This window comes from Jaculus jaculus, chromosome 3 (assembly GCF_020740685.1).
Source record: "Jaculus jaculus isolate mJacJac1 chromosome 3, mJacJac1.mat.Y.cur, whole genome shotgun sequence".
In the NCBI taxonomy this organism is placed as follows: Eukaryota; Metazoa; Chordata; class Mammalia; order Rodentia; family Dipodidae; genus Jaculus; species Jaculus jaculus.
The window spans coordinates 151209520-151353698 of record NC_059104.1 but is presented as its reverse complement, the minus strand read 5'-3'; the positions used below and the strand labels follow the sequence as shown (position 1 = coordinate 151353698).

The 144179-nt window shown below is 42.3% G+C and overlaps 2 protein-coding genes across 4 annotated transcripts; one reads left to right on the top strand and one right to left on the bottom strand.

The window, feature by feature from the left end:
- The first annotated feature begins 30417 nt into the window (after window positions 1–30417).
- On the top strand, window positions 30418–84556 carry Hdgfl3 (HDGF like 3). Its single transcript, XM_004658229.3, has 6 exons — window positions 30418–30603; window positions 58017–58093; window positions 63553–63691; window positions 64427–64582; window positions 67504–67650; window positions 79899–84556. Exons 1-6 carry the CDS (start codon window positions 30520–30522, stop codon window positions 79902–79904), a joined length of 609 nt encoding a protein of 202 aa, XP_004658286.1. The 5' UTR covers window positions 30418–30519; the 3' UTR covers window positions 79905–84556.
- Window positions 81777–108806, bottom strand: Tm6sf1 (transmembrane 6 superfamily member 1). Of its 3 annotated transcripts, XM_004658227.2 has the most exons (10): window positions 108639–108797; window positions 104573–104676; window positions 100094–100191; window positions 97180–97283; window positions 94122–94204; window positions 93409–93530; window positions 91322–91426; window positions 88339–88431; window positions 88035–88154; window positions 81777–82627 (listed from the first exon to the last, which is right to left on the bottom strand). In XM_004658227.2, the coding sequence occupies exons 1-10, from the start codon at window positions 108728–108730 to the stop codon at window positions 82436–82438; spliced, it is 1113 nt and encodes a 370-aa protein (XP_004658284.1). In that variant the 5' UTR covers window positions 108731–108797; the 3' UTR covers window positions 81777–82435. The 3 variants fall into 3 exon arrangements, with proteins under 3 accessions (XP_004658284.1, XP_045002529.1, XP_045002530.1); XM_045146594.1 differs by lacking the exons at window positions 100094–100191; window positions 104573–104676; window positions 108639–108797 and adding an exon at window positions 94429–94477 and having other exon boundaries at window positions 97180–97270; XM_045146595.1 differs by lacking the exons at window positions 81777–82627; window positions 88339–88431; window positions 91322–91426; window positions 93409–93530 and having other exon boundaries at window positions 88069–88154; window positions 108639–108806.
- Between the last annotated feature and the right edge of the window lie 35373 nt (window positions 108807–144179).

Below are 144179 nucleotides of genomic sequence, written 5' to 3'. Positions count from 1 at the left end.
TATAAATTATATATTTATATATATATATATGAATGAATCTTTAATCACGGAGCTTTCTTCCTGTCCTTTTGTTTGTTTGTTTGTTTTTCTAGCCCAGGCTGACCTGGAATTCACTATGTAGTCTCAAGCTGGCCTCAGACTCACAGTGATCCTCCTACCTCTGCCTCTTGAATGCTGGGATTAAAGGTTTGTGCCACCACACCCCAGCAAATTTTTTTTAAAATAGTTACTTTTATAGTTATATGAAAATCTTACTGTTTCTTTGGCAATGGGATATAATAGAATAGAGCCTTTACTAATTTTTTATGGTTTTTTGAGGTAGGGTTTCACTCTAGTCCAGGCTGACCTAGAATTCATGATGTAGTCTCAGGCTGGCCTTGAACTCATGGTCATCCTCCTAACTCTGCCTCCTGAGTGCTGAGATTAAAGGGTGCGCCACCACACCTACTGAGCCTTCACTATTTTAAGGTATGTTCCATTTATTTCCAATTTCCAGTTTCTCAAGAACTTTGTACCTCTGGGATGAAACCAACTTGGTTATGGTGTATAATTTTCTCAATGTATTCTTGATTTTGTTTGCAAGTATTTTGTGGAGGATTTTTGCATTTATGTTCATCAGGTCAATAAGTCCACAGTTTTCTTTTTTTGTTGCATCTTTACCAATTTTGGTATCAGGGTAACAGTTTCATACAATAAGTGTGATAATATTCCTTCCCTTTCAATTTTTTAAAATATTTTTACTCATTTGCAAGCAGAAGTGAAAGAGAGAGAATGGGCATGCCAGCCAGGGCCTCCATCTGCTGCAAATGAACTCCAGATTCATGTGCCTCTGTGCATCCAGTTTTATGTGGGTACAGGGGAATTGAACCCATGTAGTTAGGCTTTGTGAACAAGCATTTTAATGGCTGAATCATCTCTCCAGCCACCACTTCCTTTCTATTTTGTGAACAGTTTGAGAGAATTGGTGTTTCAGGCACAGTGGGAGGGCAAATTAAGCCAGGTTTTATTTAAGAAAAAAAAAGCAGAAAGCTGCTGTACCAGGTGGAGTTCCCACAGGATATTGCATAGCAATTTGGATACAGGGCTCTGATGCCCTTGGGGGTATAAATTAAGCATCAAATCTGGGTGGATTGGATTTGGTTACTTTGAATGTGTGTGGGCTCCAAGTGGGCTGCTGAGTTAGACAATGAATGTTACCTTGTATGTGTGGGCCTCTGATAGCCAGAAGAAAAATGACTCACCAACTGACCTCTTACTGAGTCTGCATGGGACTTCTTTTTTTTTTTTAAATGTGAGAGAGCGAGAGCAAGATTGAAAGAGAGAATTGGCACACCAGGGTCTCCAACCATTGGGATTGAACTCCAGATGTGTGTGCCACCTTGTGCCCATGTATGACCCTGCGCATTTGAGTCACTTTGTGCATCTGGCTTTTGTGGGACCTGGAGAGTGGAACATGGGTCCTTAGGCTTTGCAGACAAATGCCTTAACCACTAAGCATCTCTCCAGCCCTTCATGGGACTTTTACAATTTCAGTTTCCAGACTCTGTTCTCTTAAAACCTCTGTGCTGATTAGCTCTGCCAGGACATGCAGATTATCTGTTTATTCCTTTGGGGTTTGTAGGAGACAGCCTCATGTGGCTGAGATGAACTTCCAGACCAGGCACATTTATGGAGGAAGGGATTTATTGATGATAGAGGGGAAGTTCCATAATGGCACGAGAAGCTGGCCTGTTTTCACAGGTCCAAGCAGAGAGACAAAAGCCAACAAATACCGTCACCAGCACAAGCAAGCACTCTTAGGAATTCCAGGCAGAACTAGGGCACTTTGCATATACTTAGACTAGAATTCCAAATCCACCACCATGGGCTGCACCCTAAGATCTGCCCAGTAACGACTCCTCCATCCGGGTGGCTACAGCTCTAAATTACAAACTGTTGCAATCAGGTTCACATTGCTGGTAGAAATCGCCAAACCAAGAGCAGCTCGTGGGGAAAAGATGTTTATTTTGGCTTACAGGCTCAAGGGGAAGCTCCACGATGGCAGGGAAAATGATGGCGTGAGCACACTTGTCTGCTGAGCTATCTCTCTGGCCCTGGGATTCATTTGTTCATGGCCAAACATGATTCCACTTTATTTATTCATATATATATATATATATATATATATATATATATATATATATATATACATACATACATACATACATACACACACATATACATATATACACATACATATATATATATGTATGTGTATATATATATATCACATTTTCTTTATTATTATTACTAGTATATGTTAACTGTACAAATTAACTCACTGTGATATTTACACTCATGCTTACACATGTCCATCAACCCTTGTCCTTCCCTCACTGTTGCAGTCAGGTTCATATTACTGGTAGAAATCACCCAACCAAGAGCAGATTGTCAGGGAAAAAGAGGTTTATTTTGGCTTATAGGCTCGAGGGGGAAGCTCCATGATGTCAGGGAAAATGATGACATGAGCAGAGGGTGGACATCATCCCCTAGCCAACATAAGGTGGACCGCAGCAACAGGAGGGTGTGCCAAACACTGGCAAGGGGAAACTGACTATAATACCCATAAACTCGCCCCCAACAATACACTGCCTCCAGGAGGCGTTAATTCCCAAATCTCCATCATCTGGGAACCTAGCATTCAGAACCCCTGAATTTATGGGGGATACCTAATCAAACCACCACGCTCACCTAGACATTCTTTCCAGTACCTAGTAATCCTTTTACTCTCAGATTTATTTTTAAGTTTCCATGTATGACAGAGAACACACAATACTATGTTTCTGGATTATTTTGTTCATTATGTCCTTTAGTTCCATCCATTTGCTGCAAATGACAGGATTTTGTTCTTTTATGGCTGTTTAATACTCCACTGTGTATATACCATATTTTATCCATTCATGTGCTAATGCACACCTAGACTGATTCCACATCTTAGCTAGTATACATGGTGTAATAATAAACACGTGACATGTAGGCACCTCTTTCAAATGCTAGCTTCATATTCTTCAGATATAAACCAAGAGTGGTAGTTCTATTTGTCAATGTCTTCAGGAGCCTTCATACTGTTTTCCATAGTTGTGGAATTCATTTATACTTCCACCAATAGCATACAAGGCTACTTTTTTTTTAATTTATTTTTTTATTTTTATTTCTTTTTATTTGAGAGCAACAGACACAGAGAGAAAGACAGATAGAGGGAGAGAGAGAAAATGGGCGCGCCAGGGCTTCCAGCCTCTGCAAACGAACTCCAGACGCGTGCGCCCCCTTGTGCATCTGGCTAACGTGGGACCTGGGGAACCGAGCCTTGAACCGGGGTCCTTAGGCTTCACAGGCAAGCACTTAACCGCTAAGCCATCTCTCCAGCCCAAGGCTACCTTTTTCTCTGCTCCATCAGCATGTGTTATTTTGAGTTATTTTTATAATAGCCATTATAAGTGAGGTGAGATGGGATCTCTCTCACTGCATTTTGGATTTGCATTTCTCTGATGACTAGTGATACTAAGCATTTTTTTTTCATATATTCATTGGCCATTTGTATTTCTCCTTTTTAGAAGTTTCTACTCAGAACTTTTGGCCACCTTTTAATTGGATCGCTTTTGTTGTTTGTTTGCTGTTTTTTGGGGTTTTTTTATTCCTGGATATTAGCCTTATGTCAGAAGAAAAGCTGTCAAAGATCTTCTGTTCTATAGAATGATAATAGGATTCTTTTTTGGCGGGGAGGGGGTTCGAGGTAGGGTCTCACTCTGGCCCAGACTGACCTGGAATTCACTATGGAGTCTCAGGGTGGCCTCGATCTCACAGCGATCCTCCTACCTCTGCCTCCTGAGTGCTGGGATTAAAGGTGTGCGCCACCACGCCCGGCTTTATAATAGGATTCTTGAGCAGAGAGGCAGGATGCAGATGCCTTTCAACCAGGAACAGCTTTGACTGCGCCAGCTCAGGCTGCAGGGATTCACATACAATGACTGAGCCCCCAACACACAGGGGCATTACCTTCTACATATGACATACTCACAGAAGAGACTGAAGGTACCATGGGACAAGCACCAAAGTTTCTCTGTGGCTCTTCTTAGGCTGTTTCATTAACTTCTCCTGAGGAGACATCAACAAGCATCGATTAGCCCCAGATGGGGAACCAACGACAGACCAAAATAATGATTCCACCAAAGTCAAACTCGGTGAACCAAAGAGTTTATTGGAAGGACTTAAAGGTGGGCGAATGAGGGGTTACTTACAGGAGCACAGCTCAAAGGCACCTTCATCCCCATCATTGAAAAGCCTAGCCCAGCACGGGTGAGGACTCACAAGAGCAGTAGATCTGGAGTTCCCAGCAAGAGGTGCAGACAGCTCAGCAGGTGGCAGAGCCTCTTCTCTCCTGCAATTGTTACTGCTTGGAGAGGGGCCATAGGAATCTTGTAAGATTCAGGAACTTACTGAGCCTTGTAAGTTTCAGAGCCTTCTGCTTCTTCCTCCAGGTTGAAATGTTTCAATTCAGAAGGAAGGGACCTCCCTTGGATTCCGAGGAAACAGCTACCTAGCAGCTGTGTGCCTTGGGAGCAGGCACGGGGGCATAATGGAAACTGCTACAGGACTCCTCTGTGGGTTGAGGAGCAGGGGACATTCATTCATAAATCTTTCTCCACATTACTCGTCATGACCACTTATGTTTGGCACTGGGAGAGGGATCTGAGAGCTGCTGGGGCCCCCTGTCCTTGGTCTTGACCCCCACAGGACACCACAGTGGCTGCACACACACACACCCCCGCCCCCGCTTCGACTCAGAAAGCAAGCTCCCGAATTCTGGCACCTTCCACCCCCTCCTGCGTTGCAACACTGCTTCCTGCACATAGCTGTCTACACATAGCGCTCTCAATCCGTTTGTGTCCGCAACCCGCTAAGCCAGATCTCCTGAGGCTGCCAGATGCGAGCCCAGCACAAGTACAATATACCCTGGGTCCCCAGTGATGAGAGTATGCAGAACCCCTAAAGCGGTCTAAATTCAAACAACAGCGCCTCTCTCAGGAGGGGAGCCCAGCTACAGCACCCCTAGGGGAAACAGGAAGTAAATTATCTTTTCCATGGTGGGGCTCCTGTGCAGATCTCGGGTCTCTTATCTATTAAGTCGCAAGTCTGCGAGGGATTGTCAATGTCTGAACTGACCTTAACTTTTACTCCCCAGGAGGGGAGACTGAGATATTATGTTTCCCCTGCCATGCAGCTGTCTCCAATTTTCAGTATTTTACAAGGTTTCCATTTGTCCCTTATTGAATGACAGGGTTGTTTTTATAAACATGGGAATTCCTGACCCCTACTGCCTCCCAAGTTCACTCCCATCCTTCTTCACAAACAGGCATTTAAACTCTTTTGTTTTCTTTTTAATGTCTTACTTATTTATTTCCAAAGAGAGAGAGAGAGAGAGAAAGAAAGAATGAGTGCACAAGGGCTTCCAGCTGCTGCAACCGAACTCCAGACTGCATGCACCACTTTGTGCAGCTGGCATTTATGTGGGTGCAGGAGAATTGGACCCAGGTTGATAGGCTGTGCAGGCAAGTGCCTTAACCACTGAGTTATCTCTCCAGCCATCAACTTTTTTTATATGACTATAAATGTAACTGTCTCTATATACATGTTTATACCTACACAGAGAGAAGGTATAGAATAGAAAGATGTGAAAAATGTACAGTTTATTACAGAAAAAATTCAAGCAAGTTTGTACTAAGACTGGTTGTAGATTTAAGCAACAATTGTTACAGAGATTACCACCATCAAAAGTGGGCCAACTACTGTGCGTTGGGACAATGACAACGATGCCCTAAAGCCTACCCATGGAAGTCTCAAGCTAGTAACAATGGAAATTCTTCTGAAAAGAAAGCATTTGAAGAAAGACAGGTACAGAAGTATCTTGCTCTATGAGGTCATGCTTTATTCCCCCTGCATTTACAAGCTTGGCAATGCTGCCTGTCTGGTACTTGTTTTAGAAGCATGAGATATACAGGAAAGAAGGTTATGAAGTATACATGGAGCTACGAAGATGAACTATGGGTTGCAATGGAGACCCGAGAAATACGCAGATACTGGGACTGTGGGATAACTGCCAAGGAGAGTTGTCAGCTCAGGATGCAGTTTTCCCCAGTCTGTGAGCAGCCATGCTGGAAGGACAGAATTGAAACTCCAGAGACTTTGTCACCGGCTACAGATGTGTGACTTGGAACTGCAGATGTTTCATGTTTGCCTGCTGGTTATTGATCTTGCATTGACCCAATCTTGCCTGGTTATGCCTTCTTTTTGCAATCGGAATGTTTACTTTGCGCCATTAAGTGTTGGAAGTATGTAACACAGGTAAGAGGCTTTGTGAATCTCAGAGGAGACTGGACTTTAACAGTGTTAAAATTAGTAAAGACTATGGGAACTTTTAACGTTGGATGGAGTGCAATTTGCATTGAGATGGTCATGAGTTTATTGGGCCGGGGTGCAATGTGGTTGCTTTGAATGCAATGTCGCCATAACCTCAGCTGTTTGTGATTAAGTTTCTTACTTAGTCCCCATCTAGTAGAGCATTTAGAAGGTGGAGTCCTGCGGGAGGAAGTGCGTCACAAGGAATGGACCTTGGGGTTGAGTCCAGCCCTGTATGTCTAGAGTCAGCTGTGCTTGCCAGTGCTATCAGTGGATGATGAAGTGAGCCAGCTTCTTCCACCAAGATGAAGCTTTCCCTGGAGCCTGTAAACCTGCAATAAACCCTTTCCTCCCATAGGTTTCTGGTGGGACATTTGTCTAGTCAATGAGAAGGTAAGTGCAGTACTACCCTTAGCAATTTTGAAATGTAATACACTAGTAACCATGTCAACTATATACTATGCAATAAATACCAAGAAAAGACCCTTATTCTCCCTATCTGAAATTTTGTTCCCTTTAACCATTCTTCTCACTCCCTGGGTTCTGTAACCTCTATTTATTTTATTATTGGCTTCTGGTTTAGATTATACAGGTGAGATCATGCAATGTTTGTGTTTCTGTGCCTGACATCCCTCATGAAGAGGAGTGTTTTCCAACCCCATCCATATTGCCATAAATGACAGAATTTCATTCTTTTTAAAGGCTGAATAGTATTTTATTTTGTACACATACCACACTTTATTCATTCATCTGTTGATAGACAGTCAGGTTGGTTCCATAACTTTGCTATTATGAATAATGTTAAGCTCTTTGACACTAACTTTAAACCTTTCTAAATAAATACCCTGAAGTGGGATTACTGGGCTATATGGTAATTCTATTTTAGTGTATAAATCTCTATAACTTTGTCCATGCCTCTACTAACTTATATTCTCGCTAACAATATACAGGTGTTTTCTTTTCTTCACATCCTGTTATTCTGACTAATACCTGTTACCTTTTCTCTTTTGATAATAGTTGTTCTGAACAGTTTAAATATTTCACTGTGTCTTTATTTTACATTTCACCAATGATTAACAAAATTAGGCATATTTTCATATATTGGGTACACCAATATTCAGCACATGTACCTCTATATTTGCAATCTTTACATCTTAATGAGGTATTCCATTTATTAACATGTAGTGGAATTCTTAATCCATTCTGACTAGCTTTGGCTTAAAGTCTGCTTTGTCAGGTATAATTACAAGTATTCCTGCTTACTCCCAGATTCCATTTTTTTTTCTGGAATAGCAGCATCCTCCATCCTTGAAGTTACAGTTTCTGTCTGGTGTGTCTTTGCTGATAAGGTGAGTTTCTTGAATATATATTTTTTAAATTTTTTGTTCATTTTTATTTATTTATTTGAGAGTGACAGAGAGAGAAAGAGGCAGATAGAGAGAGAGAAAGAATGGGCACGCCAGGGCTTCTAGCCACTGCAAATGAACTCCAGACGTGTGCACCCTCTTGTGCATCTGGCTAACATGGGTCCTGGAAAATCAAGCCTCGAACCAGGGTCCTTTGGCTTCACAGGCAAGCGCTTAACCACCAAGCCATCTCTCCAGCCCTCTTGAATATATTTTTAATCCATTCAGCTAATCTACTTTGTTGTGGTAGTGGGCACTGAACCTACACAAGTGTGCCACCATTGGCCTCTACCACCAGCCCTTTAATTTTGGACAGGTTGTCATTAAGTTGCTCAGGCTGGCCTTGAGTGCATTCTGAGGCACAGGCAAATCTTGAACGTAGGAACCTCCTCTTCAATCTCTGAAGATATGGGAAATTTTATGCTATGGTTTCAACAGATACATTAGAAAATGTCTTTAGTCTGTATCTTAGTTTCTGCTTTTACATAATAGATTTGTTGGTTTGGAACCTTGAGCATGTCTCAGAGATCTTGAATGTTGTAGACATAGTTACTTTTTATGTATTCCTATCTAAATGTAATAATTTCTCAATGTTTTATAATCACAGATTGATATTCTTTCTCTTGGTCTAGTCCATTGGTGACGGTTTCTGTTGAATTAATTTACTGAGCTTTTTTTTTTTTTTCAAGCTTTCCATTTGTTTTAGACTCTCTCTTTATAGAATTCTCAGCTAAGTTGCCTAATTTCTTATTAGAATCTTACATTACTTCTTTTCTTCATTTATCTGTGTCCTCAAATCATCTTTGGGGTTATTGGTCATTTAAAAATTAGATTTTTAAGCCAGGTGTGGTGGCGCATACCTTTAGTCCCAGTACTTGGAGGGCAGATATAGGAGGATTGCCATGAGTTCAAGGCCAACCTGAGACTACATAGTGAATTCCTGGTCAGCTTGGGCTAGAGCAAGACCCTACCTCAAAAACAAACACATTAAAAGACATTTTTGTTGTTTATTTTTATTTATTTATTTGAGAGCAACAGAGAGAGAGAATGGGTATGCCAGGGCTTCCAGCCACTGCAAATGAACTCCAGACGCATGTGCCCTCTTGTGCATCAGGCTAACGTGGGTCCTGGGGAATCGAGCCTCGAACCGGGGTCCTTAGGCTTCACAGGCAAGCGCTTAACCACTAAGCCATTTCTCCAGCCCAGCAACAAACACATTTTTTTTTAAAAAAAAAACAACCTAGATTTTTGAATTATCTGGCATTTTAACCATTTCAATATCATTTGGATTCAGTATTAACTCAGTTAACTTCTGGAGGAGTCTTGCTTCTTTACCTTTTCATATTTCTTATGACCCTATACTGCAAGTTATATATCTGAGGATGGATCTCTCTTGCAGGGTCTTTTCAGTGAACAGCTTTCCACTGAGGGCTCAATTCCTAGGGCTTCTTAGAGTGGAGAAAACAAATTGCCAGAACACCAAATCGATCCAGCTACAGAAATATAATAAGAATGCTGATATTCCTCCAATAGCCACAGTGGGGCGGGGGGTAAGTGGCAAAAGAAATGTATAAGAAACTATGAAGTTTGAAATTAAATTAAGGTAGGAATTGTTAAGATAAGTAAGAGTGCTGCTTCCATGGTGAGCCTGACAACCTGGGTCTGGGTGATGGAGACAGACACTGAGGATACTCAAAACTAACCAAAGCAGAAATCCAGAAGCTGCTGAGAGCTCAATGCTAAAATAGACTTAAAACACACCCACCAAGGCTCCGGGAATTTTGTGGAAGAGGGGACAGAAAGAATCTAAGAGCCACAGGGTGGGAGGGAATATCCAGAGCCATAGCTCCCCCCACAATGCCAGGCTGCTGCTCTCACAGCTCATAACCCACAGCCCCATGCCCAATACCCACAATCCCAATAAGAAGGGCCCTCCGTGGAGTGGGGACAGGGAGGAGGGAAATGATGGTACCAATGTTCCTAGTGAATAGAAAAAAATTAAGGTAAAAGTAACAATAATAAAGAGGCAGCAAAATTGAAAAAGAAGCAAGTAAGATTTACTAAGAAAAGGAAAATGGAAATGGAAAAGAATGTGAGGAAGAGTAATAGAAAAGAACAAAAACCTAACAAGGGATTAAAGAAAATATTCACGAATAGAGCTGAGTCAAGACAAGAAGAATAAAAGTCAAACCACGAAAGATTTTAAAATTTAAAAAGTGAAAGCAGGGCTGGAGAGATGGCTTAGCGGTTAAGCGCTTGCCTGTGAAGCCTAAGGACCCCGGTTTGAGGCTCGATTCCCCAGGACCCACGTTAACAAGATGCACAAGGGGGCGCACACATCTGGAGTTCATTTGCAGTGGCTGGAAGCCCTGGTGCGCCCATCCTCTCTCTCTCCCTCTCTCTCTCTGTCTGCCTCTTTCTCTCTGTGTCACTCTCAAATAAATAAATAAATAAAATTAGATAATAATAATAATAATAAAAGTAAAAGCAATGCTAAAATGTAGCAAAAAGAACAAGGACAAAGAAGACAATGGAGAGTTGGAGAAACTTCTTCCTTCTTCCTAAAATACTGTCGTCTTCTATATCTGGGGTGGATAGTGGGTCATAACTAGAAGTCTCTTGTGGTTCTTCTCTGCTCTCCCTCTACAGGTTGGGCTGTATGTAGGTGGAGAGCCTAACAGTCAAGGGTATGTGGTCAGTGTCAAGTCTTCATTCACCGTAGATGCTTCCCACTAGCTCCACTGGCCTCCCAGTTTCGGTATCCCTGGGTGGCAATCATCCAAGCAGAAGAGGTCCTGGCAGCGTGTTGGAGATTAGAGGAGGGGGAGGAGCACTGAGTTATGCACTGGAGGAGGAGACCTAAGGGCTACTGTCACAGCACAGCACCAGACCCAGCCTAGCAGTAAACCACCCCATGGGAGGAGGGAACTGTAGAGTGAGTGAGCTGTCATGCCTGGGCAACCACACAAGGCAGGTAAGCCATCTCCCGAGGCTGAGCACTCCACTAGCCACGGCTCAGAACTCTTGTCTCTTCAATAATGCACAGGAAGGGCTGGAGAGATGACTTAGCAGTTAAGGCGCTTGCCTGCAAAGCCAAAGAACCCAGGTTCCATTCCCCAGGACCCACGTAAGCCAGACACACAAAGTGGTGCATGTGTCTGGGTCCCTATCTGCCTCTTTCTCTCTCAAATATATATATATGTATGTGTATGTATACATATATATATTACAAATATATATATGCATATATATACATACATATATATATTAAAGTGCTTGCTGGCAATGCCTGCAAAGTGTTTTAAAGTGCTTGCTTGCAAAGGTCATCAAAAAAACAGTAATGCGCGGGTAAGGGGGTCCAGTGTTCACACAGGGTAAGGCCACTGACCACTGAGCTCTCCATAGACCAAGGCACTGATACTCAAATTCAACAGATCCACTCTCCATGAGTGTCTCACATGGCCATCTTCTACTGACACTGTGACAGCATGTGCCCAGGCTCCCTGGATTGCGATTGTTCTTTATTTTTGAGTCACCAGTATCCCCTGTCCAGACAAGCACCTGGCTTGAGCACAGGACCCACGGGGAGTGAGGCAATGGATTTCATCTCCAATGCTAAGCCTGCCAGGCAGTTGTCAGTGTCTTCAAATCACTACTGGAGTATTATTATTTGTGTGTGTGTGTAGCCCAAACTGGCCCTAAACTCACAGTGGCCCTCCTACCTCAGCCTCCAGACTGCTGTTAGGTAAGGTATGAGTCATCCATCATGCCTGGTTCCCACACTGGATTTAGGTTTTAAGAGACCTGTGGGTTCCTCCTGTGAGCAGAGCCGCCAGTCTGCTTGCACTGGGGCTGTCTGTGCTCCAGGCTTACGGGTACTTGCAGTGTCAGGTTCCCCTCCTCCTGGGACCCAGGGCAGGATTCTAGATCTGTTTTCTACTTCTCCCTACATCATCTTACAGTTTCTCCATTCCTTTTGGTTTCTTGCCACCTCTTTTTTTTTTTTTTTTTTTCTTTTTTGAGGTAGGGTCTCACTCTGGTCCAGCTGACCTGGAAATAACTATGTCTCAGGGTGGCCTCGAACTCTCAGTGATCCTCCTACCTCTGCCTCCCAAGTGCTGGGATTATAGGTGTGCGCCACCACGCCCTGCGCCACCTCCTTCTTGATTCCCAATGCTCTCCCTCTTTCTTCCCTCAGAATATGTTCTCTCCTTGGTTACCCTAACTCTTTGCAGTCACGCAAAGGAAAACTTCACCTTGTCCCAGAACCTGTCACCACTTCCTCTCTTACTCCTCACTTGTTTGAATAACTTATATCTCTTCCTTAGCCGTATAGGCATTTGGGAAAAACCAATTTGTTAAGAAAAAAAAGATTGAAAGCTCCCTCTCCACCTCATCCCATGATGAGAATACATAATCATCGAATGGAAGCAGCAAGACAACAGCTTCCTGGTGACTTCTCTGTCCAGCACAGGAGGGAGGTAACTGTGATGTCCATGTTCCACGCTTCTCTTAGCTCATTGTTGACATGGTGCGGACAGTTAGTGACTCTAACCACCGCTGTTGGTGAGGAGCTAGGGCGTGGTACCATTAGACTTGGTGACATCTTCATGCTGATCCCCCAGACACTAGTAAGACATCTCTGTCACTCCACTCTCCACTGTGGGGATTCCTGTAAGACTCAGTCTGCCTTATGTCATCTGTTGTCTGTGGCATCCGGGACCCCTCTGCATCTATCTGATCAGTCCTCAGCTGTTCCCACACAGCTCTTCTCCCTCACCCCCACGGCAGAGGGAAAGGCCAGCAAGGGAAGTGACAAGGCAGCCACATAATCAGAGATAGAAATGTCAGTCTCTCAATCTCTCATAGGTTTGCCCAAATTCTAGGGACAGTTCTCTGGGGAGCTTTCTGACTTGTTTTTAAAGAGGAAAGCCGAGGAAAGTCATACTGCATGACTTTCTTCTTTCCAGTTCTCTGGGAAGCAAAGACCTGTGCCCTGAACTATGGCAGCATTTCCCAATTGCGCTCCCTGGAATGTTAGTCCTGTGAGCTACTGAAGCAACAAAGGATCTGTGGGTGAATACATTTGGAAGAACTACGTACCCTGTCTCTCTTTTTAAGGTAGGGTCTCACTCTAGCTCAGGCTGACCTGGAATTCACTATGTAGTCCCGGGTTGGCCTCGAACTCACAGCGATCCTCCTACCTCTGCCTCCTGAGTGCTGGGATTAAAGGCATGCGCCACCACGCCCGGCCTTCTGTTTCTCTTTTATAAGGATTCCATTTTCTTAGATTTGTGCCCCTTTCGCTAGTTTCTATAACTTATTACAGACTGAGAAGCCAGCACTGCAGTAAAGATTCTTTAACTGTGCTTTAATTGAGCATTCCCAAAACTAATTTGACTGTGAAATTTATTTTGCTCTACATTTGAAATTCATTTTCTCCTATACTTATGTATTGGTACATATGTTATTGTACCAGTATTAGACCTTAATGATAGGAACACGTCCCTGGGTCCCTCAAGTAACATCCCTAGAAAGAAAATCCGTTCTATATCACTTTTCCTGCATTCTCAAAGCCAGAGGAAATTATGTTAAAACTGAAAGTGTGTGGGTGGCTCTGCTGTCAGTGTGAATGATCCCAGCAGCTGGGAGTCTAGAGATCAAAGTGGGAGAAGTGCTTAGGTAAGAGAAGAGAAAAATTAACAGGCCAAAATCCTTTCTCTCAGATAGTCTGAAAACAATATCGCTTTATGTAACAAAATATCTTATTTTCTGGTAAGGACCAGCTTCCTTTTTTTCCTTCCTTTTCTTGACACCACAAGTTAGCAAAATAATCGCCAACAGTCACTCAGGATGGCTGAAGAATATATTATAATACTAATTAGAATCAGTATATAGATGAACCACGTACTATATGATGCTAATACTTTGCAATGGCAACTAGATGGACATTTTATGCTTCAACAGCAAATACTTTTCAATATAAGGTTTAATTAGAACTTAAGTAAGTCTGTTAATTTCATGTAAGCAATGATATTCTCAAAGGCACCGACATAGTTAATAGTCTGTAGGGACTGAGGAGACAGCTCAGAAGGTAAGAGTACTTTATGTGGAACCATGAGGACCTGAGTTCAATCCCCAGTACCCAGGTAAGAAAAACAGGTGTGGACATGCATGCCCATGTCCCCAGTCCTAGGGAGACAGGAGAATCACTGGGGCTTGCTAGTCAACCACTTTGCCTCCAAAATGCCAGTTCCAGTTTCACTGAGAGTCAACATAGAAGAGTGAGACATAAAGAAGAGGGGTAGAAGAAGACGCCCAAAGCATAACTCTGGTCTCCACATGCAAGTGCACAAGGACCAACACATCTGCACACACATGTGCATACACAGCATACATTCTACACACACACACACACACACACACACACACACACACACACGAATATATAAGCTAGAATTTGGCCTCAAATCCAGCAGCACTCTTTGGGGCCATGTATAATAGAAGTCATGACCTCATCTTTTCCTACAGACATTTTATGAAACAGTTGAAAGGTTATATAATATTCTCTAGGTCTGCCCAAAGATGGAACAATTTCATGAAGATGTGAATTGTTTTTATTTATTTATTCGAGAGAGAGAGAGAGACACAGAGAGAGGCAGATATAGAGAAAGAATGGGTGTGCCATGGCCTCCAGCCATGGCAAACAAACTCCAGAAGCATGTGCTAGCTACCTTGTGCATCTGACTCATGTGGGTCCTGGGGAATCAAACCAAATCTTAAGACTTTGCCAGCAAGCACCTTAACTGCTAAACTATCTCTCCAATGCAATAAATACTTTTTTTTTAAGAAGGAAAGAATGACCCAACATGGCTCAGGGAAATTTTGCGGAAGAGGGGGCGGAAAGAATGTCAGAGTCACATGTTGGGTCATGATATGCAGAGACATTTATCGTACCAATAACTGTGGGCTAACTCCACAATGCACGACCCATTTACATCAACAAGGAGGGTCCAATGGGAGGGGGTAGATCATGCATGAGCCTAAACAATGGTACCAAACTGCCTGTATTTGCTGAAAAGAAAACTAATAAATTAAATTTAAAAAAAAAAAGAAGGAAAGAATGAAAATATCGTGCAACTTCCTCCCAGTCTCTTGCTGCTGCTCCACACATCCGGGCGCAGGGTTCTGCGGATCTGGGCTCTGGCTGTCAGGCTTGAATAGCAAGTGCTTGTAACCACTGAGCCATCTCAGCCTTTCTCTTAGTATCTTTTTGTTTTAGTTGTTTAAATTTAATTTAATTTGTTTATTTGAGAGAAAGAAGAAGGAAGGGAGGCAAGGAGGTGAGAGAGAGAGAGGCAGGTAGAGAGAATGGGCGCACCGCTGTAAATGAACTCCAGACTTGTGCTCCACTTTGTGCATTTGGCTTACTTGGGTACTGGGGAATCAAACCTGGGTCCTCAGGCTCTGCGGACAACTGCCTTGACTGCTAAGCCACCTCAATAGCCTTCTTAGTTTTCTGGGCTTTTTTTTTTTTAAGAGACAGCTTACCCAAATTGGCCCAGACCTCCAACCTCTGCCTACCAAGTAGCTGGGGAAGCAGGTGTGTACTAGTGTGCCTCGTTCTGAAAGAACTTTTAAAAATCCTGGGCTGGGGAGATGGCTTAGCGGTTAAGCGCTTGCCTCTGAAGCCTAAGCACCCCGGTTCGAGGCTCGATTCTCCAGGGCCCATGTTAGCCAGATGCACAAGGGGTGCATGTGTCTGGAGTTCATTTGCAGTGGCTGGAGGCCCTGGTATGCCCATTCTCTCTCTCTCTCTCTCTCTCTCTCTCTCTCTCTCTCTCTCTCTCTCTGCCTCTTTCTCTGTCTGTCACTTTCAAATAAATAAGTAAATAAATAAAATAACGAAAAAATCCTCTGCCATGGTTTGCATGTGATTTGTGTTCCCAAATGTACAGTATGATTAAAGACTTGGTTTCCAGGGTGCAGCTCAATGGTGAAGTACTTATGGGAGGCCCACCTTCAGGTCACTGAGGGATGTGCCCTCACAAAGGATTATAGATACCAGGTTCCTTCTTCTGCACCTTCTTCCTCCCTCCTGGTTCAGATGGTTGTTGCTTCTCTACACTCCCACCATTGCTATCTGCCAGGATCATGATGAGTCAGAGTCAAGGACCTGGCTGATGTCAGCACCGAAAGCTGTGAGCTAAGTAAACCTCCCGTTCTTCAGAAGTAGTCTATATCACCTATGGCATTATAGTGATGAACAGCTGATTAATAATACACCATTGAAGAATGAAATAATGTATTATAGACATTTGTCATATATTTATTTACATTATTGTCAATAAAATACATGTTACATAAATCTTAATTTTGCCAATAAAATGCATATTTATATAAATCTTGATTTTGTTGAGATGAAGGCAAGCAAGTAAATGTTCAGTGAAAATATAATTGTATACAGCCAGGCGTGGTGGCACATGCCTTTAACCCTAGCACTTGGGAAGTAGAGGTAGGAGGATCGCTGTGAGTTCGAGGCCAGCCTGAGATTACATAGTGAATTCCAGGTCAGCCTGGGCTAAAGCAAGACACTACCTCAAAAAAAAAAAAAAAATCAACTAATAATTGTATGGTCTTATTTTATTACTCACCCAAATATCATTGGACCAGCAACATAACAGAGTCGTCAGATATGTTCTTCTTTTCCCTCCCTTTCCTCTTCCCTTCACATTTTTGTCTTTTTTAAAAAATATTTTATTTTTATTTATTTATTTATTTGAGGAGAGAGAAAGATTGAGAGAATGAGCTCGCCAGGGCTTCTAACTGCTGTAAATGAACTCCAGATGCATACACCACCTTGTGCATCTGATTTACGTGGGTCCTGGGGAATCAAACCTGGGTCCTTTAGCTTTGCAAGAAAGTACCCTAACCACTACGAAATCTCTCCAGCCCTTGTCTGTCTTCTTTACAAGATCTCATGAGGTAGCCCTAGCTAGCCTCATTTTGATAGCTGATACCTATGGTTGAACTTGAGCTCCTAATCTTCCCGCCTCTACCTGTTCTAAGTGCTGGGTGGATAACAGCAATGTGCCACTGCACCCAGGTAGGTACGCTTAGTAATTATTAAAATCATCATCTTTGATTTCTTCCATCTTTCAGATGCATAGACTGCTGCTTAGATATTTTTAAATGTTGTGGCATGTTGAAGGCATGTTAAAGTAGGTAATATACATTTTATCTAACAATATGTTGCCTTGATTTATATCTTTTAAATATCTTTATGTAATATGTAGACTCAACTTATACTCTTGACCTGGAGTTTTCAAACAGGAAGAGTAGGCTTGAGCTTGTTTATGAATGTCTGGAAAAAACTGTTCTCCATGGAACATGTTTGGGAAAAGTTGATATATAGTATTGTTTTTTATTCTGTTTCCATCTCACTTTAACATATTGTCAGCATCCCTTCACTAATATTTTTCTTTCCATTACATGTTACTTCCTCTACTCAACAGCGAATACTGCGCACCTTATATTTGGCCAGCCAGGCCAAATGAGCCAATGGGTGCAATAGTGGCACGTCTGTCATGGTGGAAACCAACTGCCCTCCAATTGGACTGGAAGCCCGCTCCTTGGGAAGGAATACACCCTGATACTGAAAACCTACAACAGGGGTAGTCATGAGCCCTAGGAGTGTAATGTCTGCTGCTGTCTGGCTAAATGTATGTACTATGCTCATCAAATTGCCAAGTAAGCAGTTAATGTTCATACCCTTATATTAATTCTATTCTCACTTTTGGTAGAGAACCTTCTCTTTTCAGATGGCAGTGTCCTTGGGATGACTCAGAAGGCATCATGGTGCTGGAAAGAAGTGACAGGAGTGCTCAGTACTGCAATATCTCTATCACACCTTCCAAGGCTCAGGGTCCATTGCAGAAAAGGTGGTGGAAAGAATGTAAGAGCCAAAGGAAAGGTAGGACTGCTTACAACGTGCTCCTCCAGACACAAAATGGCCTGGATATCCAAGACCTCACAGCACCTGACACTACCTACATAAGACCATCATAATAGAAGGAAAAGATCATGACGTCAAAATAAAAGAAAAGCTGATTGAGAGGGGCAGAGGATATGATGGAGAATGGAGTTTCAAAAGGAAAAGTGGGGGAAGGGAGGGCATTACCATGGAATATTGTTTACAATCATGGAAGTTGTTAATAAAAAATAAATTAATTAAAAATATTCACTTCTTCCACAGCAACTATACAGATCTATTTACTGACGTTTCTCTCATCCATTATTAGCTTAACATCCTTTTGCTCCTACCATGAGGTCCTGGACAAACAATGCTTTTAATCCAGTGCTCTGCTTCATCAGCCAAGATCTCTGATTGTGACTTACTTCTTGAAGCCCTGGATGGCTAGTATGAATGTAGGCACCACCTCTGCTCAGACACTGCTGAGGACAGAATTTTTTTCACTGACACTACATGTAGCTTCCGGTTGCATTCTTGTACAATGTTCCAGGTAGTTTGGAATTGGAATGGTGGGTGAGCCCTATTTGTTGCCCTGCCTGGCCCAAAGCTGAGTCAGTTTGATGATAGGTGTACAGTATACATAAATAAATAAAATAGCTTCTCTCTTTGGTAAATTCAATTGTTATTGGTAAGAGAATTTTAAGGACCTGAGCAAAATTCTGTATATTTTCTAAGAATCATTTTCCATTCCTAAAGTCATGTGAAATGCTACAAATCCATTCCATACTTTAGGGACTTGTTCAAGGAAAGAAACATTAGATATATGTACACTTAGATGGTATAAGTTCATAAATTTTAGACATGTTCCAAAAGCCCAACAAAGGTTTTTATTTTGAAATAAACTTTATTCAAGGATAACAGTTCTAAAGTGATGAAAATCTTGTGTGACTCTTGATGTAGTCTCAAAAATGAACATACCTGTTTAGATGCCCCTTCATGAGAAATAAACACTATTTAGCACCCAAATGTACCCTGTTCCATTTCAACCACTTTCCTGATTGGCAGTTATACAGAAAATTTTGAACTTAGTGTAAGTGGACTCAAATAGGATGTTTCTTTTTCATATGCCTGTATTGTTGCTCAACATTATATTACATTAATCCATGATTTTGCATGTACCAGTCATTTGCCCATATTCCCATACTCTATATGATGTGACTATCCCATAATGTATTCATTCTTTCTGTTGTTGGTAGACAACTGGCTTCTTCTCATGACTTAGCTGTTATGAATAATGCTTTAGTAAAATTTTTGTGCATGATTTTTGTTTTATGTATTCAGACATAAGAACTTAAGGAGCAAATCACTCTGTTTTCAACTGTAGCAGGTATCATCAACATTACTGAACACACACAAATTTATTTCAAATTGGTTGTACAGCAATCCTTTCTTTTTAAAAAAATATTTTATCTATTTATTTATTTGAATGAGAGAGAGCGGCAAAAAAGAGAGAGAGAGAGAGAGAGAATGGGAGTGCCAGGGCCTCTAGCCACTGCAAACAAACTACAGACACATGTGCCCCCTTATGTATCTAGCTTATGTGGGTCCTGGGGAATCAAACTGGGGTCCTTAGGCTTCACAGGCAAATGCCTTAACCACTAATCCATTTCCCCAGCCCCAGAAATCCTTTCTTAATGCATAGTTTTGTTGTCTGTACTTTAAGTTGTTGTAGTCAATGTGATCTAAAATTTTTATGGAAAATTTCAGAAATGATTTAAAGTTTAAATACCTTAAATCACAGCATGTTGTAATTATTTTCCTTTTAGTTGTTATTGTTAATCTCTTACCATGCCTAATTTATAAGTTAACCTTTGCCATAAATATGTGTTTGTAGAAAAAATTGCATGATATACACTGCTTAGTATTACGCAAATTTCAGACATCCACTATGGGTATGAAATATACTCCCCCAAGATAAAGGATAAAAGATGATTCCTGTGCTAGAGAGATTCAATTACTGCACATCCTTGCCAACGTTTGGTTCTATTAGTGCTTTTAATTTAGTCATTCTAGTGAGAGTGTAGTAATATTTTACTGTGACTCTAATGTGCAGCTCCCTAATAACTAGTGATTTGAAAAGCTTTTCATTTTTCTTTGCCTTATGTTTAACATCTTTTATAGAGTATCTGTTCAAATTCTTTACTCATCTCTCTTTTGAGTTGATTTTTTACTGATTATGATCATGTCTTGGTCATATTCCCATCAGCTGTAGTTTTCTAGTTCTGTATTTCTTCATATAGTCTAGATGTAAGCCCCTTATTGCTTATGTACCTTGCAAACATTTTATTACACTATAGCTTTTCTTTTTGCTTACTGTCTAAAGTTATGAATTGTAGTATACCTCATCAATCCTTTCCTTTATAGATAGTGGGTGTTTATTGTGATGGAAGCATATTCTATGTTAGGAAGTTTTTTCTTCCTAAAGATCATTAACTTGTTCTTTTATATTTTTACACATAAAATAATAATATAACCAGAATGGATTTTAAATATATCATATGACATAATATTCAAGATTTTATAGAGGAAGTATGAATATCTTATTGACTCTGGACCATTTATTTAAAAGACAATACAATTTCCAAAGTTCCATTTTGTCAGAGGTCAAATGTTCATATATCTAACAATGGTTTGTCTCTTAGTTCGTCTCGAGATGGGATCTTTTTATGTAGCTCCAGCTGGCCTAAACTAGCGGTGACACACACCTTTAATCCCAGCACTCAGGAGGCAGGGGTGGGAGGATCACTGTGAATTTGAGGCCATCCTGAGACTACAGAGTGAATTCCAGGCTAGCTTGGTCTAGAGGGAGACCCTACCTCAAAAAAAAAATAAAAAAGCCAAGAAAAAGAAAGAAAGAAGGAAGAAAGGAAGGAGGAAAGGAGGGACGGAAGGAAAAGAAGAAAAGCCATCTCTGCCAGATGTATGAAGCTGGGGCTGAGGAGATGGCTCAGTGGATCAAGTGTTTGTGGTGCAAGTGTGAGTATGTGAGTTCAGAACTCCAGCCCCCATGTAAAAGCCTGAAGCTGTGGCAGCATTGTAATCCCAGCACACCTACGGGGAGATGGGAGGTAGAGACATGAGCATTTCCTGGAAGCCTGAGGGCCAGCTAGCCTGCTAAATGGACCATGAACGTGAGAGACCCTGCCTCAAACAGGGTGGAAGAGATGGACCAAGGACCAACACCTGAAGTCGGCCTCTGCTCTCCACATGCATACTATGGCATACACCACACACACACACACACACACACACACACACACACACAAGCACACATTCCTACATACACCAAAAAGAAGTATGAAGTTGTCTTTTGGATTCAGTCTGATAATCTTTTAACTATAATTAGAGTATGTGTTCTTTTACCTTTAATGTGACCACATATATTTGAGTTTAAATCTTCCATGCAGTTATGTCATATCCTATGTACTTTTTTATCTCATTTCTTCCCATTCTGGAGAATATATTATCTTACTACTTTTAAGTATTAATTTATTGTTACTTCAGTGATTAGCCTAAAAATCACATGTATCTTTGACTTATTAAAATGTAATGTCTTAGTACTTTTGTCAACTCTGCATACCTAGAAATGGAGATCATTTATTACATTTATCCCAATCTCATTTGTTTTACACTTTTAATTGATGCATAATATTGCATGTATTTGTGGCATACTTTGTTATAGGCTGAGCTAGATATCAACCTATGGATTAAAAAGTAAGTTGAGGGCTGAAGAGATGGCTCAGTGGTTAAACTGCTTGCCTGTGAAGCCTAAGGACCCAGATTTGACTTCCCAGAACTCATGCAAGCCAGATGAACATGGCGGCACATGTGTCTGGAGCTTGTTTGTAGTGACTAGAGGCCCTGGCATGCCCATTCCCTCTCACTCTTTCTCCCAAATAAATAAATACATAAGTAAAGTTTAAAAGTATGTTAAATACCAATTAAAATAAATATTAAGATAATCATGGAACTGGAGAGGTGGCTTAGTGGTTATACACTTGCCTGTGAAGCCTAAGGACCCCAGTTCAAGGCTTATTCTCCCAAGATCCACATAAGCCAGATGCACAAGGTACCATATGCATCTGGAGTTCATTTGCAGTGGTTGGAGGCCCTGGTATGCCCATTCTCTCTCTCTCTATCTGCCTCTTTCTCTGTCTACCTGTCTGTCACTCTCAAATAAATAAATAAAAGTAAATTTAAAAAAGAAAAAAGATAATCACCTTTAAAATCACTAAAATGTATATACAAAAGAAAACATGGTGATGTTTCAGTACAATGTCACTGTACCTCCTATAATTTTTTTTTTTAAGTTTTTCGAGGTAGGGTTTCACTCTAGTCCAGGCTGACCTGGAATTCACTTGAACTCATGGTGCCTCCCAAGTGCTGGATTAAAGGTGCGCGCCACCATGCCCGGCTTATGAATTATTTTTAGAGCAACAGAGAGAGAGAATTGGTGTACTAGGGCCTCAACCACTGTAGTCAAACTCCAGACGCACCACCTAATGTGCATGCGCAACCTTGTGCTTGATTCACCTTTGCATGTCTGGCTTATGTGGGATCTGAAGAGAGATGGAACATGGGTCCTTAGGCTTTGTAGGCAAGCACCTTAACCACTAAACCATCTCTCCAGCCCTCTCTTATGAATTCTTATTTTCCATAGATAGTGGAAACAAGTGATCACTACCTAATTTAAACATTCAAGTTTTATTTTTATTTATTTATACTTTTTATTGACAACTTCCATGAGTATAGACAACATATCATGATTATAACCCATTCCCACCATCCTTCCTCCTTCCCCCAAACCTTCCACTGAATCCCTTATTTCTAACTAGTCTCTCTTCTACTTTGGCATCATTTTTCTTCCAACTATGCAAGTCGTATGTTGGTCATGTCAGTCACTGAGAGGTCATGAATACCAAGACCTCTTTATGTCTGGAAGCAGCAGTCCTCCCTTCCTTTGGCTCTTGCATTTTTTTTCTGCCACTTCTTCCTTGGAGGGTGTGATAGAGATGTTTTATTTGGTGCTGAATTAATTTTTATTTTGATTCACTCAAATATTTACTCTCTCAATTGTTCCTTCTTTCTTCACACATCACCTTGCTTCTATTTAGTGTCATTTTTTTTCCTGCCCGACTAATGACTAGCTCTCATTAGGGTTTCAATTAGTATAAGCCTGCTGTTGGTGAGGTCTCTAGATTCCTATTTCTCCAAAATGTCTTTTATTTCTCCCTTACTTGAATGATAGCTTGCTTCATTTAGAATATTAGGCTGGTAGCTATTTTCTTCTGTTGATAAATCATCTCTTATTATGGCTGTATCTCTGAAGATAATATGGTTTTACATGTCTTTTCCATATTTTTTCTTGGACATATATTCCAGTGATTTTATGATACTGTTCTTGAGAGCAATTGTCTTGACATTTAGTATAATTGGTATTTAGCATTCTTTTAAACCCATAACTTGATATCTAGCTCAGCCTATAACAAAAACACTTTAGCTGGGCATGGTGGTGCACGCCTTTAATCCCAGCACTCAGGAGGCAGAGGTAGGAGGATTGCTATAAGTTCTAGGCCACCCTGAGACTACATAGTGAATTCCAGGTCAGGCTGGACTAGAGCAAGACCTTACCTTGAAAAACCCAAAACACAACAACAACAAAAATAACACTGTAAACTGGTAGCTTAAGCAACACAAGTTCATTGTCACACTTCTGGAGGCTGGAAAGTCCTACAGCAAGGTGATCTTGTGGTGATCGCGTTCTTCCTGCTTTGGAGACACCATCTTTCCACTACATATCATCTGGTAGAGATTGGAAACAGACCTTTTCTTGTTTCTCTTCTCAGAAAGGCCATCATGAGGGCTCTGTCTTCATGATCTAATCACCTCCCAGAGGCCTCATCTCCAAATGCATCACATTAAAGCTTGAATTTCAACCTGTGAACAAATAGTCAATCCATAGTAAGGGCTTCTATTTTGGAAAACTCTTGGCCATCATTGCTTCAAAACCTACTTCTACCCCCATTCTCTCACTCATCATTTGGGACTTCATATTAGACTTGTAAAAAATTCCTATCTTGCAGACAGAAAAAGGGTCTCTTGGGCTGGAGAGATGGCTTAGCAGTTAAGCGCTTGCCTATGAAGCCTAAGGACCCCGGTTCGAGGCTCGGCTCCCCAGGTCCCACGTTAGCCAGATGCACAAGGGGGCGCACGCGTCTGGAGTTCGTTTGCAGAGGCTGGAAGCCCTGGCGCGCCCATTCTCTCTCTCTCCCTCTATCTGTCTTTCTCTGTGTGTCTGTCGCTCTCAAATAAATAAATAAAAATTTTTAAAAAATTTTAAAAATTAAAAAAAAAAAGAAAAAGGGTCTCTTACAAGTACTAGCAGCAGCACTCTGCCATAACTGTTCCACTTTCCTCTGTCTTTTCACCTTGTCTTTCACGTGGCTGTCTTCAATATATCTAATCTGTTATTAAACCTTGCTTTTGAAATATCTTTCTATATTAATATCCATCCCAACATTTTGCAGCATGAAACAACTACCACTGTGACCCTATTTATGAGTCTGTAGTCTGAGTAAGGTTTAGTGGGAATAGCTGGCTTCTGTCTCACCATACGGCATGGCCTCAGGTAGCTTAACCGGGTTTAGAGGATCCAACATGGCTTCATCCATATGTCTGGCCACGTAACTAGGAGGACTGAAAGAGTTGCAGACTTGGGCTGGAGAGATGGCTTGGCAGTTAAGCGCTTGCCTGTGAGGCATAAGGACCCCAGTTCGGGGCTCCATTCCCCAGGACCCACGTTAGCCAGATGCACAAGGGGGTGCACGCATCTGGAGTTTGCAGTGGCTGGAAGCCCTGGTGCATCCATTCTCTCCCTCCCTCTACCTCTCTCTCTCTCTCTCTCTCTCTCTCTCTCTCTGCCTCTTTCTCTCTCTATTGATGTCAAATTTTTTTTTTAAAAAAGGATTGCAGACTTGATAGAACTCTTTATTCCATCATTTTGTCTCTTCAGTATTCATTCACCCAAACCCATCTTCTTCCATATTCCTCGCTCCCTCTCCATGCCAGCAAGGTAGTTATAATTCTTTTTTTTTTTTTTTTCTTCTGTTTGTTTGTTTGGTTGGTTTTTCGAGGTAGGGTCTCACTCTAGCCCAGGCTGACCTGGAATTTGCGACGTAGTCTCAGGCTGGCCTCGAACGCGTGGAAGGTAGTTATAATTCTTTAGATGGTGGATCAGGACTCTAAGAGGGTGGAAAAGAAAGCATCTAGGTCTCTAGAAGTCTGGGCCTAGACTAGCAAAATATTATTTTTGCCACATTCTTCAATCCTCCCTGGGATGCTCAAAGTTACATATTGCAGCCTCTCCAGAGTCCTACACCACTTCTGGCGTGCGGTTCCTTCCTTCCCCATGCTCCTTGCCATCTGCGATCCCAGGTCTCTAGAACAATGACTGGCACATATCATTATTCAACAACTACCCGTTGAATAAATGAAGGACGAGATTAATGCTAATGCTGGCTGTGACGGTTCATATTGATTGTCAGCTTGACAGCTCTTCGAATCACCTAGGAAATGGCCTCTGGGGATGCCTGTGAGGGACTGACTGTCTTGATTAGGTTGAGGTGAGAAGATCCACCTTAACTATGGGCAACACCATTCCAGGGGCTGGGGTCCTGGGCTTACGCAAAGGAGAGAGCTGGCTTGAGCACCTGTACTCATCACTCTCTGCTTCCTCACTGTGGCTGAAATGTGCCCAGCTGGCTTCCTGCTCTTGCTGCCATGCCTTCCCTATCATGGTGGAATGTGCCCCCTCGTAGCTGTAGACCAACATAAGCCCTTGCCTTCCTAAAGCTGCTTCTGGTCAGGTCTCTGGCCACAGCAACAAGCAAAGTGACTAATACATTGACCTATTGCTTCTTTCAGCAGCATGCTCGGAAATAGTATTCACACTAACATGAGAACCATACTAGGAAAAATGGTAGGTAATTGTGCAAATTCAAGCTTCTAATATCTTCTACAAACTGAATGCCTTCTACCTTATTCATGAAAATGATCTAGTTTCTTTCACGGTCTGGCACAGGATGGAAATGATCGCAATAGAAATTGTTTTTGAGCTCAGTCTCAGAATTCCCAGGATCTTTGATAATCTCAGGTGGCTCAAGCAGTGTCTTCTGAGACGACTGACGTGTCTCTGAGATAATTAAGAACGTGTTCTCTGCTTCTTTTACTTGGTATTGTTGCTGCTGATACCCCTCCCTGCTCAGAAATGCTACCTGGCCCCAACCTTGGACCTCTACCTTCTCTCCTATTATGCCCATGTGGATTTTATGGTGCCTTTTGCCAATCTAGAATGGCTACTAAGGCTCACTCCATGTGAGAGTTATCTCACAAGGAGTGTATTATTCTATTTGACTTTCAATATGGATCGCTTATAGCTCCTTCTCTTTCAAGGGGTGTGAAACCAGCTCCCCTGGGATTGAAGTGGAGACATTTAAGAGCACTTCAAGTGGCAAAAGTAGAGATGGACTCTAAAGTAAGGTTCAGAGAGCTGTCTTCTGACCTGCTGATTGTGTGCCAGATTAATGTCATCTTTTCCTGACTCCCCTTTCATAGTTTTTTTTTCCCCATCAGCATATGCAAAACAAAAATATCAACTAGCATTTAATGAGCACTTACTATGTGTTTAAAATGTTTAAATATATATATATATATAATCCCATATACAATATTGGGCAAAGGAATAGATTTTAGAAAATTGGAATGGTTGGATTTGAGAGGATTTAAAGGAACTATTAAGAGTTCCATTTGGATGTTGCCTCCTGAAATGAAAGGCAAAAGCAAAATATATGGATGTGTATGATGATAAAAGTATGGCAAAATAGAGGAAGGAACCAAAGGCATGGAAAAGTATTTGGCCCATGGGAATTTCAAGACTAAAATTAAGAGCTATGAAAGGATGTTGATATTATTATTATATTTGAAAAGATTTCTTTCCAAATTTCAGAAAGAAAATTAATATGTTCTTCTACATATTTTTTTTTTTTTTGGTTTTGAAACAGGTCTTGTATATCCCAGGCTGGCCTCAAACTCATTATCAAGGCAAGGCTGGCCTTGAATTTTTGATCCTCATGCCTCTGCCTCCCAAGTGCTAATATAGCAAATAGAATAGCTCCTGAGACCACACTGACCAAAAGAAAATACACCAAGCTCTTTTGTATTTTCCTGATGATATCTCTAAAGGGCTACACATTATCTGTTAAATACTTGAATAGAGCTTTGTTCGAGAACAGCCACCACATCAGTCCTTTGTATAAAGTGGAGAAACCAGCCAGAAAGCTTGATCTTCTGTGAAAGCCACGGGACAATATCTCACCCCAGCAGCAGTGTGTTGGCAAGGTGGTCTGCATCTAACCTGGCTGCAGAGACAGATGGGCTCTCAGCCAGGCATATTAGGAGGCTCCTGATGATCAGTCAGAGACAGCCTATAGGGGATCCAATGTAACTGTGTTATTACATCTGACTTGGTTAGGGCAGGAGTCAGGCAAAATGATAGGTGCTGAGCAGTCAGACCACTGAAAACAAGTCTAGATGGAGAAATGCCCATCTTCTCAAAATAACCAAACTCCATCAATTATCCCCTTTTAGGCTGTCTTGAACCACTTGCCTGGCAGCTTCTCCTCCTTATAAACTCTCTAATACCAGCCAAATAGTCACAACAGATCAACTTCTCTTTATGCTTTTTTTGCTCCTGTTTCTTCATTGTTCGGAATGAGGGTTTTTTGCACTTCTGCCTCCATATTTTCTTCTCTCACGAACGTCTCAAGCTGCCATTCTGGTTTCTTCTCACCATTCAATAAAACAATTCCCAGCAAAGCCACCAATGACTTCCCACTGACCATAGTCAATGTATCCATCTCTTTCAGGAGCTTATTCGTTCTCCCTGTGGTATCAACTCAGACTTTTTCTTTCTTCTAGAAATGCTACTGGTTTCTACGATACTATGCTTTTGTTTTATTTAACCTGATCCTTAAATATTGGAGCTACCTGTCTCCAAACTTAGACACCACTTTTCTCATCCTAAGTCTCCTGCGTCATGGTTTCCATCACCACTTGCGTGTCAGTATCACTTAAATCTCGACATTCCGCCTTGACTATGCCCGGCTACCTTTTCAGCAGCCTACCCAATATCTCACTCACCCATGGAAATCTCAACATACCCAAAGCCCACTCATGATCTGATCTCCACCCTCTCCATTCTTTGTGGACTTCCTCACCTTGTTGAGTGTTAAAACTAATCCTGTTGCTTATAACAGAAACCAAGGAATCAGGTTTTAGTTCCCCTTCTTCCTATCCATCCGCCCTCAATAAGTCAGGTGAAACCCCTCAACACTGGTCACAGCTCCAAGCTCCTTCCATGAAACCCGCCTCCACACTGGCCACCAGAATACTCGGCCTAAACCCATATTATGATCATGTCACTCCCCACCGAGCTTCACTTCCTCCCATGGCTTTCAGCTTTCCCCTCAGTTCTCTTCTCCTCCCCATAATCACACTGTGCCCACAGCGCCATTGGACCATTACAGTTTTGGGCAGCTAGGACTTTGGCAGCTTGTTAGAAAGATTTGGCTTTGACATAAGGATCCAGCAAGTGTTCTTCAGATCCCTACGATGGATGTAAGACGATTTCTAGAAGAAAAACAAAACAAGATGTGAAGATCATCACAACTGAGGCAAAGGGACTTAGACTAATAATAATCCAGTGAGAAGAGATGAAGAAGTGAACTTGTAGGACAGGTGAGAAAGAGTGGAAGAGAGGAATCACGAGATGCAATGCTAAGGAAATGCACCAGTAAATAAATATCCAACCACTGAACAAAGTAGACGATGCATAGATATCTAGAAATTTTACAATCCACGATTGGAGGCCCACCGCTGAAAGCTTTGCATTAAAATATACACTTCTGTCACCACACCTTTCATCCCAACACTGAGGAGATGAGGTAGGAGGATGGCTGTGATTTCGAAGCCAGCCTGAGACTACATAGTGAATTCCAGGTCAATCACCTGGGCTAGAGAAAAAAAAAAAACAAAAACAAAAACAAAAACACAATTCTACAGGCAAATGAGGGAGGCAGATAATTGGAAGGTTTGAGATGACGAAAGACAGCATTCATTCGGTGGGCAGACCCAGAAAAGACCTAATTCTTTTATTTACTTCTCATCAAACAGAATATTATTGAAATTCTTGTTTGCAAAGTGTCTTTTGAAAGCACCCAGGCGAATTCACAGTAAAACGAAGGTGAAGACACAAGTTTATTGTAGACTTACTGAAATCACCAACCAGACATGGGTGCAAAATGTACCAAGAATTGAAAACAGCTGACCTGTCGGAGTAAGTCCTCCCCCCCAAAAATTGTTGGCCTACGAAGAAGGCCACACACGGGGAAGCAAAACCGCTATGGACGTTTGATTTCTCTAGATCCATGTCTGAAACTGACTGTGCCAATCGGCCAAGAAGATGCTCCCTATATGACTTGGGGTTAAGCAACCGGCCCAGGTAAGTCACAGCATTATGAAGGCAGACTTGGGGCCAGAACCCAAGGATGTCAGCCAGCGCTTGCCAATAGCCAGGTACGTAAGCAGCGAGTCCCCTCTTAAGGCTGTCCCCCCCCCCCCCCGCCAGGTCTGGGGTGCCTTTGTGCCCTACTCACCAGAGAGCACCCGCGAAAAGTAGCCGGCGGGGGCGGGGGTGGGTAGCCAGCCAGGCTGGGGTGCAGTCCGCGCGGGAGGTGGGCAAGGACTGGGGGGCGCGGGCAGGAGGAAGGGGGCGGCCGGTGGTGATTGGCTGTGCCGCTGTAGCTCAGCTCGAGGCCAAAGAACAAAAGAGAGCAGGCAGCGGGCTTCCTCGGAGTAGGGGCGCTTCTACCCGCGCGGCACGAGCTTGGCAGCGGCGGGAGGACGCACCCACCGTGTGCCCTGCCCGCCCATCCGTCCGTCCTCCGAGCAGCCGGGCGGCACATAACACACACACACACACGTACACGCGCGCGCGCGCGCGCGCGAGGTTTCTCCGCGGAAACCGGGCCGTGGACCTAGAAATTAACCGGCCGGCGCTCAAGGGGAGGGAAGCGGGGCGGGAGGGGTGGGATGCCGAGCGCGCGCGAGAACAATAATAAGATCGTGTTTGTGGTCGCTGCCCGAGGAGGAATTCGGAGGAGGCCCGGCGCTCGCGCGGAGCCCAGCAGCTCGGCGGGGAAGCGGCGGCGGCGGCGGCGGCGGCGGCAGCGGCATGAGGCTGGCGACGCGGCGCCTGTGAGCAGCGCTCGGCGGCGGGACTCGGCGCGGCCGGACCCCTCCCCCGCTGCCGGGCGGTGATTTGCCGGGCCTGCTGCTGCTGCTGCTGCGCCCCCAAAACCACCACCACCACCACCACCACCTCCCCCCCCCCTCCGCCCACCCGCTCGTCTCTCAGCCGCCACCTCGCCGCTTCCCCCCTCGTCTCACCGGAGCGCCCGCCCGCCCGGCTCCAGGCCCGCGGGGTGGGGGGAAGCGCGCTCCGTCGGCCCGCGGAGGTGGAGGGCACGGCCTCCGGGCATCTTTCCTTCGCAGAGACCAAGGACGAGCGGGCAGGAGAGAGCGGCCGGGATGGCGCGTCCGAGGCCCCGCGAGTACAAAGCGGGCGACCTGGTCTTCGCCAAGATGAAGGGCTACCCGCACTGGCCCGCCCGGGTGAGTACGGCGGCGCGGCGCGGCGCGGGCCCGCCCGCCCACCATTTTCCCTTCGCGATGGCGCGCCCGCCCCCTTTCCCCATCACCTCGAGCCCGGCCCGCCACGGCCCCGGCGCCCGGCAGCGCTGCGCAGGAAGAAGCCCCGGGCCGAGGCGAAGGGTTCCCGGCCACTGGGGCGGCCATGCATGCCGCCCACTTTTCGAAGGCGGGTCCGGCCCGGCAGGCCCGACGCCACCTTCCTCCCGGGAAGCCCGTGAGGACCGGGAAGCGGTCCCCAGGGTGGAGGGTGTCAGCTTCCCCCACACCCCCCCCACACACACACCCCGAGGGGTCCCGGGCGATCGTCCAGGCAGGTGTGTGTGGGGGGGGGTGCAGAGAGCAAATGGCTGTCTGTCGTTCCCCCCCCCCAAACCAGCGAAGGCTGGTGGCGGTAAATCCTGGAAAGGGCTAGTGGTCATCCAGAGGCCAGCGAGAGGCTCATGGCAGCATCCGTCCATCTCGCAGTTCATCCTTCATCTTCCAGACTTGTTGAGTTTTTCCCTGAGCAGGATTCCGTTTGCCCCGCCTGCCCTGTCATTGTCCGGTGGGTACGTGCTTCCTGGGTACCCATCGTTCTTTTCTACTGACACTAAATATCCTGTCCCTAGTGGGTCCAGCAAGCTCCTTGTGCCTTTTCACCTCCATATTTGTTTTAGGTCGGATCCCGAACCTTATTCTTGGCCTCGCACCACAACCCACAATAGGTCTCTTCCTTAATAGCGAGGCTGTCGCTGGGCTTTCTCTAGAAAGCATCAGCATAGAATGCATAGCATTGGACATCTTTATCGGGCTCTTTGAGGAAGAGACACAACACTACCATGTGCACTCTACGTTTTAAAATAAATCCTTTTGGTTCCTAATTTTGTAATAGTTGGCTATTGACTACGTGAAATAAATGTAATGAAAAGGAAGGTCAAGGCATTTTAGAGACTGTTGGTATCCTTGAGAACAGAAATAAGAGGAGAACTGGTATGAATTTAGTATGTTTTGTAATTGCTGTATCGTAATGAAGTGAAGATAGCAAGACTAAGGGGAAAAATATACTCATTCACAGTAGGAAGTGACATCATGACTGACCAGACTGAAATTCAGTGAAGTTGAGGTAATGGGTAGACATAATCACTTTTTAAACACTTGTTTTTGACAATGTTGTAAAATGGAAAGGACACTGGGCCAGGAATTGGGGGGAGGGGGGTCCTGCTGTTGTCCTGTGGTTCAGGCTCTGTTATGGACTAATCATTTGAATCGCCTGCACATCCATTCCTGCAACTATAATCATCTCCAGGATTCCTTCCAACACTAACAACCTCAGACATCAAGAGGAAAAAAAACAGTCTTATTCAGATTCCATTGGGCTGTGAAATAAGTTTTCCATGTCTGAACTCTGGGTCCTTAAATAAGGCAAAGTTTTCAAAGTAAAACTATTGTTTATTTTTATTGCTATAGTAGTGTATATTGTTTAAAGGGGCAAGATTTGTGACTTTAAGAGGGCTTTGGGGAATCCTTGTATGTATTTATCAAGTAGCAAAATACAGCTTTAGAATGTTGTACATACTCAGAAGTGAATTAAAGATTATCATCAAAACCAGGTGATTGCTGTGAATTTGAGGTCAGCCTGGAACTACAGAGTGGGTTCCAGGTCAGCTGGGGGGGGGGGCTTGAAGATAATCATCACAGTTGCTCATTCCTTATAATCTTACCTTTGAAAAAATATTTTCTCAGCATCAAAAGGAAAATAGACTTAAGATTTCATTAACATATTATTCATACAGGTTGGCCACCTGTGGTAATTTATAAAATAAAAGTACTCTTAGATGTGTACCTAATTGTACATAAGTTTCCTGGAAATTATAATTACAAACCAAAGCACAAAAAGGGGAAATAACATGAGAAAGAATCGATCAGGTGACTAAAAAATGCAAGAAAAAAATCTTAGGTCTAGTCTCATTTAACATGAACTTCTCAAGAAAATAACCTAAGACCAAAAACAACAACAACATACTGTATGAATCACATGTTATAGATGTAATTTTCAAAGAAAGGTGAATGTTAGAAGACAGTGTTTTGAGTCATCTCTGTACATGTGTAGTACATGTGGTGTGATGTGTGGAGTCTACTCTTGATTACATACCTTTGGTTCTAATATGTTCTCATTTTCATCTCAGCTTTATGAGTCACCAATCTTCGTTGTATATCCAGTTGTAACTTTGTTAGATAATGTTTTAAAAATACTAGCTGTAACAGAGATCTTATTCAGATTTCACATCTTTTCATTTGATATGAAGGCCAGTCATGTGAGGAAGAGTCCATAGGACCCCAAAGAATCACACCTAGCAAGTAGAACATGGAAGTACCGGTTTTAGTCCATTCTGCAAGAAGGAACTTCCAAGCAGTCAGAGCTGGTCCATATAGGCATGATCTATGTTGAAGAAAGATGTATTGGTTCAGAGAAGCCCTTGTAGGGAATGTGAATCAAGAGGATGCAGAATTCGAACAAGGTGAATCCAGCTCTTGGCTAGGCTTCACATTCTGTGACCCTGGATATAGGTTGTTTTATTTTTTTAATTTCAGTTTGCTAGTCTGTGAAACAGGGATAATTCTTACTACATACAGAATATAGGACTGTCCCCTTATTCCTAGTTTCACTTTCCATAGTCCAAAAATACAGTATAGTACCATAATATATTTTAGGACAGAGGAAAAGACCACATTGAAATAGCTTATTGCAACAAATATTCTTAATTGTTCTACGTTATTGTTGTTAGTCTCTTACTTTTCCTAATGTCAAGTTAAACTTTATCATAGTTATGTATGTACAGGAAAAAACATTGTATATGTAGAATTTGGTGCTATCCACAATTTCTAGCATCCACTAGGGATTTTGAAACATATCCTGAGGCTAAGGAAGGGCTCCTATATCTCAAAGCAGTGGTGCTTGAATGTTCCTACCTTTTTCCTCTTTGAATTTCTAACTTGCCTGTCTATCACTACACTATTTAAAATTATTAATTTTGGTCATTTTGAGCTCTTTAATAGATGTGTTATTTTTCTCGGCATTTTATGAAAAATTGCAGACAGAAAAGTTGAGAGAGTTACGCAGTGAACATCCATGTATCTGTCATCTAGATTCTATAAATTTTACTGTTTTCTCTATATGTCTATCCCTCTATCTATACTGTAGTCTACCTTATTTCAACACATCTCAAAGTTAGTTGTAAGCATTACGAAAATTTACTCCTAGACAACATTCATGTCATTAACTAGATGTCAGTGTTTTTAATGGATCCTGTTTTTTTTTTCTTATGAGATAAAATTTACATAGACTGAAGCTTATCTTAAATGTACCATTTACTTGATTCTGACATGGGTATAATAAAAATACCTTCCAAGATATAGACTAGTACCAGTAACCAGGAAATTCCCCTTATGCCTCTTCCTGGTAAGAACCTCTTCCTGGTTCTGTCCTGATTCCCTTCTCCCCTACTGTGTTGTTTTAGCATTAAGTAGCAGCTATCTATTTCTGTGGAATATACCTTATTGTATATGGCTTTAAAAATTGAAAGTTCACCTATGCATAAGTATTAGCTAGCCTAACACTAAGAAATACTGGTATTAAAACAAGAGAATCTGAACTCTTCATTGTGTCATGTTGGTAAAATTTGACCATGTAACCCTAATATACACAAATTTACTTTAAAATTATATAGTCTTCATTTTGTACTACTGTTTATATCCATTATAAAATAAAGCCCCCAAGAAACCAAAAGGATGACCTAAGATAAGGAATATTTTATGATTCAAATTTTTGTTGACAGGTCTAGGTAGATGGTTTGGTGGTTAAAGGCACTTGCAAAGTCAGCTAGCCCAGGTTTAATTCCCAAGCTACCTACATAAGCCAGATGTAAAAAGTGGTACAAGTATCTGGTGTGGCAAGAGGTCCTGGTATCTTCATACACACACACACACATGCAAATAAATATTAAAAATGTATTGGCAAAATACAGTAAAATTAAGTAATATTTTAAAGTTTTATCTTTTTGGAGTATTTGTGGCCTGTTCCTTTTAAGATCTGATTGGTTAGATAATCATAGATTTTAATCTTCAGATTTTTTTTGAAAACATAACCATCAGTTGAGCCTTTTTTTTATTGTTTGCTCATATTTGTTAGTTTCGTTGTAAGACTCTTATAGCTACTCCTCCATTTGGCAAGAGCCAGTTGAGTTAGGCATTCCAAAACTCTGTTCAATCAAGCATATCCAAATGGTAATAAATCACAGTTAGTCCAAGGTGAATAAACATAACTATCTGAATAAGGGCACTAGTTAGTATTCATTTATATATTAAATAATAGTAAAACTTATTTTTTTATCCAAAACAATAAAAAACAAATTAGAAGCATTTCTTACTGTCCTCCCTGGAGTCATCTCGTATGTCTTCTTTGTGAGCATTCTGTTTATGTTACCTCTACTTGCAGTAGGTAGAGGTAAAAATAACAAAGTCACCACAAAGGAAAGCCTCAAAACTCTTATGATGTAGCTTAAGGGTTTTTTTTTTTTTTAATTTAAAAACTGTATGAGGGACTGAGAGTCATTACTCAGAGGTAGAACATGTTCATACAGGAAGTTCAATACAAAATAAAGGTATTTACATGTACAATGGCACATGCCTATAGTCCCATTACTCAGGAGACTAACATGGGAAATTCAAGGCCAGCCTGGGTAACATAGTGAAACCCCATCTCTTAAAAATTAAATATAACGCTAAGTTAGAACTCTCAAACATTGCAAATGAGGAATTGATGCAGTAACTTTAGAAGTCCAGTCTGTTGTAGGCATATATGCAAAACAGTGAATGTTTATGTCAACCAAAAGGTCTATATAAGAGTGCTCGTGTGAGATGGCTTAGAGGTCAAAGCGCTTGCCTGCAAAGCCAAAGCACCTAGGTTCAATTCTGCACTATCCACATAAGCCAGATGCACAACGTGGCACATGCGTCTGGAGTTTGTTTGCAGTGGCTAGAGGCTCCAGCACACCCTTTCCCTCCTTCCCCCCTCTCTCTATCTGCCTCTTTCTCACTCTCTCAAAACAGTAAATATAAATATAAAAAAGAGTGCTTATGCAGAGCAGCTTTACTTATACAGCATTAGAAGCAATAACTCCTCCTTAATGGTGGAATAAATGGGTATGTAGTATATTCATACAGTAAAGCACTGCTTGGGTGGAGAGCTGGCTTAGCAGTTGAGGCGCTTGCTTGCAAAGTCTAGCTTAGCAGTTGAGGTGCTTGCTTGCAAAGCCTAACTTAAGCAGTTGAGACACTTGCTTGCAAAGCCTAGCTTAGCAGTTGAGTGTTTTCCTGTGAAGCTTAAGAACTCATGTTCAAATCTCCAGGTCCCACATAGCCAGATGCACAGTGACACAAGCACACCATGTCACACATGCACACAGGGGGTGCATGCATCTGGAGTTGGTTTGCAGCATGCTGAAGGTCCTGGCATTTGCCCATTTTCTCCTTTCTCTCATAAAATAAAATAATAAAAAGGTACTACTTGGCAATAAAAAGGAACATACAACTGATGCCCCAAAAGTCTAAGATTGAGGGAACGAAGCCAGACGTGAAAGCATATTCAGTGTTGGTCCACTACATAACATTCAGAAACAAGCAAAGCTGATCAATGGCGATCAGTATGCCGTGGGCAGAGGGGAGGATGGCTGGCAGGAAATGTCCTACTTGATCGAGTGGTGGTAGACTGGTGAATGCATTTGTAAAAGTGGATCACGCTGCACTTTTAGATTTTTGTACTACACTGTAATTGAGTTCTTCATTAATTTTTTTTGTGAGGTGCTGGGTATTGAACCCAGAGCCTTGTGCATGCTAGGCAAGCACTGTACCACTGAGCTACATCCTCAGCCCTTCTGTCTTAATTTTTAAACATGTTTTAAGGCTGGGGATAATAGTGCATGCCTGTGATCCCAACAGTTGGGAGTTCTAGGTCATCCTTGGATACATAGCAGATTTGAAGCCAACTTGAGCTTCCTGAGAACCTGTCTCAAAAAAAAAAAAAAAAAATCAGGGCTTGAGAGATGGCTTAGCGGTTATGGCACCTGCCTGTGATGCCTAAGGACCCATGTTCAATTTCTCTTCAGATCACACATAAGCCAGACAAAGGTCAGGCAAGCCCAAGGTTGCACATGCCCACTAGGTGGTACAGGTGTCTAGAGTCCAATTTCAGTGGTTGAAGCCCTGGCACACCAATTTTCGCTCTCTCTCTCTCCCTCTCTCTCTCTCTCTCTCTCTCTCTTTAAACAGAAACAAACAGAAAACCACACATACATTTTATATAAAATAAGAAGGATCTAATATGAGTATTTACATGGATTTGATACCACCATTTTTACTTTTCAGGTACCTCTTCCTTTAATTTTAGAAACATTTATTGCTGGAAATGTAGCACATGGGTGGTGCTCACCTACCATGTGAGGCCCTGGGTTCTATCCCTGGCACTGGAAAAGAGGGGAGAGAGGAAGAAAGAAACTTAGTTTACTACTTTGTAACTTTCTCTGTGGGCCTCCTTTCAGTTCTGGCTGAGCTTCATAGCTTATTGTATTCCAGCCTTCTGTTCCTTCTTACTGAATCACTGCTCATCAAGTCTACATCTGTCCAAGCTCCTCTCACTTGCTAGAACCCAAGCACCTCACCTTACTGACTATTCAGTATAGCTTGGAGACCTGAACTGTTTACTATGTAAGGCACAGTGCTAGGCATAATTCTGTTTTTTCTACCAAGAGATTAAATTCATGACACTTCTAAAACATGGTTATAATGTTTTTGTATCTTCTGTTACTATAAATACTTTTGGGACTTCCCAGCTTCTTGTCCATAACTCTTTCAAGATTTTTTAGATTATGAAACTTTCTGGAGAACAGGGTACATATTTTCAGGGAATCACTTGAAATTTAAGGTGATTTTTCATCTCAATATAAAATAAAGTGTTTATAATCTTCATTACTTTGGCCTCAGTCCAAAGAAGTTTTCTTTAAGTAGAATAGCACAGGCTCTCTCAACTGTCCCCTCCGGGATTACATGGACTTTGACAAGAAAATGGCAGGTTGTCTTACTTAAATTGAGTGCGAATAAGCAACTTAATCCCTTAATGCTAATATGTACATTAATTCTCTGAAGCCAGGTCTCTACTAAAAGAGATTATATGTGATTCTTTGGGGAAATTACTGGTAGTTTAAAATTGTACACAACTTTATTGAAAATGTCTACTTACATTAAAGCATTATAGGCTAGTAAATGTAATAGGAGAAAGTTTTCTCTTCACAAGAAGTCTCCAAAAGTGAGATCAAAATCCAGTCTGCTTGGTGTAGTTATTGGCATAGTCCATGGTAAAATCACTTCCTGAAACTTTAGGCAGTGCTACTGAAAGCATGGTTTCTAGGCTGTCAGCTGTTATTGATGAAATAGGTAAAGAAACAGAATAAAAATGTGAAAAGTTAATTTGATGGAGTAACTTTATGTTTGTGAATTTGAAATGCTTTTAAATCAAGGTTTACATTTTATGTGCCTTTTAGATTCCATTTTTCTATTAAGTCATTTTCACTGTATTTTATAAACATGTCAGTCTGCAACCAATTTGGCATTTTAACAAATACCAAAAGCTGGACCTTTACCATAGTTTGTAAAGTAGGAGTGCTGGCTATAAAGCGTTCTCACCAGCTACTAGTGGTCTTTTCATTGAAGACACCTAATACTATAAACCATTTGAACTATTTTCAACTACTTAAGAAAAGAAAGGGGCTGGAGAGATGGCTTAGTGGTTAAGGCACTTGCCTGCAAAGCTAAAGGACCCAGGTTTGATTCCCCAGTACTCATGTAAAGCCAGGGGCCCAAGGTAGCACGTGCATGTAGAGTTTGTTTGCAGTAGCTAGAGGCCCTGGTGTGCCCATTCTGTCTCTGTCTCTGTCTCTCTCTCCTCTCTTTCTCTCATGTAAATAAAATATATTTACATGAGAGAAAGGATTGGCTTTCATGTTACAGATATTAATTCCTCCTGAGTAAGAATTTTGTGCAAATAAGATTAATTATTGAAGTCATATGTGTGTGGATATAGCTTTGTATATCGCTCTACAGCCTTTGTTCCCCACTTAAATATTGTATCTTATGAGATTTCAGTGGCAAGAAATATATTTCTGTAACATCATTTGTGGTAGCTTTATGGTAATTTATGGTATATATCTATTCTAAATTATAATCACTTCCTTATTAGAACACATCTCAGTTATTTCTAGGTTAAACTACAAAACAAGACTCAGAAACATTCTTCTTGCTGGATCATTACTTCCTTAGGACAAGTCTGTAGAAATTCTGTTTTGGAGTTAAGGGGCATGTACACATTTTATAGCATTGGTTTTATATTATGTGTTGCCTTTCAGAAAGGTTTTGATTGTCTTACATGCTTATTGAGAAAAAAAAAAATACCTATGTTTTCACACATTCAGAGTAAATGACTCAAAAGTTTTAAAAATTGTCTAGAGTGCATATGACCCTCGGTTCATTCCTCAGCACCAAAAAAATAATTAAATCTTTCAATTTAATAAACTCAATTATTTAACTGAATTTCTTTAATTACAATTAAGTTGAATACATAGATAGACAGATAGATAGATATTACATACATGTCTTGGCACAGGTTAAAGTAAATATAATAATAATACTGTGAGGTAGATACTATTCCCAAGACTTAGCTTAAGAAATTCACTCATGGGCAGACAAGTAATAAATGTAATTTTCTTTTGAGATAGGGTCTCATGTATCCCAGGCTGGCCTCAAACAAGCTCACTATGTAGTCATGGATAACCTTAAACTTCTGATCCTCCTGCCTCCTCGACCTGAGTAGTTTATGCGTTTGAGATTTATTATAGGGCTTTGAGTGTGCTAGGCAAGTATTCTACTAGCTGTGCTACATTTTCAGCCCCAAATAAATGTGATAAACCCTAACTATAAGAATACCACAGCAGTGTAATTAATGTGATATTAGATTAGGTGGAAGGACTGAGGAAGCACTTGGCATTTTTAAGAAAGAGGAAATAAAGAAAAGAAAGGGGCTGGAAAGATGGCTTCGTGGATAAGCCATTTGTCTGCAAACCAAAGGACCCAGGTTCAGTTCCCCAGGACCTGCATAAACTATATGTACAAATTGGCACATGTGTCTGGAGTTTGTAGCAGCTGGAGGCCCTGGCTCACCCATTCTCTCTCCCTCTTTCTTGCTCGAATAAAAATATATTGGGGGGCAGAGGTAAAAGGATCACCATGAGTTCAAGGCCACCCTGAGACTACATAGTGAATTCCAGGTCAGCCTGGACTACAGTGAGACCCTGCCTTGGAAGAAAAGAAAAGGAAAGAAAGAAAGAGGGAGGGAGGAAGGGAGGGAGGGAAAGAGAAAGAGAGGAAAGAAGAAAGGAGGGCAGAATGACAAACAGGTTTCCTTCAGCTGTGAAACTGACGGTCTTAACTAGCCTTTATTCTAGTAGACAATATTATCTTTCTCTAGTGTATAGCTCTTAGACAGCCCATTGATTTAAGAGAATATAAAAATAATTAACAGATTAATCATACATTTAGGGAAAGCAGAGATCCTCTAAAATCAGTTCTGAGATAATCACATAGTATTGGCTTGCATCTAGGTTCTAAGAACCTATATGAGTGAACATCATCAGGTAGAGTACTGGTGAGAGTTTCTGGTTCAGTAGAGCCTAGGTGCTAAATCTTAAGACTGACTGCTAGCTTATATAGAGTTTGCATTACTATGTTACTGTTAACATACTCCTGTGTTTCCCTGACATGTATGTGGGTAACCTTTCAGCCCAATTAAAATAGAAATAGTAAATACAAGGAACCTAGTAAAGTCTCAGTAAATGCTTGCGTGGCTTGGTGGGTGTGAGCTTCAGCAGTTTCCTGTGGCGTCATAATAATCAGTTTGACTGTAGATTCCAGGAATTGTGGAGACATTGTAAGAATCTCAAGTGTAAATGGGCCCTTTCTAGAGGTTCTCTATAGCTTCAGGACTTGGAGGCAAGATAAATGACCATGCTGGTGCACAAAGTGGTCTATGAATAAACCAGTCTTCCTGCTTGATCGCTGGAATTCAACTAATTATAGTTTCTAAGACTACTTAGAAATGAGGTGTCCAGTTTTCAAAATATACTACAATCAGTGATAGCAATAAGGTTGCCTACACAGAGAATGACACTTCTTGATAACACAGTAGTAATTTCTCAGTTTTTAATGCTAAATATGTTTTAAGATGTGAGTTGTTAGGTGATTGGTTCAGTAGTACTTAGCACATTTAAAAATAAGTTTCACAGAAGATGTAAAATTTTTATGTAGGCAGGAATGTCAGAAAATAACTTGACTTTAGATCTTTCTTTTTCGATGCTGAAGAACAACCTTAGTACTCATGACATCTGTAATTTTTCATCATCTGTATGAGTTGTATGGGTTTCTGTGGAATAGTTGTTGAGTTTTTCAAGTAAGGATGATTTGTAAACAATCCTGTGCCTTTTATTCTGGTGTAGCCACAGTCTTACATGAAAGTCACGTGAATAAAATAAATTAAAGTAATATTATTTTAGATCATTTAACCATCCAGGCGAATAATTCCCTGATCTCAAAAGGCAAACTTTACATACTGGTCTTTTTATCTTTCTTGGTCCTTCTAATTTTTGAACTATAATACATTCATAACTGTCTTGAAACTGTTAGGGTTTTACATACGTGCCTTGTTAAAGGTAATAAGTTTTATACATTTGCTATATAGGTAGTTTTGTGCAACCTTGACTACATATGTTCCCTGGCTGATTCTGAGGCTCTAGAGTTACCTTGGGTTTTTAGGACTAATCTGTGAAGGTGTCAGACCATCAGTGATAAAGTAAGAAGAGATTTTATATTCAGAAAACTTACAGATCTATAAGGCAAATTTATGGTGTCCTCTAAAAAAAGCCTTTGGGACTTATGTGTTTTTAACAATTTCTGTGTTGCTGTTATGTCAGTTTCTGTCTAATTTCCTTGCTGTGAGATACAGCAGTCTTAGAAGCTAGTACTGATGATTAATAGGAAGGTATTCTTCAGTTTCTGAAAAGACAGATTTCTGAAGTTACAGTAGGTACAGTGTTCTGTCTCATATCTGGCTGATTGACTTACACAGTTAGTCTATTTCCACTAGAACACAACCACACTGTACTGAATGGAAACAGCGTGGAACAAAAGAGATAAAACTAAGTTAATTTTTGTGTTATACCAGATGTTAAGAATCCTGGTCATTCACCAGCTCAGCCTTTTGTTGTTACTTCTCTTGTATACTGGCCCTATCCTTTGCTATGCTGATGGATAAGAGTTATGAAATGTCATGTTTCCATTCTTCATGTGTGATAAACTTATCTGGGGCAAAGATTATTTAACTACAAAGAATCAGGTAACCCAGAACAAATGTGTTCTTGATTTTTATATTACTGTAAAAACAAATTCCAAAACTAGAGCAGCTTAAGAACAGGTGCTTGGAGTGGTTTGTTGAAGTGAAACAGGTGATGGTGACAGAAGACTTGCTTTGCACTAGGAGAATTGCTTTTCACTCAGTAACATTAGTAAGCTGCAAGTGAGCCCTTGCTTGACCTGTTCATTGTCTCTTGGTATGATAGTCTATTCTGGGCTTTATTTCTTATCCATATTAGATCTCCAAATGATAACTCAAATAGCTCTCTTGCCAATCTCCTTTTTACTTTAATGTGTTTATCCTATAAACGCTTCCCTAGTCTTTCTTTTTTCTAACATTCTTTTTAAAATTTAGTTATTTATTTATTTATTGAGAGAGAAAGAGAATGGGTGCAAACAAACTCCAGACACTTGCTTCACTGTGCGTTTGACTACGTGGTACCTAAAGATTTGAGCATAAGTTCCTAAGCTTCGCAGGCAAGCACATTAACAGCTAAGCCAGCTCTCTAGCCCTCCTGGTCTTTCTTAAAATCTACTTTCCTTGCTCCAGTATAGACATGTACACTGGGGCTGCTCTGGCATTAAGTTCACCTAGGTCTTCAGCAATGCTCACAGTACTTTTATTTATCCAGTGATCCTTCCTTGTACATCCCTCTCAGATGTTAGTAGGTGTCTTAATTCCTTTGCCCTACTTTTTCCAGCAAATTATTTTACCTTCATACATCATAATGAAATGTGTGCCAATACAGTTCAACTACAACTTCCTATCTTTGAAGATCTTTCTCCCTTTCCTCCCTCCTGTCCTCCCCTTCACTTTTCCTACCCGGCTGGAGGGTGTAAAGGAGCACACATTTGGCAGAACACATTACTGCCTTTTACCTGGAAAGGCAGTAATATGTAATGGAAGAGCAGAAGCTTTGTGAGCCGATGATGCCAAATTACCACCATCCTTCAGTGGGTCAGTGACTTTGAGCAGATGATTTAATCTCTTTTTGGATACATCCACAAGGATTATGAACATAAAGAGCCTGAAGCTTAACAGGTACTCAAAGAATGTAGGTTTTTTCCTTCATCCTTTATCCTGTTTATTATGACACTTTATCTGTTTTGCCTTGTCCTTTTCTTTTTTCCATTCAACATTTAACAGCTTATTTTATTTTATTTATTTTTGAGAGAGAGAGAGAGAGAGAATGGGCACACCAGGGCCTTTCAGCTACTATGAGCGAACTCCAAACACATGTGCCCCCTTGGGTATATGTCTGACATTGAACACTTGCATCACTGGGCATCTGGCTATGTGGAACCTAGAAATTTGAATATGTGTTCTTAGACTTCGCAGGCAAGTGCCTTAACCACTAAGCCACCTCTCCAGCCCCAACATTTAACCATTTTTAAAATGTGAGCTTTGTACCAGGCATCTAATATTAATATGTACTAGGAGCAAGAAAAAAAATCTAAAGCCAGGCATGGTGATACATGCAGGAGGCAGAGGTAGGAGGATCACTATGAGTTCAAGGCCACTCTGAGTGCACACAGTAAATTCCAGATCAGCCTGAGCTAGAGTGATACCCTACCTCAAAAACAAATAAGCAAACAAAAATCTAAACAAAATTTTCATTCTCCAATTTAAATAACATCTTTTCTTTTTCTAATTATAGACTGAAAATGATCTATCACCATTCCTGCACTGCTCTGTTTCTCTGGTAGCCAAATGGTATCAATAACTGGCTGTACTACATCCCCTGACGCCCCCCACCACCACCACACACCACCCAGAGGCCGTTTTGTTCTACCAACCCAAAGACCATTGTTTGTTCTTTTTTTTTTGAATTGTAGAAATTCTCTTTCTTTGGCTTCCTCTCATGTTTCTTTTATTTTCTTTGTTTTTTTGTTTTGTTTTTTCAAGTAGGGTTTCACTCTAGCCCAGGCTGACCTGGAATTCACAATGTAGTCTCAGGGTAGCCTTGAACTCACGGTGATCTTCCTACCTCTGCCTCCCAAGTGCTGGGATTAAAGGCATGCACCACCATTCCTGGTTCATGTTTCTTTTCTTGAAAGCTTCAAACCTCTGTTTTAGGTCCAAACTCACTATTCTGAGCTTCAAAATCATAAATTCACTCACCTAATAGACAAATCCATTTAGCTGTCCCCCAGGCACTACTGATTCATTGTTAAAACTGAACTACTTTGTCCCATCTAAACTGTCTTGCCTCTGCTGTTCAGGCACTCACCTCAAAGTCAAAAGACTTGAGATCATTTTTGATACTCGTTTTTGTTTACCCCAGCCCTCTCTGCACACATGCGCGCGTGTGCGCGCGCGCACACACACACACACACACACACACACACACACACACACTTTCTAATAAGTCAGGACAGGGTGCGCAGTTGGAGGCTTGGTAGCAGTTTCCATGGAGAAAGAGGTATGAGTTTGATTCATCACACAGCTCAGGACAATGCTAAACTCAAAAGAACCTGAAGCATATTTATGTTGTAAACAGGATACAGTTTCAGCAGAGTAAGATTAAATTAATATTTTTTTTTCACTGTCATCTCGTTTTATCTCCCATCATCCTATGGGAAGCAAAGGGAGTTTATCACCCTGTTCACAAATGGGGCAGAGAAGCTGCCTCAACCTCAAGCAGCGAGGGCACCTTACCCGGCTGTCATCCACTGTCTGTTCCTTGGAGCTTTGCTTCTACTCTCTGACCTTATAAGAAAAGGAGTAAGATCTTTCTAAACCAGGCTGAGACCCCCTGCACCTGTCCCATTTGGTGAAGAGTCCACTGTGTGCTGAGGACAGGGTGCTCATCAAGCTGAGGTCTCCCAAAATCCTGTTTCCATCTGGTAACAGCCCCAAATGGTTCTCAGGAAAAGCTCAGCCGGGCAGGCAGATGGCTCATGAGTGTAATATTATTAACTATATTTTATTGGTGTTGATTTTATTTCCATTTAATATATAGATTTATCTTGGTTTGTGTGTTGTGTAATTGTAATTATACTACAGCATAAGGAGTTTATACCTGTTAATATATTTCTATATGTTTCAGATCACTAATGATAAAATATATCAGTTACAGGTCTGTAAGCTTTTATTTTCCTTTAAAAAATAGTTAATTAGGGTCTGGAGAGATGGCTCAGCATTTAAGGCGCTTCACTGCAAGGCATAACAACCTGCGTTCAGTTCCCCAGTACCCACATAAAGCCAGTTACACAAAGTAGTGCATGCATCTGTAGTTCATTTACAGTGCCTGGAGGCCCTGGTGTGTCTATTTCTTCTGTCTTCTCTTTGCTGCTGCTGCTGTTGGTCCTCCTCTTCTTCATCTTCCTCCTCCTCCTTCTCTCTCTCTCTCTCTCTCTGCTTACAAGCAAATAAATAGAAATGTTTAAAAAATAGCTAGCTGGGCATGGTGGCACACACCTTTAATCCCCGCACTTAGGAGGCAGAGGTAGGAGGATTGCCATGAGTTTGAGGCCACCCTGAGACTACATAGTGAATTCCAGGTCAGCCTAGCCTAGAGAGTAAGACCCTACCTTGAAAAAAAAAAAGTTATTTAGAGCTATGGAGATGGTCCAGTGATTAAGGGTACTTGCTTGCAAGCCTGCTGGCCCAAGTTCAGTACCCTAGCACCCGTGTAAAGCCAAACACAAAGTGATACATAGATCTTTGATCTCAACATGCCAACAGCCAGGTAGAGCCAAGAGACTCGGAAGCTCATGGCCAGCTAGACTGGCACACATCCAGTGGTAGAAACAAAGGAGAACCTGTCTCAAGCAAGGCAGAAGGAGAAGACAACTAACCTGAGGCTATCCTCAGACCTCCACATGTGTGTAGTGACACACATGTCCATACACACATATTAATACAGCCATACACACTGATAGACCTCAACAAATTAGAATGGCTTCTCAACAGTGAGGGATTTTAGAAACAAAACATATAAAGAGATATTCAGAGTTGAATGTTTGGTCAGAGAAGAAGATATAAGGACTGTGATAGTGATAATAAATAGTTGCTGGACTCAAGTGAAAGAAGAAATAGGAAACATGGGATGTGCTTTGCAGCCAGGGAGGTGTGGGTTCATATTAAACGACCACTCACTGGTCGCAACCTTGGGCAAGTTAGTCTCCATTAGCCCTGGGTTCTGTTCCTGTCTCTAAAATGGAGATTATTGAAAAAAAATAAACCAGAGGGAAAGCTTAGGTAAAAAACATAATTAGTTGGCTACTATTAGTTTTATTGGTAGAACTGGAATCAAAGGACAGAAATTATGAGGGAACTGATTTAAGTAAGCTTTTCTTAAGGAAGGACAATTAGGAAGAGAAAATGTGAAGCATTAATTTAGAGGTTTGGTGCCATTCTTACACACAGTAGCCCTGTAATAGGTATTATTATCCCTGTTTTAGAGATGAAGAGTCGAGAGAGATTTTAAGTGTCTTCCTCAAGTATGATTATAGTAATTGATAACTTGAAATCCTGGCTCCAATACCTGTACTTTATTCCAATGCATTGTGTATTTTGCCTCTGGCAATGCAATTTTATTCATCCTTCTTTTGCATATCTATGTGTAGAGCATGTCGTGTGGTGTATGATGGGATGTGTGGCATATGTACATGTATGCACAGTTGCATGCACCCCGCCAGTATGGAGTTCAGAAGAGAACACTAGGTGTCCTCCTCTGTGGCTCATCTGCATGTTTCCTTGAGAGAGTCTCTCCCTGGACTGAAGCTGCCACTGAGGGACAGAAAGCCCCAGCAGTTCTGTGGTCTCCACCTCCCTCTGCATGGCCGGGGTTTCAGATAAGTAGCCATGCCCATCTTTTTATGTGGATGCTTGGGAATTGAACTCTGGTGCTCTTAGGCCCTCTCAGGTATTCTTGTTTGCATGGCAAACACTCTTAACCAGTGAGCCATCTCCACAGCCCTTAGGCAACTATTCACTGGGTGCTTACATCTAGACACTGTTCTGAAGGCAGGATTTTTTAGTACAAAACCTCACCAACACCTTCAGAGATGATAGAGTTGAAGGAAGATAGTTGAAGGAAGACAGGACATGCCTGCAGGGGGTAGGGACCACAGAGAGGATGTTCTTTTTAGAATATTTGGAGAAAATCCCTGTAATACAGTATCATCTAAATAGACACACACACACACACACACACGATCATTAAATCCAGAATGACCCTGCCTTTCCATTTTGTCCCATTGCTTCCCTCTCTGCAGACAATTTTGAATCTTTTTTAAAAAGTTAAATGATAGTACTTTCTGAACTATAAAGACAACTTCCAGTGTTGTTATTTTGGAGAGGATGAGAAAATTACAGTGTATTCTTATTTTCCTTTTACCAACTTCCTTAGTTACAGGGCAAGTTAATGGAAAGAGCTTTACTAAAATCCATGCTATCTTTCCTTATTTTCATAGGATAAAGGAGGAAGTGAAAGGAAATAAGGCAATCATGCTGGTTTTGGCAGTTAAAAATCTTGATTTAATTAGGAAAACTAAAAGCTTGTATAAGGAAAGGGTTAAATTAGACTTGGCATGAACTATTATTAATATGTACATTATAACATTTTTCTTTTTTAGTTTATATTTGCATGTGTGTACGCACATGCATAAAATAATACTAAATTCCAATGCTCTGCTAGATACTGTCCTGGGTGCTAGGGATTAAAAATGAACAATATAGAAATGTTTTCTGCCTTCATGATGATTACATTTTAGTTTAGAAGAAGACATGTGAATAAGCAAGCAACATCGCAGGTAATTTAATGTGGCCACGAGAACAATGGGCAAAGAAGCAAGGTTAAGAGAGTAGCATGTTGACATAATGCTCTGTGTTTGTGAGGGGGGGTAGGAAGAGGGGGGGAAGGGGGATAAGCACCCCGAGGATCCTCCTGTCTCCATATTCCCAGAGAGGGTTACAAGTGTGCCCTCTATACCCATCATTTTACTTGAGTGCTGAGGATCCAAACTTCGGTAGTTGTGTTTGCATGGAAAGCAGGCACTTCACCTACTGAGCCTCCCCCTAGCCCTGTCAATCTGATTTAGGTTCAGGGACTGAATAGCTAATTGCTGGGAGCAAAGTTGGGGATGGGCCAAAAGTAGGGAGACTGGATGCAAAGGGTCTCATTTGGAGACTTATAGAAGTTTATGCCGTAGCTGATAGAGTGAGGGCAGGGGAATAACAGTAGTGAGTGTGGAAAGTAGCCAGGTGATTGTTATTTTAGGAGGTACAATTGAAAAGGTGTAGTGATAAAAAAAAAAAAAGATGTGTCTGTGGAGATTAAGTCAATAATGTTTTCCTGGTGTCTGGTAGAAACAGCTGAGTGGACAGACTGTGATGCCATGTACTCCCATGGAAGCAGGTTAGGCCACAAGGTTGTTTTAGTACTGAAACTTGAAGATAACTCAATATGTACATTTTAAGCTCAGAGGAAAGTTCTGAGTTTGGGGACAGAAATGTGAGTCTCATCAACACTCCGATGGCACAGACGGTATTTCAAGCCATGGATCTCTGAGACCGGTGAGGAGTGAGCGGAGAAGAGCTGTGAGAGGAGGCCCGTGAGAGCAGGTGGTGCTGAGCTGCACCACTCAGAACTGCCTGTCTCCCAAGACCCAGGATGGAGGGAGGGAGATACATGTGCAGTGGGAATTGTAGATAGCAGGTCAACAGATGGTAAAGAATAGTTTTAAAAGAAATTCTGTAGAGAAGTGCAACAATGATATGAATAGACAATTCACTGAAAGGCAAATCCTCATAGCCAGTAACCCTACAAGTAGGTGCTGAACCTCACTATTTATCAGGGAACTGCAAACTTAAATGAGCAATAGCACTGATACCATCAAATATGGGAAAGGGGAGCATTTTCATACATTGGTGGAAATTTGATTTATTGCATCCTTTTTTGAAAGCAGTCTGGTAATATCGATTAAAATGAAAACTACCTATGATCCAACAGTCTCACATCTAGCAATCTATTTCATTTAAGCATCAGTACATAAATGTATGTTTATTATAGCCTTTTTTAAAAACAAAAACAGGGCTGGAGAGATGGCTTAGCAGTTAATCGCTTGCCTGTGAAGCTTAAAGGTTTGAGGCTCAATTCCCCAGGACCCACGTTAGCCAGATGCACAATGGGTGCGTGCATCTGGAGTTCGTTTGCAGTTTCTGGAAGCCCTGGCGTGCCCATTCTCTGTCTCTCTCCATCTGCCTTTTTCTGTCTGTCTGTTGTTCTCAAATAAATAAATAAGAAGTAACCAAAGAAATTAAAAAAGAAAACACTGAAAACAAGGTCAATGCCCATCCCTCAGGGAAATGTTAAACTATAGATTTCCAATCACTGGATTATTATCATACAGCCATTAAAATCAAATTAATTATCTCTGTGCCACTTGATCTATACCAGTTTCAAAGACTTTTCATGATGCAGAGAATCTTATAAAATATGATTACTTCTGTGTATTATAGATATTATAGACTCTGCCTCCCCCAAAGTTCTCTGTTTATAAAACCTTTGTTTATGATTATGTATACAGACATGGAGGAAAGCACTTTGTTGTAAGTAGTGTATATATGGGGGTGAGCGAATCTAGGGAAAGTCATGAAAGTAAGTCTCTATTTCCTCGGTACTAAGTAAACAATCATGTCTCTACCTAAAAAGAAAAAGGGGCCTGGGGAGATGGCTCAGGGAATAAAGCTTTTGCCTCACAACTCTTGAGTACCTGAGTTCAGATCTCAACCCACGTAAAAGGCAGAGCTATGGCGGACACCTGTAATCTCACCATACACAAAAAGGGAAGTCAAGACAGAAGAATTTCTTGGAAGCTCAGGAAGGGAGTGATAAACAGCAAGAGACACTACCTCAAAATGAGGTGGATGATGAGAACCAACCTGAAGGTTGTCCTCTGACCTCTACACACTCACTGTGGCACATGAACATCCACACACACTTACATATGAACTGGTGCACACACACATAACATTATAAAAATTTAAAAAGAAATAGGATCTCCATGATAAAATAGTTTCTATGACATGTCCCATTTACGTACAATGTATGCATGCATATACACACATGCACACACACACAGGCACACATGATTTGGCAAGAGAATTGCAGCAACAACCCTAACACATAATTTTAAAAATAAAATGTTAATTGGGACATGGGATATTTTGATGCCGTTTATTCTCCTTAAAGTGCTGGCTTAGATGGAGAATCTTTACGTAGATCAGATGCATTTCACAGAATAAAGACAAATTTGTCATAAATATACAGTATCATTGTCATTTTATGGTCTTCACCAATGTCTATTTCCATGTTTTCTTCCTATCTTAGCTTTAAAACAAATTATACAAAACTAAGAATAAGAATTTTAGGGGCTGGGGAGATGGCTCAGTAGTAAAAGATACAGCTTATAAAGCCTTGTGCCTGGGTTTGATTCCCCAGTACCCATATAAAGCCAGATGCACAATGTGATGCATGTATCTGGAGTTCATTTGCAGTAGCAAGAGGCCCTGATGCACCCATTCTCATCCATCTTCTCTTTCTCTCCCTCCCTCTCTCTCCCTCCCTCCCTCCCTCCCCCCCCCCCTCACACACACACACACACACACACACACACACATCTCCTTGCAAATAAATGAATAAAAAGATTTTAAGTAGTGTCAAATTCTTGTGGTCAAATCCACAAGGAGCTAGCAGTGCTTACTTGAAGGGTAACCCTAACTGAATGTGAAACATGACCATACTTATCTACATCCACTGTTGACATACACATGCTCAGCAGATATAGAGGTTCACATACTGTTAAACTTTAGCAACGTTACAAGGGTTTTGATTTCATTTTCCCAAGTTTGGCATGGTAGTTATTGGCTTCTTTTTTGGATGTATTATCTATTATCTTGGATCTTCAGCTAAAACTAACACGGTAGTACCATATTGACATCCTGTTTCATCTGTTCTGTGCCTTCTTCCTGCCCTTTCTTTGAAAGTATTTGCCAACAAGGTCTCTAGCAAGAACAGTGATTATTCACTAATTTATTAAACCAAACAGTAGACCACAATAAAGAAGAGAAAAGGTACATTAATAAAGAATGGGAAGAAAAACAACAGAGTAGAAACCACTAAATATCTCATTTCAGATTATAGTAAATATCTTCATATTGTTTAAATGCTACTTTAATATGGTTCTTGAAATATTTGAAGTACTTGTAGAGTTGTAAATGTGATACTCCAGGTATAATTTACATAATAGAGACACAAATAAAGAGAATATGGGTGTTTAAAAAACCAGATGTTATACTATTAACATTTATGGTTTTCATTTGGACTAATAAAATCCAACAATATAATTGTTATAAAAGACTGTCCTAACACAGAATTGAAGGAAAAATGAGCCCCACTTAGGGAAGATCTATTTATCAGACTCAAATAAAACAGATAATTAGATGGTAATATTTTATGTTAGCAAATGTCTTATTTTTGGCACCAAAAATTAAAAAGTATAAATTGACATAAGTATGTAAGCTGGATTCCCCAATATCAAAATTTGCATGGCCATCTTTAATTTTTTTCAAGCATATCAGGTCATATACTTAATATAATATGCTCTTTTAAAATTATTTATTGACGTGTGTGTGCACATACGCATTAGGGTTTTTTTGCTGCTGGAAATAAATGGACGTCTGGCTTTATGTGGGTGACTGGGGAATTGAATCTGGGCTGACAAGTTTTACAAGCAAATGTTGTTAACCACTGGAGCCATCTTCTCAGCCCCACCATCAAAACTGATGCGGGGGAAGGCACAGAATAAAAAAGTTTATTCTTCTCATTAAAATGTGCTGTGCTGGGCATGGTACTGCACGCCTTTAATCCCAGCACTCGGGAGGCAGAAGTAGTATCACTGTGAGTTCAAGGCCAGCCTGAGATGACATAGTGAACTCCAGGTCAGCCTGGGCTAGAGCAAGACCCTACCTCAAAAGAATGTACTATGTAAAATCTGCCTATAAATAGGAAATTTTCACTAAAGGAGGACCAGCTAAGAATCTCTCCTGAGGAGATAGGAAGGTGAAAGTTGCTAGAAATAAAGATTCTTAGAAATTCAAACCAAGTGTAGCACTGAAAACTTCTACCAGAAGCTCTCTACAGTAGATAGACATTTTCTTTCTGTCTAATCAAATGTCTCAATAGTTCTGTCCTTAGAGAACATGACTATCTGAAGGAAAAGTTCTCAACAAACAGATAGTAGACAGTGATGTTTGTCTAATCATTCTTTAACAATAACCTCATGCCCTGTACATCTATATTTTATTGGTTTGCTTTTGTTTGTTTATTTGTTTGTTTGTTTGTTTGTTTGTTTGTTTGTTTGTTTTTGAGGTAGGGTCTCCCTCTAACCCAGGCTGACCTGGAATTCACAGTGTACTCTCAGACCGGCCTCAAACTCATAGTGATCCTTCTACCTCAGCCTCCCAAGTGCCAGGATTAAAGGCATGTGCCACTATACCCAGCTTGGTTTACTTTTTCTAAAAACAAAAGTTTTTGTTTGGGGGCTGGAGAGGTGGCTTAGTGGTTAAGGCATTTGCCTGCAAAGCCAAAGGATCCCAGTTTCATTCTCCAGGACCCACATAAGTCAGATGCACAAGGGGGTTGCATACATCTGGAATTCATTTACAGTGGCCTAATGCCCTGGTGTGCCCATTCTCTCTCTCTCCTCCTGCTCAAATAACTAAATAAATAAAATATATTTTAAAAAAATTTTAAAGAAGTTTTTGTTTTTAATTTCAGAAGAGAATGTTTGTTTTGTAGTACCATCATCCCTACCCCTACCCCACAGAAGTTAGTGGCATTCATATGTTTGGTGTATGCCCTTTCTGGTACTTCTCAATGCTCACACGAACACACACATAAAGCAAGCAAGCACACAGTAGTTTTATGGAATTAGAGCTTTGTTACTTTGCAGTGTGTTCACTTGTCTTTGGTATAATGGTAGTTTTCCAAGTTAATCCAGATCTTGGCAGTGTGATGTATGGTACAGCATATAACATATGCACCATATACATGGATGGTCCTCTGTTTCTTCTTTTGGCCAGAAGGCTTCATTGAGCATGTTGGCTCATTAGTATATTTTCATGTTCTTCCTTCCATAGGGTAGATTGCTTCCTAGCAGTGGAATTGTTAGGCCTTCCAGTGTACATGTTTTATATTTTATAATATAAGCAATCATATCAATGTTTACATATTTGTCGCAACTTGTATTACCAGTACTTGTTTGCATGAGTGTCCCTACATCCAGGTTTGTGCACATTTTTAGCTTAAGAAAACAATTCATTAAAACTGCAAAAGTAGCCAAATATGACTCATGACACTAATTCTGGCACTTGAGAGGTAGAGGCAGGAGAATCAGGAAATCAAGGTTACCCTTGGCAACATGATGTTTGAGGTTGGCCTGGACAACAGGAGACCCTGTCTCAAAACCCAAAAATTAAAAATAAAAAAGCCAGGGCATGGTGGTGCACACTTTTAATCCCAGCACTCAAGTAGAGATAGGAGGATTGTGAGTTGAGGCCAGCCTGGAACTACAGAATTTGAGTTCCACATCAGCCTGGGCTGGAGTGCAATTCGACCTCAGAAAAAAATAAAATAAAAATAAAACATACATAAATAAAACATATGTAACAGTTACCTCCTCATTGCTGGAACAAAATATCCAACTAGAAGCGGCTTTTGTAAGGAAAGGGTATATTATTGGCTTATAGTTTTTGTTTTGCTTTGTTTTAAGGCATGATCTCACTCTAGCCCAAACTGACCTAGAACTCATTTCATAGCCCAGGCTAGCTTCAAACTCACAATGATCCTCCTATCTCAACCTCCTAAGTACTGGGGTTAAAGGCTGGCTTACAGTTTTGAAAGTAACTTTCACCATGGCAGGGAATGTATGGAGGAACAGACATCTGGGGTCATATCTCTTCATCAGCAGGGAGGAAGCAGAGACAGTGAGCTCAGTGTGTCAAGCAGGGTTAGGCTGTAACACATCAAGGCCTGTCCCCAGTGACACATCTCCTGCAGCAAAACTTTACATCCTAAAGGCTTCACCAGCTGAGGATTAAATATGAGACTTAACCACAGCCCCATGAGGGTTTGAGGGACATTTCACATTCAACTAACACATGTAAAACAGTGTTCTGTGTTGTACTCGCTACAGCCTCATTTCATGTTTACCACATCTCTTATGCTTGATCACCATGGTTCTAGAATCAGTAGATTCTGACTTAGGTTTGTAATAAACTATACCATAAAGACCTTTCTCAAACACATGTCAATCATTAGGAATCTCTCTGTGTGTCTCTGTCTCTTTACAACATCTACAATAGGCCTTCTCTCTGTGTGAGCTCTGTAATCTCTGGCTTAACTGAAAAGGAAAAATTTGCATGTATATTAGAGTATGTAGGCATTTTTCTTGCCATTACTTCCTAAATGCTACAACTATTTGAGTACCAATAACTGTAAATAATCTAGAAATGATTTAAAGTGTATGGGAAGGTTTGTTTGTGTATGCTGTATACAATTACTATGTATTTATCAGACCTGAACATTCATAGAGTTTTGATATCCAAGGAGACTCCTAAAACCAACTCCACATGGATCAAGGGGAAATTGCATGTGTGTGTGTGTGTGTGTATAAAATGAGGTTATACTAATGAATAATGAAAGACAATAACCCACTGAGAAATTAACACTGGATATGAAAAAAATTATAGAAAATAATCAAATTATTTAACATAAAAACATGCTCAATAACATCTACAAAGTCAAATGTTGTTTAAGGTTTTATCAAATGAAAACTATCTTTATGAAATTTCTGAAGCAAGTAGTAGTTGGTATTTTTTGTATGTCTGAAAATAACTAGAGGCTGACATTGCAAATATTTTTCAACTGCTTTGTTATAAGGTATTCTCATACCATTATGTTTGTAGTACTCCTAACAAATAGTGTCCTTTTCAGATATTAAATGGATCAGTCACTGAGTATTAAACCAAGTACACTTGAAAATTATTCTATATTATGTTTTTTCTTCTGCCCCAATGCTAAATTTGTTGACCTATTAGCAGACTTCATATAAATAATTCTTTTCCTCCTCCTCCTTCTTGAGGCAAGCCCAACAGATTGCCTTTTTTTTTAAATGAAGAGTGTGAGAGAGAATTGGCAAACCAGGGCCTCCAGCCACTGAACTAGAACTGCAGATACATATGCCCCATTGTGTGCATGTGCAGCCTTGCACACTTGTGTCACTGTGAGTCTGACTTACGTGGGACCTGGAGAGTCGAACATGAGTCTTTAGATTTCAAAGGCAAGCACCTTAACTGCTAAGCCATCTTTCCATCCCTACATTCATTTTTTATAAAAAGTACAATTTTGCTTCCTCTAGTTTACCACACCTCATTTTTTAATGGTCAAATTATTTTTTCTTTGCACTTTTTGCCAGCTAGTCCCCCCACCCCCCAAAAAATATCTCATTGGAGTATTCAGAGACTAGCTTACTTGCCCTCATATTATTTTCTCTAAAAATATGTACATAGGGCTGGAGAGATTGCTTAGCATTTAAGGCCCTTGCCTCCAAAGCCAAAGGATCCAGGTTTGATTCCCCAGGACCCACGTCAGCCAGATGTACAAGGTGGCTTATGTGTCTGAAGTTCGTTTGCAGGGCTGAAGGCCCTAGCACACCCATTCTCTCTATCAGCCTCTTTCTCTCATAAATAAAAAATTTAAAAATTTAATATGTATATATAATTATACTTAATAGTATGCATAAAATGTTTGTTTTTATAGCAAACTCATGAAGTTCTTGCCATACATTTTAAATGAACACAATTTTATCATTTGACAGCAAAGTTTAATTTTAAAAATTACTGTTTGACAGACCTTATGCTAGATAAGTATAGTTATCAGTTTTCTATGACTGTCTTAAAATATGTGAGATTGCCTAATTTGTAAAGGACAGAGGTTTATTTAGCCCACATTTGAGAGGCTGAAAGTCTAAATAGCATGACACCAGTTCTGACTGCGACCTGCATTACTCATATCATGGTGATTGTCAGCTTAGTGGTGGGAATGTACCAAGAGGGAAATACCACATAGCAAGCTAGGAAACCACTGGCTTTTATTAATGCTCATTCTTGCAAGAACTAACTTGGGACCCACAAGAATAACCTTGCTTTCTTCCCAGGAAAACCTCCCATTAGACCTAACTTTGAAAGGGCTCACTACCTCTTTACATTGCCTGCTGGGAACCAGGCTTCCAGCACATGATACTTTGAGGAACACAAGGAAACCATATTGAACAAGTAGCAGAGAGAAACTTCTAGGGAGATATGGCTCATTTTGATTTCAGTCTGGTGGTACTAACAGCATCTGTCACCCTATCACTTACTGAGCACCTGGTATGTGAAAGGGATTACACACTGCCCTTCATTTGTTGATCACAGCAACCCTATAAGTGTCATTAGCTCCATGTGAAGAGATGAAGAAACTGCAATTGAATGACAAGGCCAGGATCACATAGCCAACAAGTGACAGAGTCAGGACTTGTACTCAGATATGGCTTCCAGAGAGAAACATGGCCAACGATACCATGTACTGATGCTTATATTTCAGAGTCCCCCCCACCCCTGCAAATGTAGGGTACTGTACTATTCAAAGTGGTGTAGGGAAGCCAGGATATAACTAGAAAGTGTTTCTAGGTAAGTGTTTTGGGACCTTGTTTAAACAGTTATCAGAACAAAAGTGCTAGCGATTTCTTGTAATTTATTTGGTTATTATAAGTAAGTACTAATTTTTTAACTGGACAATATATGTCTCTGAAAGATAAAAAGCTCAGACATCATAGAAGGCTGTGAAAGAAGATAGCATGCTTATCCAGGGATGATGGTGAACACCTGAACTCCCAACACTCAAGAGGCAGAGGCAGGAGGACTCCAAGTTTGAGGGCAGCCTGGGCTAACATAGTGAATTCCAGGCTAACCTGGACTGCAGTATGAGACTCTGCACAAAAACAAAAAGCATATTTATAATTTCGTATTGATGAATCATGACGGGAGGAGCAAAAGAATGCCCATTTCTTGAAATAGTCTTAAGGAATTTTTCAACCTCAACGACACATATGAATTGGTAGGTTTTATCTGGGCATGGTGGCACATACCTTTAATCAATCCCAACACTCAGGAGGCAGAGGTAGAAGGATCACAGTGAGTTCAAGGTCAACCTGGAACTACAGATTGAGTTCCAGGTCAGCTTGGGCTAGAGTGAGATCTTACCTCAAAAACAACAACAACAACAAAAAAAAAAACCTGAAAAGTAACAATAATTGGATTTCAAAGCTCCAGAAGTGACCTAGACACAGTTAGTACTGCTGTAAGCCAGCCAGAGCTGTAGCAGTACTTGAAACAAGGAGTGGGGTAATCAAATATGCATCTTAAAGCCAATTCTGCTTAAGTGGCTGAGAAGCCTGGCAAAACATTGGAGATGATATCATTAAATGACTATATTTCATCAAATTAGTTTCCCATAAATTTCCTATTTGTATCTACTAGCTGTTACTCCAAAAAATGTACCTTTTGTTTATTTGTTGTTGTTTTTAGTTATTTCACTAAAGCAAATCCCAAGAGTAATTCTGTTGAATCAAAGGAAATGACTGGTTTTGGTTCCCGCCTATGAATAATCACTTTATTTGCACTTTTTACTTCATTGTAATAGACCAAATATCGCCTTTACAATTATTTTCAAGGAGTAAAAAGAATTTTATTTTTAAATTAGCAATAAATTATCAAAATAATATTTACATTGTATTTCCAGTAACTATTTAATAACTAAATTTGTTTTTAATAGATTGATGAACTCCCAGAGGGAGCTGTGAAGCCTCCAGCAAATAAGTATCCAATCTTCTTTTTTGGTACCCATGAAACGTAAGTTGACAAAGTTTTAAAAGCTCTAATTTGACTCCTAAATTAAATTGTTTATGTGTGAGCTATAATATTTTATATGTTGTTAAAGCAACTATACCAATGGAAACTAGCTTAATAATACATTTTATTAATGTAAGTGTACAAGTTACTTTTGCATTGCTGCAACAAAATACCTAGCAGAAACAGCTTTGGAGAATGCGTAAGGCAAGGAAGAAGAGCCTGACGCTGTAGGACAGTTAGCAATCTTGACAAGCTATGAATTTCATTTGATTGTAAGCAGAGTTTGCAGGAACCTTCTTAGCTGGCTATCTACCACTCTGGTATCTTCCTCCTGGCTCTGGTCTGGAAGGAACAAGAATAAAGCTCGTTCTTTATTTGAGAAGTACTTTTTTTTTCAGGAAGTTCCTTTTTCAGGCATCTTTTTCTGTTATTCTGGGATTTGGCTTATTTTTTTAAATATTATTTATTTATTTGAGAGAGAGAGGCAGGCAGAGAGAGAAAGAATAGGCGTGTGAGGGCCTCCAGCCACTGCAAACGAACTCCAGACGCATGTGCCACCTTATGCATCTGGCTTATGTGGGTACTGGGGAATCGAACCTGGGTCCTTAGGCTTCACAGGCAAGTGCCTTAACCACTAAACCATCTCTCTAGCCCCCTGACTTATTTTATTTTTTATCTTTTGTTGTTGCTTGGGATCAAACCAGGACCTCAAGCATGTTAGGCACACATTCTTCAAGTAAGCTATACTCCAAGCCCTATTTTTATCTAATAAGCACTGGCATATGCAGCTGATCACCTTTTCTTTTTAGAGAGATTGCTAGAAAGCTTGGAGGTAAATATTTTACTTATAATAAGTACATAGTACTTTTTCATGTATATGTCTTTATTTACTTCATTTTATGTGCATAGCATTATTCTGATTTTCCTTTAAAACAGCCTAACTGATCTGATTTCATTTTTGGAATAAAGCAAGAAAGCAAATTTATTATATATCCAATGTATATAACAAAATTATCCACTTACTAACATTACATGCTAACTTTCATTCCTTAATAAACATGTATTTTATAGGCATTTTGTAAACCACTGAAATTTTTCAAGTATCTTAAAGAGCTTGCTACCTGGCATATCACTGGCAATGTGAAACAAATTGTATAAAAGATTAAATAGAGCTGTTTCTAATAGTACCTTTAACATAGACCAATAGCATCATTTTAAAACTCAATAAAGGTAGTTTTAATAAGAATTAGTATAATATAATACATATGTGACTTTTTCTGGTTTGGTCATCCAGAGACAGATTTTGTAATATCTGGAGAATGAGCATCCAAAAACTTGCCATAATATTGTTTCTGTTAAGCTGTTTCTAAGTATTGGGTGTTGTTGAACCTGAGATTATACAACCCCAGCAACTGCTATCATATGTCCTCTCCATGAAGATAGAGATCATATCAGTGTTGCTTACCTCTGTATGTACTGCGGCTCCACGGTAGCTGTCTTACAAAATAGCTGTTGAGTGAATTAAAATCAATTACATTAAAAAATAAGAGAGAGAACATTGGAAGGTAAAGAATTTAAGAGAAAGGCTGTATTTGGCCCATCTGAGACTATCCCCATCTGTTCACAATACTCAGGAAAATTGGAGACCCAAGTTCTCCATATAACATAATCTCCCTGGTTTTAATCTGAACAATTTTCAAGAAAGCGTGCCAAGTAAAAAAAGTATCCCTAAAGCATTGTAGCTTCGAAAGATTTTATTTTCTGACCTACCCTTTAAGATTTATAAGACATATAGCAAAGTTAGCCAATTGAGAGTGGGATTTTGTTTATGAAATTATCTGTAGTCCATAGGGGGAGAAATCTAGGATTGTCAATGAAAAATAAGAACTTGTTTTAAAATAGTTAACTCAAGGGTCACTCTTGCTGACAATAGCTAACATGACCAGTTGTTAACTAAAGTCCTTGGGGAATTACAGTAAAAATGTGCTGTTTATTCATGGGCAAATGCTCCCTGTTCTCTGTGGAAGAGAATTGTGCCTCTTAGAAGCCTGAAGGTGATATTATGAACGAATAAATATAAAGAAACCCAGATATTAACACATCAAAAATATACCCATCTATTCAGACTTTCTGACATTGTTAAAAATGTAGGCATCTCAGTCTAGTTACTGTGCATAGTCACGAGTTGAAGAAGGTCAAAGTCAGAGAAATAGTTTATGACAGATTTCACTGAAAATGTAATAGCCATAGGCAAAGGCCATTTGTCTGTCAAAGACTAGGTATTAATATATGCCAGATTGGTTTCGTGCATACTGTAGCTCAGGTTGATTTGAACTTTTTTTTGGGGGGGGATTCGTGTGTGTGTGTGTGTGTGTGTGTGTGTGTGTGTATGTTTGAGTGTAGTGTGGTTTAGTGGTTGACATGTATGTGAAACTGCATGTGCCCTATGCACACAAAACATTGGGTATTCTCTTTTCAATTGTCTGCCTATTTCCTTTTTTTAATATTTTATTTTTATTTATTTATTTGAGAGAAGGAAAGAGGCAAAGTGAGAGAAAGAGAGAGAGAGAATGAGCATGCGAATGCTTCCAGCCACTGCAAACGAACTCCAGATGCATATACCACCTTGTACATCTGGCTTACATGGGTACTGGGGAGTTGAACCAAGGTCCTTTGGCTTTGCAGGCAAGTGCCTTAAGTGCTAAGCCATCTATGCAGCCCTTATCTGCCTGTTTTCTTGAGATGAAGTTTTTCACTCAACCTGGAGCTGCCATTTTTGGCCAGTGCACCCAGTGATCGATTCTCCATGGTCTCCTTCCCCTGCAGGACTGGGATTATAGCTGTGCATGGTCATCCCCAGCTTTTTACATGGGTGCTACAGAGTGGAGCATGAGATATCTCAGGCCTTTATACTGCACGGCAAGCACCGTTAATCACTTAGCCATCTTCCCCAGCCCATAACTTTGAATTCTGAATCTTCCTGCCTCCACCTCCTAAATGCTGAGATTATAGGCATGTACCACCATGCCCAGTGTAAATAGATTCTTTAGTTTGATATATTTTTAGTATTAAGATTTGAATCCGGAGTCTCACACATGCTAGGCAAGTACCCTACCACTGGTGCTACGTTCCTAGAGGCACATTTTTCTAGTAATCTTATAAACTGCTTCTAGGTTCAGTGATATTTAGTGACTTAGACTGACCAATTAATCAGGAAGGTCTGGTGGCTTTTCAAACATGTTGCTCTGGAGTCAGATAGATTTCTTGTATATTTTTTAATTAACTTCAATCTTTTAACCAGCTGGTCAGTGTCAGAGATGATTTTTAAGACCTAGTCCACAAATGAACCGTAAATACCTATTAACCTCTTGTCTGAAAGCTTCCAATATCATCTCTGCTGATAATTTCCTCACAGAATTAGTTATCTTTCTAGCTCCATATTTGAGATCTTCACTTTAATATCTAACTAGAATCTCACACTTAACACTTTCAGTAAGCTGTTTCACCCCCGTATCTTGTCCTCTAGCACATCTTCTCCCATTTTAGTAAATATTAGCTGTTTTTATTAGTTCTCCTTCTGAAGCTCAAGCTCACCCTTTGTCTTCATGTGCCATTTCCAACCATTGGCAAACCTCACTTCATCCTGAGAGTAAAGTCAGGGCTCTCCTACGACTTTACCACCTACGCTGGTCACGCCTTGGTCCAAGCCACCATCATTGCTCCAGTAGCCTTCTAATTACTCCCTGCTTGTATCCTAGTACCTAACCCTTAAGTCAGTTTCTAACACAGCAGCCAAAATGATGTCACTAAAGTATAACTTGGGGCTAGGGAGATGGCTCAGCAATTAAAGGTGCTTGCTTGCAAAGCCTACTGGCCCAGGCTCAATTTCCCAGTACCCACATAAAGCCAGTTGCACAAAACAGTGCATGCTTCTGAGGAGTGCAATGTCAAGAGCCCTGGTGTGCCCATTTACCTTCCCTCTCTTCTTCTCCTCCCCTCCACCGCTTCTTCCTCTTCTTTTTCTTTCTTACTTTCTCTTGCCCATTGCAAATAACAGGTGTATTTTTAGAAAAACATAAATTGTCACTTCTAAAATTTTTAATGGTTTCTCTTCTAACTCAACACCTTCATAGTGGCCTTCAAGGCCCTACATAATCAGTGTCCCTAACTTGCTTATTTCACCTCATCTTATTTTGGTCTTCTGTTATTCATTTTATTTGCACCACAGCAGCCTCTTTGTAGTTCTCAGGCATTCCAGCCAGTTTTCTACCTCAGAGCTTCTGCTCTTTCTTTTACTTTAGCTATTTGCACTGTTCTTTACCAGGGAAGTGCATGGGTTGTTCTGTCACCTCCTTTAGTTCTTTAGTTAGATGGTCCCTTTTTGCTGAAATCTTATCCAATCTTTATATTGGAAATAGTAAAAATCGTCCACAGTTCTTCTTGTCCTTCTGTCTTTAAAAAAAATAAGCTATATATTTTATTTGCCATTTTGTTATACTATCAGTAGAACATACATGTTCCATGAAGGCAGAGTTGCCTAAAGCTTCTTTTCTGTAGAGTCCCCAGCACCCTAGGGATAGAGCCTGGCACATGTGGCTATCCAGCCAATATCTATTGACTGAGTAGATAAGTCTTAGTTTGAAATGTAAGATTCAAGGTTTTGGCCAAAATTTGAGCCTTCAATTTCATTTAGCCAATTAAGCACATAGCTAATAATGCTAAATAAATCTGTTTTGAGATTTTATATCTGTGAGTCTGCCCCCACATTTAGCTATTTTAATATATATGGTTAATTTATAATAAAATTAAAATCAATAAGATTTTGTTTACTTTGATACAACTGTTTTTTCTTGCTTATTGCCCAATTTATAGAAATAATAATGAATAAACTTTCTAATGTACTATATGGTATTAAAATCATTCTTATTCCAATGTTTATACTTGTATTAAAAATTTTACAGAGGCCAGGCTTGGTGGCACACACCTTTAGTATCAGCACTTGGGAGGCAGAGGGAGGAGGATCACCGTGAGTTCGAGGCCACCCTGAGACCACATAGTGAGTTCCAGGTCAGCCTGGACTGAAGTGAGACCCTACCTCAAAAAACCAAAAAGAAAAAAAATTACAAAACCCTTATATACTATCAGATTAACATAGATAAATCTTAATTTAAGATGGTGATTTCAAAGGTCACAGTAGATATATTTTAAAACAAGAACATATTGGTGAATTAAACATCAAAATTGTGCATTCCAGGATTGTTGGATCATGTGCTCAGACAGCCATTTTTCTTGCCTTGAAGTATGTTTCTAAAACATCTTGTAATATGTACCTAACTCAGAGGGTCTGTATGTTCTTTAAATTTATTGTAGTATACTTTGACACTTTAATCAATACTGCTATTTAAAATATCTTCTCTGAAGATCACCATATCAATTCTGTTTCTGATATATCTCTGCAGTGCATTTCTAGGTCCCAAAGACCTTTTTCCATATAAGGAATACAAAGACAAATTTGGAAAGTCAAACAAACGGAAAGGATTTAATGAAGGATTGTGGGAAATAGAAAATAACCCAGGAGTGAAGTTTACTGGGTACCAGGTAATGTTTTACATCATCATCATCACTTACTATATTTTATTTCTTTGCTTTTAACTTTTACATATCTTTGCAGTATGTCCTTAATATTAAGAGTTACTATTCTTCCATTTGATCAAAAACATTGGAGGCTTTTGATATATTTTGGATTAAATACAAGATTTTTGCCCAGAAGCATTTGAAGTTAAGTGAACTCTGAAAACTTAAGCTTAGCAGCCGTTGATTGATTTAGTCAGAATTTCACTGTGTTGCTAAAGGTCACCTCTTACCTCACCCTCCTGAATAACTGGTGTGGGCCATTGCTTTCAGCTCTCACAGCCTTTTACCTTGAAAATGTTAAGAGTAAAATAGGGGCTGGGGAGATGGCTCAGTAGGCAAAATAGTGCTTGTTACACAAGCATAATAACGTAAATTCAGTCCCCAGCATTCACATAAGAAGTCATTGTGCCCACATGCCTGTTGGAGGCAGAGTCAGGAAGGATTTCTAGGGCTCACTGTTCAGCCAGTTTATCTAAAAACTGGCAAGCTCCAGGTTCAATGAGAGATACCCTTTCAAAAAAGTAAAGTAAAGTAGAAGAGTAATAGAGTCAGATATCCGATATCCTCTTCTGACCCTGTCTGTATACACCACACACACAAACACCAGAGACTAAAATAACCCCTCTCATACTAACACAGATTGACTCTCTTTACAATCATTGCTATTTTGTAATGTAATTAGCTAATATTTTTTCTTAGGCAATTCAGCAACAGAGTTCTTCAGAAACTGAAGGGGAAGGCGGAAATACTGCAGATGCAAGCAGTGAGGAAGAAGGGGATAGAGTAGAAGAAGATGGAAAAGGCAAAAGAAAGAATGAAAAAGGCTCCAAACGGAAAAAGTCCTATACTTCAAAGGTTCTTGAGAAACTCTCTGTTGTTATTAATGTTGCATGCGTAGTCACTAAAAGTTTTTAGATGGGGCTGGGAATGTAGTTTAGTGATAGCACACTTGCTGTATGTGTAAAGCTCTGCCACTACCAGAAATAAAAATGTTTTCAGTTTATTTTTAACTTTCTTATTGGACATGTAAAAATACGGTAGATTCTGGGGTATCTCCGCCTTCAGAGACAGAAGTGTACTGGATAGATACAGGTAGCTAAGAAGTTAGAGCTATATCAGCTATTAGCTCCTTGGGCTGACTTGGCTCTGAAAACATTACCTTCTTAGTCAAAGGAGGGTGTATAATCAACCATTCCAGACACTGAGCAAAGTGTACAGTAATGAGCAAGTCCAGCTCCATCTTTGCTCTCTTGTAACTTGCAACAATAATAAAATGTAACAAGCTGAGTATGGTAGTGCATGCTGTTAGTCCCAGCACTTGGGAGGCAGCGATAGAAAAATCTGATCTCTTTTAGTTCAAGGGCAGCCTAGGGGGCTACAGAGTGAGTTCTAGGTCAGCCTGGGCTAGTGTGAAACTCTTTCTCATAAAAAAGAAAAGAAAAAGAAGAGGAAAAAATACAACTTGTAAAAGGACTGTGAAGGAAATGATTGGGGGCAGGAGAACACAGAAAAGTGGTCAAGCCTTTCTTTAAAGGTGAGGTTTATGCTATGATCTAAAAGAAGGGCGGGGGAAGAGCGCCACCACTGACAAAGGAAACAAAACAGGGCCGTGAAGCTGACGGAGGGAGGGGCCTGCTCCTAACCTGAAAGAAGGCAGGTGCCCTACAGAACCTGGAGTACAGGGGAGAGGTAGGCAGAAGCTAAATAATGCAAGACTATAAGCCATTTTATGGAATTTGGATCTTACTCCAAATGTAGCAGTAATAGAAGGGTTTAAACAACTAGATTAACAAGGTGAAAAACTAGGTTTGTCATACAGTATTTCAGAAATACAGTTAAAATCAGAGAAAGTGATGACTTCACCATCTAGAAACTGAAAACAAGATAAATGGGTCCTTGAAGACCAAAGATGGGCTCAGGTGTCAGTGGAGTTTGTCACACAATTGAATATGTAGGAGAAATTATTTCTACTTAAGGTCTTGCATTTAGTGGTTGCATATACATAAGAAACGCCATAGAAACAAATACTGAAAGCTTATTAGACTGTTAAATTCAGTTTTGGCAATCTATAAAATCTACCCTACTGACATGCACATATTTCAACTATTAAGATATGTTTATTAAAACAAAAAAGATTACTTTTACTATTGTCATAATAGATTTTAACTTTATAAATGCTACATTTAGATTACTAAATCTTTATTTTCCCTTTACCTAAAAAGTGAAAAATGATAACATTTTAAACTTGGTTGGTAGTTTTCATTAAGAAAATAGAAGTAGGACTGGGTTGATGGCTTAGCAGTTAAGGCACTTGCCTGTAAAGCCAAAGGACATATGTTTGATTCCCCAAGACCCACGTAAGCCAGATGCACAAGGTGGTACATGCATCTGGAGGTCATTTGCAGTGGCTGGAAGTCCTGGCCTGCCAATTCTCTCTCTCTCTCTCAAACAAATAAATAACAATAAAATTGCTTATTAAAAAATAGAAGTAAGCCAGGTGTGGTGGCACACAGCTTTAATCCCAGCACTTGGGAGGCAGAGGTAGGAGGATCGCCATGAGTTCGAGGCCACCCTGAGACTACACAGTTAATTCCAGATCAGCCCGAGCTAGCCTGAGACCCTACCTCGAAGAAAAAAAAAAAATAGAAGTAATCTGAGGATGTATTCTACCATATAGCTGAAAGACATTTTTCTCTATGTATTCTTAAAAATGTATAGTATAGGGAAATTCCAGTTTGCTAATTCATTTCTGGAAGGCCAAAATGACTTGGCTAATTGAAGATTCTTCAAATTTCCTAAGAAAAAAAGATGTTAGAATGCTATATTTCACTGTTAGAAATATCAGTTTAATACTGTTCTGATAAGCAACTCTTGCTCTCAACAGTAATTGTATTGTCACCTTTCCCTGAGGTAATCTTGATTTCAAATTCAAGGTGACAAGAAAATGGGCTGGTTCAGCATTGTAGCCTTGGATTCTTAAGTTATTACCCATAGTTAAAGTTTTAAGTTTGTTTCTGTCATGCTGAGGTACAAGAACTTTGTCAAGATCTTTCTGTATACACTCTTTTATTGAAGTAATACTTATTGAGTTAAGTCAAACATTAAATTTCTTCAGACATTGCTTTTTTTAAAATGTGACTGCTAGTTAAAATGTGAGTTGCATTATGTTTCCACTGGATAGCACTATTTTAGAACATTGTGTATATCGAGAAGAACAATTGTGAATATAGTTTTTGAAGTTGCCATTTTTGTTATTGTTATTATTAACAACATTTCATATGGATGCATCATGTATTGTGTATATACTCTTAGTCAGATAGCTTCAAGTAGTATTCTAACTTGAATACCCATATGTTAGTTTAGAAAGTTCACCTTGTTTCTCTGGACCTTAATTTCCACTACTACAAAGTGATAGGGAAAGACAATGTGGCTTTAAAGGTGCCTTTCAGCTTCATAGTGTTCCTAAGATGGTACCAACCCAGCTGTGTTTATTCACTGTTTTAGTAGCTTCATCTTCCAGTTTCTGTCTAACACTCCTTGAAAGCATTAGGTGGTCATCTAGCTACAATTACTTTCTTTTCACCTCATTAAACTAAGGACCAGAGAGAGACAATAATTTGCCCAGTTCAGCTTGCTCAGCCTAGGCACACTGCATATCTTCTCTAGGTATGCTACTGATCCACAAAGACTGCACACAAGTCAGCTGATTCTGCATCTCTGGTGTACGCTTGGATCTCGGCTTTGGATTATAATTCTTAACTTCTCTAAATATTTAGAAATCTTCTAAACAGTCCAGGAAATCTCCAGGAGATGAAGATGATAAAGACTGCAAAGAAGAAGAAAACAAAAGCAGCTCTGAGGGTGGAGATGCTGGCAATGACACAAGAAACACAACTTCAGACTTGCAGAAAACCAGTGAAGGGGTAAGGATGACATGCTTACAACTTTTAATCTTATATTAACCTAGAAGATATTTTATTTCAGAATCAGTGTCCATGTCTGAACACTAGTAAACACTGTACTAGTAAGTGAAAACATCTTCAGTCTGATATATATAAAATCTCCACCCACCCACCCACTCATCAAGCCTGGATGAATGCTTGGCTGTTTCAAGTCTAAGGGCAAAAGAAAGCCAGGGGCTGGAGAGATGGCTTAGCGGTTAAGGCACTTGCCTGCAAAGCCAAAGGACACAGGTTTGATTGCCCACTACCCACATAATGTCAGATGCACAAGGTGGCACATGCTTCTGGAGTTTATTTGCAGTGGATAGAGGCCTGAGTGTGCCAATTCTCTCTCCCTTTTCCTCCTTTCCTCCCTCTCTCTCATAAATAAATAAATAATATATTTTTAAGTCCAGGCAGGAACTGGAGAGATGGTACAGTGGTCAAAGGCACTTGCTTGTAATGCCTGCAGGCCCAGGTTCAATTCTCCAGCACCCACATAAAGCCAGATGTAAATGTATCTGGAGTTTGTTTATAGCTACAAGAGGCCCTGGGTGGATCCATACTTTCTCTCTCTCTCCCAAATAAATAAGAGAAAAATTAAAGTCAAGTGGGAATTCCCTGCCAAATTAAAACTCTGTTAATAGGTTTATTCTTTTGAAAACTAACCTTAACAACTTTACTATTTTTTAAAGTAGATTGCAAATTATTAAAATTATGAAAGTTGACATTTCTATTTCTCCTAATCACAAAACTAATGGTATATTCAGAATAGGGTAATAGATATTGTTGCTTCTTTCCCAGAGCAGTATGTAATTTATTGTGTCCATGAAGAATCTAAATGTTTAAATATTCAAGCTGTATTTAAATACTGATATTTTAATATTTTTTATTTTTTTACTTTTATTTATTTATTTGAGAGTGACAGACAGAGAGAGAAAGATAGAGAGAGATAGAGTGGGCACACCACAGCCTCCAAACACTGCAAACGAACTCAGACACGTGCACCCCTTGTGCATCTGGCTAACATGGGTCCTGGGGAATCGAGCCTTGAACCAGGGTCCTTAGGCTTCACAGGCAAGCGCATAACTGCTAAGGCATCTCTCCAGCACTCAATACTGATATTTAAAATACCTTTTGGAACATATTTTTTCCACTTAGACTCTTATTAGCTTCTGTTAACTTTGGCATTACAGGCAATTCCATATTTGTGAAAGTGGTAGTAAAGACAAGATGTGCACCTAGACGTTTCCATGAGCAATTTCTCTGTGTGGGCTAGACAGTGTCACATCATTTTTAAAAAAATATCTGTAGGGCTGGTGATGTGGCTGAGTAAATGGAGTGGTTGCCTAGCATGCACAGGGTCCTGGCTTTGATCCCCATCAGTGCAGTCAATGAGTCAGTCAATCAAATAGCGAAGTTCATGAAATACATTATTGCTCTTCTGTTACATTTTGGTTTCAGCTGAGTACTTGCTTATTCCTGTCAATCTTCAGTGTTCATCTCAGTTATCTACACTTACCCTCAAAGTACTGGTTTTAATTCTCTTATTCTCATCAATCTTAGCCTTCCTCTCTCTTTTTCTCTGTTCCTTCCCCCCTCCCTCCCTCACTCCTTCCCTTTTCCCTCCTCTCTCTCTCTGTCTTTATCTCTCCCTCTCTCTTTTTAAGACATGGTCTTGCTATGTATCCCTGCCTGGCTTCATAACTCATTATGTAGCCCAGGCTGGCCCCGGATCCTCTTGTCTCATTCTCAGCCTCCCAAGTGCTGGGACCACAGGATGTGTCACCATTATGGGCCTATTTGCGCATCTGCCTGGTAAATACTCTTCTGATACTACCTGTGCCTGAAGCTTTTCCAGGGACTTGTAAGTACTCACTGTCACTGAAGGCTGGGATACTCGGCACAGTTGTTTTTATTTTATCTTCAATATCATGTAGCTAAAATGCCTAATATATTATATTATAATTAAATGCATTTTTAGGTGCAGATGTGACAGAATTAATTCTATTCCCATAATACTCAGAATGTGGTCTTTGGGCCAGTAGCATCCTTATCACGTGGGACTTGGTAGAAGTATAGATTCTTGGGACTACCTCATAACCCTATACTCTGATTAGAATTTGCATTTTAACTATACCTCCAAGTAATTAATAAGTACTAACCTATTATCTCCTCCAACATACCAAATCACCTGTCCCCTTTCTCTTCTATACTTACATCTTTCTTCTTTTCAGCTGACTCCTTCTCCTCTGTATAGTCTTGAGTCCCCTTAATGTTAAAGATATTGCCCATCAACCATATATTCTATCCTTTTTACCTTTTTTTGCATTTCTGAACTCCTTGAGTTCTGTTTTCTCCCAACCTTCATTTCTTCCCTCCCACTCATGGCTTAACCTATTGCATCTTGTGTTTTTTTGAGCCATTTCTTTGAAACTGCTCTTGCAAAGGTCTCTGGAGCTCCTTTAATTTTCATTTAGTACCACTTAGGCACTTGGTCTCCTGACTTTCCTTAAAAGTCACCAGTTACTTCTGCTTCCTTTTGCTGTTCTCCTCAATCTCTTCTAGAGCGCTCATTCTTTACCCTGTCTTGTTATACTTCTATTTAGTTTCCCATCTTACCACCTCAGTTTCAACAGTTGAATGTTACTAATGACTTCCCAATCTGGATCTCCTGTCCTGTACATTCATTTTTGCAACTGCTGTTTTCTAGTTAAGTATCATGAAAGCACCTCAGAAAGCATGCCACTAAGTACTGGCACAGCCTGTCATATGCCGTGTGCTATTACTGCAGTGCAGATGCGTTGTCTCATTAATCCTCACAGCAACACCGTGAGGTAGAAGCACTGTTTCCATTTTTGACTTGGAAAAAGTGAGGCTAAAATACTAGGCCATGTCAGGTGTGGTGGGGAATGCCTTTAATCCAAGCACTCACAAGGCAGAAGTGAGAGGATCGCTGTGAGTCTGAGACTATGTAGTAAATTCCAGGTCAGCCTGGGCTAGAGTGAGACCCTGCCTCAAAAAACAAAAACAAAACAAAACAAAACAAAAAACTTGGCTAAAGGACACAGAGCTAGTAAGAACCATGGATCCTTTTATTATTAATCTTGTTTAAAATATGTTACATATGCAAGAATACATATAATATAAAGTTATGAAATGAATTCTAGTTGCCCTATCACTCAATCCAACAAGTAGAACTTGTCTCTTTACATGTTCTTCATACTGGACTCTTTTTTTTATTAGATATGGACATATTTTGTATGTGAACAGCACATGTTGGTACCATCCTTTCCCTCCTCCCTGCCGCTTTTCTGAAGAGGCCTTCCTCGTTGGGGATGAGGTCAACCCCATGGGGATTGTGGGTCATGCACACTGAAGACTCCTTCATCTGGTTGTATGTAGCAGCAGGGTTTTTCCTCATTCCGTTGCTGTATAACTCAGTTTATACAGCATATGGTATGTTATGTGAGTGTACCACACACTATCCATTTTGCTATTAATGAGCACTTGGGTTATTTCCAGCTTTTGGCAGCACTGCGTTGCTGAAGTCTTCTCATGTTGTTTTCTAGGGCACATGCTCACATTTCCTTGGAGTATGTAACTAGAACTGAAAATGTTGAGTCTTGAGCTTATGATGCTGAACTTTATAGTATATTCTTCTAAGTATTTGGACCAATTTAGACTCACACCAGCAGTAATTAACTTGGACTTAACCACACTTCGGGTTTTGCCAATGTAATAGATATAAAATGATCATTATAGTGTTAATTTAAATTCTCAGAATAGTGATTAAAATCAAGCTGTTTTTTGTGCTTATAAACCACTCATGTTTCTTCTCCATAATGCTCATTCCTGGTTTTTTACCTATTTTCCCATTAGATTTTTTTTTTTTTTTGGACTTGTTGGGCTCTGCCTATCCTGGATACAAACATAAATTGTTATATGCCTTGCTTAATAAATTCATGTTTCTACTCAGTTTCTTTCTGATGTCTGTAAAAAGCATACTTCCTTAATGTTGTAAGTTAACTGTTAAAGTTTTTCTTTTTATGGCAAACATTTTTCTGTCTTCTTTAAGCATCACTATTGAACCAGTTTGTTGAAGAGTTCTTCCTTTTTTCTCATTTGTATTGTCATGCCATATAGCCATGGCTATCTGTCTCGTTTCTCTGTTCTGTTCTTTTTGTCAGTACTTTAAATTATAGTCACTTGGCCATATATATTTACATTTCATAGGGTTTTCAGATACTGAATTGTCATACTCTGGGATAAAATATCAAGAGGGGCCTTTTTTTTTAAAATTTTTATTAGCATTTTCCATGATTATAAAAAAAAATCCCATGTTAATTCCCTCCCCCCCACCACACACTTTCTCCTTTGAAATTCCATTCTCCATCATATTACCTCCCCATCACAATCATGGTATTTACATATATACAATATCAACCAGGGCCTTTTCTTGATAAGAGAATTTACATAGTACATATGCTTTAAGAATGATCAGAATGATGAATTGTCACAAAACATGAATGTAATAAAAATGCTGGAGCAGTTTTCCTCAGAAGGCAGGCAGGCATAGGATCAAGTGTACATTGTGAAGAAGGGTTTCCAGATTCCCTCCACGAGGGAATGCTGAGTGTTTGAACACAGATGCAGGTAAGTAGGTACTTGGGCTGATATCTTGTAGAAATCTTCATGTGATTGCTTCTACATTATGAGGAAACAAGGTTAGCAATTGAGTGAGAACAAGAAAAAGTATTGTCTCACAAAGAGGAAGAAGTCTAAAATGATCAGCTAGAATAAGAGTAAATGGACATAAGAAATGAATGTAAAAATTATAAAGCAGCAGTGAAGACCCACTTGAGGCTAGTCGAATTTGAAGTGAGAGTGGTGAGAATGATAGCATGTTTTGATCCACACGATGCTCAAGTGCGCAGTAACAGTGAGCACAGCAAACTGAATTGAGGTAGAATTACAGCTAAGGTGGTTAAAGGCCAGGGAGCTGAGGTGTGTATGGGGGTAGGGGAGAGCATTAATAATCATAGAATACAAAATATGTTAAGAGTGAAAATGGACATGAAGAAAAGATAGGCTCATTAGATTTTTTTAATATCAAAGTATTGGAGTAGATAGAAGAAATACACTGGAAGTAGAAATGGTGATTGAAAGCAAGATGTTTGATTCAAATTATGGAAAGATTACAATATAATAGCTATTCGTATTTTGGACAGAACACTTCTTTATCCTATAAGCACTATTCACATCACAGGGAAGTTAACCATGGTCCTGTGCCCACTAAATGCTGGTAGGAACCCTTTATGTTCTTATGATAACCTAAAATGCTTCCATAATTCTTTCCAAAACAGTGGCTTAAAACAGTATTTAGAGTATTCCCCAAAGCTGCAAATTATTTTCCTTAGAAATAACTATGAAAGTCAGTGACAAAGAAGATAAAATACCATTCATTCTCTCCCTCCCTATCTCTATCTCTCTCTCTCACTTACTCACTCTTGCTTTCTCAAATAATTTTTTTAATTTTTTTTATAAGAAAGAGAATACCAAGTACTTGAGATACCATACTGTTGGACCAGTTATCTACATGGATATTGTTGCAGTCAGGTTTGCATTGCTGGCAGAAATCACCTGACCAAGGGCAGCTTGGGCGGGGGGAGGGTTTATTTTGTCAAGGGGAAGCTTCACAATGGCAGGGGAAAATGACAGCATGAGCAGAGGGTGGACATCACCTCCTGGCCAACATCAGGTAGACAACAGGAACAGGCGAGTGTGCCAAATACTAGCAAGGGAAAACGGGCTATAACACCCACAAGCCTGCCCCCAACAATACACTGCCTCCAGGAGGCTTTAATTTCCAATTGCCATCAACTGGGGAACCTAGCATTCAGAACACCTAAGTTTATGGGGGACACCTGAATCAAACCAGCACTGTTATTGATGTGAAAGAAATTATGATACTAGCCAGAGCTGAAATTTTCTTCAAGGGGTAAGGTAAATAATCCAGAGAATTTATAAATCATAAATAGAATAAGGAGTTACTCAGAAGCAAAGCCAGGAAGACATTTCCTGCAGGGGAATGGGGCACAAGAGGGAGGAAGAGTGGCTTAGCACACACATAGCAAGCTCAAGAATACCTTCCCTGCACCCATGATGTGTCATTACAGGAGCTTTGAAAAATAAAAGGTCTATGGCTTGAGAAAAGGTCAAAGGGAAGGCAGCAGCACTGCACTGGTGGAAAACTAGGCATTAGAAGGGCAGTAAGGGAAATATATTGGAAATTCAGATTGCGAATATAGGTTTACCAATCGATAACTGCTTTCTCCCAGTGGAAGAGATTTATGCATGGCAAGGAGGCTATTAAGAGATGAAGAGGTGCTGAAGAGAAGCCTTAGCAATTAAGGTGCTTGCCTGCGAAGCCAAAGAACCCAGGTTTGATTTCCCAGTACCCATGTAAAGTCAGGTGCACTATGTGGCACATGTCTGGCGTTTGTTTGCAGTAGCTGGAAACCCTGGAACATCCATTTCTCTCTCTTTCTTCCTACCTGCTCGCTCGCTCGCTCTCTCTCTCTCGCTCTCTCTCTCTCTCTCTCTCTCTCAAATAAAGAAATTGCATTTAAAAAAATAAATGAACAATAAGGCTGGAGAGATAGCTCAATGATTAAAGGTGCTTGCTTGCAAAGCTTGCCAGTTTAACATTATACCAATTCTTTAAGTGGTGGTATCTTTTTAAATTTTATTGTCTTTTTAAAAATTGTAAGTTTGTTGGGCTAGAGAGATGGCTTAGTGGTTAAGTGCTTGCCTGTGAAGCCTGAGGACCCTGGTTCGAGGCTCAATTCTCCAGGACCCACGTTAGCCAGATGTACAATGGGGCGCACGCATCTGGAGTTCAGTTTGCAGTGGCTGGAGGCCCTGGCGCGCCCATTCTCTCTCTCTATCTACCTCTTTCTCTCTCTGTCGCTCTCAAATAAGGAAAAATAAAATTTTTTTTAATTGTAAGTTTGCATAAAAATCAATGGGTTTCAGTGATTGAGAAAGACACTGAGGACACTCAACACCTACCAAACCAGACATCTAAATCCTCCTAAGCTCCCATCACTGAAGTAGACTTAAAATGCTCCCAGCATGGCTCAGGGAAGTTTGCAGAAAAGGGGGTGGAAAGATTGTTAGAGACACAAGTTGGGACATTGTGCACAGAGACATTGCCTCTCTCCCATAACTGACTGCTGCCCCATAATGTATGACCCACAGTCCCCATGGGGTTGACCTGCATGGGGGCCTCTTCAGAAAAGAGTCAGGGAGGAGGGAAAGGACAGTACCAACATGTGATGTTTACATACATATGTCCATATCTAATAAAAAAGAAAAATCATAAAAATAAATACAAATAAACTGTACTTTGCAGTATTAAAAAAATCAATGGGTTTCATTATGGCATTGTGTTTATTTACCCATTTTTTTATGTATATGGTGTCTGTACACATATATGTATGGGTGTGCATGTTATAGTACATGCGTGGAGATCAGAGGAAAACTGGAAAGTTGTCTGTGCTCTACCTTTTTTTTGGTTTTGTTTTGTTTTTTTTTTTGGTTTGTTTGTTTGTTTGTTTGTTTTGTTTTGTTTTGTTTTTCGAAGTAGGGTCTCATTCTAGCCCAGGTTGACCTGGAATTTACTGCACTCTCAGGCTTGCCTTGAATTCACAGTTATCCTCCCTACCTCTGCCTCCCGTGTGCTGGGATTCAAGGTGTGCACCACCACACCCAGCTTGCTCTACCTTTTATGAGACATGGTCTCTTGATGCTGTAAATGAACTGTCAGACTAACTGGCCCAAAGCGTCCAAAGCGTCGGATTCTCCTGGCTGTACGTCCCCTAGTAGCCATAGCCACTTTAGGATCACAGACCACTTTGCATCTGGCTTTGCATGGGTCCCGCCTTTAATTAGTGAGCCATTTCCCCAGCCCCTAGAATTTTCTTTTTTCTTTTTAACCATTTTTTAAAAATATTTTTATGGACTGGAGAGATGGCTTAGTGGTTAAGTGCTTGCCCATGAAGCCTAAGGACCCCAGTTCAAGGCTCAATTCCCCAGGACCCACGTTAGCCAGATGCACAAGGGGGCGCATGTGTCTGGAGTTCACTTGCAGTATCTGGAGGCCCTGGCGCACCCACTCTCTCTCTCTCTCTCTCTCTCTCTCTGTCTGCCTCTTTCTGTGTCTGTTGCTCCCAAATAAATAAATAAATGAACAAAAAATTTTTAATATACTTTTTATTTATTTTCAAACAGAGGTAGAGAGAATGGGCTCACCCAGGCCCCTAGCCCCTGCAAACAAATTCCAGATGCATCCACCACTTTGTACATCTGACTATACATAGGTATTGGGGAACCAAATCTGGGTTGTTAGGCTTTGCAGTCAAGTGCCTTAACCAACTGAGCCATCTCTCCAGCGCCCCCCTTTTTTTGATGTGTAATGTGTATGAGTATAGACATGTGTGTGCCATGGCAAGCATATGGAAGTTACTCACCTTATTTTGAGTCAGGGTCTGTCATTCTCATTCACTGTTGATATGCTGGGATTACAAAAGCCCACCACTGCTTCTGGGTTTTATATGGGGCTGGGGATCCAAACTCATTTACACCACAAGCTCTTTATCCACTCAACCATCTCCCCAGCCCCATTATGGAATTTTTATACATATATGTAATATATGTAAATATACTTTATTCTAATCATTGCTATGTATTTATTTTTGGGCCTTCTGTTCTATTCCATTAATTCATATGTCTGTATTTGTTACTATAACTTATAGTTTGAGAACAGGTGTTGATGCCTCTGGCATTGCTTTTTCTGTTCAGGATTGTTTTAGCTATTTGGGGTCTTTTATTTTTTCATCTGAACTTTAGGATTTTGTCTTTCTAGTTCTGTGGAGAATGTCATTGGGATTTTTGTGGGACTTGATTTAATCTATGCATCATTTTGGATTATATACCCATTTTCACAATATTGATTCTGCCAATCCATGAACAGGGTAGATCCCTTCATTTTGTAGGATCTTTGTTGTCTTAAACTGTCTGTGAAAGCTTCCCACCTACTTGAGTAGGTTTATTCCCAGGTATTTTATTTTTCTAGGAGCTACTGTGAGTGGGATTTGTTTTCCTGATTTCTTTATTATTTACTATGTAGTCTCAGGCTGGCCTCAAACTCACAGTGATCCTCTTACCTCTGCCTCCCAAGTGCTGTTCACTGTTGAGGTATGGCAAGGCTACTGATTTCTGTACTGCTACTTTGCTGGAAGTGTTCATAGATAAAAGGGTCTTCTGGTGGAGTCTGGGGGCTTTTACATATAGGACCGTGTCAGCTGCAAAAAGTACTTTGGCTTCCTCCTTTCCCGCTTGTGGCCCTTTTTCTTCTTCCTTGTGTTACAAGTGTCAGTATCTTAAAAGTTAGTTGGAATCTCAACCTCTCATACTCTGTTACAGTAAAATCTGTTGGACTCTTTGGCACCTCAGATAGCTTTTACTTGTTTGAAAACTGTTTATTGATTTTAATTGGGTCTTCCATATACTTACCTATTTTATTCTTTTTAATCATAAACTATCACTATCTTCTCTACAATAGCCTGTAAATGTTGAGAAGCTGTCAAGTCATGAAAGATTCAAAATTATAATTTCCACTTAAAGGTTCAAATGTTATGATTGGCAACAAATACTGTCAGTTATTTGCTATGAATTACTAAGTCATTTTTTTTATAAAGTGCTAAATACCCAGATTTTTATTAGTGTATATTAGTTATACAAAATAATGAGTTTATTAAATGTTCATCCATGTATAATATACTTCATTATATTTTCTCCCATCTTGTATCCATCCCCCTCCCACTCATTTCCTTCCTGTTCCCAAATAGGCCCCTTTTTACATTCATGTTTTTATCTTTTAAACCTAGGGTCTATGTAGGAGAGAAAATGCGGTCTTTGTTTTTCTGAGTCTGGTTTATTTCACTTACCACAATGATTTCTACTTCCAACCATTTTCCTGCTGACTAACATTCCATTGTGTATATGTGCCACATTTTCTTTATCCATGTGTCTTGTGATGGGCACACTAGCTAAATTCATAGCTTTATTATTGTGAATAATGTTACAGTAAACATGGGTGTGTGAGTTTATTGTGTGATGCCTTTGATTCCTTTGTGTAGATACTCATGCGTAGCATAGCAGGTTCAATGGAAGTTCTGTTTTTAGGTTTTGAAGAAACTGCTGACTTTCATCCTGTCTGCACTAATTTATATTCATACCAACAGTGGGTATGGATTCCTCTTTACACTTGCAGCGTTGCCTGCTTTAGTTGTTTATTTTTTAAATTTCTTCATATAGCCATTCTGACTAGAGTGAAATGGAATTTCAGTTTTGATTTGCATTTCACTGATGGCTAAGGATGTTGAGCATTTTCCCCTACTTATTAGCCATTTTTACTTCTGAGAACTAACTGTTCCACTCACCAAATACCCAAATATTAATAGACATATTGAATATCATATTTTTCACATAAAAATGGTACCCCATAAAAAATAATCCTTACAAGTACCGCCTCATGGTTTCTGCCTAGTATATTCTAGGTACCTTTGCTTTCCTGCTATCCTTCAGCTGGTCCATGAGGCTCTCACTCAGATGCCTCAAGATAGATTCTATGCAATGTAGAGATGCATGACCATACATTTCAGCTGCTTTTTCAGAGCAAGCGTCAGGGCTGACTGCCATGTCTGGGTTACATATATATATATATATATATACCATTATGAATTAAAGTGTATAGATGTGAATACAGTGATGGTGACAGAAGTTTTCAATTTTTACAGTTTGCTTCTGCAGCCACCTACTTGACAGCACTTTAAAACAGGAATATTCTTGGAGTTGTAGCAACATTCTAGTCACCTCCGCTTTGTTTTTTTCCATCAGTAATACTGTGAGGCTACTGTTGGATCTGTTCCCAAAATACTGGCTAACATGGACTGAGTGTTTGTTAACTTTTAATTTTCTACCACTATAAACATAGAATGTATCCCTTTTTACATTAACATAAACAAAAAGATACTGTTAGAGAAGGGTTCTTTGATTAAAAATGGTAGCTTCTTCATTCCAGGGTTGAATATCATCTTAAATCTAATGTCTTTATTTGGTAATAATCAAGAGTTACCAGACACTGCATTTTCCTGGGTCACAGGTTTTAGATGTGATTTTATATTTTAAGATTAGCTTCCTCGTTTTGGTAGGGACAGAGAAGGCTAAGAAATGTATGTCTGCCATCTTGTAGAAATGATAGGTTTAATAGTCTTTCCTTCCTTAAAGGTCCTATACTTATGTAGATTTTGGTTAAGTGAGAACATCCACTTAAGTGTACATAGGTGTGCTTTACAAATAGGTTCTTTTGCGTAGTGGAGAAACTGAGAGATAGACTGTTTTTAGAAAAAAAAATATTGGGGGCCCAAGTTCCTTTTCTCATTTATACCATTAGAACTAGGAGGTGTTAATTTATTTAGGTCAATGATTAAGTAAGAAAAAAAATAACATTTCCTTGGTGAAATATAGCCTGATACAATTTAAAGTTGAATCCAAATTAAAGTATAATTCTTTTATGAAAATATAATTTACCTTTATCACATATATGCCTCATTTAGAACAAATGTAGGCTTTTTTTGTTTCGTCTTTTATATTTTTTTTTCAAAACAAAAGTTAAAAACCAGAAATTAATTTGGGTAACTCTTACACTTCTCCAAGCCATGTGTGCCTCATGTAGTTGAGTTTGTAAAGATCATGAAGATGATCACTGTGCGCTCCAAGTTTTGTGCAGCTTGCCTTCCTGTCTGATGGCCCAGTCCCACAAGACAGAGTGCAACTGTTTCTTCAGTGGTTTTCTATGTCCCAGCAGTAAGCATGTTCTTGAGTTGTATAGAACACGTACCTGTAACACCCTCTGTCCTGCCAGAGTGGACAGTTTACTCTTTGGGGCCTTTTGTTGAATGGAACGCTAACAACAGGCTTTAACTCGCCGTAAGCATAAGTAACTCTCAGAAGCTATTTGTGCCAAGCGGTGTTCCTGCTGAAATGCTGGTTAAATCCTCAGAAAGAAACAGTTACACACGCCAGCCATAGGCATGGGTGGGAAGCTTCATCGTTAGCATCCCAACTCCTCTAAAGACCTGTTTTCTTTCTTTTTTTTACAGACCTAACTACTGTAATGAGTGCTGCATATTAAGAGAGACCACGAGAAGGTTAAATGTTTGGTTGTGTAATATTCTTGGATTTGATATGAACCAACATAGTCCTTGTCGTCATTGATGGAACCCTAGTTTGTGTGCGCGTTATCCACATTCCTCTCTGTTCTGTTGGGAAAAGACATTTTAACCTTTTTTAAGGTTGATTTAAGTTCATATTATTTGGTTGCATGAAGTTGCCCTTAACCACTAAGAATTACCAAGATTTTTGCACAGACTTCTCCATGTCTCGGATCCTTTACCAAGGCAGAAAGTCTTCTTCCTGCCTTTACTCCACCATCACCAAACACTCAAATATTAATCAGCATTTTTAGATGACCACTCAATATAATACTCAAGGATTGGGTTTACTTTCTACTAGAATCCAGGATCCAATTCCTAGTTATATAATGTTGGTATACTGAGGATGAAGTCAAATTGTCTTTCAGTTTTGAGGCCGTGTGTAAACTTTAACCATGTTGTACAATCTCTCTTCCATATTAGAAACAGCTAGTCAACAACTAGAACTTCTCAAAACTCATGTGATGTACACAAACTGAGTTTTTAAAAGTGACATTAGTTGAGGCTTTTATGGTATACCAGAATAAATGCAATGATTCACTTTTCCCCCAATGCCATTTCAATTTGAGCTGATCACTGGAGGTGGTCACTTCACGCTCTAAGGCTGAAACCAGCAGTGCCCCTGTGGGAAAGCAGCCAGCGCATTGACGTAACGATGAACCTTTAAGTAAACCGTTTTCTTTTGGAACTAGAATTAGAATAGTTAATATTCATCTGAAAACCATTACTATGTGTACATGATTGTTGCTATTGTGATAATAGAGAATTTTATTTATTTTTATGCCAGCTTATAGTGTGAAAACACATTTAGTCAGTTTGGGTTTTATCAATCCTGTTATGCTTGTCCTTGAAACATCTTTCACGTATTCGAGGTTTGTAGTTGAAAAGTTTACTGTAAAAAAAAAAAAAATCAAAAACAAAAAAAATATGTATTGTTTTTACAGAATAAATTTATTGGAATGTGTACTGGGAGTAAGATTTGAGGTTGTAAACAACTAAGTTAGTGTAATTTGGCTTCATATATGTAATGTGAAGTATTAATGTAATTCATATATTAAAGCAAAAATTGTTAACAGCAAGTTGACAATAGAATCAAGTGCAGGTGAGGATTTTCTTTTTCTTTCCTTTTTTAAAAAAAATTAGGTTTTATCTGGTTTTTAGGTTATTTGAAAACATTGGGAGCATTGGAAAGGAATGACAACATGATTTGCCTGCACATCTAAGAAAGTACTTACCAGCTCAGTGACCCTAAGTTCACATGATAATTCTATGCATGCATTAATTTGCATCCCATTTTCTTTGGGTTTTCTTACTTTGGTGTTGAGCTAATGAACATGAAGAGAAAATGTAAGAAGACCTAAAAGCTTAGAGCCATTGGTAATGACGATGGTGATGGGGGCTGAGGATCTGAAGGCACCGGTCTGCTTACCACTGCAGGCACACTGAGGAGGCAGCTATGCTTCTGTTTTGTTTCTGTCATATAGAAAATACCATTTTCTCTATTTTACTTGCATAATTCCAAATGAAAAGTTCTTTATGAGACAGGATGTTAATCCAGTTCTTTTCCCTTAAAGGGTACTTGTAAATTTGTGAATATTTTATTTTAACATTAATGAAATTCATCAAAAGACCTCTTCATTACTCATTCTAAAGCATAAGGAGAATATAGATGACATTTTGAATTGAAACAGATTTCCTAAATAAGCCAAAATTTATCATGAAAAATATATATGTAAAGTGTATCAAATTTAATAAGGTTTGTCTTCATAAAAGGTCAAAAATAATTTTATTAAAAATACACACAGAAATACAATAAAAATATTGCCAGCCACCAATAAAATAATTACTCATTAAGGGTAATGAGCAAGTTGACTTATACCATGTTAGCTATTTAGGTTCACACAAAGTTTTAGTAAAAGCAATTTTGAAACAACAGTAAATAATATACTTTCCTTGGGAAGACATTTTTCAAACAGCATTTAAAAATACTCTAATCTGCCTTTTATATTAAGGTTGAAAATAAAGCATATACATTTTATATGCAGAAATAATACTCCAGCCTGTGATTTTTGTTTTGAATTGTTTTATATGCATAGACCAGATTCACTTCTGACTAGTTTCATTTTTATGCTATTTGTAGGCACTAGAATTGTAGTTTTCATTCATATGTGCAACAGAATGTTGAGATAGATTTATTCACAGATAAATGTGATATATTTCTTTAAATAAATTGCTTCTTCAATTTTCATTCAAAAAAGGAAAATTAACCTACTCAATACCATTGTTCTTGCTGTTCACACATACAATGCAAACAAGAACCTGTGCTTTCTTAAATATTCATGGGTGGAGAAGGGAGCAGAGTGAGGCAAAATAGTAGTACCAGTATAATGAGTCCGTAATCTCGAGGAAGCACATGAAGTGTAATTTTATTCCACTTTTTCATCTGCCTTTGTTTTTATGAAGAACTCTGGTTTGTAGATACAACGATAGGCCAAGAGCTGAGGAAGAACTCCATATGCTACGTTTAATGCTAAGAAAAGGATTTTCGCTTCTTCAGGGACTCTGTAGACATAAGCAGTTCTCGCATGAAGGGAAGCACCAATGTGAGAGAACTGAGCCTGTTACAGTAAAACAAAACAAAACAAAACAAAACAAAGAGTAGATAAGCACGAAATCTGTGTTCTCTTGGATCAATGCATTCTGAGAGGCTCATTTAGACCACGTTTCTGTGCCCTCAAAACCTGCCTCACAGGCACAGCAACTTCGTTCCACAGACTTCATATATTGGTCTTTCCTTAAGTTTAAGACCATTCTTGATATAACTATTCAAATAAAGTATACTTTCTTAAGTGTGGTTTTTGTCATGCCAGTTGTGTTTTTTAATCTATCTACTGACCCATATCAAGCATTAGTTACTCTATTCAGTAGAAAAATCTGAATGAAATCTCCATTTTATTTTTTTCTTAAATTCTGGAAAATCCTACAAAGACTTAGCTGTGTCTCACAAACTGTTCCAATAAAAAGAAGTCCTGCGTTTAAGAAGCTTAAGTTCAGTTAGCATTCCAGGCCATTTAAAGCAAAGCACCAGGGACCTTAGCTTCACCTGTCAGTCTTTTCACTGCTGAGAGCAAGACCTCAACCCTCTCACGCATTTTCCAATTGACTCCTGTACTTGTTTTATGCAGTTTGTTAACACTGGGGTTTTTTTTATAAAGTTGTTCACAACTTGATGGTGGGTAGGAGGAGTATGACTACTTTATAAAATGACAGACACACGGGCACATACTGTAGCTTGTCAGCATAATCTGAGTTTCAGCAAAGGCGAGGGCCTCCCTCTGTTTTCGTACACACAGACATTCATAAATGTGCCAGCTGCATTTCACTTGGGTTGTTTGTTTTTGATACTTTTACTAACTAAGCACAGCGGAAAACTATAGTACAGGCCATAGCAGGATTTAAAGCTCCTATATTTCCTCATTGCAGAATGCAAAGCCCAATTCTGTATGTTCTTGTCTTGCTGAAATTCAAGATACACATGAATAAAGGATGGAGAATTGGGAATTCAGACATAATTAGTTGTGAATTGTTAGTTCGCTGGGATTAAAGTACAATCTAAATACACAGAAGTGTAAGAATGAATCACTAAATAATTCATTTTAAATATATTTCCATTTCCTTTCATGTGAAGTCAATGAATTCTAAGTGGTTAGATGAAAGCTCGATTACCATTTGACTTTATCATCACAAGACAAGGGCAAGCTTTTACAAGCAGTGTGTTTATGAATTTCTATGGCCAATATTTTAATGGGCTACAATTTTACAAATTACTGATATATTCTGGATACCTCCAGTACATTTTTGCTCCTCTCTGGAGATTGAAATGTTGACAAGGACCAACAAGTGGATTATCTGCATTGTGATCCATGGGCACTCAGAGGGCTCTGCCCTCAGACACTCTCCCTGGGCCAGATGCCCAAATGACCCAGCAACGTTTTTGCCTCTCTGGGCTCCAAGGACAAAAGTCCTTGAGAATAAATAGCACTTTGGGTACTGCCTTGAGGAGCTGCTGTTGTGGACATTCAATGAACTCTCAACAGGAACTTGGCTCCTGGCAGTATTTTCCCTAGGACCTATTTTGAATAGCTGTTTTTCTGAATATATAACTAGACTTTTCTTCTGGACTAGAGGCCAGTTTTGAACCCTGGTTTTGTCATAAATGTGGGTTTAGTGGCTCTATCTTTATAGACAGTTGTACACATCACAAAATCACCAGAAAAAAACAAAATGACACTCATACTTAAAGAGAATAAGTAACAGGACAGTTGTGTGGACTTGTGTAGGGAGCCTGCCTAAAAAGTCTGCTTCTGTGGGCCCTTTCCTGCACTGAGTAGTGCAGTTAATACCTCATTTTCATGAACAGTAAGCTCATGGCAACATTAAAAAATGATTCATATCTTTAGATTGTAAGCCCACTGGGCAGGAACTGTGTCTAATGTTTTGTGTGGCATCTATCACATTGTTAGAGCTCAATAAACGTTCAACAACAATGGTCTTGTGACTGTCAGAATACAAAAAAGATTCTTTAAGGCATTTCTTAATACCTATATTAACAGGCCATTCTACTCAGAATTATTAAGATTTATTATTATTATTAAGGCCATTTCATAATTTTGTATTTGCTCAATACAGAGCAAATCAGCATTGGTAATATGCATTGTTTTGCTGTGGCATGTCTATATTTTCCTTAGGCTGACAGTAGAAATAAGTAAATAATAAAGCCCAACCAAGAGCTAGGAGGACCGACGACACTAAGTCTTAGATTATGCCATTCTTCACCTCAACTGGGCGAAGACTGAGGCTCTGGGTCTTGGCACTCACTAGCAAGCGTGGCTTCAGGCTACCTTGTCAAACTGGGCAGTGATGAATACACCCAAGGATTTCTGTGGCGTCACGGGCACACATTTAGAAACTGAGCCTCATCCACAGAGTCTGGGCTTAGTCTTACTGCTATAGGCTCTAAGCCCATGGCCTAGGGGCTGTGCCCTTCCTAAGCCTAAGTCAGCCACATGGCTCTGTTCCAAATGTCTGGTCCTTAACCCTACCTAGTTCTGTCATCATGAAACTTGACCCGCTCCTGCATCAGACCTTTGCCAGCCTCCTAGCTGAGGACACTCAAAGAATACTATCTTGGCTGAAGGTTCAGGGCAAATCAAAACACGGCATGCAGAGGAGGCCTGACTGAAGCAAAGCATAGATAGTGAGCAGCTGTTGGATTTGCTGGCTCGAGAGGTGAGGAGGAGGAGGAGGCCCTGGGTCCTGGAGGGTACAGGAGAAAAAGGGAGGGGAAGCTGACCAAGAAAACAAAAGCTGTGTAACTTGACCTGCACTCCCATATGGAAATGCTACTATCTGGAGAAGCTCAACCTAATAAAGTCCCATTCCACCCTCAGGTCACAGCTCCCATGTCACTGCCTCCCACTGCCATGCTCAGCCCACAGTGGTTCTCCAACTCCTCAATGCCACATTCGAAATTAGTAAGACCCCCATAGCTAATTGTTTGCCAGAGGAGATAATGCAGTGGAGAATATGGGCTTTGGAGTCCTATGGGATTTCTTATCCCTATTCTGCCATTTAGTGATGCTGTGACACGGAGCCCGGGCAGGTTAATCAAGCTATCCTGGACCTCAGCTTCCTCGTCTTTAGATGGGAATTTAAAATGAAAATTAAAAACACTTGCAAAGTGTTTCTATGCGTTCATCATACCATTGATTGCTTCAGAGACACTCATTCACTAGCCTCGATAGCTACTTGGTACCAGATCTGGCCCTTGAAAATATCCCATATGATCTTCACATAAGCAAAAACACATTCCCAGTATGTTTTTTATTAATGCAGCAGAGCACATAGCCCCACCCTTACCAACACAACAAATAAAACAGGAAGCGTGAAATGAGTTAATGGAAGCTTGGACTAGTGTAGTGGCAATGGAGCTGTAAGACCTAGGTGGACTGAAAAATAGTTGAAACACGTCTGACCTGGCCTGACCTAGAAATGGGCTTGCATGAAGATAATGAGAGGGAGGTTGGTATAGTTATTCCAGGGTTTTGGATTGACCTGCTTGATGCAAAGGTGCTGTTGGCAGAGAGAACAACCCGGAAGTGGGGGAGGATCTGGAGTTCCCCTTTGGTCTCTAGTGTTCAAGAAATCCCAATATCCTGGAGGTCGAGGCAAGAGGGTCATGAGTTTAAGGCCAGCCTGAGATACCCTGTTCTCAAACATGAAAACATACTTCCTTTTGTAGATTAATTTTGTCTTTACAAATGTACTTTTGCAACTAGTCTTATGTATGGTGTGTGTATGGGTATGTGCTTGCCACAGCATACATATGTGGAGGTTCAGAGGACAGCCATGGGGTGTTGGACCTTTCCTTCCACCTTGTCTGAGACTTCCCCTGTTTGCTCCTGTGAAGGCCAGACTAGCTGGCCTACAAACTTCAAGATTCTCCTGACTCCATCTACCATGGGTGTGGGCATGTTGGGATTACAGATACAGGCACCACTTTGCAGAACAGTTGAGCCTAAAGAAACTGAAAGTTGTCCATTTAGAGTTTATGTTAAAAGATGGAATTACCCAATGAGGAAGGCCTCTTCAGAAAAGGGGCAGGGAGGAGGGAAAGGATGGTACCAACATGGGTTGTTTACATACTAAATAAGTCCATATATAATAAAAATAATTTTTTTAAAGATGGGATTAAGGTCTGGAGAGATGCTTTAGTGGTTAAGGCACTTGCTTGCAAAGCCTAAGGACCCAGGTTTGATTCCCTAGTACCCATATAAGCCAGATGCACATAGTGGCGCATATGTCTGGAGTTTGCAGTGGCTAAAGATCCTGGCATGCCTATTCTCTCTCTCCTTCCCTATCTGCCGCGCCCTCTCAAATATTTTTTTCTGATTTATTTTTATTTATCTATTTGAGACACAGAAAGAGAATGAGTGCGAATGGGCACACCAGGGCCTCTAGCCACTGCAAACAAGCTCCACATGCATGTGCCACCATGTGCATCTGGTTTACGTGGGACCTGGAGAATCGAACGTGGGTCTTTAGGCTTCGCAGGCAAGTGCCTTAACCACTAAGCCATCTCTCCAGCTCTCGAGTATTTTTTTTAATTGACTTAAGAAAAAAAGATGGGGACGGGCATGGTGGCACACTAAGGAGGTAGAGGTAGGAGGATCGCTATAAGTTCCAGGCCAGCCTGAGACTACACAGTGAATTCCAGGTCAGCCTGGGCTAGAGTGAGACCCTACTTCGGAAAAAAAAAAAAAAAAAAAAGATGGGGTTGAGTGTTCAAGAAAGAAAAGAGCAAAGGAGGTGCCCAGTGCTTCCTCAGGCATCAGGTCTTCTGGTTGCTCTATCAGATCTTCTAGGAATAGTAATCCAAGCAGCCTGTGAAGGGCTGGACCCGGTGGCCTCATAAACACTGCAACTTCTTCAGCCCTGTAGACTCTAGTGTCCTTTTGCCACGATGATTCCTGCACTGTGAGTACATAATGCTCAGTTTCTGGATGAACCACTCCTCGTTCCCAGGTCACGGCAGTGGCTGTCAGGCAGGGCCCTGGCTAGGTGCCAGGACAGGGAACTGAATAGCAGGCCCAGCTCTCCAGAAGCAGAAAATACATTAAAGCGTCTGCCATGGTTCTGTGCCGCACAGTATAGCAGCAGCAGCATTCTGAACTCTTAAGTTAGACAGACTTCCTGAGGATTCTAGCTCTCAACTCCTTTATAGTAGTCCTAGCGTTCCTAGGTTAAGAAATCGTCCTGTTAACACTGACCTTGGGAATAAACCGAATGTCATTTAACCTTGGGTTTCTCATCTGCATAACTAGATGACAGCTACCAAAGGGTATCATGGTATCTTTTTTTGTTGTTGTTTTTCCTAAAGAAAAAACTGGAAAACTATTTCCCACTCCAAAACACTGAAAAATAGATTTTCATATGAACCTTCTCAAAAGAGGGTATTCTTAGTACCTGAGCTAGACCTCCAGCGTGCATGAGCGTTATGTCAGGCAGCCAGGAACATCCAGGGACCACCAAGCCATAAAGCGCAATCACGAAGTAAGGGACAGAATAGAACATGTAGGCCAGCATCTGTATTGAGCAAAGAAATAATCACAAATTAGCAGCCTGGCCTGAACAAAAAGCACAGAAGATTCACATTTTCAAAGATAAAATGCTAATTTCTATTTTCTACATAGAATCACATTTTCCCAGTTGAAAGAGAGAGAAAAAAATTAACTTGGCAAAAGCATCTTAGGCTTTGAAACTACTTGACCTGAATTTTAGGATAAGCAGCAGGATCTTTCAGGTAGGGCTCTTGAAATTGTGTGTATAATCGGCAGACCTCAGCTGGGCAATCCAAAGCAATCTAAGGACAAAAGTGACAAATTCATTATACAATCATGTCTGGTTCTGGGTTTGCTGATAAGGCGAAGTGTGCCAAGTTTAGTCACAAGCTATTCTGCATCTTACAGGCACATCACTGACAGAAAGCCTGCAGACCTCTCTAAAGGGACTGAGCCAAAGTTAATAGTGGAGCAGGAAATGGAAGCTGCTGCTCTCTGCTTGCAAATCATTCTGCTGACATTCCTAGTTTAAGTTTAGCTAGCCAAAGCACAGCCAGTTTCACGTTTCCTGGGAGTGACTAGTCAACCAGTCCCCGCTGGAAGAAAAATGCATTTCTGTGCCAAATTAATCTTTTTAGACTTTGCAAGATTCAAAATTAGCATCCTCGGGGCTGGATGGGTGGCTTAGCAGTTAAGGCACTTGCCTGCAAAGTCAAAGGACCCAGGTTCGATTCCCCAGTACCCACGTAAAGCCAGATGCAGAAGGTGGCACATGCATCTCGAGTTCGTTTGTAGTGGCTAGAGGCCCTGGTGCTCCCATTCTATCGCCCCCCCCATCTGGTCAAATAAATAAAATATTTTTAAAAAACATACTCGCCAGGCATGGTGATGCATACCTTGAATCCCAGCACTCAGGAGGCAGAGGTAAGAGGATCCCCGTGAGTTCGAGGCTACCCTGACACTACATAGTAAATTTCAGGTCAGCCTGGACTAGAGTGAGACCCTACCTAGAAAAACCAAAACACAAACACATAAAAAGTAAATAACATACACCTCTCTGGTTCCTTTGGGGGCAGTTAGGAACAATACTTTGAAAGCAGGGTTTTCTTGTCTGTCCACTTTGAAAGAGAGCAGGTTTGGTCCCAGCAAAATAGACTTTGGGCCATAGAAATAGACAAGTGTCTCTTTGGCACAGTACTAAGTTACCTCCGTCAAGCACCATTCCATATGTCATTGGCCATAAATGAAATGTCCCACCTAGATAACATTTAGATTATAGATCAGTGACAGAGATGGTTTAAAAAAAAAGGGCTCTTACCCAAAAGCCCACCCACCACGCATGCACACATCTTTCTCTCAGGTGCAAAAGGAAATTGGATACGGCTGTGCAGAAATATAGCTGGGTCTCATGTGCTGGTGTGTGAATTTTGGAAATTATAGCAAACCAGCCAAAGGCCCATCTTGTGGAGTATGACTTGGCCTTCTTCTCTTCCCTTCTCTTCTCTTCTCTTCTCTCCCTCTCTCTCTCTCTCTCTCTCTCTCTCTCTCTCTTTCTCTCCATACATATATATATTTGTATGGAAAGAGAGATAGATAATGAGGATGTGCCAGGGCCTCTTCTCACTGTAAACCAATTCCAGATACATGCACCACTTTGTGCATCTGGCTTTACACGGGTACTGGGGAATCAAAGCTGGGCTATCAGGCTTTTCAAGCAAGCATACTTAACCATTGACCCACCTCTCCATCCCTCTCTTCCCTTTTCTGAGTCTTTTTTCATCTCAGTCAACTTCTCTAGGAATAAACTGGCCACTCACAGGGACAACTCTTAAAACAACACCTCACCCTGATTCTTGAATGGCCTCTTTTTATAGCCAGAGAACCTCAGTACAATGGGTTGGTTACCTCAGTTTACACTGGCAGGTTTAGAATGGCAATTGTGATTGACGTGGATTATGAAACAAAATAATCATTAACCAAACTAATTCTGAGTTGCCCAAATGTGTTTCTGCTAAGAACAAGTTAAGAAGACTGGCTCACTGGGAAGGCTCACTGATTAGTGAAGACAGTAACAGCATTTGCTCAGTGAGTACTTTCTGTGAACAAGGTCCTGCACCAGGAGGTTGGCACCCATTATCTTAATCTTCAAAACAGTACTATAAGGGCTGGAGAGATGGCTTAGCAGTTAAAGTGCTTGACTGTAGAGTCTAAGGACCCAAGTTTGAGTCTCCAGAACCCACATAAGCCAGATGCACATGGTGGCTCACGTGTCTGGAGTTCATTTGTAATGGCTAGAGGCCCTGACATGCCCACATTAATCCCCCCCCATAAATAAAAAATAGTAATGAAATTAAAAACCTGTACTATAACGTGGTCACTGGTATTTTACAGAGGAGAAAACTGTGGGTCAAAGAAATTGGATCATTTTCCTAAGGCAACACAACTAACAAATGGCCAGAATTCCAACTCCAAAGCTTATAAACCTTGTTCTTAACCTTGACACTATAAAAGTGAAAAGGGGCAAAGAGAAAAACTTGAAAGGCCATGTGTCCTCATGTTTATCAGACTACATACCTGTTGATTTACTCAGCATTGCTCTGGCCAGTGAGAAGTTCACATAACCCTACGTAAATGTGAATTGTTGGTCAGGCTCTGTCCTCCCTCCCATGATCCCCACTCAAGACCATCTGCATGTCCCCCGTGCCACCACTGTACTGAGGTTTCATGGAATCACCCTAACCAAAAATATTCACATTTAAGCCAAACATAGTGGCATACGCCTTTAATCCCGGCACTCAGGAGGCAGAGGTAGGAGGACCTCTGTGAGTTCAAAGCCAGCTTGGGACTACAGAGTGAGTTCCAGGTCAGCCTGGGGCTAGAGTGAGAACCTATCTCAGGAAAAAAAAAAAAAAAAAAGCAAAAATATTCACATTTAAATTGAAAAGACAAAGCTGAGAGAATGAGATTTGACAAGTAATTTTTCTGGGGTCCTAAAACAAGGACAAGATGATAGTTTTGGATAGAGCTTGACCTAAGGACCTGAATGAGGTGGTAATCAATAACCCAGGATGAGCTGCCCCTTGAGGGTGCAGGCCTGAGGGAAGTGGCAGGAAGCCAATTTAAAGCTCCAGGTTAACAAGTCATTTGATTTGTGGACATGCACACATATTCACTTTGATATACTGTACTTACCAAACCTCTAAACAGGCAGAACCCAGTTGCCAGGAGGAGACACAAAACCAACATTAAATCAAGCGGTCTTCTCAGCAGGTCCTTTGCTTGGGCTTCTTGAATAACCTAAGAGAGAGTTTGTCGTTATAAAACAGCCCCACAGAAGAACCCGAAGTCCACTTAAGCAGTATATGGTATGATGTGAGAATATTGAAGATTCACAATTCATAGCCTAGGCCACTGACCACGGGACTTAGAGATTCCCAAGTTCTAGTTTCTTCTGTAAATGAAGAGATTGGACCAAATGATCTTGAAAGGCCCTTCTAAACTCTAGTCCATATTTTTTTCATTCATTTCACACACCAGGCTAGTGAGCTCGTGAGCCTCTGGAAAATTCTCCTCTCTCCACCTCCCATATCACCTTAGGTGTCCTGGGATTGCAGAAGCCCTGTCACAGCTTCTGGCATTACATGGAATCTGGGGGTCACAATCAGGTCCTCACGCTGTGTAGCAAGTACTTTATCCACTGAGCCATCTCCCTGGCTCCTATTTATTTATCTTGAAATAACATTTTCATGATTATAAGAATAAAATACATTTATTTGAAAAATAAAACTGTAGAAAATAATCCATACATCTGTTATAGCACTGTTAATAATGGAGATGTTCATTTTCCCATCATACATAGTTTTGTGGGGGTTTTGAAATGGGGCCTCAGTATGTCGCTGAGACTGATGTAGAAACTCTCTTTGTAGCCCAGGCCAGCCTCCAAACTCACAATCTTCCTCTTCTACCTCCCCAGTGCTGAGATCGGAGGCATAGACACTGCCCCCACACTGACATAGGGCCTTTCAAAGCAATGAAGCAGGGGCTGACGAGGTTGCTATTTGTGTAAGAGTGTACCAGCTGCCAGTATGCTTGCTTGAGTTTACACAGCACATCTAAATATTTACAAAAGAAATACAAATGTAAACTAAAATGTATTTTAGCACTGGGGGTACAGTTCAGTGGTAAAGTAGTTGTTTAGCATGCAGGTGGCCACAGACTCCATCCCTAGCACTCCCAAAAAGCTATTTAATGAACTCTACTCTTAAAATGTTTCTGTAAAGCCAGGTGTGGTGGCGCATGCCTTGAATCCCAGCACTTGGGAGGCAGAGGTAGGAGGATCGCCGTAGGTTCGAGGCCACCCTAAGATTACATAGTGAAGTCCAGGTTAGCCTGGGCTAGAGCAAGACCCTACCTCAAAAAAAAAAAATGTTTCTGTAAAGTGAATAATTAATTATGTCTATCTAGTCATTTATATCTTCACATAATAATTTTGCTTAAATGACCTTGCTCACGGATCTAATATTCATAAAAGAGGAAGAAATGAAGACTTTAACATAGTACAAGCCAGGCTACCTTAATCACTTTGTGAATGGTCAGGAGGGGTCACTGAATAGGTCCTGCAGCCAGCGTCCATTGGCCTGGATATCTTGGGCCCCATGGCTTTGTGGATTACCTTGAATAGCAGTAGCTCCCAGAGGTGCCTATGTGCTCTCATCCAAGCCATTAACAACTGAGGCAGGTCCCACACTGGAATTCACCTAGCACCCTAGTGCAGTATGGGGTGGCAAGAGCCAAGGTCCACTGACACAGAATGTTCCCAAAAGTGTGGCCTGGCTAAGAGAAGTGAATGCAGACCATCCACCCCATTAAGAAAAATGTCAACAAATGTTACACTTCAGCAGTCAGACTCAGTACCCACAAATGCCCTTCCCCTTGGAGGCACAGTGCAATTTAGTGACCAGGCAACAATAACCCTTTGAGAACAAGGTTACATTTAAACAAGAAAATTAGGGCTGGAGAGATGGCTTAGCAGTTCAGGTGTTTGCCTGTGAAGTCTAAGAATGTATGTTTGACTCTCCAGGTCCCACATAGCCAGATGCAAATTGACATAAGTGCGCAACGTCACACATGTGCACAAAGGGGCGCATTATCTGGAGTTGGTTCACAGTGGCTGAAAGGCCCTGGCATACCCATTCTCTCTCTCTCTCTTTCCCTCTTTCTCTGTCTCTCTTGTAATAATAATAATTAATAATAATAATAAAAGAAGAATTTAAAATCACCTTTGTGGGATAATTTTGACTTTCTGATGGCTGATTATAGATTCTGAAACCAGCCCAGACAGGAAGACAGGTATATAGTATGCTTAAGAAAAAGGCAGGGCAAATTCGTGTTCCATATTTCCCTATTTAAAAGAGAGAGAAAAATAAAGTCAAAAGTTTTCCCAAGCATATGTAAGTACAAGTAATATTTAAGATATCTCCCACCTCAAATCATCTAAAATTTTGCTATGGACCAGGCAATATGTTGTATAAGATGAAACCAAAAAAGTTAATTTAAAACTATTAGATGTTCACTTAACATCAATGTCTCATCTATACAATATTGGAAAAAAATATATTTGTATATCCTAATTTTCTCCATGTGTCAATAACCTCTTTTACTTTAGCCTTCAAAAATCTTAATCTCCAAATGTACTTAACAAGTTTTTCTAGTGTGTCAGGAGTTCTGTATAGGACAAAAAGTTGTAAAAAACATTTGCACATCAAAGTCACCTAACTGTTCAAGGCACTCTGCTGAAAGCTGTTCTCTCGGGCACTTCTGCAAAGGTGAAAGCGTAGAAGGGTAGAGGAATAATCTTGCAAACCCAGTGTTCATAAGGTTGGCATCCAATCACTTTATTATAAAGCTATAAAATGACTTCCCTGCTTAAAAGAGCCTATTAGTACCAAAAAAAAAAAAAAAGGAAATGAATGTTAAGGTGAAAATGCCTTACCTACGATATTTCCAGGCACAAAAACAACAATGCTCATTATAATGGATCCGACCCAATATAAGCCAATGGTTCTGTAACTTTCCCTGTAATAGCAAGAAGAACAAAAGTCTTGGTTTGGTGAATGTGTGTTTGGATACTATTGGCCAAAGGACGGTTGTCATCATTGTTTCTTATTCTAACTAGCAGAGCACATGAACAGAAATGTACTGAATCGAGTAATGCGCACCGCCCTAGTGACCATTTCCCCACGTGATCTACTATGGGGGTTTCTTTGTGTCCTTTGACTAGGAAATTACCCTTCCCTTACCACCCTGATCTGCTGCAGAACCGCACTGTACTCATCGGTGACCAGACTTCTGCATTTTCCCGTTGCGTGTGAAGTTCACAGCATGCAAGGAGAAAGAAGATTCAGAGAAGAGACACTGGACCCATATTTTAAATCACTGTATGTACAAGTAATAGGATGTAAATGGCTTCCTGTGGCAACATAGAGTTCTGACCAAAACCCCAGGGGTGGAGACATGTGTTCTGTGAGCTATCAGACATCTGCCCTAATGTCAACTATGACAAAATTTCCCTTCAACTGATAACCCAGCAACTGCATAGCAGAGGCTGCGAGGACTCGGGAAGTTGACGCTCTGAGAGAAACAGAGGTGGGAGCGCTGGGTGTTTTCTGCCCTGCCTCAGCCCACAAGCTGAATGGACCAGCCCCACGAGGATGTCTCAGGAAAATAGACTGTCCTTGACTGCATGATGGGGAGCAAGGGGACACAGCCGATGAAGCTGCATTTCAGCCTTCCAAGGGCCAGCACCGTGTGACTTTCTCTAACTTAGAGCCAAGTGGAGGCTGGGGAAGGTAGCAGCTACCTTGAACCTTCTCCAAAGAATCCTTCCTGAAAGACTGTGCCTTCTGGGCTATCTTCTGGATAAGATACGGCTATTATACTCGTGAGTTCACAAAAACTACGGTTTCCTGCACAAGACTGAGCCGGTTAACATTCCATCCTGGGGAGGGGCTCACAGGACCCCACTCCTCCCAGAGTAGCTATTGACAGCTAATGGTTAGTGGTGGAGGAGGAAGAGGAGGAGGTGTGTAAACTCTGGTAAATTGTCTGTACTCTATTAAATAACCCCACCCATGCTCACGTAAGCAACCCTACTCATCAAACTCAGTGAGCCAGTGTCTCCCTCTCTCTCTCTCTCTCTCTCTCTCTCTCTCTCTCTCACACACACACACACACACACACACACACACTCACACCACAATGGAATAAGATGGGATGAAGAAGCAATTTAGTGGGAAAGGGGATAAGAGGTAAGTAGTCAAAAAAAAAAAAAAATATATATATATATATATATGAAATTGTGAAAATTGAGAGAAAGACTGCCTTCTTGACACAGAAAGAAGCTATGGGTAAACCACACTGGTTGGGGTGTGAAAATTCAGACACTGCTTAATTCAGGGACTGGCATGATGCAAAGACCCCTGTCACAGAAGTCTCCAAAGAGCGCACGTGTGCCCATGAGCCACAGCAAGCATCTCACGATGGAGAGTATTAGTACCCAGAAAACAGCAACTTGCTGTAGACTTCATCCCAAGGACACTCACTCTCTCAGGGGATCCAGCCACACAGCTATGAAGGGAATGACCAAGCCCCAAGCCCAGGTGCAGCTCCAATACCTGGAGCTATCGCTGAAACTCTACACTGAAGAGAGATGGAGGCTTTGAATTGAACTTGCTGTACTTTGATTCCTAAAAATACGAGTGTTCTTATTAGAAAACATAAGCAGACCCTGATTGGACCTGAGATCGGCTTCACATGTGGGAATTCCTGCCAGGTACTGAAAACCTAGTCAGAAGCCTGTGGCTGGGAAGGTCATAGTCTTAGTAGGGAAGCTACTACTGTTGTTTGGCTAACTGGATATGTTATGCTCTCTAAATATTTATGTTTATGCCTAAATATTAATACCTCACTGTTGGTTAGAGGAGCTTCTTTTTTTTTTTTTTTGAGGTAGGATCTCACTCCGGCCCAGGCTGACCTGGAACTCACTATGGAGTCTCAGGGTGGCCTCGAACTCACAGCGATCCTCCTACCTCTGCCTCCTGAGTGCTGGGGTTAAAGGCGTGCGCCACCATGCCTGGCTCAAGAAGCTTCTCACTTTTAGACAGCAGTGACCACTAAGGAGACTCAAAACACATCAGAGTGCTGGGAGGAGGTGACAGTGGAGTGCTCAGCACTGAGACTTCTCAAGTCACACCCTCCACGGCTCAGGGACCTTTGTGGAAGAGGTGGTAGAAAGAATGTTAAGAGCCAAAGGATGGAGCAGAGTGCTTTGACATGCTGTCTTCCAGATGCAAAGTGGGCGTTGCATATACGTCCTCACAGTAGCTGTCACTGCCTATGCCAGATCTGCATAATAGGAGGGGAAAATGACAAAATAGAAGAAGGGCCAATTGGAAAAAGGGGGTGCAATGGAAGAGGGCACAGAAGGCAAGACAAAGGAGAGTGGTGGTGTGAGGGGATAACAGTCAGGGAACATTGCATATATGTATGGTGGTTATTAATGAAGTATATTTAAAATTTTTTTTATTTATTTGAGAGCGACAGACACAGAGAGAAAGACAGGTAGAGGGAGAGAGAGAGAATGGGCATGCCAGGGTTTCCAGCCTCTGCAAACGAACTCCAGATGCGTGCGTCCCCTTGTGCATCTGGCTAATGTGGGACCTGGGGAACCGAGCCTCGAACCGGGGTCCTTAGGCTTCACAGGCAAGCGCTTAACCGCTAAGCCATCTCTCCAGCCTAATAAAGTATATTTTAAAAAGAAAAAAAAAGGCCACAAACTAAAGGGTCACTCTGCCTGAGCTGTCACCATGGTCAGGGAGCAATTCAAAGGGATATGTTCAAAAAGGCAGTGGTACAAGGAAAATAAAGCCACACCCAACTCATGCCTATGCAATGCACACTCCCATCTAATATACCTGTTTATGTATTTGCCTCTATGCGCATGGCCCTTATCGGTTACTAAGGAGGCCCACACACCAAATGAATCAACTTACTCCCATGCTATGGCTGCCACCATCACCAGGTACATCAGGTAATGAACAGAGCCGTCCCAGTAGCAGATCATGTGTCCGTAGGCAGTGTTCAGATAGGGTTCGCCCTAAAGACAGCATTAAAAAGACATCTACTTCAAATACGACTCAAGCATTTAAGTGCACAACACCAGACCTATATGGCAAATAAAAGAGCAGAACTAACTGGTGTTACTCTAAGATGAAACTGCTGCTTATTGGTTGGTGGGAATGTGAGAATATAACTTTACCCTTGGGGCCAAAACCAAGATCTGCCTTGACATCAAGTAAGAGAATGCCTGAGTAACTGGCCTACGGGGGTCCATACAGGTTTGTAAAATAACACAAAGGCATCGGATGGTGATGGCTACATGGGCGATCCCAGCCAACTCGCTGAAGCCAAGCCAAATCCATACCTACTGGTTCTTGGCTGCGGCCAGACAAGCGGCAGGGGAAGAGCCAGCTCCCCAGAGCCCCGGGCTAGTGGTGATTTATTCATGCTGTTCCTACGGCGGTCCGGGCAGAGGATAGGAGAGGTGCTCCTGTCCCAGTTCTACACACAGACAGAAAGCACGGAAGCGGGGTTGCCATCAACCGACCCATCGTTCCACCTGACAGTTTTGTTTTGTGTACACAAATGAGGTGAGAAACTATGAACTCAGGTGGTTCTGTTTGCTGTGCGGGGTGTAGAGAGCTGTTCTGCCTCCACCCTGTCTTCCTTTCTTCCTTCCCCCCATGTGCGATGTGCGTGCACCCTGGCCCACCTCCCAGGGCTCCTTAAAGCGCCAGTGCCATAGGCCCTTTCCCCGACAAGGAAGCGTGAGCAGCCAGCCGAGCGAGCGAGGCACTCTCTGAAACTTCATGTTTCCCCGGGGCAAGGACTGTTCTGTCGTTTCCCCACCAATGCAATCAAATCAAGATCAAAGCCACAGTGGAGGAGGAAACAATACCAAACCTGGACTAGACCCATGCCTGGCCCATGCCCGTTCTCTCGGACATGCTCTGGCTGGATAATTGCTTCCCGGTTCATGGCTCCGGGCAGTAATGCCTCCACGCCTGGCTCTCAGAGCCGGCACTGGCCTCTGCTGGGGGCTGGACGGACATCTTTTGACTTGATGGTCCACAGGCCCTTTAGACTCACCCAAACCCCTCTAACTCACCCCTTCTCCCTCGGGCCAACGCCCATGCGGCCTCTCTACACTGGTGGTGAAACCATCAACTTCCCCAGCTCCCCCTCACAGGCTCACCCTTTACTTCTTGCTCCCATGCAGTCTTTTGGCAATTTGACCTCCATAGAGTCACCCTGGGCAACCCTCCCATTTCATCACAGCCTCCCCAGGCCCAGCGTCCCCCAGTGGACCGCCCGCTACATTTCCCAAAGCTCCTCTTGCCTTCCCTTCCTCCTGTCCGCCCCACTCCAGCGCAGATGAAGAGTCGTAAGCCTCCCGTGTGGCTTATTATTTCTCTACCCCACATGCCTGCAGGACAAAGGCCCCCCTCTGTGTAGCTACTGGGTCCCCAGACCATGCCACAGCTGTACTCCAGCTTTCCTTCTCATTTTCTCTGCTAGCACCAGGCCTCATAGATCAAGTCCTGAGCAGCCCAGCCGGCGGTGACATCTGCCAGATGTCCTTTAAGCACCCACAACGTCACCTGCCCCCAGATGAGCTCAACATGAAGCCTTCGACTCTTCAGGGGTGACAGGGCTGCTATCCCCCCACCTTCTAAACCTTTGTCCGAGCTGTCCATGGAATGCCTTTCCCTTCCCTGCTCCATCCTGAGAACACATGCTCCCCTTTCAGCCATTCGGAAATGCCCTGGGAGTGCCAGGCTTCCCGACTCCCCCCCAGAGTCTTTTCAGCTGTGCCTAACAGTGAGCCTTCGCACCGTACCTAGGACAGTGCCATTCCCCCGCAGCTCTGGACAGTGAGCTCCCCAGGGTGGGAGGCAGCACCTGCTTCAATGACGCTCTGCAAAAGTTAACCCGTCCTCCTGTGCGCTGGACTTCACACACACGGCCAGTGTTCTAACAAACTCCAAAGAGGAATCCAAACGTCCTCTTGGCCTTCACGCCGATCATACCCAACTGGTTCCCAATCCCTACTCATTCCAGGCACGCAAAGTCCCTGAGGCTCACCCCCTCTCTGCTTCCCCTGCGCTGCCTCCGGACACCATCATGCCCTTGCTGGCCCTGCAGAAGCAACCGTGCAGATGTCTCAGCTCATGCAAGGGACCCTTCCCTGCAAGCCTTATTGCTTGGTGCAAACTCTCCCCTCATAGACTGTACGCCATGTAAGCCCCTGGGGTGACATACAAAGCTCCTCACTATTTGAAACAGAGAGAGAATATACTTTCAGCTCCTTTCCTGTGGTGACCTTGAGTTGACTACTTAACCTTTCAGGGGCTGGATTCAGCTCAGTATATAATAAGACTGCTTTCTTCAAGTGTTATTTTAGATAGAAGGGTGTTAATTATCATAATCAAATAACTTAGGTACTTATGTAGTTATGTTTGATACTTCACAATTTTTTTTTTTTTTTGAGATAGGGTCTTAGGACATGTAGCCCAGACGTGCTTCAATTCTCCTACCTCAGCCTCCTAAGTGAGGCATGAGCCACCATGTCCAGCTTTGGTAACACAGAAATTTAAGACTGCTTTGGGATTTCAGAGAGCATAATCTAGTGACAGCTACCCAAGCGCTTAAACTCATTTTCAAGCTAGGTGCCTCAGGAGTGAGGGAGGGCTGGTAGGGGCAAAATGCCTTGTGTGGTTCACTTGTCATGTGAGTCCGAGCCTAGAATAGGAAGAGACCTGCTTCCGCTAAATGAGAAGACTAAAGGAAGAAATGCTGTGTCCGTGGCCTGTGTTTGAGTCACATGACCAAGGTGCAACCTCTTACCTCTCTCAAGTAGTGTGTCATGAACCCATCAATGATGCCGTCTTGCTCCAGTCCTATGATGAGGTTCACCACGCTGGTGAATCCAAACACTGCGTACACTAGAACAAAGGAGATGCAGGAGACAGGTAACAAGCTCGGCACATCCACCAGTCATCACAGAATGTTGCTGAGAGTGCTCCCGCAGCCCTCGGTGGGGCCTCCTCCTACCTGCGTGGACCACTATGTTCCTGCCCCTCACTTAGGGAATATGCTTCAGGGAGACAATGACAGCACCCCAGAATACACTGTCAGTCATCCCCACCATCCTCCACTTCCCTCAGGTGGATGCCCACCTTGGCAGCAGGAGCAAAGCCAGCAACTAGCTGGCTAAAGAGGCACACAGTTGACCACCGGGCTTAGAAGAATGACTTAAAAGGTGCCTTAAGAGTGTCATCTTAATGTCTGAGACAGACCAATTCAGAGAGTGTCCAACATCTTAACTAGTCCACCCTAGAGATCTTTAGACAGGTAACTGATGTGCAAGTGACAATGTGTGTGGCTTTAAGAAAAGGGCCAGAGGCTTTTTGTTTGTTTGTTTTATTTTGTTTTGTGTTTAGAGGTAGGGTCTCTCACTATCCCAGGCTGACCTGGAGTTCACTATGTAGTCTCAGGGTGGCCTTGAACTCACAGCACTCCTCCTACCTCTGCTTTCTGGGTGCTGGGATTAAAGGTGTGCGCCACCATACCCAGCCCCCAGAGGTTTTTAAAATGCATACACAATGCTACAACTGAATATTCAGGGTGGATAGATGTCCCATTAGAAAATCTTACCAGTTGTGAGACTTTCCTAAATGGATTTAAAACTATTAGTAAAAAAAAAAAAAAAAAAAAGATATTAAAGTAGAAGAGAGGGCTAGGGAGATGGCTCGTCAATTAAAGGAGCTTGCTTGCAAAGCCTGTGGGCCAGGGTTTGATTACTCAATACCTATATCAAGCTAGATGCACAAAGTGGCACATGCATCTGGAGTCTATTTGCAGTAGTAAGATGCCCTAACATGCCCATTGTCTCTCTCTCCCTCTTCCTCTCTCTCAAATAATTTAAAATGTTTTTAAAAATAAAATAATCCAGGTGTGGTGGCTCACATCTTTAATCCCAGTACTCAGGAGGCAAACATAAAAGGATTCTTGTGAGTTCAAGGCCACCCTGAGACTACATAGTGAATTCCAGGTCAGCCTGGGCTAGAGCGAGGCCCTACCTCAAAAAACCAAAATATATAAATAAAACAGAAGATGGAATAGCAGGAAATAAGAGAGGATTCAGTAGAGGAGTGTGTGAGGAGGGAAGAAGGAGGGTGCTGAAAAGGGATTATATAACTTTTTTATTTTAATTTACTTATTTGAGAGAGAAAAAAAGAGGCAGAGAGAGAGAGAGAAAGAAAACATGCCACAGAAAAAAATGTCTATTATATAATCACATTACACTATTAGGACATTACAGTGTACAACTGTATCAACCACGTGCCCAAATAGAACATCACAATAATCAACTGTGACATCACAAAACTTCTATGACATCACAGTTTCGTCCCTGTGACATCATAATACCCCCTAGGGCATCCCAATGCCCTAAAGTGTTACCACAATACCCCACTGTGACATAACAATGCCTAGATTATCATCACAAAACACAACTGTGACATCGCATTGTCCTATCATGACACCACAATGCCTCAGCAAGGGGGAGGGAGAACTACAGGTGACCAACAGCTGAGGAGCAGAGCTGGGTATCAGTGCAGTGGGCGATCAGGTTCAGGACACGTAAGTGTGTCCGGAAAACTTCGGTTTCAGGGCTGGGGAGATAGCTCAGTGGATAAAGTGCTTGCCTTGAACGCTTGAGAGCCTGAGTTTGATCCCCAGAACCCGTGTAAAATGCCAGGCATGGAAATGCCTGCCTGAAATCCCAGGGCTGGGGAGGCAGAGAAAGGAGGCTCCCCAGGACACACCTACCAGCCAGTCTAGCCTACTTGGTGAGCTCCCGACCAATGAGGGACTCTGAAAAAGAGGAAGATGGAGTTCCTAAAGGGTAACATCTGAAGTCTTCCCCTGGCCTCCACATGCACATAGCTGCATGTGCACTCACATATGTGAACATGCATACACACGTGCGTGCCACACACAAAATTTAAAAAAGAAGCAACATTTTCAAGTGGTGACAAATTGGAGTCTGAGACTATGGAGTCAGCAGGGGTGGTGGAAAATTCCAGTGGTGGGTAAGAGGAATGGCTCAGCGACTAAGGCACTTGCCTGCAAAGCCTAAGGACCGGGGTTCAATTCTCCACGACCCACACAAAGCCAGATGCACAAGGCACGCATGTGTCTGGAGTTTGTGTGCAGTGGCTAGATACCCTGGAGTGCCCATTCTCTCTCTCTAGCTGCCTTTCTCTCTTTCTCAAATAAATAAATAAAATATTTTAGAAAAAGAAAAAGAAAACTCCAGTAGTGAGTATAGAAAGGCTGTGAGAAAGAAGAGCGGAAAAGCCTCATCCGGCAGGAGTGAGGCCTCTGTGCGCCCCTTGCGGTGTGCACGTCCCTGGGCCCCTTGGAGGCTTGCTGTTCGTGTCATTTTGCCTCCAGGACCATTAGCCACCACGCATCTTCCAAGAAAGGAGGTACTGGGTACGTCATCCACTAGTGACTGCTGACACCCATGGAGGGTCAGATGCTCTCTTAGAGATGACAATGTGATCTCTGCCTCCTGGTGGTCGAGAAGCCTGACCCAATGCCTGACCCTGAGGCTGCAGGGTCCTCAAAGTGGGAACAGAGCCAAGTACACAGGTGAAGGATTCAGAATGGGGGTCCCTTCTTGAGGGGTATGGAGTTAAGTGTGGAGTAAGAGAAGGGACAGAGTGCAGCAGGAGATCATCCTAGGGGGTAGATTGGGGCCACATCTAAGCAGGTGGCATGGGACAGGAGAAAGGACCTGGGCTCCAAAGAGAGGCCCAGCTCATGTCCCAGCCAGACATGAAACCTTAAGCCTAATTTCTCTAAGCTTCAGTATTTGATGTGTAAATTAGGAAAAACTGGTCACATAAGTATTCTTTTCCTTCCCACCTTTGTCAAAGCCCATCACGGGCAAAGAATTCTCCCCACACCTTTGATGATAGGCTGGTCAGACAGCTTGTTGGCCTTACGTAGTCAGCTCCAGCCAAGGCTTAGAGACATCCCTTTGCTTCCGTTGGCCCTCGGCTCTGGATCTGCCATGAGGGAGGCATGCTCTGCGGACCCCTGAGGAGACCTAAGGAACAGCTCTGAATCTAGCCCACAGCCTGAAGCAGAGGGGCAGCGGCCAACCCACAGTCAGCGAGCAAGAAAAAGAGATGCCTATTGCTGTAGATGCTGAGATGTGGGAGTGTTTGACATCAGCATAACAAAAGTAGACACTTCATAAATAAAATGCCCAGTAAACTGGGGAACGTGGTGGCACACGCCTTTAATCCCAGCACTCTGGAGGCAGAGGTAGGAGGATTGCCAGCGTAAGACTACATAGTGAATTCCAGGCCAGCTTGGACTAGGGCAAGACCCTTCCTCATTCAAACAAACAAAGCCGCAGCAAAGTACCTGGCCACAGGAAACACGCCAAGGGCAGTCAGAGCTTTGCCTGAGACAACACGCTTCATGGAAGGGCAAGGGCATGGTCACGGTCATGACAAGGGGGTCAGTGTTGTTCTCACTAGCTCCATGACCCTCACCACATTTCTATTTTTTAATATTTTATTTTATTTATTTATTTGAGAGAGAGAGAGAGAATGGGCACATCAGGGCCTCCAGCCACTGCAAACAAACTCCAGATGCGTGTGCCACCTTGTGCATCTGGCTTACATGGGTCCTGGGGGAATTGAACCCTGGAGTCCTTTGACTTTGCAGGCAAGCACCTTGATCGCTAAGCCATGTCTCCAGCCCACATTTCTAGTCTCTCTGAGCTTCGCTCCATCGACCAGAAGATAGATATTTGCTGTGAGGATTAAATAAGACAACATTGTTGAAGGACTTTGAGCCAGCACACAACATACTCAGTCATTTTCGTTTATTTAACATACACGTTCCTTTGTCTAATCTGAGTCCCCAACGAATATTGATGTTTGTCCGACTCCCTCACGGTAAGTGTTATTGTCTTCCTCTTTACGCAAATGTACACACTAAGGATGGCACATTTCACCACCAGGCCAAGATACTGCAAGTGGCTGCCGAAGTTAAGAGCATACTGGGGACTCAGAAGAGTAGGTTCTCTGGCCCTGCAGTCCTCCTCCACCAGCACCCTACCTGAAAGGTGGGCGCTGCAGCCTGGGAGGGGCCAGCGCTTAGAAGGAAGGGCCTTGTTCTGTACGGTGCCATGCTTCCAGCCACCATTACTCAGAGCAATTGCAGCCCAGGAGGAGGAATATGTGCCTGAGGGTCCTGTTACTGAGTGAATGCAAACCGTTTCCCTGGGAAGAGGCCTACCATAGAATAGTGGGTCCCGGGGTGGTTTTCTTCTGACCAGGACTCGAGCCAACAGGGCCACCAGGAGCAGGATGAGGGCAGCAACCCCCACAATTGTCCAGGAACTGTAAGGACCAAAACAGGGCTGTGGTCACTAATCACAACAAACACAATGGTGCCTGGAATTTCCTGACTACTAAAGGCATCGCTCCCCTCCCTCCTCCCCAGCACTGAAGAGTTAGGGCAGCTTATCTGCGGCACTTTGACCTCTCTTGATACAGCCAGTGACACTCGGGGACCAGAGCCCGGGGTCATCGTTCTCCTCTTCCATCTGTATCTGGGCACAGATATTGGCCATCTGGTTCTGCCTCTTCCCCACCTTACCCAGCCCCTAATATGGCTGCTGGCCAGCTGCCTTAACCTTCCTGTTCCTCCAACCCTCCCCCTGGCAGCTGACAGGCCTAACCATTAAGTCTGCCACTTCCTCTGGGCCAGCCAGAAACCCTCACACTGGGCACCACGAGAGCCAGACCACACACACCTTTCAGGGAGACAAGTGCATGCTGTTCCATTATGAGGCAGGCCTGTTGCGGGCCCCGGGGGTACCAGATTAATACAAGGACTGTCTCCGTGGACTCTGGACTCTGCCTCCCATAGGGTCATGCCATTTCCCCAGCACTGACAGGGCTTCCATTCTACCCAAAGGGCTCCGTGGCCTGCTACCCCAGCAGCAATCCAGGGTCCCTCAGAGCTGCTAGAAGCACCACTCCTCAGCCGAGACCCCGCCGCACCACAGCCCAAACACTAGGATGTCCTGCACCATACACCCCTGGGAAAGAAGAAGAAAACGGTGGATGGAGGGAGGGGGAGTGAATGAATGGATGACGGGCAGATGGAGGATGGACGAACGATAGATGATGTAGGAAGAAGTAATTGCTGGAACACATCTGTGATGAGAAAGAGGTTGGTTGTGTCTACATGCTGGTTAGAAATAAAACATGGGGGTCTGGAGAGATGGCTTAGCAGTTAAGACACTTGCCTGCATGCTTAATGAGCAGGGTTCATTAGTACCCACGTAAAGCCAGTGGCACAAAGTACTGCATACATCTGGAGTTCGTTTGCAGTGGCTAGAGGCCCTAGCACACCCTGTCTGGTTTTCTCTCTCCTCTTCTCTCTTTCTCTCTCCCTCCCTCCCTTCCTCTCTCCTTGGAAATAAAGTATTGAAAATAGAAATAAGGGCTGGAGAGATGGCTTAGTGGTTGAGGTGCTTGCCTGCAAAGCCTAAGGACCTAGGTTGGACTCCCCAGAACCCACATAACCCAAACGCACATGGTAGCACATGCGACTTTGTTTGCAGTGGCTACAGGCCCTGGTGTGCCCATTCTCATTCTCTCCCCCTCTGATAAATATTAAAAAAAAAAAAAAAAAGAAGTAAAACATGGGTGTTTCTGGGCATGCACACCAGTGGATGATCCAGAGCCCTCCACTTTGGTCCCACAAGTGAGAGAACGAGGAAACTGCTATGAGTCACAAGTCTGATGCCTGGGCTGAGGCCTCTCCTGGGGAAGGAAGTGGCTAGGTGTGCTCCATATGCTGCAAGGCTCTGGATCATGAGGAGCCTGAGGTTAGTGCTGTCTGCTAGGCGACGGTGGGTATCAAGGGCTGAGCTCACAGCCAGAAAACTCACAGGCCTGGGGCTCTGCTGGAGTACAAGAAGGCAGCAGTGTAAACTGGTTCACGACATCCTCTCTTTCACAGCCCCTGCCTCTGAGGAGGACCAAGAGCAAAGGAAAACTAGGGTAGCAGGTCATCTCTGCCTCCCACCCCCTCCCTGGAGACCCTCTGGGGACAGCCAAGTGTAGCACCTGCTCAGTGCAGGCGGAAGCAGGTCTAACAGGGGCTCTGGGTGACAGTTAAAGAGCAACAACTTCACCCAAGGAGGAAAATGTTGTTAGTTTGGGGGGAATGGGAGAAGTTCTTGATGCCCTTTTGGGAATACTGATGGATGTCTGGATGAGAATGACAAGAGAGGAAGAGAGAGTGTGTGCAACCCTTTGTGGACCCCTCTATCTGCTCCGCCTGTTTCTCGGAGTTTTGGAAAGCCCTGGTGGGAAGGAAGCTCAAGTTTAAGAAAGGGAAGCGTTAACTGAAAGCTTGCTACACATCAGAGCTGCAGCTTGGGAAAGTGCGCTCTGACCGCAGGATGCAGCTCGTGTGTGGGAAAGGTAAAGCCCCCGGGGCTGAGAGGGCTCACAGCAGAGAGAGGGCCTGGCTGGGAGGACCCATCAAATTGACAGTCAGCAGCAAGGACAGGGAAGAGGGAGGGCGGGAAACCGGCATAGAGGAGCAAAGGTGGCTTAGGCCCCGCGAGTGGGCTGGGGTTGGGGCTGAGGGTTAGAGATGTGCAGGGGACTCAGACCAGAGAAAACTTCTGCTACTGTCCAACTCAGGGGGGAACCAATGCTGGGGGCACTGAAAGAATGGAACAGACATTAGACTTGTGTGGGGGGAGGGCAGGAGCAAGGTCCTGGAAAAAAAAAGGTGAAGATGGGGGAGTCATGGGCCAGTGGGACTTTTACCTGCAGAAGGACAAGAAAGAATTATTCAAGATTATTCACGGCAGGGCTGGACGGGGTGATCAGTACCACACAGCGATGCAGAACACAGTCCCTGTTCATCTTCCAGTGGCTGAAGACCAACTTTGGGGTCCATCCTCTAATCTCTACTCTCCTTCCTGGGCTGCTCTCCCTCCAAACACGTGCTTCCTCCACTTACTTCCGGGTCACTACTCACCCTTTCCCCTGCCCGGCAAGGCTCAGTTCCCAGATCTGGCCAAAGCTGATGTGTTCCCACTTCCCAGAAGCCTTCCCCAACCAGCTCCCTTCCTAGTCGCTCCCTTTCATTGCCTTGGCAGTGTGTACCTGGTGATGTCTGTTTCACTGCATGCCACCCCAGCCTTTTATAGCCAGGTTCCCAACACCTGCAATGGGACCTAAGCACATGGAAGTGGTCAATAAATGTCCACTGGACTGTACGTGATGCTACTTTAGGAGCTAGGATCCCCTGGCACTGTCCACTGATAGGCACGTGACATCTGACTGTCCAGAGTTACTTCTTCCAGGAGATGCACCAAAGGCTGGGTCAGCCCAAGGACAGACACAGCCCGTGCCGAAAGTGAGCGTTCAGTAGGGTGCTGGATAAAGTGACCACAGCACTGCCCAGGGTGTACACTCTCCTCACCATGCCCTCCCCCTACGCCGTGTCTGAAGGACTGGGGGGGGGGAGCGGGGGTTCAGGGTACTACTGATGCAATTTCCTTAGCACTAGCTGCTGTGCGAAACGGCGGGTTCCTTCCTCCTCCCCACGGACAGTAACCAACTTCAACAGGCGTGGAGGCTTGGCGCCTTTCCACTGTCTGCCCAGGCACTCAGCTGCCCACGGTTGGCGGGGACAGGGAGGCGGAGGGGGGGGGGGTCAGCCAGTAGATCCCTTTGGAGAAGTGAGAGACAAGCCCGGGACCCACAGCTCCAGCTGCCTCCTTCAGCCCCACCCATTTCCTTAGCATTGAACCGCTCAGCTTCTGTTTGGGCTGCGCCCAGCCTCGGTTCCACTCACAAGGCGCCTTTCACAGACGGTTCTCACCGGGTCCTTACGACAGTGCGCAAATACAGTCCATTAGACAGACCAGAAAACTGAGGTCAGGCCATTCCCCCTTAGCGGCAACGCCAGGCCAGAGCCAGCGCTATCCTGCTAGACACCCCACAACAGTTTCTAAAATTAAGAAGCATTAAGTATGTCAAAGTCCATACAAGGAAACGTTCCCGTGAAAATGGGAAGGGATCGGGGCGAGGGCAGGGAGGCGAGCATGGCCGGAGCGGGGCTCCCCACTGGCGCCTGGGCTCCTCGCGGACAAGGAGCATTGCGGTAGCTTGACCGCGGTCACCCCGACTCAGGGCCGGCGACAAGCCCGTCACCTCCCTCCCAGCGCTGGACCCGGGTCCCATCCGGACGGACAGACGGACGATCCTCCACGGGACGCACCCCCCACCCCCGGCCTCCGAGCCGGGACCCCCGGGCGCTCACTCACTCCTGCTGGGCCGCCAGGTGGTTAAAGATGTAGGTGACCGGGATGGCCGAGAGGGACAGCACGAACACGCCGGTGGCCGAAGAGGCACTCATCGCCGCCGCCGCACCGCTCGCCCTTCACCGCATGGCGAGAGCCGGGGCTCCCCGTGCCCGGGTCTCCTGCGCCCCTCGCGCCGCCCTTCCCGGCGCCCCCGGGCAGCGTCCCCTCCACCCGCCGCGGTGCGCTCCGGGGAGGCGTCCCCGCCCCTGCCCCTGCCCACGGCCGCCGGGGCTCGGTGCTGGCAACCGTGACGCCCTCCGCCGGGGACCGGTGCCGCCGGGCGCGCGCGCGCGCGCGGAGGAAAGGAGGCGGCCCAGAGGAGGACGCAGGTCCCGGGTCGCCCCGGGCACGGTCGGGAGCTGGGGCATGGACGAGCGGGGCGGGGGGGTGGGGAAGCGCTGGGCCGAGCTGCGGGGCAGGCGGAGGGTGGAGCCAGAACCCGACGGTGTCCTGCGCGCGGAGACCCGGAGGGGCAGATGCTCCGGGAACCTTGGAACCCTCCCCCTACCCAGCCTACCCAACAGTCATCAAGGGCCACAAAGCAAACGTGTGCCCAGTGGAAATCTGTATTTTTTTTTTAAACCTGGTTGGCTCCCTCACCGGCTTCTGACCTTGGTCAAGTTACTTAAACTCCTCACCTGGGAAATAGGGCAAAATCCCTGCTCCATTGTGGGATGGGCAAAGTTTATATAAGCATGGAGTGCTTGTCCTGCACTGTTCAGCATGCTGCTGTCTCAGGAAATCTTCCTGCCTTGTCTTCCTTTTCTGATCAAAACTGGCCATGATTTAAGACTCTGAGGGTGGTGGTGGCGGCGGGGAGGGGGCCCTGGAATTAGGCCTGGATTGCCCCGTATGCCTAGGAAGGAAAAGGGAGGGGAGTTTCAAAGTTAAAGCAGATCAAGCACTGGAGGGATACGAAGACATGTTCTTAGTGCCCACACCACTGACAGGGCTTAAGAGATCATTGGGCTCATTTTAGACACTAGAGTCAGAGAGACAATGGCCTGGTCCAGGGCCACTCCCCTGCTCAAAAGTCAGCTGTCCGATGGCTTAGCGGTTAAGCGCTTGCCTGTGAAGCCTAAGGACCCCGGTTCGAGGCTCGGCTCCCCAGGTCCCACGTTAGCCAGATGCACAAGGGGGCGCAGGCGTCGGCAGTTCGTTTGCAGTGGCTGGAAGCCCTGGCTTGCCCATTCTCTCTCTCTCCCTCTATCTGTCTTTCTCTCTGTCTGTCACTCTCAAATAAATAAAAAATGAACAAAAAATATTAAAAAAAAAAAAAGTCAGCTCTCCGAATCTCTCTTCTTGAAGGTTTCAGCAACTCTGAGCACGGAATGATAAAAGCCTTGGCCCTCTGGAGAGACGGCTCAGCAGTTAAGGGGCTTGCCTGCAAAGCCTAATGACCAGAGGTTGATTCCCCAGTTTACACGCAAAACCAGATGTAGAAAGTGACCCATGCATCTGGAGTTTGTTTTCAGTAGCTGGAGGCCCTGGTGTACCTGTTGCCTCTGTCAGTCTTTCTTCTATCTCTCTCTCTCTTTGCTTGCAAATGGCGTGGGGGTTGGGTGCCGCTCCCTAACCTCGAACTCCAGCTCCTAGATGTGCTCCGCCTGGAAGGCCAAAAAGATTGTTTTTCAAAAGTATTTTTTTTTAAGCCTTGGCACAAACCGCATTTTATCCAAAGTATCTCTCAGAGGTCTCTCAGCTGGAACCATCTTCCACTACGCCTCCTAACCCTTACTTACCACCTCCTTAAAGTCTCCTCCTGGACACTTTCTCTGCTCCCCATAGTCTCTTAGACCAGCCCAACTGTCCATCGCCACCCAAGCTTTGCAGGGCCCCTCCTCTTCTCTAGACCCTCTGGCTGCTCCTTTGCTCTGCTAGACCCCAGTTTCCCTCCAATTACCATCTGATCTCTTTTCTCATCTACACTCTGTTTTTAACTCAAAATTGCATCTGTTAAAATTAAAGCAGCCAGGCTGGAGAGATGGCTTAGCGGTTAAGCGCTTGCCTGTGAAGCCTAAGGACCCCGGTTCAAGGCTCGGTTCCCCAGGTCCCACGTTAGCCAGATGCACAAAGGGGGCGCACGCGTCTGGAGTTTGTTTGCAGAGGCTGGAAGCCCTGGCGCGCCCATTCTCTCTCTCCCTCTATCTGTCTTTCTCTCTGTGTCTGTTACTCTCAAATAAATAAATAAAAAAAATTAAAGCAGCCAAGGGGCTGGAGAAGATGGCTTAGCAGTTAAAGCATTTTCCTACGAAGCCAAAGGACCCAGGGTTCGATTCCCCAGGTCCCATGTAAGATAGATGCACATGCTTCTGGAGTTCATTTGCAGTGGCTGGAGGCCCATTCACTCCCTCTCCTTCCCTTCCTCCCTCTCTCTCTCTCTCTCTCTCAACTAAATAAATTAAAATATTTAAAAAATGGTGGAACTGATGTAGATCAGTTGGTAGAGTGCTTGCTTGTCATTCACATAGCCCTGGGCATGACCCCCGGCACCACATAAAACTGAATGTGGTGATGCACTCCTATAATTCTCACACTTGGGATGCAGGGGCAGTAGGATCAGGATTTAAGGTCATTCTTGGCTATATATTAAGTCTGAAACCAACCTGGGCTAAATTTGACCCTGTCATAAAAATAAATAAATAAATAATAACCATTAATACCCAAGGATGATCTTTTTAAAATGTTTGATTGGGGGGAAGAATTACCAGACTACATATAGGAATATTTCAATTAGGAGAGGGCATGTGTGTATGGAAGTGTGCATGCTATGGGGTGTGTGTGTGTGTGTGTAGTGCAGTGTGTGGGATGCGTTAAAAACGGTGTGGTATGGAGAAGATGATGCTAAGGATAGACCAGCCTTGAAGAACAGGCAGAAGCTGGCCAAGCACACAAGGAAGAGATGGGGTTTTCCAGCAAAGCGGACAGCAAGGTTAGAAACCGCAAAGCGGACAGCAAGGTTAGAAACCGTAATATGTCAAAGCAGGTCACCCCATAAACTGTAAGCAATTTGCTACCATTGGAAATATGGAAGTGTTGGGATGGGGAGAGGAGAGGAGGGTGAAGATGCAGAGGTGATCACCCCTGAAGTTTGGTCAGTGGAAGGAGGGGCTGACTTGATGGAGGAACATCTTAAAAGCATCTCGTGTGAGCCATGGAGTGAGTACTGGAGGGAAGACCGGGCAGACCCGTTAGAAGGCTACCACGGTTGGTCCTGGCAAGTCATGATAGGACCTGAACCAAAGGCACACAATGAGGGGGAAGAGGAGGAAACAGATGTAAAAGATCCTGGAAGGAATTAGACAGTGTAGGAGGAGGCTACAGATAAGCTATTTGGGACATGTTAGATTTTCAGTGCCCCTGAGACTCCAACTACCCCATTGGCAACTGCGAGTCCTATTTTGTGCCAGCAAGAAAAGCACAGGCTACTGACTTAAGTTTGGGGCTCATCAGCATAGAAGAGGTAACAAAGTCAATGTATGGAAGAGGCTCCCTGAGCAGGAAAAACAGGAACTCTATGAGAAGGACTGGTGAGCCCTGGCACCAGCAGAGCAGCCCATGGGCACCTCACCGAATGGCAGAAACATCCAACATCCCACAAGGGCCCCAAGAATGTGGCAGAACTTTAGGATTTGTGATATACACATTTGACTTCTGTTTTCTTTTCTTTCTTTCTCTTTTTGATACTGAAAATATGAGTGGCAAGAATATAGGTGGTTAGGAAGGATGTTTCACAGGAACCTCCCCTGGGATTTTGGTTAGGTCATAAACTCAGCAAACAGAATCCCAATTCTGACACACTGTGGCTGAGAGCCACTCCACTGACATTCCCTCCTGCCATCCTCACAACAGCTCTCAGAAGAATACAGAACCATGAATGGATGAAGAAGGTGAGAAATCAAAGATATTAGGCAAAGTGCAACCAAAAAACAGGTGCAGGGGCCAGAGAGATGGCTTAGCGGTTAAGCACTTGCCTATGAAGCCTAAGGACCCCAGTTTGAGGCTCGATTCCCCAGGACCCATGTTAGCCAGATGCACAAGGGGACGCATGTGTCTGGAGCTCGTTTCGAGTGGCTGGAGGCCCTGGCATGCCCATTCTCTCTCTCTCTCTCTCTCTCTCTCTCTCTCTCTGTTGTTCTCAAATTAATTAATTAATTAATTAAAAAAAAAACAGGCGCAAACTTGTAGCTATGTCTCTTGACTTTCAGTCCCGACCAGCAGCAGATCACCACCAGTGGCACGCTGCGTGGGCACAGCCCAGGTTGGCTCAGGTGACACATTGCTCAGGAGGTCTGGAGTCCCAATCAATTAGCTCAATAGTTGTTAAGCTTAAAAGAGGGTCAAAGATGGCTTTTTAAGAAGGCATTTAGGGATCCCTCTCCTGTATACAGGGAAGCAAGTGGCTCGTTTTTAAAAAGTGAGAGAGGAGATGGCTCAGCAGTTAAAGGCGCTTGCTCTGTAAGCTTGCTGATCAGAGTTCAAATCCCCAGCACCCATGTAAAGATGGATGCAAAAGCCATGAAGAAGCCAGGTGTGGTGGCGCACGCCTTTAATCCCAGCACTCAGGGGGCACAGGTAGGAGGATCGCCGTGATTGAGGCCACCCTGAGCTTACACAGTAAATTCCAGGTCAGACTGAGCTAGAGTGAAACCCTACCTCAAAAACAAAACAAAAGCCATGAAGGCTAAATAGTTTAGCTATAAGCAAGTATGAAATTTGACTCCAAGCTTCCTGGAAGAAAAACAGAAATAAACAGAAATATAGGGAGCTGTACCTTTCTGTAGTGTTATTTCAATAACCCACTAGCAAGGAATTAAACTGAAGGCTCCCTTCACCAGGTCTGTTTCTGCCAGGAAGAGGATATGACAGCAGAACTTGGAGGAACTTGGTCAAATGGGAAGAAGGAACTTAGTCTGCTACTTACTGGTGGGAGATGAGGTCAGGCAGATAAAAGAACCTTTAGAAAAGTACAGCAGAAATCAATCCACCTTCACTCATAGCCTGGAACTCACCGATTAGCATAAACTGGCTGAGCTGGCTGGGTAGATAGCCCCAGAGAGCTACCTGGCTCTGTCTTCCCATCCCAGGAATTACAAGCATATTACACATTACAAGCCAAAAGACCCAGATTTATGTGGGTACTGGAGATCAAACTCAACCTCTTAGGCTTGGAAGGCATGCACATGACCAATGGAGCTGTCTCCCCGGCCTCCGGGACCTTCTCTTCCTGCCCATTTCATATGTTCCATTTTATTTTTAGGATTCTGTATTTTGTTTGTTTGCTTGTTTTTGATTGAGATAGAGTCTGGTGTAGCCCACCATGGACTCAGAATTGTTACATGGCTGAAGAAGACCTTGAACTTCTGATCTTCTCACCTCCACCTTCTGAGTACTGGGATTATCGGTATGTGCCACCAAGACAGTATGAGGAGCCAGGGCTCAAGCCCAGGCTTTATCAGTGATGGGCAAGCACTCTACCAACTGAGCTAACCTCCCCAGACCACTTTTCTACTTTTTATTTTTCTGATAAAGGTTGAGTTGACCAGCATGCACAATGTCCTAGGTTCCATCCCCAGTATTGCAAGAAGAAAAATAGAGTTTGTGTTTTCTGGTTTTTTGTGGGTTTTTTTGGTTTTTGTTTGTTTTGGTTTGGTTTGGTTTTTGGTAGGGTTTCATTCTAGCCTAGGTTGACCTGAAATTCACTTTGAAGTCTCAGGGTGGCCTCAAACTCACAGTGATCCTCCTACCTCTGCCTCCTGAGTGCTGGGATTAAAGGCTTACACACCTGGCATGTTTTTCTGTTTTTGTTTTTGTTGTCAAGGTAGAGTCTCGTTCTAGCCCAGGATGACCTGGAATGCACTATATAGTCCCATCTGGCCTTGGAACTCACAGAAATCCTCCTACTTCTGACTCCTGAGTGCTGGGATTAAAGGTGTGTTCCACCACAACAGGTTTGAGTTTGTGGGTTTTTTTAATATTTTATTTTTATTTATTTATTTGACAGAGAAAGAGGGAGAGCGAGTGAGAGAATGGGCATGCCAGGATCTCCAGTCACTGCAAACAAATTCCAGATGCATCTGGCTAACGTGGGTCCTGGGGAATTGAACCTGGGTCCTTTGGCTTTGCAGGCAAACTCCTTAACCGCTCAGCCATCTCTCCAGCCTGAGTTTGTGTCTTTATGAATGATTACAAACTCTAGATGAACATGCAAGAGGCAATCAGACAGGTTGGTCTATGAGATCTATAGAGGCAAAGCAAATGTGCTGAGAGAGATCAGGGCAAGAATCATGTACCTTAGTGGGTAAGTCACTCACAAGAATCCTATTTAATGAAGGGAGAAGAGCCCAGCTGCCCACAAAAAAAACAAAACAAAACAAAAAGAACACTACTAGAAGAATCTCTCAGTTCATAGGTCCCCCTAACTTTTCAGCAACCATGAGAAGGCTACAGTTATCAGTATGGATCTTACAGGGCATAAAGGTGCCCTCCATAGCCCCTACCATGGCCAGGCATAGAATAGATGCTCAATTAATGTCAACCTCAGAGGAGAAAAGAGAGAAGAAAGAAAAAAAGTAGGAGAGTGTGGAAAATAGAGAGGAAGAAAGAGTATTGTAGAAAAAAAAGAAAAATAAGAGAATAGAATGGAGAGAGAAGGTAGTTTGTAAAGTGGTTTTCAAAGGTCCTGTGCAGTTGCCAGAGGAGGTCGGTAATGTTGTCCTGGTTTCCTAGCAACCAGATCAAGAAGGAAAACATAATCATTTGTAATGTTTACAGTGTCCATAAGATTAAAAACAGAGCAGCTGCCCAGAACTCCCTGTAGCTCCTCTTGAAGGGAACACTATGTCATATAGTATTTTCTGAGCAACATTCCTACAGTAAATATAGAGTCACATTCTGGACAGTTGTTCAGTACATCCTCATGCAGGTGACTGGTATGTTGCCAAGTGCCTCTCAAAATACTCAAGTGGCCAAAGCAATTTTAACTCTTTAAAGATTTGGCTAGGCTCAAAGATAGATATAATATCTGGGGACAAGGATTAAAAGATACCTTTCTGGCACCCACATTATCACTTCCAGTTCCAAGCCCAAGGCAGACATCACCAACTGATTGCTGAACTCTTTCCTGTTGAGACATCACCTCTTGATCCTTCCCCACAGGGCACACTGGCAAGTTTCTTCTCACAGGCCACCCTGAACTTGTCTGCCAACTCAGGCCAAAGGGAACTGATGAATAACCTTCAAGAACTACGCTAAGAATAATTCTTCATAGAAGACAGTTTCTAAAGTCAGGCACACTTTTGTAATACTAGCACTTGGGAGGTAGACACAGGAACATCAGGAGTTCAAGGACAGTTTCAGTATACAGCAGGATAGAGGTTAGCCTGAGCTACATAAGATCCTCTTTCTTTCTTTCTTTCTTTCTTTTTTTTTTTTGATGTAGGGTCTTAATTTAGTCCCGGCTGACCTGGAATTCACTGTGTAGTCTCAGAGTGGCCTTGAACTCACAGCGATCCTCCTATCTTTGCCTCCCAAATGCTGGGATTAAAGGAGTGCATCATCATGCTTGGCAAGATCCTGTTTCTAATGAGAAGGAAGAGAAGAAGGAGGGGAGGGAGGAAGTGAAGGAAAGAATGTTTTAATACAAACGAAGCAACAGGGAGTATGAAGTTATCACACGTGGCAAAAAGAAAAGAGGAAATGTTCTATGCTGATGAGTGAGAATATAGGTAGCAATTGGACATTCTGTACGAAATAGGTGAACTGGAGCCAGGCCTAAACCAAAACCAAAGATGACTACAGTGTTCAGACTTCACACACTGGGCTTTGGTCTACATAGAGCTGATGGGAGGGAAGTTGAGGGCTCAAAAATAATATGATATTTGAGGGGGAAAGGGTACTTCTGTTTGAAGAAGACATAGAACATTGAGGAGACTGTAATCTGGGGGAGGTGGAGTAAGCCACGCTTCCCCTGCCACTTGACTTCAGGCTTGGCCATGAACCCTGTTTCTCCTAAAGTGACACAAACACATGTGTGCTGAGGCTGAAGTATTGGTGCATTAGTGGTTTTTTTGTTTGTTTGTTTTTTGGTGGTTTTTTTTGTTTGTTTTTTGAGGTAGGGTCTCACTCTAGCCCAAGCTGACCTGGAACTCACTATGTAGTCACAGGATGGCCTCGAACTCATGGTGGTCCGCCTACCTCTGCCTCCCAAGTGCTGGGATTAAAGGTGTGCGCCACTATGCGCAGCTCATTCGTGGGTTTTTGCTTGGAGCTCAGCTACCATGCTTGAGGAAAGTTTCCATAACCATGTGGAGGAGGACCAAGGCCCCTGGCTGATAGCCACAGGGAAGATCCCAGACAATACCAACAGTGACTATGAAGAAGAGTTCACTTTCAATCTTCCAGCCCACCAAACACTGATACCAACTGAAGCAAAATTTCTTGGTCATGAAAATCACAAAAATGATGCATTTTTGGTGTCTTAAGCCACTAAATTTTGGAATAGTTTGCTATGCAGCAGTGGCCAACTAAAACAGAAAACAGTAATGAAGAAAGAGCAGAAGAGGGGCTGGGGATATGACTCAGCACAGAGAGAACTAGCCTATCATGCATGACTTCCAGGATTTGATCCAGAGCAACATACAGAGCTGGGTGTTTGGTGGGGCACACCTCTAATCCTAGCACTCTCCCACCCCTTGGTGGAAAGTAGAGGCAAGAAGATTAGAAGTTCAAGGTCACCCTCTGCTACATAGAAAGTTTGAGACCAGCTTGGACTATGTGATCCCCAGTTAGAAAGGAAGGAAGAAAGAAACAGAGGTAGAGGAAGGAAGTTAAACCCAAAATACCAAAATGTCTTCCAAGGGAGAAGAAGAGCAGGTTCAAGGACAGAGTCAACACAGAGAAGGAGGTGGTCCTGGCTGGCCCATCAAGATCAACACTGAGGGGCTTGAGAGATGGCTTAAGTCATTTGTGTGAAAAGCCTAAGAGCCCAGGTTCAATATTCCCCAGTCCCCATGTAAGCCAGATGCACAAGGTGTCACATGCATCTGGAGTTTGTCTCCAGTGGCTAGAGGCCCTAGCATGCCATTCTCTCTCTCTCTCTCTCTCATAAATAAATTAATTAATTAAAATATTTTTTTTAGAAAAGATCAATAATGGGGAGGGGATATGATGGAGAATGGAATTTCAAAGGGGAAAGCAGAGGGGTACTACCATGGGATATTTTTTATTATCATGGAAAATGTTAATAAAAATTGAGAAAAAAATCCTAAGTAACTGCAAAAAAAAAAAAAAGATCAATATTGAGGATAGCTCTGCTGACATGCTCTGTCCTCCCCCTCCCCCCATAAGCCTGGTAACAGCCAGAGCAAAGGCTTTACCATTCCTCAGTCAGGACCTATACTCTTAGTAATAAGCCAAAAGTGTTTAAGACCTCAGAATGAAGCAGGCCTCAATCTGAAGTGTTAACATGTTTAATCCCCTAGCAGAAAGCCCACTTGGCATACTGTGGGGACCCTGAATCCAACTTGCTTATTTCTCAACCAGATCTTCTAAAACTATCTTGCCTTCTGGTAGACCCCACCAAGTTACACAGAACCCTCAGACAATGCTATTAGCCAGAGGGCGCACCTAACAGTGACCCTACACATCTGCAAAGACACTTGTGAAAGATCTTCATACAGACCACCATAGTCCTTTGTTCAGGAATTGTCAAACATAAGAAAATCAACAGCAGAAAAGAGAAGGTCCAAATTGAGTCAACAGGAAAGTTAACATTGGAGGAAACAGAGAACTTAAGAAAAAAGGGATTACTCTATAAAAATCATAGTCACTGTCTTCAAAAGAATTTGAGATAATCTAGATGAGTGGAAAGAAGTGCTATGGGAAAGGAACAATCAAAGAACCAAAAACACATTTTCTTAAGGTTGGGAAAATGGCTTAACAGTTAAAGGTGCTTGCTTATAAAGCCTGCTGGCCCAGGTCCAACTTCATAGTATCCATGGTGCACAAAGTGGTGCATGTGTCTGAAGTTCATTTGTAGCAGCAAGACCCCTGAGGTGCCTATACACATTCTCTCAGGTAAGAATGCATACAAGTAACTAAACCAAAATTTCCTTTTAAAAAGTTTCTTGGAAGGCTAAGGAGATGGCTCAATGAATAAAGTGCTTGCTGTACAAGCATGAATACCTGAGTTCAGTTTCTCAGACTCCACATAAAAGCCAAAAGCTATGGTGCATTTCTATGATCCTGGCACACCTAGGACAAGATGAGAGGTGAAGATAAGAGAATTTTCCAGAAGCCTGTGATGTGAACAAGTAGCCTGGAGATCCTGCCATAAATGAGGAAGAAAGTAAGGATCAACCCAAAAGTTGTCTTTCAACCTCCATACACACAGCGTTGCGCGCGCGTGCACGCACACACACACACACACACACACACACACACACACACAAATGAGATTCAATATGTGGGCTAAGTAATTACAGATTAGACACAGCTAAAGAGCAAGCAGATGATCTATAATCAAGGCATCTCACAGAACAAAGAGTGAGTAAAACAAAGGACAGGAAGTACTAAAGGGGACATAATCCAGAGACCTGTTCTAATTAGGCAAAATAGAGAAAATATTCTAAGAAGTAATAATAATATATTCATTTCCTTTCTCTATTTTCTCTCTCTTTCTTTATTTACTGCTTTCTTTATTTTTGGAGGCATGTGTAAAGTGTCCCCCATATTCTCCTGTGTTTATGATTAAGCCTCATACTTGATCCCCAGCTGTGGAGCCTTGCCCTTGAGGTTCATGAGTCCAGCCCCATGGGGTGTTCATGGCTAGCTCACTCTTGCTGCTTTATCCCAGCTGATGTGACAACATATAACACCCTGGCTGTCTGCTCTGCCACACTTTCCCTGCCATGATGAAACTTCCCCTCAAAACTCTAAGCCGTGGATGAGTTCATACTTATGGGCTAATAGGAGGTGGGGCTTGGCTGGAGGAAGTAGCTCACTGGGGCTGTCTCTGAAAGGAATCGCTTATCCCTGGCACCTTTCTGTTCTCTCACTGACTTAGTCTGCTATAAAGTGACTTTGCATTCCACCACATGCTCCCTGCCATGATGCCCACACAAGGACTAGAAGCAGCAGAGCCAAAATAAGCTGATTTTCTCAGGCGTAGTGTCCCAACAATAGAAAACTCATCTAATGCAATCTAGCTGTTGGATCTTGCATAACAAATACTCAGACACTAAGAATTCTGGGTACGGGAATATTAACTGTCACATTGGCTCCTCTCTCACTGGTTGACCACTTCACTTCCTTGATTCTAGTGTTGGCAAAAGTGACCCAAAGGCAGGAAATAGAAAGGAGAAGTGGGAAAGAAGATATAGCATGAAGATTAAATCAACATACACTTTAAAACCAGCTAGTGCTAGAGAGCTAACTGAATCTCTACCTTAACAATCAAATTTAATAGTGATTAACTCTAAGGACACTTATTACATGATTACAACATGCTACTTCCTGTATGAGGCACTGTGGGTAAGTTGCCAACACTTTCACATCTACAGGGGAATCAAACATGTAAATATGTCATGATCATAGTTGTTAGGAAAGCCCAGTAGTAACAGTGTTGAATAGGATTCACTGTAGCATCACTAGGTTCATGGCTGAAGCACTGAAAATGAGAGACAAATAAGCAGGAGAAAATAATACAAATTGGTTTAATATAAATTTTCCATGACACAACCTTCAGAAATAAAGACTTAAAGAAATGCAGGGGCTGGAGAGGTGGCTTAGTGGCTAAGACACTTGCCTGCAAAGCCAAAGGACCTAGGTTTGATTCCCCAGTTCCCACATAAGCCAGATGCACAAGGTGACACATGCATTTGCATTTGCAGCAGCTGATGGCCCTGGTGTGCTCATTCTCTCCCCCTGCCCTTTTTCTTCTCTCTCCCTTCCTCAAAAATAAATAAATAGGGCGGAGAGATGGGTTAGTGGTTAAGCACTTGCCTGTGAAGCCTAAGGACCCCGGTTCGAGGCTCGGTTCCCCAGGTCCCACGTTAGCCAGATGCACAAGGGGGCGCACGCGTCTGGAGTTCGTTTGCAGAGGCTGGAAGCCCTGGCGCGCCCATTCTCTCTCTCTCCCTCTATCTGTCTTTCTCTCTGTGTCTGTCACTCTCAAATAAATAAATAAAATTTAAAAAATAAAAAAATAAATAAATGTTAAAGAAATATAAAAACTGTGCATCTTTGTGCCCTTTGATGAAAAGTAAATAGTCAAGAGCATTCTGTGGTAGTGATCAGAGGGAAGGAACTTAACCAGACCTGTTCATTCAGATTCTTTACAGCACTTCGGTGTGTCCAGGGCAAGGGAGGACGCTCTAGAATGGTTTATGACCTACTTCTGGGAAGCAGTGTGGGGGAAAAGATAATGATTTTCTTGCTTCTGCCACTGTCTCAAATGTCAAGATGCTATATTTTGCAGGCAGCATCTCCTGAACCCCAAGGTACAGGCAAGTCAGAGAATGTGATCCTAAAGGAGTAGAGTGCAAAAAGTTTGTGGGGCTGGAGAGACAGGTCAGCAGTTAAAGGTGCTTGCTTGCAAAGCCTGACAGCCCCAGTCCAGTTCCCCAGTGCCACATAGAGCCAGGTGCATGAAGTGGTCCATGTATCTGGACTTCATTTGCAGTGGCAAGAGGCCCTGGTTTTTTCTCTGTCTGTCTCTCTCTGTCTATCTGTCTCTCTTTCTTCCCGCCTTTCCCCCCTCCCATTTGCAAATAATAATTAAAATATTTTTTAAAAAGCATGTGGAACGGTCCAATCTAAAACCTGCCAGCTATGCAGCGGGGCAGGAGGACTAAATGAAAAGTTTAATGAGAGAAGGGACATTCTCAGCTGGGCCAGTTCAGTAGTTGGCCCTAGAAGTCATTCAGACAATGAGGGAAGTGGGAAGAGACCAGCAGCGAACAGCAGGGTGGTCATTTCAGCAAGTAATGAAGGGCTGTTGGGCTGTGCAGCCATTTCAGGAGCAGAAATGAGGGGCTAACTGGAGACTGGAACATAGAATTTGGTGATTAATTGGCTGAGAATGGCATGGATCGGGGAATCGAGGCATGGCAGCTGGAGTGGGACAGAGAAAGGGAATTAGGGACCCAAAATGAACTGAAACACATCACGTACTATCATGTTTGATGGTTTCTCTCTGAAACCTGTGTTAGGTTCCTACTTATTCGTAGGTGATGCTTCCCAAACAAGAACATAAACTAGGAAAGAAAGGGAGAAATCTATTGGGAAATGGCTGTAAGATAAAGCACTACTATATGCTTAACGCCTTATATTAAGTCTCTCTCTACGTATCTGTCTTCCCTTGCACGGTAGCTCAAGCTGAGCTGTAGCCCACTATCCTCCTTTCCCAGTCGCCCAAGGGCTGGAATTACAGGAGTTTGTGAGGTCACCACCATGCCAGGCTCAGTGTCTATCTTCATTCTCAAGCTACTCAGTTCTGCTTCACATCGGAACACATGGTGTTACATATCACCGCGTGTGTAACTGGGGGCTGGGATCGTAGCTCACTTAGTAGAAGGTTTGCCTAGTGTGCGTGAGGCCCTGGGTTCAATCCTCAGCACCACACACATTACTGACACTCAGGATGTAGAGGCAAGAGGATCAAAAATTCTAGGTCATCTTCAGCTACATAGTGAGTGTAAGGCCAATCTGGGCTACATGAGATTCTATATCCCCCCACAAAAAAATCCACAGTACATAAATCACACTGGATCAAGGAAGACATTTGAAAATATTACATAAAAATCTTAGAGAAATATTCGAGATTTGAGGCAGGGTCTCACTCTAGCCCAGGCTGACCTAGAATTCACTATGTAGTCTCAGGCTGGCCTCGAACTCACAGCGATCCTCCTACTTCTGTGGCCTGAGTGCTGGGATTAAAGGCATATGCCACCATGCCAGTGAGAGAGGAAAGGAGAAGAAATGGGTGCACCAGGACCTCTAGCCACTGCAAATGAACTCCAGATGCATGAGCCACTTTGTGCAGCTACCTTTACCTGGGTACTGGGGACTTGAACTCGGGTTGTTAGGCTTTACAGGCAAGCACTTTAACTGTTGAGCCAGCTCATCAGCCTCAGAAAGATTCTATTTTAGCTTCACGGGCTCAGGGGTGTCATTAAGAACACCACAGCCTCTTTATTCCTTCCTTATTCCGTCCTCAGCATGTCGGATTTTCACCTTTAAGCTTGCTAATACGAAGCTTTATCTTCTGAGACTTTATCTTTAACTAGACTACAAACCCTTTGCATAACGCCTGCTCCCAGACATTTCCATCTCATTGGCAAGAGATACTTAGTTCAAAACAAAATACCAGCAGAAAAAAAAACAAAAAACCTTTGCATGCTCAAGAACAACCATGGCTTTTCCTAAAGCCAGGGCTGGGCACTCCTTTCTGGCACACATTGCTGTCTAAGTGAAATCAGGTTCTATAACCTAGGAAATAAGGACTGACCATAGACTGTTGTTGGGGTATCCAGAGAGAGAGAGTTAACCAGAGAGAAAACCAGAAAAACCAGGTCAGTCTCCTAAATGCCTCTTGGTGTATGGCTGGCTAAAGTACATAAGTAAACCTGCTTGTAATGCGTGTATTTAGGGGCCTTAGCACATTGGAAAGCTTTGTAATTGCTAGAGAATAAGATAAAAGTGTTTTCCTGACCCACTGTTGTAAGTGGAGCCCTGAGTGCACATTTTAAAAACCTCTTTTGGAGCTGGAGAGATGGCTTAGCGGTTAAGCGCTTGCCTGTGAAGCCTAACAACCCTGGTTCGAGGCTTGATTCCCCAGGACCCACATTAGCCAGATGCACAAGGGGCGCATGCATCTGGAGTTCGTTTGCAGTGGCTGGAGGCCCTGGCATGCCCATTCTCTCTCTCTCTCTCTCTCTCTCTTTGTCGCTCTCAAATAAATAAATAAAAATAAGCCAAAAAAATTAAAAACCTCTTTTATTCCTTCTGGGCCAAAGTGCATTGTACTATGACGGTGAAGCCAGAACTCCATTGTTGGACCGCCCGCTTGGCTCTGGTCTCAGTATCTTTTGAAGATTTAGGAGATGCCAGTACTGGTTAAATCTCTGAGAATTTTTGAGTCAGAACAATCAATCTTGTGCCAACCCACGTAGGTAAATAACAACGTAAGCATGTCCATTTGACAGCTGAGGAGACAGAAGCTTGGTGAGGCTTCCAACCTTGCTGAAGCTCCCATCTGGACTCCACACACCAGCAGAGCAACCACGGCTCGGTGACTTTCTACCAGGGCGTGTGACCGACTGTTGGTGGAGCCATTTCCTGAGACAAGGAGGGTAGTCAAATGATTCGCTTCCTCTGTATGAACACAAGTACGTGACATATGTTGTATAATTCTGTTACATTGTTATAATTGACTGCTGAGACCATAAGCAAAAGTCAGATGGCCATTCATTGGTCAGTACCAGAAATTCGGCTAAAATATTTCAAGGTAGCAGTACTTGACTATATAAGGAATTGAAGGACTTTTGAGGGGAGGAAATGTGATCTGCTCAGTTTGACATGTCTGTGGAATACCAATAATAGGTTTCTCATAGACATTGGGATATCCAAAGCACAAATTATGCCACATATAACCAGGACTAGAGTAGATTGGGGATCACCAACGTTAGCTGAAATCATGCAATTTGAAGTGGCTTGAGGGTGGGAAGTCATGAGTCAAGGATAGAACCATGGGCAATAACAGTGCTCTGGAGTGACAGGAAAAGGGGCTTGTGATATAGGAGACTACAAAGCAAAGGTTAGGGCTGGGGACATGGCTTAGTGGTTAAGGTGCTTGCCTGCAAATCCTAAGGACCAAGGTTCAATTCCCCAGGACCCACATAAGCCAGATGCACAAGGTGGTGCAAGTATCTGGAGTTCATTTGCAGTGGCTGAAGGCCCTGGTGCACCCATTCTATTGCCTTTCTCCCTCTCTCCAATAAACAAATTTAATTTAATTTTAAAAATCAAAGGTTAAAAATCATATAAAGAATCAAAACTATATTATCCAGCTACATTCTTTAAGAAAACTAGTTTTAATTTTACCTATGCCTATACTTATAAAGAAAACTCTTTACCTAGACTTTAGAAGTACATTTTTAGATTATCTATATATTATCTATATTTGTTTTCAATTATCTAGAGCAATTTTATAGGGTTGCAGTTAACTCACCACTTTAAAAAATTTCTTTTGGGGCTAGAGAGATGGCTTAGTGGTTAAGCACTTGCCTGTGAAGCCTAAGGATCCCGGTTCAAGGTTCAATTCCCCAGGACCCACGTTAGCCAGATGCACAAGGGGGCGCAGGCATCTGGAGTTCGTTTGCAGAGGCTGGAGGCCCTGGTGCGCCCATTCTCTCTCTTCTCTCCCTATCTGCCTCTTTCTCTCTCTGTCACTATCAAATAAATAAATAAATAAAATAATTTTAAAAATTTCTTTTGTATAAAGCCATTTCAAATGTGCTTGTCTTTTTTGCGTATTTACACTGAGTCCAGTTCAGTAAGCTACATGGCAAGTGTGTACGATGTAAATAAATTGGGTTTACTAAATAAAAAAAAAAAAAAGAAAGAAATGGCATGAAAAATTATAAAACTTGTTCTTCCAAACCCAGGCAAGGGAAATGCCAAGGAATGAATATCAACCATCTCGTCCAAGAAGATGAATCTCACGGCAGGAGGAAAGTCCCTGAGTTTGGCAGTTGGGAGGATGCCAGCCAGTAGCCCTGGAGCCATGGTGGTGCCAAAGGCAGTCAATGGTGGCTTGAGAAGTGCGAGGACATGAAATAAAGAGACCTTAGTAGGAAGGAAGAAGAGAAAGAGAGACCAGGAGGTTGAAACAGGGTTTAGGGAATTTTTTTTTTTCTGGGGCAGAGAACAATTACATACTCATAGGCATCAGGAAAGGGAGCCATGGCAATGGAGATGTTAAAGTTAACAGAAAATGCATGGGCAGCGTTTCTCGGGACAGCAGGAGATGAATTAAAGTGCCATCAGAAATCAGACTTGCAAAGAAGGGGGGCTTGTGTAGCTAGCAAGAAAGAGACAAGCAACCTTGGGCTCATCTACTTTCTGTTGGCTGGGAAATAAGTAGAGATGGGCAGAGCTAAATGAAATGTGTTCACATTATCAGCCTGATCTATATTTATTTCCCTGTAACCTGAGAGGCAGTGTGTTATAGAGCTATGGACTCTGAAACCCAACTTTGTGCTTTGCATTTCATTGCTGGCCCTGGTGTGCTTTTTCGTGGAAGGTCACATTCATATGACTTTGGCACAGTCAGAACAACCGTGCTGTCTCCATGGCTTACTCTGAACGCGTAGCACAGATAAATCCAGCTCTTTAATGTCCTCGGAACCCTCCTGTTATTTTTACAAACACAATAGCCTTGATGATGTGACGTGAATGGGACTAATTTTAGTTATTTATCTTATATTTGATGGCATCAAAATTAGCTGTGGGACAGCTAATAATAAAAGTATAACTGGGCAATAAAAATAGAGTAAGAGGGGCTGGAGAAATGGCTTAGTGGTTAAGGCCCTGGCCTGAAAAGCCTAAGGACTCATGTTCAATTCTCCAGGTCCCACGTAAGCCAGATGCACAAGGTGGCACATGAGTCTGGAGTTCAAGTGTAGTGGCTGGAGGCCCTAGTGTGCCCATTCTCTCTCTCTCTTTCCTTCTCTCTCTCTCTCCCCCATAAAAAAAAAAAAAAAAAGGTCAGGCTGTTGGGCTTGCCTCAAAAACAAAAAATAGAGTAAGAACGGACAAGTAACAACCATACAGAAATCTGAACAGCAGCAATTACAGAAACATGCCTGCAACACCAGGCGCTGAGGAAGCTAAGCAAGGTGCTGGAGAGATTGCTTAGCGGCAAAGGTGCTTGCTTGCAAAGGCTAATGGCCAGGACTCAATTCTCCAGTACCCACACAAAGCCAGATGCATGCATATGGAGTTTGTTTGCAATGTAAACAGCCCTGGGACACCCATTTTCTTCCTCTCCTTGCAAATAAAATAATAAAAAAAAATTAAAAGAAACTAAGGCACGAAGATCAAGGATTCAAGGCCAGTCTGGTCTGCATAGTGGGCAATTTCCTTTAAAAAAAGGAAAAGAAAGAAAGAGAGAGAGAGAGAGAGAGAGAGAGAGGGAAGAAGGAGGGAGGGAGGGAAGGAAGGAAAAGAAAAAGAAACAAAAACAAATACCTAAGCCGGGGGTGATGGCACATGTCTTTGATCTATGCACTACAGAGGATGAGATAGGAGGATCACTGAGTTTGAGGCCAGCCTGGAACTACAGAGTGAGTTCCAGGTCAGCCTGGGCTAGAGTGAGACCCTACCTCAAAAGAACAAACAAGGGGTCTGGAGAGATGGCTTAGTGGATAAGCCGTTTGTCTGCAAAGCCAAAGGACCCAGGTTTGATTCCCCAGGACCCATGTTAGCCAGCTGCACAAGGGGGCACGCACATCTGGAGTTCATTTGCACTAGCAAGAGGCCCTGTTGTTCTCTCTCTCTCCTTGAAAATAAGTAAAATACTTTTGAAGATTAAAAAAGAAAATATTAGGGCTGAAGAGATGACTTAGCACTTAAGGTACTTGCCTGCAAAACCAAAGGACCCAGGTTCAGTTCCCGAGGACCCGCATAAGCCAGATGCACAAGGTAGTACATGTGTCTGGAGTTCATTTGCAGTGGCTGAAGGCCCTGGAACACCCATTCTTTCTCTCTCTCTCTTTTTCTCTCTGTCTCATAAAAATAAAACAAAAAAATCTTAAAAAAGAAAATATTAGAGCATATTACTGAAGTTAATCAAATTGAAGGCTATAAGATCAATACACAGAAATCTGTAGTATTTCTACATATGAGAAATGAACAAACAGAAGATATTTTTAAATATTCCATTTATAATAGCATGATAAAGAATAGAATACTTAGGAATAAATTCACTGATGGAGGTACAAGATTTACATACTGAAAACTATAAAATGTTGCTAAAACAAAATACATATCTAAAGAAATGGAAAGACATCCTGAGTTCATGGATTTGGAGACTTAATATTGTTGTTCAGATGGAAATTCTGGGGCCAGCAAAATAGCTTAGTCAATAAGGTCCTTGTTTCACAAGTATGAAGATAGGAGTTCAATCCCAGAACCCATATAGAAATTCTGGGCATGGTGGCATGGGTTTATAATTCCAGCACTGAGAAGGCAGAGACAGGAGGATCCTGGGACTTACTAAGAGGCAGTCAAGCCTAATTGGCAAACCCCATGCCAGTGAGAAACCTGTCCCTCTAACCCCCGCCCCCCACCACACACACACACGAAAAGGTGGACAGTATACCTGAGGAGGAGCACCTTAGGGTGTCCTCTGGCCTCCTCATATACTCACACATGCGCATTACTGCCCATAGACTTGACTTCAAGGGGCCCTGTTCTACCAAATGCAATCTTAAGAAAGAAAAGTGTCGGGCTGGACGTGGTGGCACACACCTTTAATCCCATCACTAGGGAGGCCAAGGTGGGAGGATCACCGTGAGTTTGAGGCCACATAGTGAATTCCAGGTCAGCCTAGGCTAGAGCAAAACCCTACCTCAAAAAAAGAAAAAAAGAAAGAATGAAAGAAAAAGAAAAAAGACAAGAAAACTATTGTATATGGTGGTTCATGCCTTTAATCCCAGCACTTGGGAAGCTGAGGTAGGAGGATCACCATAAATTCAAGGCCAGTAAGGGCGACTGTAGAGTGAGTAACAGCTGAGCCTAGTCTAAAGTGAGAAGCTGCCTCACAAAGAAAAAATAATAAGAAGAAAGAAAGAAAAGAGGTCTGGAGAGATGGCTTAGCGGTTAAGCCCTTTCCTGTGAAGCCTAAGGACGCCAGTTCAAGTCTTAATTCCCCAGGACCCATGTTAGCCAGATGCTCAAGGGGGTGCATGTGTCTCAAGTTTGTTTGCAGTGGCTGGAGACCCTGGCATGTGCCCATTCTCTCTCTCTCTCTCTTTCCCTCTTTCTCTCTCTGTCAGTCTCAGATAAATAAAGAAAAGGAAAAAGAAACTAAAACCAGTGTGGTACTGGTACAAGGATAAACATATAGATTAATAGACTAAAAGTCCAGAAACAAATCCAAATATCTGTGGTCAATTGATTTTCAACAAAGGGTGCCAAGTCCATTCAATGTGGGGAAAATAATAATAAGCCAAATGGATATTCACATGCTAAAGAATAAAGGTGGGGGAGCTGGAGAGAAGGCTTAGCCATTAAGGTTCTTGCCTGTGAAGCCTAAGGATCCAGGTTCGATTCTCCAGGTGCCATGTAAGCCAGATGCACAAGGTGGCACATGTGTCTGGAGTTCGTTTGCAGTGGCTAGAGGCCCTGGTGTGCCTATTCTCTCTCTCTTTCTCTCTCTCTGTCATAAATAAATTTAACTTTTTTTAATTTTTAAAAAAGAATAAAGGTGGGGCCGAAGAGATAGCTCAGTGCTTAAAGGCACTTGCTTGCAGAGCCAAATGGCCCAGAGTCAATTCTCCAGTATCAACATAAGACAGATACACCAAGTAGTGCAGGCATCTGGAGTTTGTTTGCAGTGGCAAGAGGCCCTGATTGCCAATTCTCTCTCTCCCTCTCTCTCTCTCTCTCTCTCTTTCTCTCTCTCTCTCCCCCCCCCACCCACCGTTTGCAAATTTGAAAGAAAAAAAAAGGCATGAAGGTGAACCTTCACCTCATTCCATATACAAAAGTCAACTCAAAGTGGATCACTGGCCTAAATGTAATAGTTAAAACTATTAAAGTTTTAGAAGAAAACACAAGGATAAATCTTCATTAATTTGGCTTTGGCAAGAGATTTTTAGAAAGGATAATAAAATCTCAGAGAAAAAATAAAAATTAGAGGCTGTGGAGATGGCTCAATCAGTAAAGCGCTCACTACGCAAGCATCCCGACCAGGATTCAGATCCCTTGTTCCCATATAAAAGCTGGGCATGGTGGCACATACTTATAATCCCAGTGCTGGCAAGGCCGACAGGAGGAGAATCCCTAGGGCATACTGGCTACCCTATCTTGGCAAATCAGTGAGCTCTAGGTTTACTGAGAGACCTGACTCAAAAATAAGGGGAACAGGGCTGGAGAGATGGCTTAGCACTGAAGCGCTTGCCTGTGAAATCCAAAAACCCCAGTTCGAGGCTCGATTCCCCAGGACCCACGTTAGCCAGCTGCACAAGGGGGCGCACGCGTCTGGAGTTCATTTGCAGTGGCTGGAAGCCCTGTTGGGTCCATTCTCTCTCTCTCTCTCTCCCTCCCTCCCTCTTTCTCTCTCTGTTGCTCTCAAATAAATAAATAAAAATAAACAAAAAAATAAGGGGAATAGTGGTTAAGAATGACAATCATCAACCTTTGGCCTCCACATATATACACACAAAAGTACTTGCACACACGTGTGTGTCCACTTGCATACAGCGTCCCTGTGTCCAAAGGCACTCTTCTTTTTATTTTCTTTCTTTTCTTTCTTCCTCACAAGTGCTGGGATTGAAGATATGCACCACTATGCCTGGCTTGGCATGCATTTTTGAACCAGGTCCCACATTTTCATTTTACACTGGGCCCTGCAAATTGTGACATACAGTCCCTGATGAAGTAATTAGCAGAGACATCTCAGCTCCATGCCTTTTATCTAATAAATCCAAAGAGTCAAGAGAAAATTATTCTAGACAAATGATTTCAAAGGGAAGAATATATAAACATGAATATAAAGAATGGAAATTAGTTTTTATTTTTATTTTTTATTTTTTATTTTTTTTAAATTTAAGTTATTAGTTTTCATTTCAGTGAATACAGGCAGTTTGGTACCATTATTTAGGCTCATCTGTGATCTACCCCCTCCCATTAGACCCTCCTTGTTAATGAAAATGGGTCGTGCATTGTGGAGTTAGCCCCCAGTTATTGGTATGATAAATGTCTCTGCAAATCATGACCCAACATGTAACTCTGACATTCTTTCCGCCCCCTCTTCCGCAAGATTTCCCTGAGCCATGTTGGGTTCATTTTTGGTCTGCTTCAGTGCTGAGGTGTTGGGGGCCTCTGAGGCTTTGGCTCTCTGATTTGGTAGGAGTTGATTTTTCTCTGCGTTGATCTCCTTCCCCTTTGTGCTGGTATCCGGTTCACAGGAAAACATCACCCTTGCTTATTTCGCCAGTTGTCCTTAGTTTTAGTTGGGCCCCTTTTGAGGTATGTTGGGGCAGCTCTCTTCTTAGGATCTGCAACTATCTGGAAAAGAGAAGCAGATTCTCCAACGGAGAGTAAGTTAGCACCTGGAAAATTGAGATAACACTTACTTTTTTGATAGACAGTTTGATAGGTGTAGGCCCTCTTATACCCCGTGATTGATGGTAGCTTGATATTGTAGAGTGGGCTTGTGTTTGGGTGTGGTTCTGACTTGTTTCCCAGCTCCAGCTAAGGGTCTAGTACCACTGAGTGGATCAGTTAGCCAAATCAAGAGCAATTGATTCCTCACCATGGCTGTGTATCACTATTGCACTTGTGTGGGCATCACATCCGATTATTTGTTGCTAATTAGGTTAAACAATGTGTTGCTTGGACAGATCTTGGTCATTTCCCCCAGTCGCCTATGTAGCGCCTTCTAGCACTAGACACGCTGACTGTCTGGGGACTGACTCTCTCCTGGCTTCCAGCCATGTCATTCCATTTTACGCGTCAGCTGTGTATGGAGTCTTCAGCAATAGGGTCTTATCACTGGCCTTTGGTGGGTCATCAAGTACTCTGACAGAAGTCTGTCATTGTTTTGGGAAACCTTGTAGGTTTCTCTGATCAAAAGCTCATTGTGGATGGTAGGCCCAAGCTGGAAGTGGGGGTTACAGGTCAGTGTCCACTAAGAAATTGAGGAAAAAGATAACTAATATACAAGAGTTAGAGAGGAGAAAGATAGAGGGGGGAAATTAGTTTTTAAAAAAACAACAGGTTATAAATTCATCTTTAATCCCAGCACTTGGGAGACAGAGGTAGGAGGATCACAGTGAGTTCTAGGCCACCCTGAGACTACATAGTGAGTTCCAGGTCAGCCTGGACTAGAATGAAACCGTACCTTGAAAAACAAAAACAAAAAAAATCTATAAAGGCATTAATGACAGACATCAAGTAGTCAAAAACAGAATCTAGGGCTAGGGATGTAACTCTGTGGTATAGAAAGTGACTGGGAAAAACAAAAACCGCCGGGCGTGGTGGCACATGCCGTTAATCCCAGCACTTGGGAGGCAGAGGTAGGAGGATCGCTATGAGTTCAAGGCCACCCTGAAACTACAGAGTGAGTTCCTGATCAGCCTGGGCTAGAGTGAGACCCTACCTCGAAAAAAATAAAAAGAATGTGCTTGGCCTGTGTGCAACCCTGGGTTTAATTTCCAGCACACAAGAAAGAAATTTCAATGTAAGTATTAATAGCTGAAAAATTTCTATGAAAAATTAGGTTTTTTTTTCACTTTCTAAAATGTGCTCCTCCCCTAATACTCTTGACTTCAGCTCCATCAGTTGAAAAGTCCCAGAAACAATAATGAACAGAGAGGAAATGAGTTCCCCTGGAGGCCAGGTACTGGTTTCAAAGTTCATATCCCATTACAGGGAGCCACGGCTCCTTGGAGAAGTGGCTGGTCTCAGGTGTGGGGTAGGAGATGTGAGTGTCAACATACTCCAGAGCAAGGACTCACTCTGAGACAACTGCCATCTTGCAGACAGACTCAAAACCATGCCTAGATGCCAGAGTGAGGCTCCCGTGTGACTGTGTGGAAGAGTGGCTCTTTTTTATTTATTAGAGAAAGAGAAAGAAAATTAATGCACCAGGGCCTCCAGCCACTGCAAACGAACTCCAAACGCACGCACCACCTTGTGCATCTGGCTTACATGGATACTGGGGAATTGAACATGGGTCTTTAGGCTTCATAGGCAAATGCCTTAGCCACTAAGCCATCTCTCCAGCCCAAGAATGACTCCATCTCTGTTGGAGAAGCATGACGTCAAGGAACATTCCCTCCATCTTCTTTTTTTTTTTTTTTTAAATTTATTTGAGAGCGACAGACACAGAGAGAAAGACAGAGAGAGAGAGAGAGAGAGAGAGAGAGAGAGAGAGAATGGGCGCGCCAGGGCTTCCAGCCTCTGCAAACGAACTCCAGATGTGTGCACCCCCTTGTGCATCTGGCTAAGGTGGGACCTGGGGAACCGAGCCTCGAACCGGGGTCCTTAGGCTTCACAGGCAAGCGCTTAATGGCTAAGCCATCTCTCCAGCACTCCCTCCATCTTCTAAGAACACTACGGATGTCTCCAACAAAATGCTGACTGCTTAGGTGAGTAGATCCAGTGAAAGTGTCAGAGAAAGTGTGAAATGGTTTTACTAATAGACAAAGGGCAGTGTGGAAAGTAGCCGTGCCAAGAGCTTCCTTCTCAAATCCCATACCAACATCTAGAACGATGCTGACAGTGAATGCGTCACTTTCACAGCAACCATTCAAAGTAGCTAAACCAAGGGGAAAATGAACAAAGGGGAGAGAGGCAAATGTACTCACACAATCCATGTACCTAAGGTGACCTTGTCTTTCCAGGTTCCACCTACTAGGTGACATGAAAAATGGTACTTTGATTTGTTCCAGTATGGTAAGTCCAAGGCAGGAAGGGAACCAACCCTGTGAGTGAGGCTGTCTCCTAGGCAAAACGGCAGTTTCTCAGATTCCACCTTCCCCTTCAGCTCATCTGTATGGTGGCAGGTCAGTGTTCTGGGAAGGTGCCCATGTGACCTCAGGATATGTGGGGATACTCAGCTTCCATGGTCTCATGCTGGGCCTGTGGTATGTGCAGACTGGCCATAGCTGGCACACACTGGCCCTGACCCTGGTATTCCGGTGTCCACAGCTGACCTCAGCAGTCCTCTAACCTGCAGCCCGGTTTTGTTTCTGTTGGTGGCAGCCGGAGGGCTGCTTTCCAGCTGGCTCAGCCTCGCCCTGGCTTCCCCTGGCCCCTGAGCTCCACTGACTCACTGCCACACTGTTCATCTGACCCCTGACTACAAGGTCCAGGCAAGAGGGTCACCTGACCACAGCCCCACAGATCCATGGCAGCCTATCTGCTCCCGATTCCAGTCCTGGGAGCTAAAAGCAGCTCAGGCCAGGTGTGGTGTGCACACCTTTAATCCCAGCACTCGGGAGGTTGAGGTAGGAGGATCGCCATGAGTTGGAGGCCAGCCTGGTGTATTCCAGGTCAGCCTGGGCTAGAGTGAGACCCTACCTCAAAAAATAAAAACATAAACAATAAATAAGACTGGGGAGATGGCTCAGCCATTAAAGGCACTTGCTTGCAAAACCTGACAGCCAGGGTTTGAGTCCCCAGTACCCATGTAAAGCCAGATATACAAAATGATGCATGTGTCTGGAGTTTGTTTGCAGTGGCAATAGGCTCTGGCGTACACATTCTCATCCCCTCACTGCTTGAAAATAAATAAACTTAAAAAACTTTAAAGAAAATCAATAAGCCTCAGACATGAACACCACATCTTCTCCCTGGCCTCCAAAGCTTTTCCCAGTCACCTTGAGGAGGAAAGATAAGTTTCCTATTTTTAAGAGGGAATTAAAATACATTACTACATACAAAAACATTGTCACCATTACACAAACAAGCAAAATGGCAAAACACCCAAGGAAAAACTCCGGACTAATCATTCAGAAGACTGCGAGAATTTGCAAACTGAATTTCTAACTTTTTTTTTTTTAATTCTATACGGGTGTCTTTTTCTAACCCTAGGACCATACCTGAGAATGTGTGTGTGTGTGTGTGTGTGTGTGTGTGTGTGTATGTGTGTATGTGGTATATGTGTGTGTGTATTTGTACATGTGTGGGCACACACATGTGGCAGAAACCAAAGATGGACAACAAGTGTCTTCCCCCAGCACTCTCCACTTTATTTATGGAGGCAGAGTCTCTCAGCCCTGGAGTTCAATGATTGGGCTTACCGGTGGCCTGCCATGCCCACCCAACATGCATGTGGGTGCTGGAGATCTGAACTCCAGTCCCCACTAAGCACTTTATCCATGCAACCATCTCCACAGCTCCAGGAAGGGGTTTTTAAGAAACTTCCCCATCCTGGACAGGGAAAAGTATTGTTTTCCAGGGCTCAGATCAACCACATATTTCTCAAGTGTTGCTTCTCAGTTGGAGAAAAGGAGATGTGTGGGGAGAAAATAACCCCAATGGGCTTAGAGATCTTAGAAATATGATAACTATGCATTCCTGCCATTAAAAGAAGCTGGGGGAGGGGAGGCAGAGCTTAAGGATTCACAGAGGGCAAGCTGGAGCCTTTCTCGCTGTTACCTTTCCCTGGAGCTCAAAGTGAATTGCAATCTTAAAAGCAGAGGATACGATTTCACATGCTTATCAGTTTCTGCGGAACACGTGAGCCTTTCTCTGCCTTTGGCTTCTTGACCTTGGCTTCTATTTATACCCACAACTCTCATCCTTTCATAGGGCACAGCTATGGTTTCATGCCCTCCCTGAAATACAACAATCCTGTTGTTGTATTTCTATTTGTAATCCCCAAATCCTGATGGTTGCCATTTAGGCTTTTCAGATGTCTTCTCTGCTCTGGGATTAAATCATTTGCCAGAATAGATCTCTTTCCTCCTGCCTTCCCCAGACTGCCTTTTCAAGAGTTTGGCTAAGCTTTTCTGCCCATAGGTCTTTTTCTTACAAGTCCTCGCGTTTGCTCTAATTATAAACTAGCACGCGTGGTGGCATATGTTACCTTCCCTCGGCTGGATTCCAGAAAGCCATGGCAAATAACGGAAGCAGCGTGCTGTAAGAAGTCTGAATTTAGTTCAGGGTGTGGCAAACTGCCTTGGCTGCTTTGTGAAGAGATCCAGCAAAAGAAGTTCGCGTTTCTAGCTGAGCAGGTCCCCGTGGGCTGGGCCCCTCCAGATGAATTGTGAGGTCCTCAGGACAAGTTGTGTCACCGCTGTCACCTCACCTCCAGCGCCGTGCAGTGGATGTGCAGTGAGTTAACTTACATTTAGTCAAAGACAAGGGGATGCCTAACAGGATTTCAGAGGAAGTCAAGGAAATAAATGGTATCTATGACACAGACATGAGCTAATGCCCCTGCTGGAGCGTACCTGGGGGCTACTAAAACTTTCAGTGCATCTTACAATATTGTCAATTACAAAAATTCTAGTCTTTTTTAGGCTGAAGAGATGGCTCAGCAGTCAAAGGCCCTTGCTTGCAAAGCATGACCATTTGGTATTGATGCCCCAGTACCCAAAACCAGATACACAAAGTAGTGGGTGCATCCGCAGTTTCAACTGCAGCGGCAGTAACCTTGGTTCTTCCTCTCCTCTCTCTCTCTCTATCTTTCTCTCTCTCTCTCCTTACAAATAAATATTTTTTTTTAATGGGGAGCTGGAGAGATGGCTCAGAGATTAAGGCACTTGCCTGAAAAACTTAATAAACCAGGTTTGAGTCCCCAGGACTCATATAAAGCCAGATGTACAAAGTGGGACACACATCTGGAGTTCACATCTGGAGATTTTTTTCTTTCTTTTTTAATTTTTGAAATTTTATTATTTATTTCATAGACACAGAGAGAAAGAGTGAGAGAGAGAGAGAGAGAGAGAATGGGCACACCAGGGCCTCTAGCCACTGAAAACCAACTCCAGACACATGCACCACCTTCTGCATCTGGCTTACATGGGCCCTGGGGAATCAAACTTGGATCCTTTGACTTTGTAGACAAGCACCTTAACCACTAAGCCATCTCTCCAGTTTAATGTAGGGTCTCCTAGCCCAAGCTGACCTGGAATTTACTATGTAGTCTCAGAGTGGCCTTGAACTCACTGCAATCCTCCTACCTCTGCCTCCCAAGTGCTGGAATTAAATAAAAGCATGTGCCACCATGCCCAGCTCATATCTGGAGTTTGTTTGTGGTAGCTGGAAGCCCTGGCACACCCATTTTCTCCCTGCTTGCAAATAAAGAAAATTTTTTAAGAAAAGACCTTAGGGGAAATCAAGTGTGGTGGCACACAGCCTTTAATCCCCGCAATTTAAGAGAGGAAGAGCTTGTTTCAGCTTAGAGGTGAGGGGTGTAGTCCATCAGGGCAGTGAAGGCCGGGCAGCAAGAGTGTGAATCAGCTGGTCACGTTCAATCCATAGTTAGGAAGCAAAGGCAGATGAATGCTGGTGCTCAGCTGCATTTCTGTTTTTTATTCAGTCCAGGATCATCATTCTCACCTTGATTAACCTAGTATAGAGAAACCCTCACAGACATACTCAGAAATTTGTCTCCTAGGTGATTCCAGATTCAACCAAGTTAATAATTCAGATTAACCATCATACCACACATGCTTTTTGTTATGTCATCTAAATTCAATATTCTTCTCAGTTTATACTTTTTATTATGCTCTACTTCTAGAAGTTTTAAATTTTTTATTTGATTTTTGAGAGAGAATGGGTGTGCCAGGACCTTCAGCCTGCTGCAAATGAACTCCAGATGTGTGCACCCCCTTGTGGTGCATGTGTGACATTGCATGCTTGCACCGCTGTGCATCTGGCTACGTGGGACCTGGAGATTTGAACATGAGTTCTTAGACTTCCCAGGCAAGCACCTTAACCGCTAAGCCATCTCTCCAGCCCATTTCTAGGCGTTTTAAACAGTTTTATGTGGTCACATTTGCTTACATCTTTATTTCGTGGATTTGGAATTATGTTTAGAGAGGCATTTCCTGCCTCAAAATTAGGTAATTTCCATTTGAATTTTATTCTGAGTCTTTAATGATAGCTTCTTCTTTTTGTTCTCCTTTTCTTCATTACCATTTGTTTTGTTTCTCTGAGACAGGATCTTTGGCATATGGCTCAGAATGGCCTTGAACTCATGATCCTCCTTTCTCAGCCTCCTGTGTACTGAGATCACATGCAAACATCATCACACTCATCATTTTTTAAATATATAGCTGAATTTTTTCATGTGCATATGCTACATAATCTAACTCCAATAAGTTAAAAATATTTATATACTAATGTTTTTACTAAAGAATTTCATATTGTCCCTGGTTAATATGAAATCTTAATTCCATCTCTCTGTCTGGTCTGTTTACAGTGAGGTCTCCTTCTGGACTACCTAGTCTGCTGTATTTATCTATATTTAATATATAATAGATGCCCTTGTTGAGCACTTACTGTACTGTGAGATTGTTTAATTTATATATATATATATATATATATATATATATATATATATATATATATATATATAAAACTTCATTTATTCCTTACATCATCTCTCTGCAGAGACACAATTATCTTGAAATGAATGAAGCTATAGCTCAGGGCCCTTGTCTATGACCCTGAGAGAGACTCTAGCTCTAGCAACATCTTCACATAATATTATGTTGTAAAATAAAATTTGAAAAATAAGATATTCTATAGCTGCTAGTTAAGATTTCTGCTTATAAAAGAAAAATCTTCCATGACAAGTCCCCTGCATCATTAGAGTAGCATCAGGCTAAAAAGGAAGCTGAGTGAAGGACACATTTATTTAGATTTAGTAGGATATTCTTATGTGGTTACCAGTCGGTTGTGTTAGATGATATTTTAGGAAGCGCTTCCTAGAATGTTCCTGCCTCCTACTGTGCTGATGAGCCAGCATCATGGCAGGAGGATAGAGGGCCAGGATTTTTGAATAATATAAATGGATCCTCTGGGGCCCATCCATAGAGCATGCAAGTAGTTGAGAAAAACAAGGTTAAAAATTTATAGCACCTGAAACTGGTCTACAAAAAAATTCTTCCAATCCATAAAAGTGCAAATATATAAATAGATAACTTGGCTCTATTTACACTCGTTCAAAATGCAGTTTCCTGCCATCAGGAATATTCTTGACAACTCATTGATTTAAACTATCATATTATACCTTTTTTTTGAAATAAGTCACACCAAATAGGATTCATCAACATCCTTGTGTTCGTAAGGAAGCAAATCAGTGCTATAAATGTCTGTTACAACTCACACAGAAGAGAAACATCAAGATTCCCTAGATTTCAGAGCCATCCCATTACCAATAGTAAGTTTGAAAGCCAAAGACATTTCTCTAAACAATTTCTGAACATTCTTCTGTATAGCTTTTTCTGTTCTTCCTGTAGGAAGTGATTATTTAAAAAATTTTAATCATGAAGAGATATAGCAACAGGAGAAATGAATTACAGAATTGTTTCAGGTATTGTTACTTCAATCCTCCTCCCTTTCCAACATGCCAGAAACTTTGAAAGATTTGTGCAACAAAGACCATATACCCCAGATTTTTATCCAACTTTGCATTCTTATTTCTTAAAAGTTATATAAAGTTTGGGTTGTGGAAGTATCTCAGTGGTTAAAAGCACTTGCTCACCAAGTTTGTTGGTTCCAGGTCAATTCCCCAATGCCCACATAAAGCCAGACACACAGTGACACATGCATCTGGAGTTCATTTGCTATGAGAAGCAGCCCTGGCACACTCATTCATTTTCTCTCTCTCTCTGTCTCAAATAAATATAATACAAATAAATACTTTTAAATAAGTTACATAAGCATCAGACCCATAAAACCAGGATCGAATCCTAAATCTATGATATAGGTATGAGTATTTCAAAATAATAAATTTACTCTTTGCAAGTTGTCTCAAGGATTTTCTAACAATAACAAAAAGTTAACATACTATCATCATGCCAGCACATTTGGTTATGATTACTAAATTTTGAAATCAAAAAGTATGAGTTTTCCAGTTTTGTTCTTCTTTTTCAAAGTTATTTTGACTGTTGGGAGAGGTCTTTTCATTCCCTGTAAAATTTTGGATTGTTGCCTGGTGTGGTGGCACATGCCTTTAATCCCAGAACTCAGGAGGCAGAGGTAGGAGGAGCATTGTGAGTTCAAGGCCAGCCTGAGACTATATAGTGAATTCCAGAACAGCCTGGGCTATAGTGAGACCCTACCTTGAAGAAAAAAAAAAGGATTGGATTTTAAGTTTTTGTCAAAGTCCAGTTGAGATTTTGAGAAGGATTGTGTTGAATATGTAGATGAATTTGTAGAATACTGCCTCATCAACTTTGATATTTTTCAATGATTTTTTTTGTGCATCAAGATGTATTTCTTCCAAAGTGAGGTCAGGGGAAGAGATTGACTAAAGGAAAGGTGGAGGGAGAGCTAATAAAAATCTAATAAGTCATATGGAAACCTACTATTTTGGACAAGGGAATACTCAGAAGCCATATATTGTTACTAGAAAATTTTCAGTGCCAGGTATGGGATAACTTCCAGTGAGTTGTTGGCCAGGGAGGTCCCTGATGCCCCCAAAACATTATAGGCCATTGCCGAGGCCTTTGGTTTCCCACCAGGAATAGATGGTAAGACCCTTTTGCTGAAGACTCCACATACTTGGGCTGCAAGGTCACTGAGAAATCCTGCTGGAGCTGAGCTAAAAACTTCCTCCATGTAGACTAGCTGACAGAAAGCTGGAAAGAGCTACACTGCATTCAGTTCAGTGAGAAAGAAAGAAATCATCAGTGAAGATACTCAACAGTGGACACTACAAGCCTTGAATTTGGCCATCCAGGCCAAATGAGCCAATGGGTGCAATAGTGGTATGTCTGTTATGGGGGAAACTAACTGCTTTCTAATTGGACTGGAGACCCGCTCCATGGAAGGGAATATGTCCCTGATATTGAAAACCTACCACAGGGATAGTCATGAGCCCTAGGGGTGTAACATCTGCCGGTGTCTGGCTAAATGTATATACTACGCTCACCAAACTGACCAGTAAGCACTTCACATAATGTTCATACCCATATATTAATACTACTCTCACTTCTGGTAGAGAACCTTCACTTTTCAGATGGCAGTGACCTTGGGATAAAAAAGGCACCATGGTGCTGAGAAGAAGTGACAGAGTGCTCAGCACTGAAATATCTCTATCACACCTTCCATGGCTCAGGGTTCATTGTGGAAGAGGTGGCAGAAAGAATGTAAGAGCCAAAGGAAGGGTAGGACTCCTTACAATGTTCTCCTCCAGACACAAAATGGCCTGGATATCCATGACCTCACAGTGCCTGACACTACCTACACAAGACCATCATAATAGGAGGAAAAGATCATGACATCAAAATAAAAGAGACTGATGAGAGGGGAAGGGGATATGATGGAGAGTGGAATTTCAAAGGGGGAAGTGGAGGAAGGGAGGGAATTACCATGGAATATTATCTACAATTATGGAAGTTGTCAATAAAAAAGATGTATTTCTTCCCCCCCCCAAAAAAAAAAATGACTGACTACTGCTCCCACAACGCATAACCTACAACCCCATGGGGAATACCTGCAACCCCACTGAGGAGCATCCCCAACAGAATAGGATCAGTGGCAAAGGAAAATAGGGTACCAATATCTGATGTACCCATAAAACATCTTGTTAGTAATAATAAACATAAAAAGATGTACTTCTTTCCTTAGTCTTATTCCTAAGAACTAGATTTTTATGATATTATAGGTTAAATCATTTAATTTCATGTGATATTATTCACTGGTGACACACAGAATCAATGGATTTTTGTATACTGATCTTGTAACATGCAATCTTGCTGAACTTACATGTGAACACTAAGAGCTTTATTTTTTTATTTTTTATTCTTTTTATTTTTAACTTATTTATTTGCTTGAAAGAGAGACAGAGATAGACATAAACAGAGAGGATGAGCACACCAAGGCCTCCAGCTGGTGCAATCTAACTCCAGAAACATGTGCCACCTGTGCATCTGGCTTATGTGGATCTTGGGGGTATTAAACCTGGGTCCTTTGGCTTTGTAGGCAAGCACCTTAACCGCTAAACCATCCCTCCAGCCCTCTCTTTTATTTTTTTAAATCAGAGTTTCACTCTAGCCCAGGCTGACCTGGGTCTCACTCTAGTCCAGACCCGCCTTGAACTCATGGTGGTCCTCCTACTTTAGCCTCCTGAGTGCTGGGATTAAAGGTCCATGCAAGTGTTTTCATGTATTTTGTGTAAGAGTCTTTAGGACTTCCTTTGTTCTCTCCTCCCCTCCTCCTCCCTTCCTTTTATTCTTTTTCTTTTAATTTTTTTATTTATTTATTTGAGAGCGACAGACACAGAGAGAAAGACAGATAGAGGGAGGGAGAGAGAATGGGCGCGCCAGGGCTTCCAGCCTCTGCAAACAAACTCCAAACGCGTGCGCCCCCTTGTGCATCTGGCTAACGTGGGACCTGGGGAACCAAGCCTCGAACCGGGGTCCTTAGGCTTCACAGGCAAGCGCTTAACCACTAAGCCATCTCTCCAGCCCCTTCCTTTTATTCTTAAGAGTTCTTAGTATGTAGCCTAGGATGGCTTAGAATTTTCTACATAATCCAGATTGGCCCTGAACTCACAATCATCCTACCTCGGCCTACCAAGTGGTGGGGTAACAGACATGCGCCACTATGGCCTGCTAGTCTTTAGGATTTTCTGTATACAAAGTTATCTCATCTGCAGAGGCACATAGTTTTGTTTTCTTCTATCCAATTTAGATGTCTTTATATTTTTCTCGTGACTAATTGCCCTGGCTGATCCTCCAGCACAATGTTAAATACAGGTAACTAATCAGACATTTTTATCCTATTCCTGAACTTAGGGGAAAATTTTTTTTTTTTAATTAAATAAGAGACTATGGATTTTTTCCTTATGTCCTTTGTCAGGATGAGAATATTCTGTTCTGTTCCTACTTTAATTTTTCAATAATTTTTGTTTATTTTTATTTATTTGAGAGCAACAGAGAGAGAAAGAGGCAGAGAAAGAGAGAGAGAGAGAATGGGCGCACCGGGGCCTCCAGCCACCACAAATGAACTCTAGACACGTGCGCCCCCTTGTGCATCTGGCTAATGTGGGTCCAGGGGAATCCAGCCTTGAACCGGGGTCGTTAGGCTTCACAGGCAAGCGCTTAACCACTAAGCCATCTCTCCAGCCCCATTTTCCTAATTTAATTTTATAATGAAAAGAGTTGGACATTGTCAACTCCTCCTTTTTTTTTTAAGGTAATAATACAACTTTTGCCCCTCATTCTATTTAAATATGTGGAGATGCATTTCACAGATGGTTTTAAATGTTAAGTCTTCGATTCCTGAGACAATCCCTCTTGCTCACGGTATGTGACGTGTTTGATATGTTTAGAGATGGGGTTTGCTAATAGTTTGTCAAGGATATTTGCCCCTCTATGTACCAGGGATGTATCAGTGACTTTCTTGTTGTCAGGACAACATACCCAATAGAAGCAGCTTAGGGAAGGAGAGAGTTTATTTTGGCTTACAGTTCCACAGGGGAGAGTTCATCACGGCAAGGAATTCATTGTAGGAACAGGAAACCAGCATCACAGCATCACATCAGCAGGATGTGAGCAATGAATACTACATGCTAAGCCAGCCTTGCCCTTTTTATACAGTTGAGGATCCAAGCCTATAGTACAGTGTCAGCAAGATTTAGGGTGGGTCCTCCCACCTCAGCTAACCTAACCATGAAGATCCCTCGCAGACATCACCAGGGTTTTGTCTCCATGGTGATTCTAAATCCGGCCAGGATGACAACCAAAAAGTAACCACCACAAAGGATATTGGTAATTTTCCATTCTTGTAACATTTGGCCTGATCTAAATCTCTCTGTAGTTCCCTCCTTTTTCCTCCAACCACTTTAATAGCCTTCAGTCTGTCTCCTTAGTTCTTTTGCTTAGGAAAAGCAACAAACTAGGAAAAAAAAAAAAAAAGCTGATCTGACTCACAGTTCTCTTAAGAATTCTACTCCCCCCCCCCCAGGCCTCACCTGTATTCAGTATTCTATAATATTGACATTCTCCCTTTGAGTATACTTTAGTCAGATTCCCCTGAGCCCTTTTCTCAGCCAGGCTTCAACCCTGGTCCCTGCCTGCCTTTGGTCTGCCTGACCCCATCTGTGTAAGCACCCTACTACTTCAGTTTAGCAAGATGCTCCCCAGCCTTCATGTTTCCTCACAGTAATTTTCCATCCACTGACCCCCTTATCTAGCTTGTTGGTTGCAAGTTCCCAGCTATCTGCTGAATTCAGGACATAATCAGATCTCTCTCTTTTGTGCCCGTGCCTCCAATGCACCAGTTTTGAAGAAAGCTTTTCTTAGTGCTTTAATAAGTGCCAGAATATTTTTCTTCTTTAATAATACCTTCAAGGTTATTTTTTCATGCTTATAGAGTTGTCAGTGGGAGTTATTTGAATTCAAGTTGTGGCTGAAACCAGAAATCTATCTATTCCTGCAACAAGCATGCATTATTTTACAACTTTCTTTAAACTAAAAGTAACATCCATGTAGGGAGCCAATGCAGACGCCATTCTCGCCAGTCTTGAGGTAAATACTTCCTCAGTTAGGCAGCAACCTCCCTTGAGGTTGTGCATGCGCTTGA

Excerpts from the sequence above, each read along its gene's own strand:
- Hdgfl3 (XM_004658229.3), top strand. The coding sequence starts at position 30,520 with ATGGCGCGTCCGAGGCCCCGCGAGTACAAAGCGGGCGACCTGGTCTTC. Across the intron at positions 30,604-58,016 it reads ACCCGCACTGGCCCGCCCGG|ATTGATGAACTCCCAGAGGG; the intron begins GTGAGTACGGCG and ends TGTTTTTAATAG. Across the intron at positions 58,094-63,552 it reads TTTTTTGGTACCCATGAAAC|TGCATTTCTAGGTCCCAAAG; the intron begins GTAAGTTGACAA and ends ATATCTCTGCAG.
- Tm6sf1 (XM_004658227.2), bottom strand. The coding sequence starts at position 108,730 with ATGAGTGCCTCTTCGGCCACCGGCGTGTTCGTGCTGTCCCTCTCGGCC. Across the intron at positions 93,531-94,121 it reads TGTGCCTGGAAATATCGTAG|GGAAATATGGAACACGAATT; the intron begins GTAAGGCATTTT and ends TCTTTTAAATAG. Across the intron at positions 82,628-88,034 it reads ACGCTGGAGGTCTAGCTCAG|GCTCAGTTCTCTCACATTGG; the intron begins GTACTAAGAATA and ends TTACTGTAACAG.